At 35.9% G+C, this 104285-nt stretch overlaps 1 protein-coding gene across 2 annotated transcripts; it reads left to right on the top strand.

Annotated features, from left to right (window-relative positions):
• Positions 1-14394: 14394 nt before the first annotated feature.
• Positions 14395-101527, top strand: BUB3_6 (mitotic spindle checkpoint protein Bub3; the record flags this gene model as incomplete). 2 transcript variants are annotated; one of them, XM_051218100.1, is made up of 21 exons in its annotated part: positions 14395-14578; positions 17144-17303; positions 27262-27505; positions 30290-30485; positions 37137-37889; positions 40966-41437; positions 46017-46125; positions 53657-53731; positions 55691-55798; positions 64065-64718; positions 66974-67031; positions 68495-68986; positions 71072-71569; positions 76100-76191; positions 77353-77478; positions 79764-79878; positions 87945-88060; positions 89044-89466; positions 91335-91737; positions 98637-98733; positions 101104-101527. In XM_051218100.1, the coding sequence occupies exons 1-21, from the start codon at positions 14509-14511 to the stop codon at positions 101525-101527; spliced, it is 5685 nt and encodes a 1894-aa protein (XP_051064534.1). In that variant the 5' UTR covers positions 14395-14508. The 2 variants fall into 2 exon arrangements, with proteins under 2 accessions (XP_051064534.1, XP_051064535.1); XM_051218099.1 differs by lacking the exons at positions 76100-76191; positions 77353-77478; positions 79764-79878; ... (3 more) ...; positions 98637-98733; positions 101104-101527 and having other exon boundaries at positions 27262-30485; positions 71072-75908.
• Between the last annotated feature and the right edge of the window lie 2758 nt (positions 101528-104285).

Genomic DNA, 104285 nt, shown 5'->3' with positions numbered 1-104285 from the left:
GAGGAATGAATGAAATCGCTGGAAGGGTTGTGTCGTAACTATGAAACCACGGCTCTAATGGGGAATGGATTTGTATCATTAGCGCCGATTCTGAATCATGTCAACAAACCTCTTACACAAGAAAAGACGTTATGCTGAACTCACAACTGAAACACCATGACACTACATTTTGGATATCAAAAGCGGATAGAAGAACAGCGAATTTGTATCCTGAATTAACTACCTACAATTAGATGTAGATCGGATAATTGACAGCATTTAGTTTTCCACGCCCTTTATCTCATTTAGAATAGCTGGATACTGCTAAGTTTATGAGACCCCAGTCAATTTGCCTCTTAAGACCCCGGACTTCAACTATTTAGAAAACAATATCAGGGGTTACTGCATTGAACTTCTGATAAATACTGACTTCATAACACATATTGATCCAATGTAGTATTATGAATTATGGAAGATTCAAAGCTGCATACTCACCCTAAAAACGTTCTTCAATCACTTAAAGATGAGCTTTATAACAAACACAATGTGTATAAATGAATTAGACACTCATCAGGTATGAACAGTCACTCTGAAAACACCAACGAATATTAGCATCTCAAAGATTAGAATCTAGCTACACAGTGCAATTGGTAGTAAGACCAACTACCAAATACGCTTTACTTATTTGAGAGGAATAATATACAGAAAAATGAATGATTATGCTGCTTTAAGCCGTTGACTTATTATATGGCTGAACTTAGTTAGAATGCCATTCAAATTCGATGAGTTGAAACAGAACAAACAAGACTTACTTGCTAGTATTACAAGGGTGATGTAGATGACAAAACTAGTGGAATTTCCTTACCAATAAGTAGGAGAACCGATCCCGAAAACATACGACAAAATCGAAAGCGTGACCGTATCGAGCGCCAAAAAGTCAGATCACATAGTTCAAACAGTCTCCAGAAAAATTACAGCTCTCAAAGTAGGCGATACTATGGTTATCTGAGATCCATATGCAGATATTTCTCTGTTCTGCATTATTTTTCTCAAAAAAGACAGATTTTGAAAATTTACTGCCGCTTTCTGGTAAATGTAGTTTCGAGTTTTGTAAATCTGAAACAATATTCTTGGTTTAGTATCAATTTAGTTTCAGCTCGAAAAGGATAGGGGTCTGGGTGGCCTGTGTTGGTCATAGCAATTGTGATCTCCCAATCGACCCTGTGTGGACAGTTAACATAAACATTTTTGCAGTCAGTTTTTGTGATTATTTGCATTTTCTACTGGGGGTGTTTTTAATGACTGGTTCTATATCAAGCCCAAATTGGCTATTCTAGCCTCTGGAAAAACAAATTTATCTATTTTTTTAAGCCAAATTTTGACCTTATTGATTATTCGTTTATTAACCCTGAATGTTTGTATGTGTTAATTGCTCACCCTATTCGTCACGTGTCTTTAGTTTTTTTTCTGACTACAAATATCGAGTCATGCTTGATCAAATCGAGTTACCCCACTCAACTCCGCCGAGTGTCATTTTGTCTCACGTCGCTTCGCTATCACAGCAGTAATTTGGAGTTATAATTTTTTTACTAAGAACTTGTGTTCTTTTATGCAACTAATGTTCACTCATCACATTCGTACTCAGCAATCATCGTCTCTCATTTTTCCAATTTCAGTCTAAACCGAACTTCAGCCATTGCTTTGCTTAATCGATTATCCTTACTTTAATGTACATGCACACATCAAGGATTCGATGTCGCATTGCTAGTTGATTAGTAACGATTAGCTTCATCTTATCTATTCGTTCACATGTATAACTGCTCGCTGCATCACTCATTATCCATAAACATTTTTTGATTACCGCACTTAATACTGTTTTCTCGTCGCACTGTATGTCAGAATATAGAGCTTGGAGCTAGTCGCCAAATGATAAACTCTTGTTCGTTACATTCAAGTCAGACCCACTCACCGTCATCGATAATCGTATGTATTGGTACTATTATCATCGTTTCGTAAGAAGCAAGGCCGAGCACATATCCCTTAAACGACATAAACCACACCAGACTTCACGTTCAAAACAGATTACGACTCCCCGTATTTCGTCTCTGCCGTCACTATTCTGCTTTTCTGGCCATCTCACTAATAAATATGTAAGGATAACTTGGTGCGTCTGGTTATAACTTGGACGACAAACTACACTGACTTCGCATATTATGATTATTATCAATCACACTACAACAGTGAAAATCATCCATCGACGTACTTATCATTTTACAGTTTGATTGGTCTTATCCATGTGCTTTGTTTACAAAAGCATTACACTTCCGCATTGAACACTCACCCCTTACGTGACTCTGTAGCCTATCTGACATAGCATACGCGTATGCATGCGTAAACATGAGAAAGCACGCATAACAGGATATCGTACGGAGCTCCCACGAAAGACAAAACTGTAGAGTCAACAATAGAAGGAAACCTATAGATGCATTCCAGTTGTCAGACAAAGCTGTTAGATATCGTCTTTTCATACTGCCACTTATTGATTTGAGAACTAAAACTTCTTTATTCCAGTAGAAGCACAGGATATAGTGAAATACATAGATATAGATGCATGATGTAGACTTTACAGATGATCAAGCTGTCTTATTCCATAAACAGAGACAAATGCAGACGAGTACAATTGGTTCAACACTGACCTCTGCTGCAGTAAGTCTTAATATTGAAAATGAACCGGTAAAATCCTAAATCATGACGCAGAGATTTTCGTACAAACCACAATGTACGGAGAAATGAAAGCAACACAAACTTCTGTTTACATGAACAACATTCATAAAAAGGAGGACCAGATGCATATTCCAGGGAGCGAACTGACCAAGCAAAAGCAACGTCACAACAACTGAAAAGTCTATTTAACTTAACGAACATGTCAACCAAAACCGAAGTCATGGTTTCAAACACTAACATTGTAACAGTTGTATTATACAGATCTGAAACTCAGAGAAATACTGCCGCAGTAATCAAAATGTTCTAATATTTGTAAACAACTTTTCACGAAAGTCACTATAGATCCATTAGTCAAAGACCATCAGCAATAGTCTGGTCTAATAGACAATGAACTAGTTATCGGTTGAGTACGAAACCAGGAAAGAACTCTGTTAATAGATAAGGTACATTCTGCGAAAACCATTAAACCGCGTGACACAAAGAAGCCGTTTCTGAAATCCTTATGGTTAAAGAAAAAGAGGCAAATTAGGGAACAAGTGGCTCCAGTAATTCGATGCAAATATCAAGACTATGAATAATATTTGACAAGAACTGGAAAGGAGGAGCTACAGAACACTTTACTACGATAGTTATTAATGAACTTACTTATGTTGCTGGAATAATTATCCCCAAATGGTACTGTTGGCTGGATGTAACGTGACAGTTTGATCTCTATTATTTCACTTTGAAGTTAGTAATACGTATGATTTTCAAGAAAAGAAAAGCTATTCCTCAGATTCTTCAAAATTTCACATCTCGTATTTGGTATTAAGATAGCTCGTGAGGTACCAGTTACATGGCATATTCTACTTTCCATAACAGCACCACAAACAGTTTGAGGTCTTCTGATTTTCGACTCCTATCATGTAAGTTAGTTGAACCGAAAACGCAAACAAAATTCTTGCTTAGGGGAAACAAGTTTAACAAAAATATGCTGGTGCTATCAGAAAGAACCATTCAATACAACTACCATAAAAAAATGAAACATGAATTTTCGGCTTTTTACTCCTCTCCTTCAAGCCAGATATTCAGGCCTATATCCAGTACAAGCTGTTTGAGCAGAGATGTACACATTGAATAAAACTGCCAAAACACAGTAATTCGAAAGCGGTGGTGGAACTGTATTAATCTACAGACAAATATGAATTTTCCGTAATATAATATTAATTTACTCTGAAATAGCAGTCTTTTACATGAGTTATGCCAGTTTACAGGCAAGATCAAGTTGTTACAGAAGATACAGTCTTCACTGTGATGGGCCATTCAGTTTGTGTGATATTTTAGAAGGTACAATGATCATAAAAGTATGGGGAGTAATACTACTCAAATATGAATGCAAATCATGTTATTAAGATCCGTATTGTCAATATGAGAGTTGGTGCACTTTATGGAGTTTGCGGTGCGACGTGCAACTAATAGTCAGGGGTAAATCGACGTAAATTTGGGAGCTTCCGTAAACCATGACCTTATATCACACTGGAACATCGGAGACATTAATTATGGTTAAGGATAAAGTCAACCGTTTCATTTACGTTTTCGGGTTTACTACGCAGCAGTTCGTTCAATCCTACTTTATGGTAGTGAAACATGACCGGTAAGAGTAGAGGATATTCGTAGCTTACTAGTATTCGATCATAGGTGTCTTCGAAATATTGCTCGTATATCCTGGGACTATCGAGTAAGTAACACAGTTGTTAGGAAACGGGTACTAGGTAAGGATGGCAAATCAATTGATGAAGTAGTGAAACTTCATCAGTTGAGATGACTGGGACACGTTTTACGTATGTCCAACGACCGACTGCCTTGACGTGCGATGTTCAATGGTATAGGAGTAGGTTGGAAGAAAGCTAGGGGTGGCCAGACCAAAACATGGCACAAGTCCATGAAGTCACTGACAAGTGGACGGAGTCATATTGGTAGGTTTAAACTACTTGGTTGTTATCCGCGAGATGATAGCAATCGATGCTTAGAGACCCTGAATGACATGGCTCAAAATCGTTTAAAATGGCTCAGGTGCATCCACTCTTTGTGTTCTCCCAAATTCTAATCTCCTGATTCCTCCTTGTCTCATTTTTTGTCTCTCCCCAAATTTATTTCACTGTATTATACTCTTTAAATAACATCTTCAAACCCTAATCTTTCCGATTACTGCTTATACTTTTACTACCTTTACCATTATGGGATTTGAATCGACCACTGGATCTTTGTGCTAATGTGGTGTGGCAACTCTAACTGGTGTACGTACGTACGAAGTTCTACGTTGTTACTGACTGATTGACTGACGTTTTCGGTGACATATCTTGAGAGGGCTGAAAAAGAGACTAATACAAAGGAATGACGAGAAGCAAAATATACACTGTTCGTGCATACTGAAATTGAGTCATTTGTAGTGAAGTAGTGAATGCATTATTAATGAGTCTAATTTTCTATCATTAAGGTACTTTCTAAGTAGATGTATTCAGGTAGGTAAAAGAAAACAAGTGTAAATATAGTATGAATGGTCAAAGAATTGTATAAGTGAACGTGATTCAAAAAGAAGCTAAAAGTATAGGGTTATGTGAAGTTCTAAAATATGGTGCTGAAAATAGTATCCTGATACACAGTTGGCTATCTCCCTTTTTTGTCGAAGCTATTTCAGCTCTTTTTATTGTTAATGGTTTTATAGGGTATTGAGCAGGCTTCGTCTTTAGCAAATTGTCTAGTTTTGCTTGTAATAGGATTACTCCGTAGGAAGTGAAACCAATTCAACGTCACAAACACGATTCAAGGAGGTATTTTGCATAATAAATCAACATCAATACCATTGGTTCGTGACATCTCACGTGACCATAAGGAGCAGTAATTTAACAAAATATTCCGCTCTACAGACATTGGTGGATCGAAGTTATCTCCCAACCATCCTGTTTGCTCGTCAGTAATGCCACCCCTCCCTCCTTTTGTGATGTTAGGTTTGTGGTGAGCATGAATATTACTTTGATTTAAGCTCACTGTTGGAATACACTGTCTCTACTAGTTCCATGTTACAAGCAAATCAGATGGTTAAAGCTTCTGTACTAAGGGTTATATATCCATTAAGTATATCATACTGCTATGAAGATAACTAATGGTGAAATTAAAAAAAGCAGGTCAGTTTATATGTGGTTAAGAAATGGTGAGGATAGACAGCAAATCAAAGAATATGCAAGGGTTTAGAATTGTAAAATTTTTGGAGTAAGGAGACAAAACGTTGAGCGACACACAAAACTTTAGGACATAATGAGCTTCTTATGATCGGCCATAGTTGATCAGCATCTATGAGGATAGTGAGTTATCTGTCTATAGGTAATAGAAAAAGGACATGACACTTAGGAAGAATAATACAACTTTAACCATTGGAGTGATTCGGAATCTGAAAGTGAGGAGAAGGAGCATAAGGGCATAACCAACAATCAGTGAAAAACTGAAGAGGTTAAATTTTGTGTTCTGTCATTTGGGCATATTCATATTAATGAAAACGAGGGTCTGTTATATTCATGATCTGTCTAAATATTAGGCGGTCCATAATTAATTGCATGACTGATGGGCATGAATTCAGGGAATAGCTGGTGATGTTCTTCAGTGTCATGTAATGGTGTTATCAGTGTTTTGATCTTGACGATAGTGTCACAGTTAGGGCTAGGTATTGGCAACCTATTCCATAATAAACTATGCCGTACTGTGAGAAACTCATAAGTCATTGGTTTTCGGTGTTTTACTGTGAGCAGTATGTATGCGTTGTTTCTGAGTCTGTTCACTGGGTTATGGATCACGGTTGGGCAAAAGGTTAGAAATGTGAGTCCATGTATTGCCTATATATACAAAATACATGGACTATTTTCTGATCTATGTTGTATAAAATTTGGTGTCTTCAAACCAGTGTTAAATTAAAATGTAAAATATCAATTACAGTACGTTAGGAGTCATGAACTCAATCAAAAACTTAATAATCTCCACAACCCCTATACTAGTAATCAACATGTGCTCACTAGTGACTAGCTTCGTGAGGGAATTCTCGGAGTTCTAGCGGGAAGCCGTGACCGATGGAGCTAATCCTTATCGGGTAGAGACAGGTATCTACCTCAGTAAAACGGAAGTTGGTCGCGCGATTTCGTGGATTGGTTGGTGTTAGAAATTATCACCATTGGATGCCGGCTCAGTGGTCCAGTTCGTCAGGCGTTCGCGCGCGAGACCGAAGGCCCTGGGTTCGAATCCCGCGAGCGGGATCGTGGATACGCACTGCTGAGGAGTCCTACAATAGGACGAAACGGCCGTCCAGTGCTTCCAGGTTATCAATTGTGGTGGTCTAACATCAATCGGTTCATGATCTCAATCAAAAACTTAATAATCTCCACAACCCTTATACTAGTAATCGATTGCTTTGATTGCCACAATGTCTGGTGTGCGTATGTGCGACTTTTATAAACTAAGGGATAGGGTGTCGCTAAGCATATAAATCGCTAAAGTAATTCAATGATACATGATCTTTACCATACCCGTCTTCCATTAATGATGAAGTGCTACCCTCTCTCCATAATGCTGGAATCTTTCCTACTCTCGTAGTCATTTGGTTTGTGCATGAGCATAAGCGTTTACAGTATTCTATAGATTCCTTAACACGTTTTTCTTCATACAAAATTCTAGACTTTCGAAAGGTTGACAGATAAATATTTCGAGCTTGCTGATATTGAGATTTTGTCTCATTAGTACTCAGTAACCTAAATCTTCCTATAACGGAGAAGTAAGCAGATCACCTTGATCAATCACGGTGAGGAGTTTCTCGTACTCTTCCGTGGTCTTAGTGGCTTGCGGTTCAGTAACGCTACTGTACCGATTTCCCAATGCCTACCAAGTAGTTTCGTTCAGGAATTCTGATTCTATTGTCTAATCTGCTGAGGATGTTGAGTAAAATTTTGTTGTATATTTGTGTATTTCCATTTTGTATCTTATTATTTTATGCAGGCAGTGGAGCAGTTCTTCAGGTTTGCATGATTTTCACCATTACCTTTGAAGTAGATTCTTCTTTACGTTTTACTTGAGGGCGACTCAAGAGGCAGGTGAGTAAACACCTGATAGCCGGTCTGAGCACGGAAAAATCGTACCTCACCAACATGGTGTTGGGTAGCCCGCTCGCGGCACTTCCTCAGATATTCTTATTCCACATTCTCACACTTTCTCTTGAAAGCACGCAGCAAACCGTCGGCGATAGTTGTAGAAGAAATCACATGCTACAAAATAAGATGACAAGCTAGTAAAGAAGAGACATCCATGGACTATCGTTGACAGCGTCAGTCGTCACTGATTGTAAGTCAAACAGTGAGCGAGTTGATAATTTTCCCCTGGGATGAGAAATAGAACTAAGGTGTTTTCGATAGTTAGGTTAATCGAACCGACGTTCCTACGGAAGTCGATTCTAGGGGGAAGCTAATGTAACAGCTTAGGTTGGTTGGTTAAGAGTTGACCTCAAACAACCAAGCATATGCCAAAACAGTATTGTTCAAGTATTCATTCACTTCCTTGTTTTGTATAAGCGTTATATTCCCTATTATCTTATATTGAATGTTGAGAGCCTTTGTTTGTCTGAACAGATAATCCCACGCTCCACTGTGACTGCGCTAAGGTCGAAATAAAGACCTATTCACTACTTGTCTGGTTTCTTCTATCAATAGCACGAGGGTTACCTATAGACACGAAATATTTGCTTTCCAAACATTTGATCTGGTTTGGGTTGCACTTAGATCTTGACAACGATCGGAAATTAAAGACTAGAACTGCATATCCACTTTTACCCAGGAGCGGCATTTAATAGAGGTTTGGGACGTCATCTCCATAGTGGGTGAATATGAGACCCAGTCCCTTTCATAGAGACATTTAAATACTACTTTTATCGGCCTGGAATGATTCTATCTCAAGTTCATTTTGTCTATTTAGTCTATAAACCTTTAGCAAGGTGACTCCAGAGATATCCTGAAACGTTAGTTAGTTCAGTAGCTCTCTTATAATTTTAATTTCTTGCTTTAAACGAATTCTGGCTTTTGGCCTCTTGTCTAACTAGTAACAATGAACTTTGATAGGTGATTTGACTAAGGCTACGCATTATTTTGCTGACGCTGCAACTGATCTCTTAACAAGCTGTAGCAAACTCAGCACCATTTGGGGTTTCAAGTGAGATAAGCATAAGAATATTCGGCTGCTTAAATTTATTTACAACTAAATAAATAATGTCCAACTCTCGCAAAACCGTTTCACTATATTTGTTTGCCAATAGTAATAACCTCTTAGGAGTCCTGATGCTTCTATTTAGAGACATGAAAGCAGTAATACTGCAGCATACAGATAATAATAATATATATTCTGAAAATAGTAATTACAGAATTCGCTCCAGTTTACAGACGTGATCAGTTTGATATAAATAGTAACATCAAATGTAGAGAACAAACACGTGATTTAAGATTGTTTTAAGTTTGCTAGTTCAATAATTGCTTAGGTGGTACATTTATGATAGATATTACAGCAATCCTACACATCAGCTGGGGACTTTTAAATCCTCTTAAGTGGGCATCCTGTTGATCTGTGGTCATCTAAGGTCATTTCCTGTGCCATAATGAATTAATTATAATCATCTGCAACTAGAGAAAGTAAAATGCAAACAGAGAGCATTGACACGACCAAGCGAAATTACCAAAATATGTCAATCAGGTCTACCATAATACATGTGCCATGTGACTCAGTGATATTCTGTTCATAATAGATATTATTCAAACTAGTTAAGGTTACCAGGGATGGTACTAACGTAAAGTAACAGCGGGTAATTGATATGCTTAGTTAATCCAGTAACAAGAATGGCTATACGTCTCAATTTCTTATAATTTCACTTGTGGAGCAAGGTACAATTACAGGTGCTAGAACATTCAGTGCATTTTCAGAACAGTATCATACATCAATGCGGCGAACAAAGAATGGGATGTCTTACTTAGGTATTTCTGTATATTGAGTTACTTGACTGGATGTAAAAGATAGTTTAAGTATCTTGAAGAAAGAGATATGATTTCGTTCGAGTCTCCTCTTCCATAAAGGGTCGAGTCCAAGTTTATTACATCTGGAATCATAACTCAAGGTACAATCAGTTCCAAGAATCCAAATTGTAAATTGCCGCTGTACTGGTTCCAGCCTTAATTTATCATTTATGCACACACTACTAAAAATCAACGTGCAGTATTCTAGGAGTGGTCGAACACAAACTTTGTACATTAAGAAACGGGACTCATTGTTATAAAAGTTTCGAGTTATGCAACCTGTAACACGTTGAGACTTGGAAGTCTCTTTGAGTATCTGTTCTGTTAACAAAAAATCGTATGAGTATCTAAGTCTTAAGTCTTATTACTGTATGTAACCTAGATAACACCACCATTTATGGAAAAATCGAAGTCGAGTGATGTATTACTAAAGCATATCCATCCACATTTAGCAGTACTAATCTCCAGTTACCATTTTGAGTACCACTGAGCTATCTTACTGAGCTCTATGCTGATGCAATTTTACATATTGTTCAGTTCATGTGAAGTAAATAAATACACTACTTTAAGATAATCATCATACACAAAGGGCTTACCCACACAGAAACATTCACAAATGTGATTGATGTTTAACAAAAAGAGCAAAGGGCCTAAGATGCTACTTTGTATTACACCACTTCTAACACGGTCAGCGTTCAATGCTGAGGAAGAGTTATCCAAGTTTGAGAATTTAACCATTGTACTCAGGAGGTCCCAGTCAGCATGTTTATATTCTCTATATTGAAAAGAGCAAGAACAAAGATTCTAGCAGAATAGCATGAATTCATTTTATTTTGTAGATTCTCGTCAGCTGCTTACAACCTGTGATATTTAAAAATCATAATTACATAATGGGTTTAAATTGCTAACTGAATATTGTAAATATATACCTAATGTGAAAGAATATTCTACAAGATTAATTGTGACAACAGTTCAAAAGTGGGGTAGAAACAATTAATTACATAATGAATAACATTGAAGGAATGTAGTGAGTAGAGTTCACTTGAAAGATTATTAATTTGAATGATAGTTGAAAAATAAAAGAGTCAATTATGCAATAAATGCAAAAGAAAAAAGAAAAAAATTCATAGTGCAGTGAAGGAATATTTGTCACCAGGGCAAGGAAAGATTAACCACCGTCTCCTTTTGAATACATAGGTCAGGTTTTTGACGCCTGATGGCAATGACTGCTTACTAATCACCCTAAAGGATTGTAAGGTATCTACCTGATGTCCTGTATCAAGGAGATGTTTGGTGATTGCACTGTTCAGAGTCTTCCTTTCCCTTGTTCTAAGACTTTTTGGAACATGTTCAAAGAATCTAAGATATGCTCTCCTTTCAGTTCGGCCGATGTAGCTGCTTTGGCAGGTACACGTAAATTTATAAATACAGTTGGCGGTAACATGAAAGGGTTGCTTGTCGATCTTTGATTGGGTTATTGAACATGTTGTTTTATAGAGAGTTAAAAGTTTAGCAGCCGGATAATTTCTGGCTAGCGCTGTATTCAGTCTCTTGTTGATAATTTGTGCGACGTCATCACCTTTAAAGTTAAGATTTATATATACTGGCTTTTTATTGACCGTAGTTATTACCGTTTTCTTTTCCTTGGGCCTTTTATATGTGTCAATAAACTTTTGTGGATAAAAGTTTTCTTTTAGACATTTTTCTACGTTCATTAATTCTTCTTCCAGTTTGTCGGTGGTACATATCTTTTGTGCTCTGTAAAATAGTGTTTTAACCAATGCCTTCTTGCAACTAATTGAACAAAAGCTATTGAAATTCAGGTAGAGGCCATTCCAATTACTTTTTCTATAAATTGAACATTGGACTGTCCCGTCCCCCCTGCGTTTTATGGCAACATCAAGGAAGTGGAACATGTCGTTCTGTTCGTGCTCCATAGTAAAATGTATGTTAGTATGAGCGTTATTGAACATGCAGTCCGCCTGCTCAAACTCTTTAATAATAGATTGGCATGAACTATCTTGGAAATTGACTATTTTTAATATCTGATTTCTTGCGGATTTAATGGAGATTTTGTCGAGCATCTTATTGATGCTCACGTTATTTCGAGAGATTATTCGCTTAGTAAATTCGCAGGCGATAAAATCGATAACAGACCCTACTTTGATAATGTCTCCAAGTTCCACAAGAACTAAATCCTTCGACAGTAGCAGTTTAAGAGGCGTTAGTGTCTTTGGTTCTTGCTTAAGATCGTCATGCTTTGATAGAGGGCCCGTAAGTGATTACACTTTAGGATGCATATCGCTTAATTGCTTATAGATAATGTCTAATTCTCACTTAATATTATCAATACTTTTTAATATTGAAGTAAAACTCATTATTAAATTAGAAACTGGGTCATTCAGCAGCAGATGTCGTGTACGTCTGCTCCCAACGTTATCTGATTCAAAGGGAGTTACAGGACATGGGGTGTAGGTAGTAACGGGATTGTTGTTGTCTAAAGAATTAGGGCTTCCCCGGGCTCGTTTTTTGACAGCCTACCCATTTTGCTCTAAGTGTTGATTTTAATGCCATTTTTGAGTTACATTACAGGCTTCAACGATATTTAAACACTACATTAGATAATCTGTTATCGTAACGCAAAGTCCAGGGCATAGCTCGAATATTCAGGGTTCGACAACGCTTTGACTCAAAACACCATAATTAAAAGATCACATAGCCAGTCAAACCAGAAGTCAGGGATGGAGTTCGAAGATAGGTTTGAAGGTTTACCGATATGTCTAGAAGTATATAATCTACGTCGGCTTTTCTTTGCAAAGGATGCGTAGCACGGCGTGTTCAATAGTGACCTGGAGCGGATGCATGATCGACAGCTTTCACTTCAGTACAAATTAGTGAGGCCAGAGTAGATGTTATAAAATTCACAAAAATATTCAATTAGTGTATTTATTCACCTCTACAGATGACTTCTATTATGAATAGACAGCGGATTGTATTAGTCCTACTTTACTATTACTGATATCTGCTTCGTGAGGTTTCTCTCATAGACAGACAACTGAGCGGGTCATTAACTCGTTGTTATGAATGTTTGGTTAACCACTGAAAATTATGACATTATTTTTGTATGAAACCAAAATTATTCGACTTACTTGAACGGGATTCATAACAATGAACAATCTACCCTCTAGTTTTTCAACGCCCTAAAATAAATTTGCAATTGAGGTGACGAAAAATCGATACCGTTCGTTTTGTGAAATTAACCAACCGAAGAAAGGTAATAATTATACTCAACTGTGCATGTCTATTGGGAAACCCTATTTATGCAAACGCATCACCTCATCAAAATACTAACTGTCATCATACTGCCGCCTTCGTATTCCTCAGGATATGCAGCACATAAAAGCTGGCGGATGAAGTTAAATGCAAATTTTAGTGGATTTAATAGACAATTCAAACAACACTTGGATTCATTACTGATCGCGTCAACTATCCATTTCTTTCGTACATAAACTGTTACTTTCAAAGTTACGTGGTGGAGTAAATATATAGGTTCCAAGATAGTGATAAACTTGTCATTAAAAAAGCTCCGACTGTAGCGCTTCTAGGGTTGTTGCCGGTCCTAAGACCAGGCAAATCAAGAAGGCTGGACGTGAGGTCATCAACCTCATCCCTTAAAAAGCAACCTTACTGATTAAGTGCCAGTCAGAATAAACAAATTAAATCATTTAAACTCTGCCCCGGGAGTTGAAGGATCTTCATTCAGAAGAATTATGACGCCTGAAGGTTTTATATAATTAAAAAGAGTGGTTTTTTAATACACCACAATATAGATTATACACAGGGAAAACACATGAGATCACTTAACTTCTCAGAAGGAGGCGTGTTTGAGTTCCTTTTCAGTCTCATACTCTACAGTTATAAGTGATCAGTGGTTTCTAATATGATTGATATAAAACAAAATGTGTATTCAGATTAATCGCGTATTGAGAATATCATTGTGATCTGCAAACCTAGGCATCAGTTATATTGGAGTTCCGTTATCGTGACAGCTGACATATAAGAACAAGAAGTAAATATGGTCAGCAGTGTATTTCTAAGCGATAATCGATGTGTCATGTTATGGGAGTACAAAACGGGAACGGAAGATGAAGGTTAAGTTTTTCAAAATAGCAGTTTTACAGTCAACAATGATAATTGTACAAATTATGCTAAATCAAGGAAAAATGCAAATAATAGTAAAAACCAATTACAAAATATGTTTATGTTAACCATCCTCACGATTCTCGTATCATTAACTGCCCACTTCCTAAGAAATAGAGGTATTCAAGATAAAAACAGTATTCCGAAACTCAAAGTGGGAAAAATACAAGTTGATATCGTTTCTTAACGAGAAACTGCATAGGTAAGGAGTAATCAGTCCCAAAGACATTTGATAATTTACGATATAGAACCTTGAGTAGTGACCCTACAAATCGAGGAACGATAATCCAAGAATATTGGAAGAGCTTTTGAAATCGAAGTCAAATGCTTAAACGACAATTTTTCATCATTTCTTTTCTGACTGCTTACTCATCTCTTGACTTACGTGGAAATAGATGGTGTTGTAAATAAGCGGGTTCTTTGATTTGGATATTCTCTTCTCACATGGCATGTAGTTTGGTTTTTACTGATGCTCTCTGATAATTTAACTCGGAGACATGCAGCTGTCATAATAAAGTGAACTTATTCCCTCACAATGGATATACCAATGTCTATTGTCATTGAAAAGACTCCGTTCGGATTGGGGTTTACATTAAAAGACGAAGGTGAGTTTGGTGGACTTTTCTTTTTAGTAAATTGAGGATGTGAAACAGTAAAGCTTGAGTAAAATATCCTCAAGACTTGAATCATAAATCGGTCGTCTTCTGTATTTCATTAGCGTGTAGATTTCACACCTCACTAACTAGGTTCTTTCAAAAGTGCTTAGCAAGCAATAACGTGAAGTCTGACCACTAAATTCGGTTCGTTTATTGCCTTATTCGACCAGTGGTTTTTTTGCTTTGGTTTATTAAAATGATTTTCGATCGAGTTATCAGAACTGAATGTTTAGTAGATATCTATTCAAGCAATCCTAGTTCTGTTCGGTTTTTTCTTTATTATACATTGGTCACTGACATTAAATTCACTGCTTACTAGACTCCATTTCATACTAGTCGACCGGTTTTCATCAGAAGGGTTTGTTAAACTCTTCAAATTATAATCCCGTTTCCTCAGTGACGGTTGTTATGCTCTTTAGCTTCCTGATTGGTAACTATATTATTCAATGAAAGAATCAATGTATCATTCGGAATCACTATTTCTCTTTGTTAAGTTATGGGGTCTAAAATTCAGGTAAAGATATACTTGCTTGAATTTCTGGTCATGTATTACCTCAGTTAGTAGTTCAGAATCACCTTCGCTTTCACTTCATCTGTTGTGATTCGTGTTCTTTACCCAGTCAGTCAGTCAGTCAGCTACAACGTAGGACCAGGCACATATGTGCATCGGTCCAAGTTGCCATACCGCATCAGCACAACAAGATGAACACCGGATTCATAGCAGTGGTTAGGTCAAAGGTGGTAATATATAAGAGAAAGATTGCATATAGAAATATAGTACAAGAAGAAAGAATTGGTTCGTAAAAAGAAAGATATGAAGTGATTTTAATCTCTTAGTTTGAGGGAAGACAAAGAGTGTATACACCGACGCCATTGTGATCGATTCTGAGCCATGTCACCAAGAGTCTACAACCATTGGTTACGATAGTCACGCGGACCCCAACCAAGTAGTCTGCATCTACCAACATGGCTCAGACTACAAGTTAGTGTCTTCAAGCACTGATGCCACGTTTTCGTTTGGCCGCCCCTAACTTTCTTCCAACCATCTCTAACACTAGTCAGCATTGCCCGTCGTGGTAATCGGTGTTCAGGCATACGTAACACGTGACCCAACCATCTCAGTCGATGAAGATTCATAACCTCATCAACTGATTTACCATCATTTCCTAATACCATGCGTCTAACCTCACTATTCTTTACCCCAACTGATGTGATTGGGATAGGGCTTGGACACTCAGTTGCCAAAAGGCGAGTGGTCGAATCATTTTACCAAAGCCAACATATGTTCCTCTTTGTACCCATTCCACAAGGCTAACGATATAAATACATTTTGTTTAAACGTTCGTAAAAGGTCTTTTTCATGTTCAGGTTATAATTAACTGGTGGGTGCGGTGACCACTTCATTTGTCTTGAAGGTCTTATCGACCCTGGTGGGTTGGTGTCTGATGTAGTATTGGCATGGGTTCGTAAGTTTAGATGGCGCTTACCATTCTATGTCACGTATGTAGTAGATGAGATATCTGCTTGCCAACCAAAGGATTCATGCCGAGAAACAGTAGACCTTGTATTATTTTACACTCGTAGAACATGGCCTTTAAATGTAAAAGACATATGTAGGCTAAAGCTTTTTGATCATAAATGTTTTCGAAACACTACTCGCGCTCTATGGGATAATTGAGTCAGAAATGTTGAAGTTAGACATGAGGTACTAAGCAGAAGTGGGGCGTCGGTTGGTGGAGTTGTTAATTTTCATCGACTGTGGTCGTTAGGAATTTCGTTACATCTGCCAAATACTGACTGCCTAGATGTTTTATGCTAGCTAATGTAGAAGGAGGTTGTAAAAAAGCCAATAGAGGTCAAACCAAGATGTGACGTGGAATTGGTCTTCGAATTCATAGATATTGTATTTATTTTAACACATAGATATTGGTACAAGAAGGCACCAAATACATATGCGCCACACAAATCTTATTCGATGTGTGTGACGGCTGTGATACTGCCCGGGTGCCCAAACCGAAGCAGGTGGTTTTCTTAGGGGCCACTCGAATTCATTGAATTTTGGACCGAACCATGTTGGTAAATGCAGACTGTCTAGTTTTGGTCCGTGCGTTAACTACGATTTGTGTTTGAGGACTTTAGTTGAAGTACCTTATTACCGTTCACAGTGGTGTAAATTCATTCACTCTTTATCTTCCTCTCGATTTTGAATTCCAATATTCCTTCACACACACCTTTGCTCTGTCTTTTCGAGCCAAATTCCTAACATCCAGTTCTCTCATTATTACTGCTGCTGCATTATCTTAATATTTTTTTACTGTTCATCTTGTTATGTTCTCGTCGTGTTAATCTTGTATGGAAATGCGCCGATGCATATGTGCCAGATATCTACATTGGTGATAACTTACTGACTGACCTACGCGATTCTAATGCACCTTCAACATCTAGTTCATTTGTCTGGTTGTCTGTCTAGTGAATAAACTCCCGTTTCCATTTTGATAATCGGAATTTTTACAGGTAAACCATACGAGTCCACTGCTCTAGTGACTAAAGTTGCTCGAGGCAGTTCGGCGGAGGCATCTGGCTTAAGAATAGGTGATCGGATTGTTGCCATTAATCAGAAACCTGTGAAATCTATGACATTCTTAGAAGTTTCCAATTTCCTCCGAAGTGGCAGGTTAGTTCTTTCTATTCGTTGCGTGACATTTACTGATTGCTTAAGAAATATAATAACTTTGTCAATTATTTGTACAGCTAGATGGAAGCTTTAATTAATATTAAAGCTTCTTATTTGATTTTTGTTTGTGTATGTAGCCAAATTGATGTCAATAATTGAAGTCAATCTTAATCGAAAGTTAAGCCTTGCGAAGTCTTTGCTTGATACTCACATTTCCAAGTGGTTGTTCACTGAGTAGTGACTAGTGCAACGTATGTCGATCCCTTCTTAATACTAATCTAATTCTACCTACTGGCACTAAAAAAGACTTCACATCTATGATATTAGTCACTACTCAGTGATCAGTCGATCGTAAATATCTCAGTCCTCTAAGAGGTCTATCACGGTCCTAATAACTCAGTGGTAACGTTTCTAATTCTAAACCTGAAAGACATGGGATTGAATCCCATACGGAACATCATCTTCCTCAATAATACAGGCAAGCCTTATTGATGAGTGCCAAATAGCACGAAACCTAGATCACGTAGGGTTTGATGTCGACTACCTCAAACCACACCGTCCAATATACATTTGGTTGCTAGCAAAGTCAGTCATATAATTAATTTTCAAATAAGTGGGTTTTTCGTTAGGATTGCTTTGCACTTACATCTAACTACCAAGTTGTCACAAGCAGAACGAAAAACATGCTTCCTGGATTTTATTGTCAGTCGAAATTCAATGGCTACAGAATTATGATGGCTTCTGCATTACGATATGATTATTATTATTTTCTTATCGAATCCAATTGGAACATGCGTTTCGTTTACCGACGTCAATTGCCGTAAACTATTATTACTACCACTTCTACTACTAATATTAATTTTCTGGTTGTGTGAATATACAAGTCGAGTGAAGAGATTTCATTTTTTATTTGGCTCCTCTACACAAATATATCTAAGTTTCACAGTTCCAAATCAAATCATTACAAAATAAATCCCGGTAGGTAAAGTTAACATTATATCCCAATAGTTTCTCTAAAGATAGGAATTAGTCAGTGACTGAACAGGTGCAAAATGAACTCTAAAATCGAGGTCACATAATCGGTTAATTATAGCAGCTCGTTACGTAAGGACAAGAACAAGACATGGTTAAGTTCGAAGTTAAGCAGTTAAACATAAATGAATACAGAGTGAACAAGCACTTGAGCAGACCAACATAAATCCATTGTATTTATGTGGGTTCTCGTCAGCCACTTACACAATTCGTAATATTTAAAAGTCTTCATTACATCATGAAATTTCGTTCAACTCCTTTCATTTGGTTGGGTCGTTATGTTTTAATCAGTAATCTTATCCTGACTAACTGATTTTTACTCATTTTTTTTGCCTATTTTTAGTGTTGGTTTACTACACAACCACTCATCTCTAGCTCTTTGGTCTTTTGATACTATAATGTTATAGAATGTTCTTTCAAATAGGATGTGTTTGCAATACTTAATTTAGTTTTCACAGTTTTGAATCACGAATTGATCTTAGACCACCATTGGAAAACTGGTGTCACTAGATAGCCGTTTCATCCTAGTAAGGGGTTCTTCAACAATGGGCACCCACGATCCCGCATTCGGAAGTCGAACCTAGGACCTTCGCTCTCGCTCACGAACACTTAATCCCTAGACCACCAAACTAGGATCCACTGCGTTACTGTCGAACTTTAACCAATCCACGACATTGGACAACCCTCACCCAATAATAGTCTCAACAAGATTCATTCATGATTTAAAACTGGAAATTCTATAATAATCACACATTCTGTATACTTTATTCAATTGCTCAAATTTATTAACAAGTCAATTTCTGTTAGCATAGAACAGGTTCAACTGAATTCCAATAAGATAAATTTGAAAGCTAAATTGATCGGTATCTCGATTACATAGGCTAAAAATAAAGCTTCTAATTTTTATAAAATATTAAATTGAATTGTATTTAGCAATGAAATCTATCAGGCTTATCCGACACAAGATACACATATGCCTAATAAAACTAAGAAGAATAAATCCAATCAAAATACAAACAACGGGATAATCCCAATCCATTAAAAATGAAAATAAAAGTCTTTTCATTATTCTCTTTTATTCAATTAACTATACACAAGGTAACGTTTATGTTGAACTGAATTATTGTATAGAATAATACAGTTAATTAAAATAGTTGGGTAATGTAAAGGCCAAGGGTGGTAGCTGCTTACTTTTGGTTTAATTAATGTGTATTTGTCGATTATTTTTAATTGTTGGCACATTAAGCTTCAATCTATTAAGTCTTATTTTATTTATTTAATTACTTAAACACGAACATTAGTACAAAGAGGCACCAAAATATATATACACGACACAAATAATTGAATTTGCGTGTTGAATGGAATACTACCAGTGTGCTTGAACCGAAGCAGGTGATTTTCTTCGGAGGCCACTTCCTAACCCTTTGACATAGATATTTAATCAACAAGGTAGTGGAGCGTTGTTCCATGATAACTGGTAACCAATAGTAGTTTCATACTCGATTTGTCCTGCCAGGATTTTGTAGTTCATGTACAACATTAGTTTGGAATCAAAATTTTGCAACTATCTTGGATATGTTGTCCGTACACAATAACTCCATTTAACCCGCTATTAGACATTGTCTTTTTGTCCTGTCAATTTCGTAAGTAACACTGCAATCACGAGAAGTCAGTGATTCGGACTTCCTTAGCAGTGGCTATATATGGTTTTACACATGAGAGCATTTAGAGAGGTAAAGGGAACCCTCCATACCATTGGTCTTACCAGGGTATTTAGGGGTAAAGACAGACCGTGACACTCGATATTCCCAGCCGGTTAATCATGCAAGTACTGACCGGGTCCAACGTTGTTTAACTTTGGTGATCGAACGAGAACCGGTGTTTCCAACTTGTCATGGCCGTTCTAAACTGACACGAGAGGATTGTTATGGAACATGCCACTGAATAATTCTAGTACTTTGTGTCAGTCAAACTATATGCTTTAAGTTTTTACAGTGTTGTGAGTACTAATTTGAGTTACACAGTAGTGTATTGTGATATCTTCAGTGTAATACGTTTGTTTCATGCCACAAAACACGTAAATTCGCAAATATCCCTCTAATATTTATTACTACAAAGAACCGAACGAGACTCAATACTTTAATAATCTTTTAACAAGTTTAGTTGTAAACAATGTGATGATCGTTGCCGAGTTAAAGATAAATATTTTCTTTTCCACTTTAGTTAGTTGAGTATGACTGTTGATTAATTAACGCGCCTTAGTTGCACGCAATACATTTTACTGTTTATATAGAATGATGGGTTGTACTCGAAATCAGTTGTCTGAACCCATTGAGTTTTTCTGGAAAGTTTACTTTCGTGTATAAATATATCAGTTGAATATAGCTATTACAAATCACACACTATCGGATTTACACCGCTGTAATTTTCTTTTCTACATATCTCGTATTCAGCACTTTGTAATATTCAGGACATTCGAACAGTTCAATGGGCGGTTAGGCTTTTAAACTGTTCAGAATAATGTCAAGTGTCTGTTAATCTCATTCTCAATTTATAATCTAGATTTGTATTTTTGTTTGACAAGAAAAACTACTTTTATTATATTTGACTCGTTTTTGTAATGGTTTCACATTTTTACTCATGTCATTTCCAGTCAGTAATTATGAGTTGTCGTTGATTTTTACATAACTGTTGTAACTTGTGAACCTGTATGTCCTGCATATTGGATAGCGCAACGATACCGCCAATCATAGAGCAGCGAACTATCGACCGTGTCAGTGACGCATAAAACACGTGCGAGCAGCCTAAAGTCCTGATTGGTCCTGCTTTCCGCCTAGTCCAGCCAATTGTATCCAGAACACCAATCCCAGCCTCTGTAATATGAATCATTTATTTTCAAATATACGGGGTTTATGTACCAACCAGACAGACCACATCGTACCAATAAAATAGGAAGCAACATTTATACAAGATTTGGCCAAATGTGTCTGTGAATGTGTTAGGTAGTAATTAATGGACAGGGCATAATTCAAGAATAGTAAATCGTATAATAATAGTTCATAAGTTAAAATAAAGCTCATAATAAGAGGGAAATGAATATGTATAGTTTAGTTACTTAACAATTATACGAAGAAAATATACACATAGTATTGGTCCATAAATGGATCCCGAAAGTTACCATTCATTATGCTTATCGGGACATAACATCTCCTCCCTCACGAAATAGTGTTGGATCCTCATACACTCAAGTTACAATTAATTTGAATTTACTTAAAACTTATTTGTCACATTGAACAGAGAATTTACTAAAGGTGATTAAATGGTAAGGATCAACGTCGCTTGATATGAGGTCATCAAATTTTGATTCTTCTGGAACATTCCTATCGAATTTCTTGGAAATCTCATTAGTAGATAGTCGATCACTAAAATAATCAGCATCTATCAAAATTTTATTAGGTTCTTGATCGTCGTTTCGTGCATCCGACAAATTTTTCTCATTTTTGTAACAAATTTGATCAAAAGCAGATGAGTCATTAAAATAACTCATATTTGATAAAACAACTAGAGAACTCCAATAAATAGATTCATCAGGACTTTTTGTTCTGGAATGATGAGCTCTATCTAATTCCACTGTCTTCATTATGCTGCTTGATTCATTTTCTGTCTCTTCGTGGGCATTGGGATTTGAACCAGCGACAGGGCATGTCTCTGAAATGAACATTTCTGGACCACTGGGAGGATCGTGAATGACTGCTACTGCTTCGCTTACATTACTGACCGTCAAGGATTCATAGAGGCTTTTATCGACATATAGATTTTGCGGTTATTTTCCAGCTCTGTATGCAAATTAGAAATTAGTTTATCAACTTCTGTAACATCTCCAAAACATGGATGATTTAGCAGCCGTGTGCGTAAATTGTCTAAAACATTCAGCTGGCTATTTTTGGAATGCTGCCGTTGTCTCTCAAATAGCAACTGTAATTGATCGGAAGAGATAACCATTTTCTGAATCAGCACGGTAATGAGAAATACTATGTGATAAATTAACAATCAACGTCTTCTAAGGACACCGATGACAAATGTGAATGCTGATTGCTCGAAATAATTAGACTGAATTTCGTCCAATTACGGGCTGACGTTGAAGATTGAGGGTTCAGAATTCTTTTCCTACCCCGCGGCCAATTGTTATATCTGGAAGGTTGTCCCTGATATACCGCGTATAACGTGGTCACTAGAACGCCAGAACCCCTCCAAGCCGCAATGAGAAGACAGAAAACTAATGAAGGGAATATTATTCCCAGACCGTGTCAATTATAGTACAAAATTGTCGGGTATTTATAGTTTTTAGTGAGAACAAAATCATCGTTACAGTCCCCCGATCCGCATACAGGGGGTTATTAGCATTATCCAATCGGGAAGCTACATGTAGGAATTCTAGAGTATTCTTCCAAAGAGTGATTGGATGGAATATCTTCGGCTCCTTCTGAGCCTCCTACAGTTTCCTTGAGTTCACCCGTGGTCCGTCGTCACAATAAAAAAATATGCAATATTAAAACCATTAATTGAATCTGCTAAGTGGTTGAAGGTAGTCTCAGTCAGTCAGTCAGTAACAACGTAGAACTTCGTACGTACGTACATCAGTTCGAGTTGCCACACCACATTAGCACAGAGATGCAGTGGTCGATTCAAATCCCGTAGTGGTAGAGGTAGCAAGAGTATAAGCAGTAATCGGGAAGATTAGGGTTTGGAGATGTTATTTAAAGAGTATAATCCAGTGAAATAAATTTGGAAAGAGGAAAAAAGGGACATGAAGAATTCAGAAGATTAGAGTTTGGGAGAACACAGAGAGTGGATGCACCTGCGCCATTGCAAACGATTTTGAGCCATGTCATTCAGGGTCTCTAACCATCGGTTGCTGTCATCTCGCGGTCCCCAACCAGGTAGTCTACACCTATCAACATGACTCAGTTCACTTGTCAGTGACTTCATGGACTTGTGCCATGTTTTGGTTTGGCCGCCCCTAGCTTTCTTCCAACCTACTCCTATACCACTGAACATAGCACGTCGAGGCAGTCGGTCGTTGGGCATACGTAACACGTGTCCCAGCCATCTCAACTGATGAAGTTTCACTACTTCATCAATTGATTTGCCATCCTTACCTAGTACCCGTTTCCTAACAACTGTGTTACTTACTCGATGGTCCCATGATATATGAGCAATGTTTCGAAGACACCTATGATCAAATACTAGTAACCTACGGATATCCTCTACTCTTACCGGCCATGTTTCACTGCCATAAAGTAGGACGGAACGAACTGCTGCGCAGTAAACACGTCCTTTGGTTGATAGACGGATATCTCGCCTACGCCATAAATGACGCAAGTTGGCAAAAGCTAGTCGAGCCTTCTGTATCCGTGCTGAGATTTCGTCACACACCAAACCACAAGGGCTGATGAGACTTCCAAGATAAGTGAAGCGGTCGACACACTCAACTACTTCACTCCCTATCACTAGTTCGGGTGTCGATGTAACCCAATCCTGAAGCAACATTTTGCATTTCGAGGAGAGAATCGCATCCCGAACATGCTTGCATTGTTGCTTAGAGTGGTCAGAAGACTCTGCATTTTGTCAGCGTCTTCACCAAATAAAACTATGTCATCAGCATATTCTAAGTCAACAAGTGAACCTCCTGGTAGAAGTTCAACCCCTGTAAATTTAGATGAGGAGAGTGTTATCTCTAAAAGTACGTCAATGACAAAGTTGAACAAGAATGGGGAGAGTGGACAGCCCTGACGAACACCACTTGAGGTGATCAATTCTGATGACAGTTCGCCATAAGCTCTCACTCGACCAGTTGTGTTCGAGTAGAGAGCCTTTATAAGGTTAATGTACTTCTTTGGTACTCCTTTCAGTGACAAACACTGCCATAGAACCTCACGATCAACGGAGTCGAATGCCGCCTTAAGGTCGAGAAATACTACCATTGTGGGGCGTCTGAATGTGTGTCTCTGTTCTAGAACCTGACGTAGTGTGAATATCTGATCTATACAACCACGTCCAGGTCGAAAACCAGCCTGGTTTTCTCTAGTCTGCTCTTCACGAGCTTTAGTTAGGCGTCGAAGTATTATTGAGGCTAATATTTTAGACACTATATTAGTCAAACTGATTCCTCTGTGATTGTCACAAGAGGACTTTTGTCCTTTCTTAAAAACTGGCACAATCAGTGATTGAGACCAGTCAGATGGGATTACGTCCAGTTCCCAAATTCTACCTAAGACCTCAGTTAATCTTGCTGCTAATACTGGACCACCATCCTTAAAAATCTCAGGAGTAAACCTGTCAGGGCCTGCTGCTCTCCCTCGTTTCAGATTTCCTATGGCTTTTTCAACTTCGTAAAGGGACGGAGGACTTACATTAACTTGCCATTCAGGTTGACTGGAGATCGTGGGAAACCGAAGTGTGGCTGAAGGCCAGTTGAACTGATCCCTAAAGTGTTCTGCCCATCGATCCAATCTCCTCGATTGAGAATGAATAATATGTCCATCTTTCTCTGAGATTGTTTCGCTAACGGTCGGGTTCCTAATTCCGGTTTCCTTAACGAGTCTAAACAATTGTCTGCTATTACCTATTGCCGCTGCCTTTTCCATCTCTCTTGCTTTCGCTACCCACCACTGTTCGCGATCATTGCGTAGACTTCTTGTCAGCTTGCGCTTAAGCTGACTCCGCTCTTCATTATGTTCAGAGCCAGGTGGAATGTGTTTTCGAGCATCTATCAATGCGATAGATGCTGCTGAGATCCAGTGTTGCTCCCTAACCTTCTGGTTTACCTTACTAGCAGATATCACTGCTGTTTCCACAGCTTTTCGGATATCATTCCATGCTGCATCGGGGTGGGCATCACATACATGGCTGCCTAACTGTTTTCCTAGTTGTTCCTGAAATATACTCTTAGCTTGACTATCATTAAGTAGGGCCCTAAGAGGTTTCCTTGCAGGATCTTTCCTACGTCCAGTAAGACGCAAGCAAATACGCGCTCGCACTAGAGCATGATCTGAATCTAGGCATGTGCCCCAGAATGAGCGACAGTCTTCTATCGAGCCCCTCCATCGGTGGCTGATAGCGATGTGATCCAGTTGGGTCCAACGTTGGGACGAATTAGGGGGTCGCCATGTTAAAAGATGTTTTTCCTTATGCTTAAAGTTAGTATTTGCAAGGAACAGGCGGTTATCTGAGCATAGCTGCAACAGACGGTCGCCATTATCTGTTCTTTGAGCCACGACACCATAGGATCCACCTAGGTGTCTTTCCTTATCACTTAGTTTGCCTACTTGAGCATTAAAGTCACCGGCCACTATTACTACATCCGAGCGCCTAGCTTTTCGGAGAAGGTCCGAAAGCTTTCTGTAAAACTCATCTTTTACATCATCTGAGCTGCAGTCAGTGGGAGAATAGGCAGAGACGACGAAGAGGCAACGACGAGTGTCCCTATCTTTCCGGATTCTTACTGTTCCGTTCAGTCGGACAGCGCACAAACGACTGTCTATTGGGATCCACTCTAAGAGAGCTAGTTCTGCCCTAGGACTCAATGCTATACCTACGCCGGCGAGGCCACGGGAAGCAGAATCAGGGCTTCCAGATACACGAAGCGTAAATCGAGTCGGTTCTTTATTTTGGCATGGTGAGGTCAAATGAATGACGCTACTCGGATCTTGTATGCGCGTTTCGGAGACGCAGCACACATCGATGGCGCGAGATTCTAAAGTCCTAGCTAAGGAAGCCTGCTGTCCTATTTGGTAAAGTGTTCGTACGTTAAAAGCTCCTACGTGTAGTTTAGAGCGTGGCTTCAGGAGACCAGGAATGGCGTTCCACGTACTCGAATCGTTTGCCCTAGCGGTGCGAGGTGATAAAGAGATGTGAGGAGGGTTAGTCGGGAGGATAAGAGAAGTATTAGGAGGTGTAGGAAGGATTTGAATGTGACCACCTTGGTCTCTTGTGCTGTTACGGGTATGAGGGCTGATGTCACTTCCCGGCTGCCCACACCGTGGAGGGGTATTTCTTGATGAACCTGAAAAGGAAATTGGATTAGGGTTGGTCTTGACGACCTGGGAGCGTGACCGCAGAGCCCAAGGGACAACTGCTTGAGGCCGGTCGCGCACGGCCTTTTTGTGGAAGGTTTTTGACGTGTTAGCTCCGTTCTTCAAGGGGCCTTACCGCCGGAGACGGAAATCCGTGAGGTAAGGTGAGGTGTGCATTTTTAGGGTCGACCTTTTCTAACCCCACCCCTCCTTGTGGGAAGGCAGCATCGCTGTCATGCTGGTTGTCCGAGGGAAACACCTTACTGCTGTCACACCTCTCTACAGTCAGCAGTACGACTTCGCCCTCAGACCTTGAGTTGCTGCTTTTAGTCTTACCGTTCGCCAATCGACCTGCCTGGCATGGTAGAACCTGCAGGAACATATGTTCCAGCCAATATAGCTCGGTTGGGTCATCACGATAGGCAAGCCCGACCACCGCGTCAAGGTAGCAGCTTCGATCGGGGAAGGTAGTCTACAGAAGGTAGTCTACAGAAAGCCTTGCTCTATTTCGGTTTTATGCTATTTGAGACTCGTCACTGAGGTGTACTTGTAATCACTAGGGAACCAATGCTTCATGTTGGATTCGAACGTAGATCACTCAGTTGCACATTTAGAGATATCACCACTGAGCAACTCAAATCGCGACTGACCATAATAATACTGAGGTATTTACTATGGTTTGATCATTTAGCAATGACCACTTTGATGTTTGTCTGGTCCTTTAGTGTCCTGCTCATCGACTTCTGTCAATCAAGTTACACTGTAGTCATGCGACTAATATATATACGTACTTAAACTTTATTTTTATTCTTTTTATCATTATTGACTTCATCTTAAATCTTTTGTTTCAGCGATCGAAATATTCAACTTACATTACTACATAAATCTCTTGTTCCTAACCAACCAATTACTGATACAGTTTGTGAATTATCACCGCTTAAAATATTGACTTCATCTAATATCGTTAATGGTATTCAAAATATGTCTTTGAAAGATTCAAATTCTGCATTTTTATACACTACTAATGCTAGTAATACTACTACTATTACTACTGATGTTCATAAAGATGAAATGAAGATTTCACCTGACTGTACTGTAAGTCTTTCAGCCTCTTGAGTGAATACTTTACATAATAAGTCTAATTAATCCATTCAGTAATGCGTTGTTGTTGATGATGATGTCTCAGTTATAGTTGTGTGTAAAACGGCAAAGTTATTGTTGATCATAAGTAGTAGAGCGTTGTGGTCTGTTTTTTGGTTTCCCTCAAATTTTGACATGCTGAATTCCTCAACTTCTTGTCTCGTTTTTATTTCACTAATTTGTATCTTTTCCTTGAATCGTATCATTGATGCCTAATCTTCCCTATAACCACTAATACTCTTACTACCTCTAGCATTCTGGGATTTGGTCTTATAATTCCATCTCTCTGTGGAGTGTGGCAACTTGCACCGATGTACATACATACAGGCTCCACGTTGTGACTGACTGACTATTTGATTATAGAAGCCGATTTTCTACTATTTTATTAAATTAGAACATATTCTGTCATCATTTTATTTCTAATATCTGATTGTTAGTAGTATCGTACGAATGTTATCAATAATTTACACTGCGTTTTAGATTGTAGTGGCTTGCCTTCGAGATAATCCCTTAGGTTTCGTTTATCAATTACCCCGGTAACTGTTATTAGGTAAATCCCAACGGTGTATGAATTCAGAAGGCGATACGAAGCGATGACTACATTTTATTATTGGATAGCACAGGTAAAGAAGTTCTAAGTGCATCGAGCGAATTTGAGCTGAGAAAATAATGCACACAAGCAAGCGAATATAGAAGCGGGTTCAGAGTCAAATGGCATCGAGGCGAAACGAGGCAAGGCAAAAATTAATAAGATTGGAATATATATATAGTAAAGAGAATGATTTGTCGAGCGATATTTAAGTGATCAACATTTAAGGTAAAGTGGGGAATATGTACGTAAACTCACATGTGATCTAATGTACACGTTTATACAGACATGATAGTGATCATAATAATACAAAGAGATAGACAAACTGCTACTGTTCAAATAACACTGTCGAATAAATTAATTAAAGGGTTTGACAAAATTAACCGTAATTAAAATTGATTGTAGGAGTGTTGCTATAAGATGTTCATGTTATAGCGATTTATTATCTTACCGCTCCTCCCCTTCCCCCCGTTTCGCAACTTTACACTAGATAAATTTAACATACCAGCACGTTACAACGGTATAAAAATGAAGGAGAGTCTTAAAACAAAATAGTGGAAAAACATTAAAATAAGCAAGAAGAACATGGAGTGATTCATTAAATGTTTATTCAAAGTTAACAGAGAAGGTGAATTCGGCCTACTGTGATTAGTTGAAGCTTAGCTATATTACTAAAGCTTACAAATCACTTACATTTGTCTACATCTCACAGTCATATACCAGCATGCAATAGATCCTTGTACAATATACGCCTAGTTTCATTCGTTGTCCAGAGCTCACCCCAAGCATTTGCACAGTTATACTACAGGATCTTCCATGTTATCAGCATCGTGCCTGTTGTATCATTCTTTGTCATTGTTCAAAGTTGGTTCGGTAGTTTTCATGGTGAATCCAAAAATTAAAAGTTGATAATTGTCATCAACGATGTATTCGTGAAATCATATAGTTTGAAGTTATTTTACTGTTTATTAACCCTACGGTGACTGGAACTGGTTAGTTTATCTGTATGATTAATAGATATTCTCAATTTGGTCAAATTGAGACATTGTACAATAAAGTGGTATTATTAACTTAAAGTTTACTACAGGTTTTCTGCTTAGTTTTCTTTCAATTAGACATGCATCTACAGTTAGATGGTATTGAATGTGTGTGCTTCGGTTTAGGTACCCGGACAGTATCCCAGCCCTCACACAAATCGAATGATTTATGTGGTTTATATCTGTTTGATACCTGCTCGTACCAATGTTTGTGTTTGAATAAATAAAAAAATAAATCATGTGCGTGACGTAGTTCGCCATTGAATATGGCATATATTTCGCATATCATTGGATATCAAAGATGTTTCAGAGTAAATATGTTTGTTATACTTATCTATCTCATTTTTACAGATCTTCAGTACACTTCGATCATAAGCTACATAGTAGCTGACACTTCGTGCATCGGTCCAAGTTGACACACAACATCGAACAGAAATTATCAGTCCAAAGGCCTGAGTTGCAGGAGAAGTAACAGTACTGGTGGTAGTAGAAAAAAATAGGCATAAGTAGTATGATTCAAGAAGAAAGAATAAAATTTTAAAACAAAAAACTCAAGGTTTAATAGAAAGTAAGTAGTGAGCCCATCTCCGCAGCTGTAACCGACTCTAAGCCATCTAACCCCAACGTCTGTAACTATAGATCACAATAGTTACTCGAACTTCAACTGGGTAATCTACAACTACCAACATGGTTCAATCCAATTGTTGGTGACTTCATGGACTGATCCTATGTCTTAGACTGTCCTCTAGCATTCGTTTCACATATGAGTAGGTAGTGGTTAGGCATACATAACACATTTCCCAGTCACATTTGTCTATAAAGGTCCACGGTTTCATCAACTGATCTGCCATTTGTACGTAGAACTCTGTATCTGACTTTGACATTGCTCTCTCTATGGTTTCAACATATAGAAACATCACTTCGAAAGTATCTGTACACCAATGAACTTATTAAGCTTTATTTGAAGTTCTTATCAATTTATTTTCTAGCAACATTTACCGTCAATTTCAATCACAAAACAACATTGATTCGTTAATCGGTCAAAATACTATACATTTCTATCTGATTTCTAACCACTTTTGTCTGTTTTCTTTCATCCGTTACAATTTGTAGTCGTCAGTTGTTTCAATCTCTCAGTTGAATAAACCGACACCGAAACCCCGAACTACTATTAATACTACTACTAATACTGCTAACACTGGTAATAGTAATAATTGTGAAAAGCCGTTTAATAGTCAAGAAATTAAAAAATTGGACAAGTTATCTAACAATTTATTACATCCAGTTTTATCACAACTTCAAGAATCCGGTAAATATCTTTTTTTTTCTTAAAAGTTATTATTATTGTTTTCGTGAAAGATTACTTCTTTTTCCATATATGGATATACTGTTCCTTATACTTTTTTCAAATGCACGAACAAATTCGCCACCAAATGCTCTGGTACGGTTGAGAGTGGGGAGAGTCAGTCCTCCCTCTCGAAATGCCCTCATATGGTCACGCGCGCGCAACCACTGCCAGGGAAGTCATACTCATTGTCTTCTCGTGGCAGGGGTGTTGTTTACGAAACTGGGCGAACGAAAAGCGAATGTCCGGCGCTTTAACCGGGTTGGTGGACACGTAGAGTCCATCTAAGGGAGTTGGAAAACCCTCATTCCAAATCAGTGGTTCACATAGGTTCCAGAATCCTGAAGGAACAAATGGCGTATGAACCAAACTTCGGTCACCGGCTAACATGGGAATGCATCTCCTGACGTTGCTCAACTGCCTTGTTGGACGCGACCTTTAAGTCGAAGGCTCCGGGTGTGATCCCCTAAGAAAACTACCTGTCTAGGTTTGGGCACCCGAAAAGTATCTCAGGCCTCACACAAATTGAATGATTTATGTGGTGCATATATATTTGGTGCCTCATTGTGCCAATGTCTGTGTTTAAATAAATAAATAATTCAATGTTAAATTTTTGGGATTTCATCCAAATCCATTGAATTACGTTAGAAATAACAGCAAATCTGTAATATACAGGTGGAAGTTTGTTGTATTTCATGTTGGGATAATAAAAGATTATTTATTATGTTTCTAAACGAAGTTCAAATAAATTTATGGTCAGTAAATATGACAGTGAAGCATTAAAATATGTAGTCGGATGTAAATGAATGGACACCATCAAGTGTAAAGCGTGGGCTGTTCATTACACATTCAAGATTTCGTGGAAGAATGAGAATGAATACACCGAGTTTCCAACACACTACCTTATAATATGAATTAATTTATGAACTCTCACGATCTTAGAAAATATAGGAGTTAAATACACGTCTCTATTGCTACCAGATTTGAGCTAGATTACCCATTGTCTCAAACTCGCCATTTTTTATTTATTTATTATTTATTTCAACACATAGATATTGGTACAAAGAGGCACCAAATACATATGCGCCACACAGATCTCATTCGATATGTGTGAGGGCTGTGATACTGCCCGGGTGCCCAAACCGAAGCAGGTGGTTTTCTTAGGGGGCCACACCCCGAGCCTTCGACCTGAGGGTCTGATCCACAAGGCAGTGGAGCATCGTAAGGAGATGCAGTCCCATGGAAGCCGGTGGCCAACAATTGGTTCATATGCCATTTGTTCCCGCAGGATACTGGGGCCCATGTGCACCATTAGTTTGGAATCCGATTAAAGCACCGGACATTCGCTTTTCGTCCTCTCATTTTCGTAAACAACACCCCCGCCACGAGAAGGCAGTGAGTAGGACTTCCCTGACAGAGGCTATATACGCGTGGCCATGTGAGAGCATTTGGAGAGGGAGAGCGGACTCTCCCCACTCTCGGCCGTACCAGGGCATTTGGGGGCCAAACTCGCCATTACTATACCTTAACCAGGTATTCCAAGTAAAACAGTTAGATGGAAGTAAGGATCACAATAAGAGAAACGATATAATATTTATAATTTTTACAGAAGAAAATTCTAACGTCTTCTTCAAGTATTCACTAGCGTCGATTGGCTAAAAAAATAGTCAATCAGTATGCTCTAGCACAATCCTGCACGTAACATACTTTAACCCAATCGATACCTCGCTGACAAAGCTAAAAACATACAGTTTAACTCTTTATATTTCACATGTTCGAAATTTATTCTAAACTAAACTGTCGTTCTAAACAAGTCAGTGTTATTCACAGTTACATAACACATGAAGCTGTTTTCTCACCAGTTTTTAAATCATTTAATGATTTATTTGAATGTGCTAATATTTATAAAATAACTTTACTGTATATATCTGTGTAAACTCATTTGTATTTCTGTAACATGGTATTGTTCTTTCAATCAATTAATCTGTCTAACAAATCGAATGTGTACATTAGCAATTTATTGTTTATATATACAATCGAGTACACATATATATATATAACTCGGTTAATCAAATAAAATTTCTTCCTCACTCTTCATCATACCACTCCAGTAATTAAAGTCTTCTATGGTGGGTGTGTATCAGTATCAGCTTCTGGACACCGTACATCACAACACAATCATCCATAATAATAAAATAATAATAGATTTGTCGATGTCCCAGCGCATAGAAATTCGAATTTCTGGTTTTTCATAACTCACTGAAAGTCACTTCTTTAGAATGAATATTCACTTTTTACCAAATGCGGAAATTAAATTACTTAGTCAAACCTTGGTACTTATACCTATAAATTGATTAATAATTGTGAAGATACGATTACGGAGATTGTGGAATTTCGCTGAAATCATAAACGGCGATTGATTAGGATTAGACATTAACACTGTTTGATAACAGCCCAGTGGTTTACAGGTTAAGCGTACGCGTGCGAGACCGAAGTTTTGGGGTTTGATTCCTGCATATGGAGTCGTGGATGCTCACTGTTGAGAAGTCCCATACTAGGATGAAACATCTGTTCAGTACTTTCTGTATTTCAATAACGATCTAACTTAGATCAGTTCATGAATTCAATGAAACTCAGCAATCTCCACAACCTTACACTGACACTTAACTTGTCCCGACTAATGACTATCTTCGAGAGGAAATTTCAGACGATTTAGTGAGAAGCCGTGACCAATGGAGTTCAACCGTGTTGATTTTGAGGCAGTTACCAACCGAAGACAATGAAAGGTGGTCGCACATATCATCATTAATAAGTATCTGTATATTTTACTGCAGAACGAATGCAAAAACGTTTCTATGAATTTAATTAAGGCTCTTAATTTGCAACAAAATTCTAACTCCAAATAATGAAAGCCATCAAATTGATTCTCTGCAAGCAAACTTATTTCACACATTCGTAAGCAATGGGTTATAGCAGTTCTAGCTTGTAGACTACTTCGTGCTTAGAAATATTTAATTGGTACAGTTTTACATCTCTAATAATAACAACAACAATAATAGTTGCTTTTAGCTATGCTTTTGTGACAATTTGAAAGATTAATTGAATATCACCTTCATTATAACAACAATCTAACAAGATTATTATGTTCTTCATGATTAGAGTGACTATTCCCAATTGACCATGTGAACAACTAACCTTAAAGTTGGATAAGTAACTTTAACCAGTTTACTTTTTTCATGACTGTGTTGTTTTTGCAATTACAAATATGTCCTCTCAATAATAAGTATTAATAAGTAGTAAGTTGTGTTAAAAACACAATGCTCTATTCATATTACAATCACTTATATGAGTAAGGGGTTATGTTAAACTAATGAGGGATGATAGTATATTTATCGTCAGTAGGTTTTTATTAATTCACTAGGAGAATATCAAGCTCAGGATGAAGATGTTTTGTTTTCTGATGTACTGTATAGTTTGGTTCTGAAGCTCTCATTATCCCTCTGAATAACATTATCAGTGTGTACTTCGAAGGGAAGTGAGCATTTAGAATTTCCCTACAATTGAATAACAGGTTGTTGTACAGAAATTTTGATAGCTCACTTCTCACTGTATCACGTGCTGATAATGATGTTGAAAAGAACAATGAAAGTTTCACAACCAAGTCATCTAACTCAGTGACTACAAAATCTCCAATATTAGTGAAGTAATTTGAGGAGGAACAGGTCACATTCATCTTGGATCATGTTAATTATGTACTCACTTATAACAATACTTCTCTCCTAATGTTATTATTATTACTATTATTATTTAGACATATTGTTTGATCACATAAACATTGGTACAAGTAGGCACCAAATACAATTGTGCCATACAAATCATTCGATTTGTGTGAGGGCTATGATACTTCATGCGTGCTAAAACCGAAGCAGGTAGTTTCCTTACAGAGGCACTCCCAAAGCCTTCGATCCAGAGTTCTGATACACAATGTTGTGGAGCAACGTTAAGAGATGCAGTCCCATGGTAATCGGTGACCAACAACAAGTTGATACTTGATTTGTTCTCCCAGAATGCTGGATCCCATGTATACGATTGTTTTAGGATCAGAGTTTTCCAACGCCGTAGGTGTATGTTCCGTCGTATTTATCAGCCCGGTTTAAGCCGTGATCGGACATTGGATTTTCGTCCTCTCAATTTCGTAAAGAACACCACAGTCATGAGAATACAATGAGTAGGACTTGCATGGCAGTGGGTACGTACTCATCATCATGTGAGAGCATTTGGGTAGGAAAAGCTAACTCCTCCCTGTAGATCGTACCAGAGCATTTGGGGTCAAAGTATGGCGACTGGTTGTTTCAGTGTTTAAGTGCCAGGGAACAATCCCAAACTCTCGTGTGCCAAGCGTTGTTAGTGTGTAATGATTGTAATAAATAACTATACTCTTCAAAGAAGGACTGTTTATAGTTTCTGCTTTGTTTATAAACTTTGGTGCTTTCTGGGCAGATCTTTTGAACTTGCAAAAATTATGACCTACAAACACACTGTCAGTAATATCCCACCTCTATTATATACTTCAACGAATTTGTTTTTGTTAAGGATAAATACATTCAACAGCCTAATCTGTTGTTTAACATTTGAGTGTAATCTCTATGTGTGTTTGTGTGTTTGTATGAGTCATGTGTGTATCTATCACACTGTCCGTACTACTTTTTGTTTACTTGCATCATCACTGCTTATAAAGTTCGCGCGTATATTTACTTATTATGCACTGAGTTTGTGTTTCTTGCTACCATTTGGTGCAATCAATAAACTTTATTGATCTTCGTATGTGTTAAGTTTGTATGTGTGTGTGGATGAGTGCATGCTTGATTATTAGCTTATTTTCTGGTTAATTAATTGTTCTATATACATCAATCACTATGTATACGTGTTTGTGTTAATGCCATCATGTTCGGTATATCAGAGATTGACACATTTTCTCATTGAATAAACAGTCATATGATGATATTCGGTGAAACAGCTGATTTTGTTGAACACAAACAAATAACCATTAGCTTATATTTATATGTAATATCACGAGCTAACTTTGGTTAGATAACCATTGCCTATCAAGGAGCACTGGATAAATGTTTTCGCCTAGTATATAACTCCTCAACAACACACTGTGACTAGTTGAAATTCAATCATATTTGAAGTGAAGCATTTTTGTCCACCAATGAGATTGGATAATGGTTGCAATATATCAAGAATTCATTAGGACTAAATATGTATACCATTGGGTCCTCAGCGCACTAAACTGAAATATAGATGCTCATTATACGAGTTGGTGGTCTCGGAGCTTATCCTCATTGGTTTGGTCATGAATATGTACTGCTACAAGGTACCCCCGATGTAGAACGAAAAAGCTACCCACTACTTCGTAGTCTCGAGTAGTTTAATTAAGCTCAGTTCGTGGTGTGGAGTACAAACTTCAGCAAACTCTACACAAATACATCTATACTGATGGCTTATTATTTTGGTGAATTATTCCTTCACACTATCCATTGTGAAATACAAAAAAATCTCAATGATAAGGCTTCTTTCTCTTGTTCTTCCTTTAAATTAGTGTATATCTTAAACGTAGATTGAATTTATTTCCTATGTTAAGTTTAAAAACCCATCAACGATTGTAAAATACCGCTGTTCGGTATTCATGTACTGTTTAAACAAAATTACGACATATTAACGTCCTTTGACGATTTATCAGTCAGTCATGGAACTTTACGAAGTTATAAAACAATGGAATAACGGCTTTGATCTTAATAATTAACCGTCATATGTCAAATTATTCCTTGTAGTAAAGAAAAACGGTCAAGTTTACATATTTTAAGAATCGGACTAGCGTTGTGAATTTGAGTTATCACCCTATAGAATTTTCGTTACAAACTGATATAAGTTACAATGCAATGCCTTGCCATCTTTCTGTTTACAAACTTGAAATTCTTAAGTTCGGGCTTTAAAGTAAGAGTAAGAAAAAGAGAATATTATCTAACTTCATTAAATACTTGATTATGTAGTGACCCCTACATCAAGTACTTTAATAAGCAGCCTACCTTAAGAGCAGGTATGTTTTGTAATTTAACTCAAGCACCATCCTAAATTGGTTGCATAATCTATATTTCTATTGATTTTGAGCATTTTACGAACCAAATAATGTCAATTTTCACTTAGTTTATAATAATATACACATTATCTATCACTGCACTTCAAATTTCGTACAAATGTATAGTGTTATCTTGATTCTAAATGGTTAACTCAGAACCGTCAGTGTATTATACTGTTACGGCGTTTGATTATTGAACCTTTTGAACTTAACTGAAACGTTTCGTGTGTATGAATATCTACTTTTCTGTCAGAAGTAAGAAGAATTATTTAGTACTAGCCAATTAGTGATAAAGTCATTTGATTTTCAGCCATTAAGTCCCATATTCGAAGTCCGCTCCACCTACTTCGGTTCAGCGCAACGGATAGTACTCACTGGCATTTTTGTACACATCAACGGTTATCCTTTATATTTATTTTAAAATGATATTACTTTAATGAAAAAATTGTTTTCTTGTATTTTTTTCTAAACTTCAGAATTTGACAATTCATCAACGAGTCATTTACTCTCAGATGAATTCTTATCATCCAATGAAGCTCGTAAAGAAAACTCTTGCCCACCTGATTCAATTCAGTTGATGGATAATTCTCCGACAGGAACTGATAAAACACTGACTAAGATCAAACCCATCGATCATAATTTAAACACATTTGAATCATCTAAAAAGTCTGGATTTGATTCTGTTCGAATTATTCGAAAACATACAATAGATCCGTCAAGTATTGAAGATGTAAACACAGATACACTGCCAGTTCGATTTATTCGTAAACGTGCCTATGCTTCTACTCGTCATCCTGGTCGATATGATCAAGTGAAAACATTAATATCAATGAATATCACTTCTACTGATAACACAATTATCACAAGTAATACTACAGAGAGTCAGCCAGTTTCTGTTACATGTAAAAATGTCCATACTTCACCATGTCAACTTTTACCGGCTGTTAATGTTTCACATAAAAATTCCATCAATAATTACCAACATAATACTGAACCTAAAATAATTCACCTACCTCGACGTCGGAGCTCTACCAATAGCGGTAGTGTTGTACAAGGATTACATTCAAAACACCAAATGAATGTATCATGTTTTACTCGTGATGATAATAATGATGACGAGCATGATTATTTGCTTGATAAGCAACCATTTGAAACTGGTACTCTTAATATTGGGCTGTTAGGAAAAGATGTTTCAAACATACATGAAACAAATATCTCATATTCATCACGTAAGTAATATATATGAATTAAGATCTATCCCATTGCTAAAACCAGTAGTTATTTGTACTCAGTAGTTAGGTATATAGCGCGATGGCGTTTGAAACAATTGGTACTTGTTTCGAGTCTCGGTATAAACGTCAACTTTGTAATGTAGTGGGTACATCCAGCCGGTGAGTCCCAAGTAAGGTGAAACGCGCGTTCTGGATTCCACTGCTAACCAACATCTAACTTCTGCTTAAAATGCTTAAGACTTGGTGCAATAACGAAGTAATCCTCACAGGATGCACATATATAAAAAAAGAGATTAATCAATTGCAGTCCTGTTATAACTTGTAGCCTGCCTGCCTTGTTAATGTGTACGTAAACGATACCGCCAATTAGGGAGCAGTGACTTATCGATCGACCAGCAACGCGTAAAGCCGTATGAGCAGTCTAGAGTCCTGATTGGTCCCGCTTCCTGTCTAGCCAATTAGATCAAGAACACCATCCCGAGCCTCTACGATATGAGTCCTTTATTTCAAGCGTACTGGGTTTATATACCAATCAAACAGACCACAACGTACCATAAAATAGAAAATAACATTTGTACAAGGTTTGGCCAAAAGTGACTGTGAATGAGGGAGGTAGTGATTAACAGACAGGGAATAATTCAAGAATGGTGAAACGTATAATAATAGTTATAGGTCAAAACAAAGCTTACGATAAGAAGAATATGAATATGAATGGTTTATTTATTTAAAAATTATACGATAAAAATAAACTCATAGTATTGGTCTCTAAATGGATCCTAAAAATTACCATTCATTATGCTTATCGGGACATAGCAAGTCCTAAACATCAATGGAAAGATCCGAACAACTAATATATATGAATTATAATAATAGGTTCCTTCTTCTTGATAATTAATCGTATTACTTATGTTAATAAAATGCAGTTCTAGTCATATCGATGCGTTTTGGCATACTTTTGTATTTTTCAGTGCAATAGTGTAATCTAATAGGTAATCTACTTATATTTACATTCGCTAATTAGACTTCACTGTAACATTAGTGTTAATGTTAACTTATATGTATACCTGTGCTGTAGTCTACGTTAATTTGAATTACTAACAATCGAAATATTTTTCTTATATGAAACTTGACAGATTGGACGACTGACACAATGATAATCTTCAGCCCTTTGAAAAACAGAAATAAGTCAAAAGACTATTAAAAGATTGATATTTAAGATAAAAAATTGTAGTGAAATAACTCTGTTTATATATAGCAAGTAATGATAGTTTCGAAGTATAACACAATTAATAAACTATCAATAAAAACAATCAATAAGATAACAACAAAAGTGACTAGGGGTATATCCTTGTAAACATTATTACTGCTGAGAAGCCCCACAACAGGACGAAACGGTCGTTCAGTGCTTCCAGGTTTTCCATGGTGGTCTAGCTTCAACTGACTCATGATCTTAACCATTGACATTATTATTTCTTGATAAAAAAAAACTAGATAACTCATTATCTTCCTAACAGTATCATTTAACATTTAAACAATGATTACTAATGATAGTCATTTGAATCCTTACTGTACACATTTGACAATCACTAGTTTTCTTCAAAATAATGATCAGTAACCTTTTCTTTCATATTGACTAGTTTTACGGTTGAAATTTTCGGCCTAACCATTATGAATCTGTGGATTAATAATTTAGACAATTGACTCAATCGTTAACAGAGACTACAGCCTCATATTTATTTGATCAGTTATATAGTGTGTTGTACGTTTAATCTTCACAGCAGTTGTTCCATACTATACTATTAGATTGTAGTTAATTTGTAATATAATTAAACTGTATAACTGTACATATGGTGTATTTAATTTTCTATTATTAGACCAAAGTTTAATCACAACTTGGCATAGTGACATTTGTAACTCTATAGCTGGATGTATATCTATTACATCTGAAAAATTTATTTAGAGTTTACAATACATGCTATTCGTTGCTACATAGTCATAAGATCACATTATGTAATTCTCAATGGATAAATAAGTTCTCTCTAATCATATTTAAGATATCTGATTTATGAACACATAATTGACACCATTTGCAATTATATAGATTACTTATTTAGTCCCCATATTATTGTAGTAGTTGACATTATCACATGTATGTATTAAGTTAATTTGCGACAAATTATAAACAAGTCTTAACTTGTATTCATGCATTAACTACTTGTCGATTGAGTTATTTTGTAGTTTTTGGCTCTGAATCATGGTCCATTAAATTAAAAGGCATTAGTTAAACTTCAGATATTTAATCAAAGATGTCTTCAAAGCATTCCTATCGTTTTGTTAGATAATCTAGTGAACAATAGTAAGGTTACACTCCCAAAGTTTTCGACCTTGAGTTCTGATCCACAGTGTAGTGGAGCAACGTTAGGAGATGCAATCCCATGGTAGTCGGTGACCAACAACAAGTTGATACTTGATTTGTTCTCTCAGAATGCTGGATCCCATGTATACGATTGTTTTAGGATCAGAGTTTTCCAACGCCGTAGGTGTATGTTCCGTCGTATTTATCAGCCCGGTTTAAGCCGTGACCGGACATTGGATTTTCGTCCTCTCAATTTCGTAAAGAACACCACAGTCATGAGAATAGAATGATTAGGACTTGTATGGCAGTGAGTACGTACGCATTATCATGTGAGAGCCTTTGGAGAGGTGAAGCTAACTCCTCCCTGTCGACCATATCAGGGAATTTGGGAGATTACACATACGTTTTATGAATTACTGATTCTTTATCGATTGAGGTGTTTGAGATGGCCAACAATAACAACTACCAATTAAGCATAGAAGTCAGTTAGACATACTTGAATTGCAGTATCATTTCATATGTGTTTCCCATTCTATCTTCTCACATTATATTCTCAACTTTTCGTTCCTTTTCATTACCGTTGCATACTGCACTATTTTGGTTGTTTCAGTTTTCTTTTTGTTAGTTTCTTTCCTTTGTGTTGATTTGATATGACAACTTGGGCCTATGCATATTCTTCCATTGGATAATTTTATTTGTACATTTTTTATTTTTTAGCTAAAGAAGATTCACCTATACCATATCATGCAACATATACCAATAAGTCAAATTATACTTCTGTTGGTGCATCACATCGATCCAGTAAAACAAGTTTATTAAGTTCACGCTTATGGGCATCATTTGATCAAGATCAAAATGAATCTGTTTCAGATTTGTGGACACGTGCCGGTGAAATGTATCACATGCTTGAACAAGAAAGTCAACGTTTAGCCAATAAGAAAACAATAACAACAATTAATACTACTTCTACGTCTACCACTACTACTAGTAGTAGTAATAGTAGTAGCCGTAAAAGTAAAACTCATCGACATCTTGGCATATGGGATAATTATCAACAAATGAATTGTTTTCCTGATGATAATGATAAGAATACAGTTAAAAATCTAGAATTTTCTTCACAACTACCTTACTATTCTAGTCCTATACCTAATTGTCATAAAGATATGTCTACAAAAGCTGCTCATTACAAGTAATTCATTATAAATTAACTCATTAATACTTTTCTGTTTAATTCATTTGTTATATGGTTGTGTTTATTATTCATTATTAACTAAACACCTCAGTATATTAATTTAATTTGGAGAATGTAATGATATTGATATGGTGGCGAAGATTTGTAGCTCAAGTGGATGATTTATATAAAGTTTTTGAGGTAGATGATTCGGTCGTGGAGCTTTCATTGTTCTTCTGAACAACATCGTCAGTATAAAATTTAGGAAGGAGTAAAGTGTTCGGATTTCTCCACATATGACTCATAGCTTGCCTTGTCGAACGCAAATTTTATTGCCCACTGTTAACCTTCAAGTTGTCATCGTCTGCCTATTTATTTCGATTGGATCTCCCTTAACTGTGATTCTTGATCTTATATTTGTCTATGGTCTTTCTGATTGATTGATAATTTGGATCGATTTCGATGTGTTTGTTGATTTCTGATTGACCTGGTGCTAAGCCCCAAGAAAACTTTCTACTGTTTTAAGTATTCCTTCTATCCAAGATTTCAATATTTTTTTATTCGAATTTGTGTTCACAATCGTCCTCATGCATTGATATAAGTGAAGATATATTCTGGCATTTGACCACTAATGGATGTTCATGCAGGCAACGATGAAGAGGGAGTTCACTTTGTCTGATCTAGTGTTTTTCGTATTCGGAACAGTTTGTTTTGTAGATGGTGTTCGGTTTTTCTTTTGTCATTAACAGCATTATTTGAAAAAGAAACAAAGTCTATCCTTCACTATAAACATAGTCGACATGTCAACGATTGTATCAGATCCCATTGCGTCTATCAATTTACACTCATGTTTGTGTGTTTATTTTTGTGGCCACACATTTACGGCTGAGCGGTCGTGATTTATTTATTAAGATGTCTAAACATGTACCATCATTGCTTTAGGTACACATAAAATCCAATGTCCTAATAAACGTAAGTATTAAACACTCATCTTCATCAATTGCTAAACTCTTAATTGAAACAGCTCATGAAATTGATCTAAATAGAATTTGTCTATAGGGAATATTTAGAATTATGAAAACTTTAGCTGTATGGAATTTCAAAGCCACCTCCCACTGTGTGCATTTAAAATCATCTTATACTTAAACTAAAAACCTACCCTAATGATATTTATTTATCATCCAAAGTGGTGTGATCCATATTGTTTACACTCTATTCTCATCATTAATTTTATTTTCCAACTAGTCTCTTTCGCATCTTTACTTTCATATATCAATATCTTAATAAGTAATTCACTCAGTTCCGTCAGTAACAAAGTAGAACTTCGTACGTACGTACATCAGTTTGAGTTGCTACACCACATTAGCACAGAGATGCAGTTGTCGACTCAAATTCCGTAGTGGTAGAGGTAGTAAAAGTATAAGCAGTATTCGGAAACATTAGGGCTTGAAGATGTTATTCAAGGAGTATAGTACAGTGAAATAAATTTGGAAAGAAAATAAGAATTCAGAAGATTATAATTTGGGAGAACACGAAGAGTGGATGCACCTGCGCCATTGCAAACGATTTTGAGCCAGGTCATTCAAGGTCTCTAACCATAGGCTGACATCGTCTCGCGGATCCTAATCAGGTAGTCTACACTTACCCACATGGCTTAGTCCACTTGTCAGTTGCTTCATGGACTTGTGCCATGTTTTGGTCTGGCCGCCCCTACCTTTCTTCCAACCTACTCCTATACCACTGAACATCGCACGTCGAGGCAGTCGGTCGTTGGACATACGTAACACGTGTCCAAGCCATCTCAACTGATGAAGTTTCACTACTTCATCAATTGATTTGCCATCCTTACCTAGTACTCGTTTCCTAACAACTGCATTACTTACTCGATGGTCCCACGATGTACGGAAAATATTTCGAAGACACCTATGATCAAATACTAGTAACCTACGAATATCCTCTACTCTTACCGGTCATGTTTGACTGCCATAAAGTAGGATGGAACGAACTGCTGCGCAGTAAACACGTTCTTTGGTTGATAGACAGATATCTCACCTACGCCATAGATGACGCAAGTTAACAAAAGCAAGCTAGTCGAGTCTTCTGTATCCGTGCTGAGATTTCGTCGCACACCAGACCACAAGGGCTGATGAGACTTCCAAGATAAGTGAAGCGGTCGACATGCTCGACTACTTCACTCCTTATCATTGGTTCGGGTGTCAATGCAACCCAATCCTGAAGCAACATTTTGCATTTCGAGAATGGGGAGAATCGCATGCTGAACATGCTTGCATTGTTGCTTAGAGTGGTCAGAAGACTGTGCATTTTGTCAGCGTCTTCGCCAAATAAAACTATGTCATCGGCATATTCCAAGTCAATAAGTGAATCTCCTGGTAGAAGTTCAACCCCTGAAAATTTAGATGAGGAAAGGGTTATCTCTAAAAGTACATCAATGACAAAGTCAGCCCTGACAAACATCACTTGAGGTAATCAACTCTGATGACAGTTCGCCATAAGCTCTCACTCTACCAGTTGTGTTCGAGTAGAGAGCCTTTATAAGGTTAATGTACTTTGGTACTCCTTTCAGTGACAAACACTGCCATAGAACCTCACAATCAACAGAGTCGAATGCCGCCTTAAGGTCGAGAAATACTACCATTGTGGGGCGTCTGAATGTGTGTCTGTGTTCTAGAACCTGACGTAGTGTGAATATCTGATCTATACAACCACGTCTAGGTCGAAAAGCCGCCTGGTTTTCTCTAGTCTGCTCTTCATGAGCTTTGATTAAGCGTCGAAGTATTATTGAAGCTAATTTTTTAGACACTATATTAGTCAGACTGATTCCTCTGTGATTGTCACAAGAGGACTTTTGTCCTGTACAGCTTTCTTTAATACCACGACAACACCATGTCATGTGATATACTGACCACTTTTCCGTTTCTCCCAACCAGTCCCGTCGTCCGAAAATAACACAAGGATGTGGAATTCGATGAGACGACATTCGAAGTACTTGTCCAAACCACTAAAGTCGGTGTTTGTAGGTAGTGATATCAATTGAATTATAGTCTCTACTCGAACACACATTACCGAATCTCCACATCATTAACATTGTGTTCTCACTGGATCTCAGTAGCCGTTCAAGGCCAACGATGATCAAACACAGAATGTTGCTTAACATCGTCAAGTAGGAGAGGCCAGGTTTCACAAGCATAGACTGCTCTGACTGACAGATTATAGACCCGATCCTTTACAATCAAACTAACACCATGAAAGTCCAAAGATGGCCCACATTAGCATAAGCCATAATGGCTTTCACTATTAGTTTACTTACATACTACCTATAATATGATCTGTTTTCACCAGAGCTCTATTAGACACAACTCTTAAGTTTGAAGTACATTCGCTATAGTTTTCTTGACAGTTGTCTATGTGAAAAGGCTTGTAATCATAAAAACACATATTTCATTGATAGCTGATTACCGTTAACATATAGTGGCATAATTATTTCCGGCATTATAATTAATTAGTTTTTAAACTATCGTTAAAACAAAATATTTGTGTTACATAGAAGTGATTAGGTATTGATTATTTGTTTATAATTAAATAGTGCCTTAAGTTTTAAATGTTGCGACCTTATTTTGGTACTTTTGAATTATCTATCAATAAGGATTATATAACTATGTTTTTCTCATGACAACTAAAATACTTTCTGTATATGATACAAATTTCCTAAAATAATACACTAGAGTGAACATAAACATCGAATTATGCGCTACATAGCATTGGCGAACTATTCGTTCGATCTCAGTGAAAACATGAGTCGATCACCACTCTACATCAATTTCATCGATTACGAGAGAGCATTTGATAGTATAGACAGGACAAAACTATGGAGGCTTCTTCGACACTACGATGTGCTTGAGAAGATAGTCAACATCATACGGAATTATTATGATGGATTAAACCGCAGACTCGTGCATGGGGGACAGCCCACAGACTCGTTCGAAGTGAAGACCGACCTTTTCTCTTTCTCCTGGTGATCGACTGGATTGTAAAGACCTCAACATCTGAATAGAAGCATAGGACAGACTAGACAGCAACGATGCTGCTGGACGACCTAGACTTCGCAGATGATCTGGCTCTTCTATCGCATACGCAACAACAAATGCAGAAGACAACTAGTAAAGCAGCAGATCTCAACATACACAAAAGGAAAAGCAAGATTTTCCGATACAATGCAACATGCACCACTCAAATTGCACTTGACGGAGAAGCTTTTGAGGATGTGAAGACCTTCACATATCTGGACAGCATCATTGATGTACACAGTGAATCTGATGCAGTGAGCTTTATGTTCAACATAAGATGTACACTGTTCTGCTTTTCGACTTTTAGTGAAGTCGATGTTAGTTCATGGCGTCACTTCTTCATTCTTTGTTCACCAGAATTTATTGGTAGATTCAGTTTATTATACGCTTCGAGAAGTCTGAATTTTTTTTAAATGTGTGGGTTCCGTAATCTATACGCTTCACTAAGGTACTCAGTGCAGATTGAAAAATTATGACAGCCGTATGTTATGAATTTGTTTCTTTACTTTCAGCTCTCATTGTTCGGAATCGAGTCGTGATCATACTGCCGTGAACTCGACTAAAAAACGCCTACAGTTTCGTGCTTTATGCTCAGGTCTACGATCACATCGTTCAGAATCGGTAAGTCAATTGGTAGATAGATTTTCCTGAATACATAGTGGTCATTTAATTATTCCTTATTATAGTTTCGTTTTCGCTCTATAATTAATCCCATAATGAACTCGTTGTCTTTTCTAGTTTTTCATCATTTGGATTCACGAAATGATATTCTAAGCTAACTTGATTTAGGGTATGATAATGTATTGTATCCTCCAGTGTTTAACAATTTTCATTAGTTTAAAGAAATGCTGATTGTTTATGTTTTTCACTAGGTAATCTGTACAGAATCTTTCTGTAACTTGATATATACTGATAGCCATCCTTGTGATGAGACCTTCAGTTAATAACGTTTTAGTACATATAAAGACAGTATTTTTTGGGTTATAGACAACCATTGAAGTTTTTAGGGGCTACTTGAATGTGATTGTTGGTTAAAACGCCTCGCATGCGGGATTCTCGAATTCAGATAGTCACTTGTTGGAATTAATCACTATTGCGCACATTGTTATTGATTTAAGGATCTTGAATTCGATTTGTAGTGGAATGCACACTACTGAGGGGTGGCACATTAAGACGAAACAGCCATCCAATGCTTTCTGATTTTCTTTCGCTGTCTAACGGAGATGTTTGTTTACGTCTGTTGTTTTGACTTCCATGGGAAAGCTGTTTCTCAATTGAGTTTAGGAAATTATTTAAGCTTTCTTGTCTACAAATTGGTTGATATCAATATAATTTATTTTCATAAATTATTAGGTAGTTTATGAAATTAGTTTTTTCTTGTTATTAGAGTAGATGAAACTATAGGATATAGTGTATATTTTGTCTTAGAAACTAATTGAAACAAGTGGAAGTACTTGTGTGCATGATTGCTCTTGGATCAGTCATATTCTCTTGCTTCCAATCGTAGCTGCTTTCCTGACACGCGGTGGTCAGACTTGCCTGGTGTGATAACCGAATCAAGTGTTTTTGGCTGGGTCATTCGTTTCTTTAAGTTTAACCGTGCTACACAATTTGGTTGGAGAACGGTGAGATTAAAGACATCTAAAGGTCCGAGGTTGCAGTCTTACTACTGACTATATGAGCATATAATAACAATCAGTAGTTTCCTTTAGACAATCCGCATATGCAACGTTGATGCTTTCTCACAACGACAAGAAAGGAATTACAAATGTTCAACCCTAACAATAATAGCACATCTCACCTCATCAGACGGATTTCTGTCTTCGTCGTCCATAAAGCCCTAAAAATACGAAACTAACGCATAAAACACTTCTCGTAAGACATATGTGCTTAACATGCTTAATGCAATTGTTCGTCGAACCTTCTGGTCCCACTCCTACATTGTTCAAATTAATTCTAACCTAACTTTCTTTTCATATCTCTCAAGAATAAATATTTTTCTACTTCGTAAACAATATCGCTCTCAATATTCCTCACTAATTTTTCTTCTGAATACTTTCCTAACTTTTAGTTTGCTTCACTTCAAACAGTGTGTAATAGTTTTCGATTGGGATAAAAGTACATCTAAACATTTGAATTTCTCTTGTCTCAGCATATTATAATGTTTTTCAAGATAACTTCATCCATCTGTCCGTCCGTTCGTCCGTGTGTGTGATTATACTTCATCACATGAAAGTATCATGTTGTCCCTAATGACTTCTAGAAAAATCATTGAGACTATAATTTATGGACGACCTTGTAGTGACGCTAGATTGACCTTGAGAGTGTCCACCTAATAACTAGGACCAAATAGGATTACAAATTCATGTGATGGAATCGAATTATGATTTACAGTTGATGGTTAAGGTTAGGAATTAGATTTAAGCTTTTTTTATCACGAAATGACATCAGCTATAATTCCAAAATTCTATTTAGCCAAATCAGTGAATGAATTTCGCGCCAATATTTGAGACCTGTTATCTTATACCTAATTGGTTCGTCTTTAAATTATAGTCTTGACGACAAATCATTATATAAATTTAACTTAATGATCTGTTCTTTTTTGCCTTCTCTATCTTATCATAATCGACTTTGATCATTTTGATCACACTTTGGAATTCCATTAAATATAAACTATGTATATATATTACCTTGACCTCTTAGTAATTACGAATAATAGTAATACCGAATAGGATTATTTCTATTTAAACTTATCATATTTATTTATTTATTACAAAATGCTTTATCTTAACATTCATTGACTAGTCAATATAGAGTTATACAAATATATAGTAGTATATTGTAAAGCTCATTAATGTTACTATATAATTTATTATATGGTGTATATATATCTAGTTAATCATTTCAACATTCGACTAGGTTTCATGTCATTAGACATCATACTACTATTAGTCAATCTAAAAATCTTTGTTTTATTGTTTTGTTATCTTTACATGAGGGAAATATAATTACATAAAATTATCAAATTAACAATTCATTCAGTCATTTGAATAAATAGTTGTGGCTAACACTGATGGAATCCAAGAAGCGCATCTTGTCCTATTTGCGACTTGTCTTTAGTTGGATGTACTTGCCATATCTTAGAGTTGATGTTCACTTCTGGACTCGAATTCAGTATCGTTGACTTAAAACCTCTTTGTGTTATTGACTTTACTACTGAGTCCATATAACCATTATATATATTTTTTATTTAACACATAAATATTGGTGCAAAGGGGCATCAAATACATATGCTCCACAGAATTACAATGATTCCAGTAGCAGTTACAATTGATTAGTATGTGGGCTGTGGTACTTCCTGGGTTCCCAGACAAAAGCAGGTGGTTTTCTTAGGGAGCCACACCCCGAGCGTTTGACCTAAAGGTCTGATCCACAAGGAAGTGGAGCAACGTCAGGAGATGCACTCTTATGGTAGTCGGTCACCAACATTAGATTCATACACCATTTGTTCCCACAGGATACTGGAACCCATGTGCACCACTGCTTCGGAATCAGGGTATTCTAACTCCCCTAGGTGGATTATCCATATCCACTAACGTGGTTAAAGCTCCGGACATTCGCTTTTCATCCTCTCAGTTTCGCAAATAGCACCCATAGTTTGAAGAAGCAGTAAATAAAAATTCCCTTGCATTGGTTGTTTGAGCGTGACGATGTGAGGTCATTTGTTGAGGGAGAGCTAACTCTCCCCACTCTCGACCGTACCAGGGCCTTTGGGGGCCACATAACCACTAGGTCGTGCAGTGGGGTGAAGTTTGCTGCATCTTGTATTGGTTGTTTAAATCTTGCCATTGATGTTTAAGTCTTTTATTAATCAGTCTCTTTTGTATGTTCTTATTATTTGAATAGCTCATAAAAGTATTAAGTAATTGATTATCACTTTGAGACACTAGAATTTATCATTTTACTGTTCTATATTGTTTGCGTACACATTGTTGATTGGTCCGTACTTCTTACTCTAATAATCACAATTTGTTTCTTAAAACAAACCAATTATTACTTTCATGTTTTCCATGGTGGTCTAACTTCAATTGACTCATGAATTCAACTATTAAATTACTATGATATCCACAAAGCCCCTCTTCAATTAGTTATATTGACGCAAAATATCCGTGTGTCTCAGTGTGTGTGTGTGTACTTGTAGTTGTTATCTATTTGTAACTTCAAGGTTATAAAGTGAAACGTATCGATTTTGTGGAGTTTGTTCCTATAATAATGATAATAATAATCTTAATTATTATGGGAAAGTTTGTCAGAAGCTCCAGTAATCACACTTAAAAATTTTTTCAGTTATAAATCCTTATTTGTATCGACGTTTTTTTGTCTGTTGTTTGTGGTTTGACTTACGCAATATCGGTCTAATCCACAAGTCAGTAGAACGGCGTCAGGGATTTCTTGTCATATTAGCTAGTGACCAAATATGGGTCTGTACTCCATTTAGATTATTGGTTTAAAATCAAGGTTTTCTAACTCCCTCAGGTAGATTCTCTACTTACCAATTCGATTGGATGTTATTGGGTGTAGAAGTAGACTGGAAGGAAACTAGGGGCAGGGGAACGAAAACGTGAAGTCGTCAACAATTGGACTGAGCGATGTTGATGAGTGTAAACTACCTGGTTGTGGCTCGCGTGATCATCGCAACCAGTGATTAGAAATCTTGAATGATTTGACTCAAAATCGTTTGGAATCACTCAGGTGCATCAGTTATTTTTCTTCTCCCGCTAATTCTAAGATAATTAATTGTTCATGAGTTTTCTTTTGTTTTTAGATCACTAATTTATGTTTTCTTGTCGAATGGTATATTCGATGTGTAGTGTTTTCAATTAGCTCGTATATTGTTACTACTTCTACTGTTGTGGGAATTGTGCTTAAAATCTCATTTGTTTTTGCAAAAAAAGGTATGGCAACTTGAACCGATATATTTAGGTATCAAGGTCGACGTTATCACTTACTGACTGATATACATGTAATTATTAACTTGACTATTGTATAGCTAAATGTCGGTTATAGTAGGTTAATGTCGCATAGGTGTCTGAAAATGAAATAAACTTGAAGTTAGAGCGATTAGTCCCTTTTATAAATTTCGATAGAACAATGATAAGACGGAGTTGATTTGGAAAACATGCTGTGTTTACTCTATACATTTGTTTATTTGTTTACCTGTACCTTCATTTCACTGAGCTTTATTAATTTTCCTATAAAATGTGTTGACTTGTATACGTGTGACTAATTGGTTCGAAATGTATAGAGCAAATACATCCTTTTTTTCAGACCAACCTCGTCTTCTCTTCGTTCTGCGAAACTGTAGTTGTTGATTAGCACTACGATCTTATGTTTTTTTGTATACCATAAAATTATCCTTCGTTTTCGAGTTGTATGGTGTATATATAATCACTTTTACGACTCCTAATACTCTTACTATTTCTACTACTTTAAACTTAGTATTACATATCCCCAACCATAAGGAAAATCAATAAACATTTATCAATATTCATAATAACTTAATTCTAACTTACCTCAACAGTAAAAATCAAGTTTACAGTTTTGTGTTCGGTACACATCCAATTATGGTTCAAAACTACTTAATTACAACAAGTTACTATGTGTATAACGGTTATAGCGACTTCATTCTGTATTGATTTTCTGTATGGGGCTACACATAATCTCAATGTTAACATAGTTTATTCTAATATATATATATATATATATATATATATATATATATATATATATATATATATATATATATATATATATATATATGGTGTTATGAATAAGCATGCGTTTTCTGTTTTCATCAATCAACCAACTTTGAAGACCTGTTTTGTTGCAAATTTCAACTATATAGAAGTAAATATGCATTGTGATCGTGAATCGATCAATGTTGGATCACCATTGATCGATTCACGATCTAAGTTAGAAGTCAACAATCTTCACAAATCTATGCTCAATTCGGTATTGTTAATATGAAACATATATACTTATGTACATGGTTGATTTCATTAAGTATTATTATTATTATTAATAATGTAAGATATATAAATATCGAGTACTTGAGATTGTTTATCTATTTCATTGTCAACTATTATTCCATTATAAAATCTAGTTACATTTAGTTTAATGTATGATAAATTGAAAGTATTTTAGAATTCAATGAACACCTTGATAGACGATATGACAAATAATACTGTTATTCATTATCATCCAGAAAAAAATATACATAGCAACCTTCGATAGACACTGCACGATCCCCCTCATTGAAGCAATTTAAAAAAAAATTTACTTAGAAACAAAATGCAATACATCATAATTGACTAAAATACAATTTAAAAATTTAAGTCACATAAAGCATACAAATCTAATAACATTTAAGTACCATTATAAAAAATGATAAGTATCTAATCATCTTAATTAACTATTATAACGATCATGTGGAATAAGTAAGCTAAATACTTTAAACTTAATACCAATCTACTGCGAATACATCGCTGATATGTTCCATTTTGATCTTCTTTTTAAAAAAATAATCATGTTATAATGTAGATTGTAAATGATTTGAACAAACAAAATCAATTTCTGATTAATCGATAAATGATATGGAATGATACATCGTTTCGTGATCGAATGATTATCAGCTACTCAAGAGATTGAACCATTGACATAAACCTTTGAATGATTTGAAATCAAAATACAAGATCAAGTGATAAAAGTATTATATATATATATATATATATATATATATATATATATATATATATATATATAGAGAGAGAGAGAGAGAGAGAGAGAGAAAAAAAACTAATCAGCATTGCGGAAGTGATTTTTTTAGGTTTCTGTTCAACGATCGACTTTCATGTACTGTGAATAATAGTAGCGATAAGCTGATTTATTGCAGAGAAAGTTGTAGTTGATTGTGTTAAACTTATTGATTCTTCAATTGTTATTCTTAAGACTTTGTGTAACATAATATGCTTAAATCTTATCTTAAACATTTAACCCTAAGGCAAACTTTAGTTTGATGATAATGTATTTTGATGTTAGTTCGTAATAAAGCTTGTAATCTGAAACCCCTAATTGTGATCCTAGCTATAAAAAAAACAATGTAGATACTGCTTAAAAGATTTATTCGGTTTCTGAAGACAAATTTATATAGAATTGTTTATTTGTAATTTATAGAATACTTAATTAAGTTCATTAACAAAGTTAAATTTGTCTGCAATGTGTAATATTATTATCATCGTTGTTTTCTTCCCCATAACTTATCTATTTATAACGGATATTCTTTAACTGGTTCATCCATTTACTGTTTCTTATAACCACCGACTGCCCCAATGTGCAATGTTTCATGGTGTAAGAGTAGGATGGATGAAATCTAGAGGCGGCCAGACCAAAACATGGCACAAATCCATGAAGTCACGGACAAATGGACTAAGCCATGTTGGTAGGTGTAGACTACCTGGTTGTTATCCGCGAGATGAAAGCAACCGATGGTTAGAGACCTTGAATGACATGGCTCAAAATCGTTTACAATCGCGCAGGTGCATCCACTATTTGTGTTCTCCCAAATTCTAATCTTCTGAATTCTTCATGTCCTTTTTTTCCTCTTCCCAAATTTATTTCACTGGGTAATACTCTTTGAATAACATTTCCGAACCCTATTGTTTCCGATTACTGGTTATACTTTTACTAACTCTACCACTTTGGGATTTGAATCGATAATTGTATCTCTGTGCTAATGTTGTATGGCAACTCGAATTGATGTACGTACGAACGAAGTTGTACGTCGTTGATTGACTCACTAATTTCAAATTGTTTACTTCTCATTATTCTAATTCTATCTTACTATGTTGATTTAATGATGTTAGCAATTTGGGTCAATTCACATTAATTATGAATGATTAGTAGATATCTAAAAAATAAATCATAGAACTACACCTAATTTACTTTAACTTTTTCAATATTCTATCCAGGGAATGATATACAATGTGAAATACTAATTACCCTCTTTAATCATATTCATATTTATCTCTTCAAATTATTAAGTTTTTCTTTCGTTGTTATTAATTTATTTTTTTTTATTTTTTTCATTTCATAGAATATACTATGTGATATGTCTGGATCATTTTTGTCACGTCAGTGTTTTTGCAAAATTCTTGCTATCGGTGGATCTGTAAGTTTTCTTATGTTACATTCTATTTATTTGTATATGAATTGAATACATATTTGACCAATGGTTAATTACTGGTATTATGATAGATAACTTTAGTGTATACTAATTAAACATTTCCTTTTTAAGAAAAGATGAATGATGGCTAGCATTGGAATCCAGGACTCATGTCTCGTTCTTACTTTAGGACTTGTCAATTGGATGTACCTACATCTCAGAGTTTATATTCGCCACGGGGCTCGAACCAAGCACCATTAGCTTCTTAGATTCCACTGCTAGCCATCATCCATCTTTGCTTATAATGTTTATGACTTAGTGACAGTATCGAGGCATTTGGCATAGGATGCACATATGCCAATAAAAGTCTGATCAATCATAGTCCAAAATAACAATGGGAAGATTCAAGTAAAGCAACACCAAGTGAATTTAAACTTCACCCCATTGCACAAGTAGGTGGCTATCAGGAATTAGTAGCTAAGTGGAGAATGCGATGGCGTTTGAAGCGAACAGTATTGGGTTCTAGTCCCGGAGTAAACATCGACTCTGAGATGCAGGTACATACAGCTGACTATTCTCAAATAGGACGAAACGCGTGTCTTAGATTCCACTGCTAGTTACTATCTATCATTCCTTAAAAAGTTCTATAATGAAGTAGATCACATCAGTTCGCATTCAAAGAAATACTTCAACTATGAGAAAATGAAATATATGAAAGAAACAGAACAACTTGAAATGTTACAACATACAGTTTACAGAATATTAACAAATTAAACTTTACGGTAATCTATTGTAAATCAAGTGTGATAAAAGGTACTTTCTGGTAATATGATTAGGGAAATATTACAATTAGTAACTAAAAATTGGGTAGTTTTTTTCATCTCGTCCGATACTCTGTTTATATTCAGTCAGAAAATTGAATAATGATGTAATACTTTCATATCTCTAAGTTCTTGTCATTGTTTACTTAGTGGATCTTTGAATTATCAACTATGAACAAGATGTTTTTAAAAAAGATTGTATTGTGTATTGTGGTTAATGTGTTCTAGTGGTACGTGGAGCAATTTTGTTTTGAAAGGGTTGATTTTGTCTTTATGAAAGTTTTCTACGTATTATAGTTTGATTCTATGATATAGATTCGATTTAGAGGCTAAGAAAGTGTACGATGTGTTTAGTCACGGGTGGCATGATTAATATTAATAATAATCATAATATAAGTATTCTGAAAATAACAATTATAGAATTTATGCCACTTTACAGGCATGATCAGCTTGTTATACATATCCGGGAACCGTTGATTATTTTTTAAAAGGATGTTCTGATGATGTATGATCGGTGTGTTAAAGGTCACTTCCAGTTCCATGACGGATTGAATATATTCATTTACAACGAGAGAAAATAAAACGGAATCACATATCATGGAACAACAAAAGTAATAATTACAACGATATGTTAGTTAGGTCTACTCCAATACATGTGCCAGGTTATTACGTGATCTGGGGTTTAATCATATCTATATGATTAAAATTAGTCAGTATTACCATGTAACGTAACAGCAGATATGGGTATTTACTCAGTAATTAAAAACCACGACATTTAAAGTTCCCATAATCTCACTTTTGGAATTGGATACATATCTAAGTCATTTTCAGACGAGAATTAAGCATCGATGCAGTGAATAAATGATAGAAGTGGTTTTATTTCACTGACAGATTGTAATATGTTATGCCAGAGTGTATAAAATTTACTGGTAAAGTTATCCATATTAAGAAAAAGTTTAGAATGAGATTGCTTCACTAATGACGAAGAGTTACGGATACTTTAACTAGGAGTAGTTGCATACTGAATTGTTTCATTGGATGTGAAAGATAGTTTATTAAGTATTCTTGTAAGTATGAGCATTTTTTGATTTCAAAACTATATCGGGTCTTATTTTACCCATGATTACATTTCTTAAAAATAAAGGATAATAAATCTTATTCATGGAAACCGTATTACATGCGCGTATCTGGTGCTGAAGTGAGATTTATCAAAGCATCTTGGGCATTTCATGGATCTGGACGAACAACCAAAGTAAGTAACTGATTCTATCCTATTCAGTGTTTATTTTTCCTTTTCTGATCAAGAACAAATTGATTTGAATCAGTAAGCTTGTTCTCTATGTTTGTTTTGACAAATGTTGATTTGTTGTCGACAGTCAATGTTTTGAGGTCGATCTCAAATAGTATTTTTTTCTCAGTTCTTAATGTATTAGTTCTTTAACTTTTAGGCCCTACTACTGGAGACGTAAATCTGTGTGATTAAGGTCACGTCTGCTATTATTAGGATCGAAATGTTCCAACTCCTTTCTTACGTTGTGAGATACCATCTCTTAAAATGCCAGTTGTCTGAAGGAAATACCTTTTTTATATCACTTCAGTACAGTTAGCAGTAAAATTTCACCTCCGAAACTTAATTTTATGGCTTTTAGCCTCAATGTACTTCAACCTGACCCGCCTAGTGTAGTAGAAACTAGTAAAACAATTGTAGCAGTCAATATAACTCCGTTGGGTCATTGTAATAGGCAAACTTCACCATCATGTCAAAGTGGTAGCTACTGTCAAGATTTATATTTGTCTTCAACTGGACAACTGTCGGGTACTAACTCAATGGTCGAAAATTGTAATGTACTCACTGTAACCCCCAAGCAGAATCGTGATATGAACACTATTAAAGCTCTTCACACCAAGTTGGATATTTGTTCAATACTATTATGTTTCTATTATTTAAACTAATCAATGTATTATTGTAATATACAAATTGAATAACTTTCCAAGTTAATATTCTCGATTTATTGAGTATTTGGTTGTAAAATGTGTCGCTCAATCAAACTGATCAATTAGGTGTTGTGTGGGTAATAAAATATTGTGATTCATTGTTTTCCTTGTTTATTTATTTATTTGAATACATGAATATTGGTGCAAGGGGGGGGCACCAGATACATATACTACGCCACACAATAATAATGAGAATGGGAAGAGATAAAGGATGTAAGGTGCGTGTAAAATGAAAAAAAAGAGAAGTGTAACGACCACAAATTAGTATATGGTAGTGAAATAGTAATAATAATGGGGGAAACAGGAAGGTACAACTAGAAAGAATTCTCTCAGTTGAAGAAGTTACGGTCACTTTTTATGAAGAAAGTAAAAGAAGGTTACATCAGGATCGCCACTGGCTTCTATTCTGAGCCATATCTGATAATCTCATTAGCTACTGTGTTACACCATCTCTCGGACCTCAACCAAGGGATTCCTACAGGACCTAGACACAGACTGATAGATAGTCTGTTAAGTATTTGGTACGTCATCTATATATTTCTTTATCCCTATTCTTATACTTGATTGTTGGCGAATACATGTACTGGTCAGTAGAACCACTTGTTTTTTATTCGAGCCCCTGATATAATAGTGCTGATCGAGCATCTAGTATAGACTAGGTAAATCATTTACACATATAAATCGTTCATTATTCATTATATGTAATTTAATGTATCCTATCAGTGTTAAAGTAGCTTCTATAAAAATTCCATATAGGATTTTCATTATCTACCAGTTGTATTGTATTTTCCTATTTATCGATCGCATTAACTCTTAGTAAAACAAATTATATCACTGTCTTGAATGATTCTGATTGAAATTATACCACTCATTAATCTTATCACATATAAGACTGTATGTAATTATGATGTTACCCTCTTGACATTCGAGATATCGAGATAGAGGTCAAATATATATATATATATATATATATATATATATATATATATATATATATATATATATATATTCAGTTTAATTATGCAGTAACATTTTACATTGGTTAATCTATTCATTTAATTGTGAAATACTACTCTCTAGACTACTAATGATTATTCAATTGTTTTGTTTTTATAATACAAAACTGAAAGAAAAAAAAATTACTTGTGTTTATCCATATAGTACTTTGTAAATGTAATCTGAGTAAATGGTGAGTAATCAGTCGTTTGTTTAAAGAGAATTAGTTATTATTCAATATTTCTACTAGCTGTATGAATTTAGTGCTGTAAATGAATATTTCATTTGTTAGATTATTATGATTAGTCTAAGTTGATTTTATAGTTCACTACATGCCTCTTAAAGCTAATGATCTTTCACCGTACCCAATGATTCAGTAACCTCAGAATCCTGGTGTTTATTGCTTCGTAAGCACCTTATATCTCATGGTGTTTAATAAGGAGACAAATAGAGTAAACAGGCTTTTCCTTGAATTATTGTACTGTATTGTCACAATAAATAAAGAAAAGAAAACAATTCTCTGAAGAATAGCTCTGAGTTCCACCCTTACTAAATATCTGATCCGATCTCACTAAACTTCAGTGGTTTTTTAAAAAAAAGTTTTCATATTATCAAGTATTCACCTATTTCTGATTGATGATGCACAACAAAGTCAGTGTTCGACTGTGTTCGTTTCTAAATTTCGCTCTAATGTTTTTTTTTGTTGGTGGAATTGTATTTCATCTCAAGAACATGGACTAATTAGTATTATAGGGGGTTCATTTATTTTATTTATTTAAACGCATAAGCACTGGTACAACGAGGTACCAAAAATATATGTGTCACATCAATCATTTGATTTGTGTGAGGGCTGGAATACTGTCTGGGTTCCTAAACCGGAGCAGATGGTTTTCTTAGGGATTCACACCCGGAACCTTCGACCTATAGGTCTGATCCACAAGGCAGTGGATCAACGTAAGGAGATGCAGTCCCATGATAGCCGGTGACCAATAATTGGTTCACACACCATTTGGTTTTGAATCAGAGTTTTCCAAACTCCCTAGATGGACTCTCACTGGATTATACTCCTTGAATAACATCGTAAAACCCTAATGTCTCCGATTACTGCTTATACTTGTACTACCTTTACCACTACGGGTTTTGGATCGACAACTGCATCTCTGTGCTAATGTGATATGGTAACTCGAACTGATGTACGTACGTACGAAGTTCTATTTTGTTACTGACTGACTGAGATGGACTCTTCGTGTCCACGAACCCGGTTGAAACGCTGGAAATTCGCTTTTCGTCCTCTCAAATTCGTAAACAACACCCGTGGTGAAAAGAGGCAGTGAGTAGGATTTCCCTGGCAATGGTTGTATGCAGATGATGAGAACCCTAAATCTATTTTCTAACCCTAAACTTCAACTGTATGTCATAATTCCAATTCCTCGCATTGCTTTATAAACCTCATTTAGCCCTAGTAAGTAGGTGTGCATTCTCAAGATCATTTTAGAGTCGCACAAAGGTCGTCCATAAATTATAGTTTCACCAATTAATCATGACTCCTAATAGTGCACACAGATATAATACACAATGTCAGCGACCGAATGTAGGAAACTATGGCACCAGTTCACTGTGAATTTTACACCAAGTGCTTAACTGCTATATATATATTTATATATTAGTCTAATTACGTAAGCAATCTAACTTACTATTTTCTTGACACTGTTGTACTACATGAATCATGTGTATTCATATTAATCCATTCAACATGTTTAACTTCTTGTCCTATTTTAAATGGTAATTATTCAACAAATCCATAAAGTTTATTCTATGTATATCATATTTTAAAGGTTACACACAAGTGTATATATATGTATGTCTATTTGTTTATCTATTTGTCAGTGTTCATTTCATCTTAATTCCTGAGTACAATGTTTTACTATGTGATACACACTATTATTCATTAGTTAATAATCAGAATTGATAATTATCAAGTTCAGTGCTTTTGTTCTTTTTTTAATATATTGTAAATCAATCGATCTGTTTGTACGTGTTGCTCATACATCCGCTCACCTCCACTCCTACCCCTACCCCTACACACCCACCCACCCACTCTGTGGTAATTAAATAAACAAACAGTTTTATGTGAATAATTTTCGATAACCTTGTATAACCTTTGTTTACCAAGAATGGTTTCCATCGTATTCTCTAAAACAGTGTGTGCATATATATATATATATATATGAATTTGGAATGATATTGCGTAATATTTGTTTTTTTTTAATTATTGCATCTAAGTGTTCGTATAAGTTGATTGTTTATATAATTACTAGTGTTGACTTAGTACAAATGTCTGTTTTCTTTTCTCTTTTTTTGTGTTCAGTTCAACTTTGGCAATGATACCAATACATTTTATAATATTGTAACAACGTAGAACTTGATACGGACTGACTGACTGACTGTGTTCAGTTTTATTTTCGTGTAGTGGTTTTCAAATCTTTGTCCATCTTATATCTTATTAATTGATTAATCTTTACAATATTGTAAAATGTATTGGTATCATTGCCAAAGTTGAACTTGATAGTTATTAATCCATATTATATTTTTTGTTATATCCCAATGAATAGAAAAATTATATTTCTAACGTTTCGTGACTTAATGTAAGCCACTTCTTCAGTGTAAATGAATAACCGAATTTAAATTTACACAAGTTCCATACTAGGACGAAACAACAGTCTAATGCTTTCAGGATTTCAATGATGGTTTAACTTAGATCAACTTGTGAATTCAACAGTGTTAATTTAAATTCGGTTATTTATTTACTCTGAAGAAGTGTATTTATTTATTTTATCGCATAGATATTGATACAAAGGGGCATCGAATAGATTTGTGTGTGGGTTGTGTTACTGACCGGGTGCTCAAACCGAAACAGGTGGTTTTCTTAGGGGGCCACACCCCGAGCCTTCGATATGAAGGTCTGATCCACAAAACAGTGGAGCAACATAAGGAGATGCAGTCCCATGGTAGCCAGTGACCAACAATTGGTTCATATGCCACTTGTTCCTTCAAGATACTGGAGCCCATGTTCACCATTGGTTTGGAATGAGGGTTTTCCGACTCCCCTAGATGGACTGTCCATGTCCAGCAACTCGGTTTAAGCTCCAGACATTCGCTTTTCGTCCTCTCAATTTCGTAAACAACACCGTTGGTGCGAGAAAGCAGTGAGTAGGACTTCCCTGAAAGTGGTTGTATGTACGTGGCCATGAGAGAGCATTTGGAGATGGAGAACGGACTCCCCACTCTCAGCCGTACCAGGGCATTTGGTGGCACTCTGAAGAAGTGGCTTACATTAAGTCACGAAATGTCACAAATATAATTTTTCTATTCATTGGGATATAAAAAAGTATATTTATTATTGTGAGGTTTAATTGGTATAAATTCAAATCAGTCAACTGGATAAAAAAAAGAAACTCGTTCATGTAGATCTCATTCGGTATTAAACCACATTGAGCACTAAATAACCATCAATTGATTCCGTTCAATTGTTGTAAAGGCTTATCCAGAGTACATTGCTCAAATAAATTAAGGAATATGATGTAATACTGCCTCGTAAAGTCTTCTACTGTGTTGCGCAATCTGCAATATGATCTAATAGTTCAATTTATCACTTCGTAATCAGATAAAAATTAGATATTAACGTTGGTATTTTTTAAATGTTATTTAAAACAATTAAAGTCTGTTAGAATCAGGTACCAAAATATTACATTTGCTACAGAAATGGATGGTAAAAGTATTTGGATGATACTGTTCAGTTAAGAATGCAATCAAGAAAAACTTTCAGTCAAGCTAGTTCGGATCACTTATTTAAAAATGAACCGTAACATGACTACTACTCGGTTATAATGTAAATCACGTTTGATAACATCTCAGGCTACTAAATCACACCATGTTTAGGAATTCGATCAGGGAGTTATCATAGTTCAATAGATGTCAGTCAGATAAAGCTTTCTTTCATAACCCCAGCGTCATGTCATAAAATGACTATCTGCAATCTTCTTCCGTCCACTGTTTGCAACTAATGCGCAATACACTAGCCATCGGGATCATATTTGTTAAACTTGACCAAGGCCCCGTAATGATAACTGAATTATCATCACTGTGCCCAATCACATATTGTCTGACATCAGGTTCACTAACATGGCACTGACATAGGTTGTGACCAATCCTCTGAAAGCGATCATGGAATATACATAGTTGCCGAGCCTATATATAAACATATTGTCTACAAGTTTTCTACATACATTTTAAATCTATTCTTTTTCACATAGAATCATACATCGGCTTAACAGAGATTGCGGCTCACAGTTTAAATTTGCCTTTTAACCAATGTTTTTCATAGTCAAATTTATTGATTCCTGTTTAGGGGTTTATTTAATTTATTGTGAAATATGTGCAAATCGGTTATAATTTGTATCACATCACTGTTGATATATAGATTGGTTTTTTTTTTCAAGCCGAAAAACTAAGCTCGTAACAATTGATAGGATTGTATAACAATGATTCGAATATACACTTGTTTGTTTACTGACATCTACTTGTGTAGAGATTGGTCGATTGATCAGTGAAACTTAACGTAGAACCTAGTATATTTGTGTATTGGTTCAAGCTGTCACAAGAGATCATCACAGCCAGATAGAAGAATGATAGAAATAATAACACTGTTATTGCTAGTAGAAAAGATTAAGCATACACATTATAGTTCGGGAAGAAAACACAATTCCATCGAAATAAAGTATAAGATAACTTTGAAACAAAGAGTCAAAGGGTAGATAAAGAGTTGTTTTTTGTTGTTGTTGTTGTTGAAAACAATATGTATTTGCTCTAATGCGATCGATTCTGAATCATTCCATTCAATGTTCCCAACTGTTAGCTTCTACATGAATCAGATAATCTTCATGTAGACTGTGATAATTATTCAGTTCATGTATTCAAAAATGTAATACAATGTTAAATAATCCTATGTAGATTATAATGTTAATTGCATAGAACCTATCTTACTTCATTCTAGTTTGCACTACTTTGATGGTGCTAAAAAAGAATACTGTGAAATGAGACTGAGCATATATTGTGAACCATTAAAATTAAACAGTACATACTTTTTTATGGAAATGTTTACTAGTAACTGAAAATTAATCTTAACTTGTAAAATATCGTCGAATAAGCAATCTTATCTTATTATATTTGGTTTGAAAGAGATAAATTGTAAATGATATTGTCATAACGTGTGACCGCCGATTAGAGAGCAGTGACTTATCGATCGGATCAAAGACGCGTAAACCCGTATGAGCAATCTAGAGTCTGGACTGGCCTTGCTTTCCGCCTAGCCCAGCCAGTTAAGTCCAGAACATTGGTCTCAGCCTCTGTAATATGGATCATGAATTTCAAACATACTCGGTTTATATACCAATCAAGCAGACTACATCGTACCATAAAATAGAAAATAACATTTGTACAATATTTGGCCAACAGGAAAATGACACGTGAAATAAATATTGACCAGTATGGAAACGACACATCAAATAATAATTGACCAATAGGAAAATGATACCATTTCAAGTCCAAGGATAGCATTAGACTTAACCGGATAATTTTTGGGATATTTTTCTGAATATCCCAACAGATATAAACTCTCTCTCTCCTTTTATACAACAGAATGTTTTTAGCAACAGTTTATTCATTTTTTCATGTGTTTAAATTATGGACTGTTGTTAGTTTGATTACCGTTAAATACCTTGAACATTGGACGGTTGTTTCGTCCTAATATTGGGCTCCTCAACAATGCGCATTCACAAACTGGCATTCGGATACTGAAATCAGAATTTTCGGTTTCTCATATATACGTTTATCCTATAAACAACTGAGTCGGTATACAACATTAGTAATATTTAACTTTAGTCAATCCACAATGTGTTTTTTTTTTACCAAAAACTTATGGGTAAATGACAATATCAAAGCAAATCACTCACAATCTATTGCCGAATATAGACGGGTAAAATGTTTTGTCTTTAATCACAACAGTGAGGAAATTCATACCATTACATAAAGACATAGTTTGTTTCTTTTAGTTGTTAAATACCATTGCCATTCTGCTTCATATCCATCTAAATTATTAATAAACATTTCTATTATCAGTAGGGGTTTTGTGGAGATTTTAGAAATTTCAATAGTTGAAATCATGAGTCAATTGAAGCTAGACCATCATGGAAAACCTGGAAGCGCTCGCGCTCGAGACTGATAGGACCTGTGTTCGAATCTCGCGGAGGGCGGGATCGTGGATGTGCAATGTTGAGGAGTCCCATACTCGGATGAAACTGCCATCCAGTGCTTCCAGGTTTTCCATGGTGGTCTAGCTTCGATTGATTCATGATTTCAACTAGTGAAATATTTCTATGGTTAGTTGTAATTTCTTCCGTTTGTAACTACAATTGTATTTATTCTATCCTAAACAAGTTACATTGTTTTTTTCGTTTTGTAAACAATAGACTTCTAAAAGTAAAAATGATATTATCTATCCAAGAAATAATAGTTTGGGTAATCTTCGTGATAATTATTCTTCTCGGGGAACACTGGATACCTCTAAATCTCATGATGATTTAAATGATGATTCTATTACATATTATTATCCTACATACAATACCGATATGGATTGTTCAAACAATACTATTAATGTTAATAAATCATTTAGCTGTAATGCATCGTGTTTAATTCTTCCGATACCCGGTCTTATTTGGTGTTCAGAACAATTGCCTGCCAATTTCCCTAATTGGTTACCTCTTGGTTGTAATTCAAATCATAATAGTAACAGTACTCAAACATTAACTTCACGAATAACCAGTGGTATTAATAACAATAATACTAGTGGAATAAATCCTGATTGGATGGATCCTCATGTTTCTGGTCTATCTCAACAAATTTTATCAGATCTCAATGATTGTTATAAGTCGAATACATTAGATTTCCAAAGTAATACTACTACTACTACTACTAATAATAATAATAATGTTAATATGAATGATGAAGTTAGTAGTCGGTCAAAGTTTCGTTGTTTTCGTTTCGCTCATTTAACAGCTGGTGTCGAATTATTATTTGTATTTCCAGATGAGAATGCAGCAATGACTTGTTTAAAAATGTGTCAGGTAATTATGATTTTTTTTTGTTGTTGATCATATATATTTACCTTCACAGTTCACTAATTTGGGTTTCAATTTGTATCATCTTGTGTAAATCTCTCGTTGAGATGATGTACTATTTCGTTAGAAAAATCTCAATTGAATATGAATAGTGATCAATGAGATTAGATATAGAGTTTCATTGTTTACACCACAGATTGTTTCTAGTGAATATATCAATTGAGAACCAGGAAACACTAGACGTCTATTTCCTCCTAGTATGGAACTTCTCAGCAGTGCTCATCAATGACCCCGTTTGGTATGGCCATAGCTTAACGTTTAAACCACGTGGGTTTACATTTGTAACCTTACTCATTTCATCATCTTGCGTAACCATTATCCAATTCCATTTTTGAGTAGCTGTCTCCCATCCGACCTGCTTTAACTACTCTTATTATGGCTTCTCATTAAAACTTTATGCATTACTCTTTTCAAAATTAGTCACTAGTGAGCACACAATGATCATTACGATGAGGGGTTAGTGGTGGTTCTTGAGTTTCATTATTTAGATCACAGCATGATCGTGGACAACTATTTAAATCCAGGAGATACTTATCAGTATTCCTAACCCTAACTAGAGCAAATGATTTGTGGAGCAAGTTGAGTGGTTTTATACAGATTCGTGACAGTTTGAAATCCTAGTCAGTCATTACACTATTTGCTGATAGCTTGACATAACATTAACTAATGATACTCATTTAATTGTGTATCTGTTGTCCATATGAATTCAGGAACGCCAAATACAAAAAGTGATGATAAAACTTCTACTAACACCTAAATCTGGTAACCATAATCGATTGATTATGGGGCACATGATCTGGATCATAGCAATGGAATGATGGCTTCGTGATTAATGCATTCGACTTTTGGCCACTAAGTTACAAGATTGAACGCTGTTCCGCCTGCTTCTACCTAAGCAGCCAGATCGTATCACTAACGTCCACATTTATTGTTTATCTCAAAGCCAAGTATATGAATCTGTATCTGGTAATTGAGCTAGTGTTTGGGATACTAGATCCCCAGAAATCCCCTGATAAACGTCTCATTTTTGTAATTTTATCGTAAAAAAATTAATCTTCTCATCCTCGCTCCAGAAGCGCCCACATTTACCTTCAATTTGTATTTTCCACTTGGAAGGACCTTAAATGTCATTAGTTTGTTTCCTCTTTCGGTACACGTTTTTGTACTGTATGTATACGCATGAGTTGTATGGTTGTTTGTTTGTGCTTTCGACTACTTGTGGAATACACGATTTCCCTCGGTTGAATCTGGTGATTTTTCTCTAGCTACCAATACTAGAGTGTAGTGGAATAGTTTGGTTTGTCCTGTTGTTGTGTTGATAACTTTCGATCCGTTCGCCAGTTTTAGATGATATCGTAATCTTTTCAAACGTAACAGCTAATACTGAAATATATCATTATAGTTTAAAGATAATAACCAGTAAACAGTTGCCAATCAATTAGTAAACTAAAAACTCTATGTGACACTATCGTACAAATTCAATTCTCAGGCCTAGTAAGGGTATAATGATGTATATCTACCGATAATTTTAAAAATCACTTAACATGAACATTTTTAATTGAAAATAGTAATTAATTGATAAATTCACGGTTCGCATCCATGATCCTGCACTCAGCGGGATTCGAACCCGGGGCCTACTGTCTTCGCGCGCGAGCACTTAACCACTAGACCACTGAGCCGGCCCCCAACGGTGTTAATGTACAGTAGGTCCTGGGTTCGAATCCCGCTGGGTGCGGGGTCGTGGATGCGCACTGCTAAGGAGTCCCATACTAGGACGAAACGGCCGTCCAGTGCTTCCAGGTTTTCCATGGTGGTCTAGTTTCAATCGACTCATGATTTCAACTAGTGAGATTTCTAAAACTCTCCACAAAACCCATTCTGATAAAATTCACGGTTGTCAATCTTGAATGATGTTAGTTCAATTCAATTATCTGCCATTGAGCGTTATCACCTATCTTTTTATATATATATATATATATATATATATATATATATATATATATGTAAAAGAATAATCCTGTTACAAGTACACGTTTTATTTAGTCAATTTTTTGATTGCGTGATCTGATTGAAGTTAGACCACTGTTGGCAACTTTGGCAACATTAGACGGTCGTTTTGTTCTTGTACATGGAAGTTCTCAGACATTTGAAATAGTAAAATTTATCAAGATGCATATCTCCGTCTTTTTTTTCTTTGCCAGCTTTCTGGTGGACGTGACTATGATTGTGTTGTTGAACAGTTAGATCATCGTAATGCATGTAAGTTGTTCATGTATTAATTTTTCAATAATTTTCATTTTCTGATTGATAATTCAAATGATTGTAAGATTGAGAAAAAATATGTGTAGTAGCTAAAGTTGTTATATAACACTAACTCGGCAAGATAAAAATAATATAATCAGTGGATGGATACAGAGGATCTATCTAGGGGAGTTGGAAAACCCTGATTCAAAATCAGTGGTGCACATGGGCTCCAGTATCCTGAGGGAACAAATAGCGTATGAACCTGTTTGCTGGACACTGGCTATTATGGGACTGCATCTCTTTACGTTGCTGCACTGTCTTGTGGATCAGACCTTTAAGCCAAAGGCTCCGGGTGTGACCCCCTAAGAAAACTACCTGCTTCGATCTGGGCACCCGGCTAGTACCCTAACCCTCGCACAAATCGAATGACTTGTGTGGTGCATATCTGTTTGGTGCCCCTTTTTACTAATGATGATGTGTTTGAACAATGAATAAATAAAAATATGGTCAGTGACAAAAGAGTTGAAATAATGTAGAAAGATTAAATATTGAGGATGTTTTTCGAGACGAGTGAATGAAAATGTATATATAAAGGAATAGTGAAACTAGATCTTGGAGTATGATAAACAATGAATTTATATGTACCGTTGTAATTGATTATGAATAGTGTTTTGTTGTCTTCAATCACTGGTCTATGTTATTATGTAGACCTCAACAAGATAATATGCACTTATCAAGACGAAAGTCAGCGACTTCATGAACTGATGCCATGCCTTGATGTGGGCGCCTATAGTTATCTTCCATCCTTTATATCAGTTGGTGATAATTTGCAAAAATAGTTACCGACTTTTCATCTTTGTCTAATGCCATAATTCTTGTCCTACTATTTCTCCCTTTGTTGCTGTGCAATGCTTGTGCGATACCTGATAGACATTTATGATTAAATACTCACAGGCCAAATATGAAATTTATTTCCATAGACCATGTCATTAAGTAATATAGAGAGTAACTGATGATCGTCATTCTCTCACTTAACTACTTCACTCCCTATGTTCATTTCAAGAGTCGACTCAGACTATTCTTGAAGTAGCTTTTTACGTCTACAACAATGCATCAAAGCGACTTGGTTCTCTCTACCTCCTTCTGGATACCGAGTAATTTTGCATGCTTATCCTTTAGATACTATAATATTAGTCAAATGATTTATCTTTGTTCATCAAAAGACCTTTAGCAACTGAGGTTCTTGCTAGTATCTCAGCCAACTTACCTGCTTAAAGAATTTCTTGTAACACAAAGTTTCGAGATTGAATCTCATATGGTTTATCTTCTGTACACACTATTGAAGTGTTTAACAGGTTATCTAAGATCAATCTATAATATGTAAACTATGAAAATTCAATAATTTCCACATACTGATCTCCTTATACTACTGATTATTTAATAATCTGAATGTTATCTGTTCTTTCTTTTTCTACAAGCTACATTGACAACATATCGTAAAAAATCCTCATCTAATCCATATGAATTATTTCTCCTCAAATTATCATCGTTATTATCTGAAATCCCAACAAAATTAAATCAAAGTTTGTCTCATGATTTTACAGTAAAAGGTAATAAATATCGTGTACCTCCTCTAGCAAACAACGATGATGACGATATGGATAATGATTACACCGGTGACAATAACCCTGACGATTTTGATAATTCAATGCATAGAGATGTTTTTATTCAACCAGGTATTACAAATTTTATAACTACTTGTAGCCCTTTCATCACCAATACCTATGGACCATATTGTTTAATGAAAGATAAAAGACGTCTACATCGCCGTTATGTTATTCATCAGTCATCGACTGATTCAGATTATTCAAATGTTATAGCTGATGGTGAAGATGTGAATTCAATAAAATGTAATAAATCTGATGTTGCTAATAAATTTCGAACACGAACTCGAGAGAAAATTGATTTAGGTTGGTAATTTTATTATTGAATCTAAGTTTGTTCCTATTTGTTGTTGTTGTGAAAACAGATATTAGTTTGTGATTTGGTTACAAAAATAGTAGATGGTCGACTCACCATTTCGTAAGACTATAATGAACAAAAACTCAGGTATTGTAAGCCACACTGTGCCTTTAAAAAATATAAAAATCATACATTAAATACATCATTTGTATATCTTCCTTGAGTTGTCCTTTACATACTCCATCATTATTTCAATCCTGTTGTTATTCTAATTGCCCTTCGTTTTCTTTCCTGTTCGTGACAAAATACAGAGTCTTCTGACCACTCTAAGCAACAATGTTAACATGTTCGGAATGCAATTCTCCCCATTCTCGAAATCAAAATGTTGCTTCAGGATCGGGTTGCATTGACACCCGAACCAATGATAGGGAGTGAAGTAATTGAGCGTGTCGACCGCTTCACTTATCTTGGAAGTTTCATCAGCCCTTGTGGTCTTGTATGTGACGAAATCTCAGCACGGATACAGAAGACTCGACTAGCTCTTACCAACTTGCGTCATTTATGGAGTAGGCGAGATATCCGTCTATCAACCAAAGAACGTGTTTACTGCGCAGCAGTTCGTCCCGTCCTACTTTATGGCAGTGAAACATGGCCGGTAAGAGTAGAGGATATTCGTAGGTTACTAGTATTTGATCATAGGTGTCTTCGAAACATTGTTCGTATATCCTGGGACCATCGAGTAAGTAACTCAGTTGTTAGGAAACGGGTACTAGGTAAGGATGGCAAATCAATTGATGAAGTAGTGAAACTTCATCAGTTGAGATGGCTTGGACCTGTGTTACGTATGCCCAACGATCGACTGCCCCGATGTGCGATGTTTTCTGGTGTTAGAGTAGGCTGGAAGAAAGCTAGTTGCGGCCGGACCAAAACATGGCACAAATGCATGAAGTTGCTGACAAATGGACCGAGCCATGTTGGTAGGTGTAGACTACCTGGTTGGGGACCGCGAGATGATAGCAACCGATGGTTAGAGATCCTGAATGACATGGCTCAAAATCGTTCGCAATGGTGAAGCTGCATCCACTCTTTGTGTTCTCCCAAATTCTAATCTTCTGAATTCTTCATGTCCCTTTCTTTTTTCTCTTTCCAAATTTATTTCACTGTATTATACTCCTTGAATAACATATTCAAACCCTAATTTTTCTGATTTCAGCTTATAATTTTACTACATCTAGCACTACAGAATTTGAATCGACCACTGCATCTCTGTACTAATGTGGTGTGGCAACTCGAACTGATGTACGTACGTACGAATTTCTACGTTGTTACTGACTGACTGACTGACTTTCCTGTTCTCTTTATTTCCGTCTTCTTCATTCTATACATTTATGTAAACATATCAACATTGATACAATGAGGCACCGAATATATGTACGCCGCACAAATCATTCGATTGCTGTGAGAGCTGGAATATTGTCCGGTTGCCCGAACTAAACCGGATGGTTTTCTTACATTGGCACTTCCAGAGCCTTTCACTTAGAGGTAGAGGTTTAACCCACGAGGCAGTAGAACAACGGTAGGAGATGTAGTCCAATAATAGCTAGTCGCCAACAATATGTTCAAACACCATTCGTTCCCTCAGGATCATGGAGCCCATGTACACTATTGGCTTGGAATCAGGGTTTTCCAACTCCCCTAGGTGGATCCTCCATCATACCTATCAACTCGGATTAATCTCCTACCGGACATTCGATTTTCGTCCTCTTAATTTCGTAAACAACACTTGTGGTATGAGAAGCCAATGGGTAGAACTTCCTTGATAGTGTCTGTATACATGTGTTCATGTGGAAGCATTTATAGATAAAGAGCTTACTCTTTCCACTCTCGAACGTACTGGGTCATTTGGGGGTACTAAACACAATCGTGCATTGATAGAGTTTAAAAGAATTTTTTGTAATAGTGGCCTTATATCTCTTTTTACTTTGACATTTTCAAAAAGTGCCCAGTAGGATCAATTTCTCATTTATACTGATATTTTTTTACATTTATTCGAATAAAAGTTTTAAATAATTCTCGACTTTTCTTATCTGTAGATGGTATTCGATCGGACAACACTGAGACAATAATAAACGATATCTCCAATAATAATAACAGTAATAATCAGACAACGTCTGATGTAACTCCTAGTAATATTAACAACAGCGTTGACGATAAATCACATTCAACTAGTTTAATTCGTACAAATAAAATACTACGCGGATTCAAACAATGGCTTCAACGTCCTGTTGGTGTAAATAATAATAATATTAATAGCAATAATAATGCCAGTAGTACCAGTAATAGTATTAGTTCTAATGGTCCCTCAGTTGGTTCAATTAATTTCTCAACTGCAAATAATCCAACCAATACAATGAACAACATTGTCACCTCTACCACTGGTTATTTTAGTGGTAGCTGTGGAAGTACCACCACCAGCAGTGTAAATTATCATAATGTAAACAGTAATAACAATTGGGATATATCTTCTACCGTGGATGTTTCACATTCGGAATCTCCAAATAATGAACATAAATTCAGCTCACTAATGACAGGTATGTATACATATGTATATAGATATACAGTTTGTGTGTGTGTGTACATATATACCCGTTTTTATGTACACATATATAAGAACGGTGACTTTATTTACAATAATTTTACTAAACTTGCCATCTTGCTTTTCTTCCCAGTTTGTATGACGTACTGACTGTAGTTAGATCACTACTGAAAACCAGGAAACACTGCATAGCTGTTTCATTCTAGTATTGAATTTTTCATCAGTGCACATGTACGGCCACACAAACGGGAATCGAACCCAGATATCTCATCTAAATACTAAGCCTCTAAACCATGCAATGGTGTACATATCTAATTTCACTTAATTCGCGATATCACACAACCACCTTCTGTTGCATTGTCTAAGACAAAATAACTTCCTCATACCCAACATGGTTGGACTTGGCTAGTTGCACCCTCTTACTAGAACTCCTGGAATTACATCTAGAAATAAAAGGTCACCAGTAAGCATAGAATTATTTTTAGTATGTCGAGGGGGACGGGAGCAGGTTTGTAGAGATTCTTAAATTTAGATAGTTTACATTTATGACTATGTTAAACTGAAAATTTTGTTTCTTTCTAATCGTCGCCGTTATTGTGGTCACACTAATACTTCTAATCTACTATTTGGTGGTTGCTGAATTTTAGGCGCATTATGGTTGATCGTTATTGAGAGCGTGCGCGAGTCAGTGATCGACATTGAGTGAATCATAAAAGTTATATTTGTCATTCAGAAATACAATAGACTGTTTTCATGATTTATCCGTTAAAAATTATAGCAATACAAACAAATTGAATTTGTTAATCTGTGGAGGGAGTCATCTCTCCCGCTCTAAACGCTCTCATATGACCACTGTCAAGAAAGTTCTATTCACTGGCTTCTCACACCACGAGTGTTGTGTATGAAATTAAGAGGACGAAAAGCGAATATCTGGTCGGGGCCTGAACCTATATGATAGGTATGACGGAGGATCCACCTGGGGGAGTTGGGAAACTCTGACTCCAAACCATTAGTGCACATGGGCGATATTTTAACTGGTGTAAAAGTGAGTTAGAAGAAAAATATGAACTACCAAATCAAAGCATCGCATCATTTTTCCAAGTTCTTGAATTTTCGTTTCAGCTCAATGTTGGTAGCTACAAACTACTGGCTGGTTTAAAGCGCTGAGTGACTTGGTTTGTAATCTGTCACAAAGTCGTAGATGCATTCAACTTTCATCGTCTTCTAAATCCTTGAGTTGTAGTGTTCGTCCATATATACCTTTTCGAAATATATTCTCAACATTTGTCTGTCTTACTAACGTTATTAACCCTACATGTGTTTCAAATCCTTTGCCATTCATTAGGTAAATGATATTTCGTGGTTGGATGATGTAGTTAGAATGACACATCTTTATGTCAAGTTCTTCATTGATTACAACTGACTATTTACCTAAAAACGTTTTCTTTTACCTCAGACTACCTAGTCATAGTCAATAGTTAGGGACTTGGGATGACATGGGTCAAAATCGTTCACAGTAACGGGGGTGTATTCTTTCAGATCCTATATTTTCTTCACGAATAGTATCTTCGATGTTTAATCTTCTCTATTTTCATTCATACTGTTCCTACCTCTGTTACCCCGGAATTTACCCCAATAATTTCTTCTCACTATGCAAATGGGACGTTTCAAATCTTGGACTGATTTACATTGCATTTGACTGACTTTATTTTACTGCATTAATTTTTACTAACCCTCATAAATGCATAACACATTTTGCTTGTAATTAATTGAAATTAACTAAGCACTCTTTTTATGTCACTATTCCATTCGACATTGTTCAATAGTACGTTAATCATGTTTATTTTATTGCCTTAGAAATAATAATTCTGTAATTATACAACTTGATAAGCTGAATTATTTTGTATTTGTAGTTTTCCTCATTATCTACCACTAAATTTGCCACTATCATGTTCAACTTGAAAAAAAAAGAAGAAAAATATTGTAGCATTGATACTGAATGATGATACCTATTCCGATCAAAGACCGATCCAGTGTTTAATCAATATTTATTAGTTCCAATGGATACATTTCATGTTTTTTTTCTTTCAGTACACATGTGTTCTATTTATATAGATATACTTTTTTTGTGTATGGAAAATAACAAATAAGTTATGATACTAGACTATACACTACCTTTTTTCTTCATGCGTGTATCTGTGTGTGACTTGTTTCAACGATGAATGTGTAACTGATTTTTTTGTCTCTTTATACCTCATTTTGCTGTTATCGCTGAATAGAAGGCATTTTTTTTTCTTGACAGGATTAATAATTCGTAGTTTTTCTGTGATTGTAAAACTTGTAGTGTGTGTGTGTGTGTGTGTGACTAGTTGATAAGCTATTTTATCAATATCACAAGTTCCTACTACTACTTATCCACGCTTGATTATAAAGAAGCTTAGTCGGTATTACCAGAGCAAGATTCACCAATCAGAATTCCAGATTCAAAATACTCTATTCTAAGCATAATACTTTTTATATGGTCTAACGTACTAATTTTTCACTAATGACACCCTGCTGAGATAACTCCACTTCTATTGGTTTGAAACACAGTTTTTTCCTCTCTCTCTCTCTCGTAGTAGATAAGCTCTTTTATATTTTTCACGCACTCATAGGTTTATATACATAACTTATCAGACTACGATACACCCCAAGTTAGGTATCACACTTCACATACAATCAAGCCATATATGATGGAGAATGGAACAAAAGTTGGAAAATTAATTAACGTTTAACAATTGTTAATTGATTGGGGTCATAAATCGACCAATGGTAGGCTGCCATTGAGAACCTGGAGGCACAGTAAGGTCATTGAATGCCGGTTCAATGGTCTAGAGGTTAAGCGTTCGCGCGCGAAACCAAGAGTTCTGAGTCCTAATCCCACGTGTGGGATCGTGGATGTGCACTGCTAAGATGTCACATATTAGGGTGAAATAGCCATCCAGTGCTTCCAGGTTTTCAATGATGGTATAACATTGATCGATTTATGATCTCAATCAAAAGTCATCAATCTCCACAACTCTATACTGATAATGCTTTTGGTTTCAGGTTTCAAACCATTAAGTCGGCTATGTGATGAGGACGAATGTTACTTCCCGTTGTTATTGGTTTAAGGTTGCTTTGTATATGACAGGTTTATCAAATTTGAGTACATGGATTTTCGGTTCAATGGTTGTATGGTTATGTTGAACTTTAACTTTTTAGATTCGTATATCCAATCTGTTACCGTATGTGTATAGTAGTCTCAGACTAGTTCAACAAAATAGTTTCAGTATATTTAATATGTGACTAATAGTGGAAACAAGTTCCTAACGGGTTTCGTCAACTGAGTGTACTTGTATTAATGTAAGTGTTTACGATAAGACTCATACTCAACACTTTACGCTTTAAGCACAAATATATTATCTACTGAACTATCAAGCATTGACCAGTAAGTTGTTCAACAAATATGAAGGTGTTATTCTGAGCCTCCGATTCCTTGTTATTATTATTTGTAACCGTAATTGATCAGTCTATGTTGATATCTATTCATCTTGAACAAGTTGACTCGATATTGTTATTCAATTACAACTTTACATTAAAGTCGATTAATAGCTAAATATGAATACCAACATTACTTACTTACGATTGTTACTCCCAATAGAGCATAGGCCGCCGACCAGCATTCTCCAACCCACTCTGTCCTGGGCCTTCTTTTCTAGTTCCATCCAATTCTTGTTCATTTTTCTCATGTCTATCTCCATTTCCCGGCGTAATGTTTTCTTTGGTCTTCCTCTTCTCCTTTGGCCTTGAGAATTCCATGTGAGGGCTTGTCTTGTGACGCAGTCGAGTGCTTTCCTCAATGTGTGTCTTATCCACTTCCAGCGCTTCTTCCTGATTTCTACCTCTTCTGGGTTCTGGTTTGTTCTCTCCCACAGTTGGTTGTTGCTAATAGTGTCTGGCCAACGGATCCAAAGTATTTTACGTAGACAACTGTTAATGAACACCTGTATTTTCTGGATGATGGCTTTTGTAGTTCTCCAGGTTTCTGCCCCATACAGTAGAACTGTCTAGACATTTGAATACCAACATACATCTTAATTCTTAGTTCCTTAACTAATTTCATTGTTGATGAGAATTACCGTGAAAAAAAGACTTTTTTCTTCACTATTATTCACCATAATTGTTGATCTTTCTTTTTCTTCTTCTTCTTCTTCGACTTTCTTGTCATATGGGAAATGTTCATGGTTATTACATTTGGAAAGAAATTTTCTATTTAATCTTAATTATACAAGTTATTTTTATCTTGATGTATTTCATTATATCACAGCATGATATTATTCTAATTGTATTTGTTTTTCACTTAGAAACAACCTCATTATTTTAAGTGATCTGTCGTTTCTTTCCCACACTTGTTTCTATGAATGAAAATGTTTTTTTTAAAAACTGTTTACTTCATTATTACTATTATCATTCTCTTGTGAATGTTTTTTTCTTTCTATCTTAGTTGTTGATCCTCCAAATATGACTGATTTAGATAGCCCTGGTCCTGTATTCGGTGCTTCATTAGAATCTCAATTAGAAAGTCCTGATTATCCAGTAAGTTTTTTTTATTAGTTATCATTAGTATTAAGTTTGTGCGTATGGTTGTATATTACCTGGTCGCATAAACTGAAATAGATAGTGTTCCGAGGTATAGCTGCTCTTGCAACCTTTCATCGAAAGGTCGGATCCAAAAGTTAATGGGACAGCGGTTGGCGATACAATCTCATAATGATGAACAATGAATAAAATAGATTCACATTATCAATTGTTCCTTCATTGTCTTGTATCTCATTTGTTTCATTGGTTTAGAATATGAGTCTCCCAACTCCTTTGGACGGATCCTTTCTATCCACCAGTTTTACTTAGGCACCGCAGTTCGTTATTTGTGCTTTCATTTTCTTAAAAACATAACTTCTACATAATGACATTGAGTAGAACTTCCCTAGTAAGAGCTATAGACATATAATCTTCGTAAAGTATTGGAGAAGGAGAATTATTTTTAACAGACGAAGTCTACAAAAATTATTTGATAATAATAAATAACATTTTCAATTCTTATTCATATGTTCTCTCCATCGTTTTCGGATTCAATCAAGATTCATGTATACTTACCAGTCAATAATATTCTCAACAAAAGTCCATTTATGTGCACCATCAGTCGATGGGAATTGCAATACGAACAAACAAAAGTCAACAATTCCAGTATTCCAACTTTAATAATAGATATATTGCACTGCTTTTTTAAATAAAATTTAGTGTTTTTAAAAACATTTGTTCCTTTATATCATAGTAAGTATTATCAGTCAGTCAGTCAGCTACGACGTAGGACTAGGCACATATATCCGCCGGTCCAAGTTGCCACACCTCATTAGCACAACAGGATGAACACCAATTGCATAGTAGTATAAGGATATAGTAGAGGAAGAAAGAATTAGTTCGTAGAAAGATATAAAGCGATTTTAATCTCACTGTTTAAGGGAAGACAATTAGTGTATACAATTACATCATTGTGATCGATTCTGAGCCATGTCACCCAGATTCTCCAACCATTAGTTACAATAGTCACGCGGACCCCAACCAAGTAGTCTGCATCTACCAACATGGCTCAGACTAGAAGTTAGTGACTTCAAGGACTAATGCCACGTATTATCAAGTAATGGAATGCCAAGAAAACGTAATCAACATTCTTTGTTTTTTCTTCATATATTTTTTTAGTGCGTTCCAGTCCTGTTACAAGCTATTGTCATAGCCTTAGAGATACATGGACTTAATTTACCTGGTCTTTATAGAAAACCTGGTCGACATCGTACAATTGCGCAATTTGTCTCTTCAGTAAACCTAGTACGTGTCACCCTTACTATTATTATTATCATCATTATTTTATATTTCTGTATTCTACTTTTAAATTGGATCATTTTTTTCTTGAAGAAATGAATCTGTTATGGTTCTGGTAGAGAATGGTTAGTTCTGATTTGCTGAACCAATTTTAATTATATGAAGCATTCTATATTTCTCTTTTCTGGTAGATTTTACAATATAAGAATGTTGTCTACGCTACTTTGATCAGTTAGTCTCTTATTATCATGTATGAAATGAAAGAAAATAACATCTAGGCCAATATTGTTAATCAGAATATGTTGTGACTAACGAAAATTGTCATTTATTGAAATGAATATTATAGAATGCTGAACGTTTGATACTATGTAGTCGAGTTGAGCCGACTTATCAAGAGACTAATTTATTCACTTAATCTCTCAATGAGATCTTGTCAAAGATCATGACCACTATTAGCCTAGTAGAATAAACTAATTTTTCCTGAGAGAAATCTAAAGATAATTAGATATCACAGACAAGCGGATAATAACAACTCTGTTGGTTGCTCAGTAATATCTATCCTATCAGAATATTTTCTAGCATTAATGTTGTAAAGTTATGTAATACCATTGGTAAATAGTAATTAATATGTATAAAATGAAAGGCTTTTGCATAATAATTTCATATTAGAGTGATTTGAACTGTCACATGTGACAATCACTAATATCCATAGTGAAATTTATTGGCATAAATTGAACCCACAAATGCACTGGTGTAGTTGATGTTGTGGTTAGTCCACTCTCCTCCCTCTTCGAATATTCTCATATGGTTATGTGTATAAAGCCACTACCAGGGAAGTCCCACTCATCGCCTTTTCGTGGCTACGATGTTTGCCTGATGGAGATGACGAAAAGAGTATATTCCGCGGGAACGTAGACAGGGTTGGTGTGTACGGAGGATCTACCTAGAGGGAGTTAGAAAATTCTGATTGCAGACCAATTTTGCACTTGTGTTCCAGGTACCGAAGTTTTATTTTCATCCTCACTTCCATAGCATTTTATAAATTCATGGGGCTGGTAAAGCCTTTCAAAAGAGAGGGAGAGAGATATGATTCACTCAATTCTCAGTCTTACCATAGGATTTGTGAGCTTACTATATGCTAGTAGAGTTAATTGATCTTATATTTTTTCTCCTGTAGTCATCCATTTCCTAGTTTGGTCAAAGAAACTTCGAAGTATATTTTTTTTAAAAATGTATACATTTCTTTCGTTTCACAATTCTCTAAAGATTTCAATTAACTAAACCATTGTTTCGACGGTTTAGATGACTTCTAGTTATCAGACAACATTTTAATAATCTATCCTAATTAATATTTCCCATCTGGATTGTTCGGTTACAATAATAATATGTATTATGTAGGTTTTTTCACAACCACTCGTTAATTACTATTATATTGTGCTCGAAAGTTCAAATCTCCTTCAATCTTGGCTGTCTTCTCTTATTTGTAAACTTTATCACAAATATCATTATTTTAAGTTTATGAATAAATTTCTTCTCACTTTATGTGGCATCAGTCCAAAAAGTCACTAACTTCTAGTCTGAGCCATGTTGGTAGATGCAGACTACTTGGTTGGGGTCCGCGTGACTATTGTAACTAATGGTTGGAGACTCTTGGTGACATGGCTCAGAATCGATCACAATGGCGTCGGTGTATACACTTACTGTCTTTCCTTAAACCGTGAGATTAAAATCGCTTTATATCTTTCTACGAACTAATTCTTTCTTCCTCTACTATATCCTTATATGTACTCTTTCCTTTATATATTACACCATTGTGTTAACTGCTTCTATGAGTTCGTCTTGTTGTGCTAATGAGGTGTGGCAACCTGGACCGGCGGATATATGTGCCTAGTTCTACGTTGTAACTGATTGACTATGTATCTGTATGCAATTTTTAGTTTAAAAGACATTCTTATATGAAATACACTTTTTTAAGATTAACTATTCTCTTCTTCAATCGGTTATTCTTTCTGTTCGAATTATAAGACTTATAAAGATTCTGACTCGTATACCAAAGTTATTTGATGATCAAATGCTTGTGTATAATTTATTAGAAATAACACCAATAAAGTTCTGTTTATTTATTTTCAAAACATCCTGCTTTATTAACAATGAATTCAATCTCTTTTATGTATATAATAACCTACCACTAGTAACCTTTTTGTTTTGCTAGTTGTTCATATATATTACTTCATTATACATGTTTGCTGTTACATGAGAAATTTTTTCATTTTTTCATCTTTTCAATAAAGCATCCTGAAGATATTGATTTGATGTTTAGTTTGGATGCTTGGCGTGAACCTAATGCATTATGCGGTTTATTTAAACATTTTCTTCGACGATTACCTGTTGGATTATTTTCCTTATGTGAGTGTGATTATTTAAATGGTTTTTTTTTTCGTGGAGTTAAATTGATGTTTACTTTTTGAATTTTTTTTTACAAATTTTCCTACCGGACCGCTTAAATGACCGAGGGTTGGTAAAACCACTTTATTATAGTCATACCCAAAGAAGTTCTCACTATCTCCATGCAATGATAGTATTTTTACGATAAGTGAATGTGTGGTTGTTTTATTGGTGTTGTAGATACGAGGCGTTCACATATGGGAGTTAGAAAACTCTGCTTCTAAACTAATAATGTACATGCACTCCAGAATCCTGAGGGGTTGAATGGCGTATGACCCTATTTTCGACTTTTAGTTACCAAAGCACTATCTTTTTACGTTGTTATACTCTTGTAGACCTTTAGGTTAAAGGGTCTGGAGGAGTGGCTATACCTAGGAAAGCCACTTGACTCAATTCGCGTCACCGGGAGGTATTCCAGTTCTCACATACCTATTATAATTATTTTGTGTGGCGTATATTATGTTTTGGTGCACAGTTGCGTCAGATTTTATGTGAAATAAATAAATGAAAATCTTACTAAAGCAAATGAAATTTGCTCGAGTCGTTATGTATCAACCAGTGTTTAATGCAATTCATCCTTTATGCTTAGTGTATATAACGTTGAGAGTTTACGGGTCACGAATGCATAAAATAAAACAACTAATAGTAAATTAAATATATTTGAGTCGGATTAATAATTTAGAAACTGGGAAGGAAGAGTATGATGAACACATATTGTACTTCAAGAGAATGATTCTAGTAGAGTTTTTGTTCTCTCTGAAGTTGGGCAATCTAATCACGAAAACTCTATTAATTTTCTAAATGAAATCACCAGCTCCCTCCTTTCTGAAGTTTCTACAAATGATATTTGCGTAGATCATGAAAGTTTCACAGTTAAGCCTTTCATCCAAGATCAGCACATAACTCTAACAGAAGAATAAATTGGTTTCACTTTAATCAATAATTGAATGAACTGATTTATGTCTTAGCATTTTTAATTTCTCAAATTGTTTCATTTGTCTAATTATTGGTAACTTATTAATATTGTAATGAATGAAAACTTTGTGAGGAAAACCAATTTATTTTATATAATGCAAAATTATGCTGTATTTGTAAAATATGGAAGCAATACATTAAACACACTGTTTGTCCATCTTCCTTGAGTTAACCTTTATAGTGTCTATAATTCTTTCAATCCTGTTGTTTTTTGCGATTACTCTTTGCTTTATTTCTTGTTCTCTTCATTTCAATCTTCTGCTGGTAAACAGTCCCATTTCCTATTCCTGTTAATATATACTACTTATATCTGTTCGTATAAGTAGCACACACCACAATACAAAAAATTAACTTTAATTACTTGATTATAATAGCTAACTTCCGTTGGAATACTTACTTGATAAATTCAGACTGTCTTATTTAGTTAGGCGAGGTAATTTCTGTCAGTGGTTAAATATGTTGTATGAAAATATAATGATTAGAACTAGTTCCGATAGCACATATCCATTCATGCTTCATCTTCTAACTTGTGAGTTTCTACATTATTTCATACATATTAATCCTCTTATTTCACTCTTTTCTTTTTAAAACTACGTTCTATATGTTCAGTGTTCACTACTATCATTAGTACTACTAAATTATTTCAAATTCTTTGCTAATTTGACCTCATTGTTCTACTATGATTAAACCTAATTAAACTGATTCATAGGTGTACCAAGTCTTACGATGATGATTATGAAAGAATGAATTAATAGAACATCAGAGTGAGTATCATAAAGTCCTCAAACATTCATTATTATTTTTTAGTCTGGATACTGGGTACAATTTCATGGATCATTTGATCTTTCGCCTACTTTAACCTTGGCATAAATTGTTGTAGTTTGCAATGTGATATTAGTTTATTAAGTTGAATCATATATAGTCTGAGAAGAGAATTTCTCGGTAGTTAGACTCAGATTATACAGTTATTGTAAATCATGAAGCATTGGACAGCTGTTTACTCCTAATATAGGGCTTGTCAATACTATACATACAGGATTCTACCGTGAATCTTCCGTTTCACATGAGTATCCTTAATTTCTTGGTAACTGAGCTAGTATTTGAATTCCCCTTTATTTCATCAACAGTTATTTTGAGGTATATTTTCTTGTAGTCGATTAATTATCGTAACTATTTATACAGGATAATATTCCAATGTACTGTTATTGATTAACATATTGTATTTTATTGAAATGAACTATTATGCTTGTATACACTTTTTAGATAACAATAAACAGATTTACATGTTTTTGTTGTTGTTGTTTATGATTAGTTTTTAACTGTCATACAACTTCTTAAATCCTTATGATCTTTATAAACAACCAATTGTTATCACATGGTTCATTATGTTGTTATGATGTGTAATTTCTATAACAGAAACAAACAAGATCATTTATAGCACTAAAATTTCAATGTGCTTTTTTTTGTTGTTGTTGAAAAACTTCATTCCGTTTACTGGAAACTTCTAACTTTCTTTTTCTTGGCAACATTAAAGTATTTCGTTTCCTTTTTTTCTCAAAGTCAAACAGAGTTGGAAAAACAACAAGAATCTAGATTGATAGATGTATTAATATATATATATATATATATATATATATATATATATATATAAAGCATAAATCAATATAATTTGAGAACAGAAATTGAGTTAGTACAATGAAAGAAACATATGATAACTTTTAAACTCAAGATCTATGAGGAATACAATCATTGAATGTATCGTTGACTTTAAGACTAATTTCTGTTTATTTATTTGAACACGACGGGGCACCAAATACATATAAAGCTACACAATAACAATGAGGCCAGTAGTAGATATCATTGATTTATGTAAGGGCTGTGATACTGTTTGAGTGCCCAAATCGAAGCAGGTGATTTTCTTAGGTGGCTGCACCCCAATCCTTCGATTTAATAGTCTAATCCACATGACTGTGAAACTACGTTAGGAGAAGCAGTCCCATAGAAGCCGGTCATCAACAATAAGTTCAAACACCATTCGTTCCCTCAGGATCATAGAGCCCATGTACACTATTAGCTTGGAATCGGGGTTTACTAACTCCCCTATGTGGATCCTCCGTCATACCTATCAATTCGTTTTAGGCCCCGGCCAGATATTCGATCTCTGTCCTCTCAGTTTCCTAAACAACACTCGTGGTGTGAGAAGTCAGTGAGTAGGACTTCCTTGACAGTATCTGTATACACGTATTCATGTGGAAGTATTTGTAGATGGAGAGCTGACTCTCCTCACTCTCAGCTGTACCAAGGCATTTGGGGACAAGACTGATTCTGACTCATGTTACTCGACAGTTTTCCAAATTTGTTTTTGTTTGGGATCATGAACCGGTTGATGTTAGACCACCATGAAAAATCTGGAAGCACTGGACGCCAGCTTCGTCCCATTGTGGGAGTCCTCAGCTGTGCGCATCCACGATCTCGCTCGCGGGTTTCCAACCCAGGGCCTTCGGTCTCGCGCACGACCACTGACTCAGCATCCAATGGTGTCCGGTAGAGACTGGTACCTACCTTAGTACAATGGAAGATGGTCGCGCAACTTCGTGGTTGAGGTTAGACACTAACACTGTCGGATGCCGGCTCAATAGTCTAGAGGCTAGGCGTTCGCGTGCGAGACCGAAGGACGTGGATCGGAACTCCGCGAGCGAGATCGTGGATGCGCACTGCTGAGGAGTCCCACAATAACATGGAACGGCCGTTTATTGCTTCCAGGTTTTACATGGTGGTCTAGCTTCAATTGACTCATGATCTCAACTATTAAAATTATCTGATTATAGATCCATTTTTTACAGTCAATATAACATCACGATAGCGCCAAAATGGTAGAAATTGACAAGAGCCACTCTGGCTTTCACTATACATGAGTTTGCCTCATCTTTCATGCCATCATCGGCACTTACACAGATACCTAGATAAACGAATTTCTCGACTATATCTGTCTACTCACTACCCTCAGTATGTGCATGTTCAGGTTCCTATCAGTCTTGTAAAAGTACTTTTCACTTAGAAGATGCAAGGCACATAACATACTTACAGATACTAAGTCGTGTTTGTTGATACAGTTTATTGAGTTTAGATCGTTATGATCATTAAGTGATTGAAGACTTTGTGTGTAATGTTTCAAAATCAATTCAAATGGTAGATACATTCACTTTTTTTTAAAATACCTTCCTCTAAATCTTCATTCTCATTATCCTTTCAAGCATATTATTTCATTCCATCTTCTCAAACTATATTTTCAATATTCAACATTTCTCATTAGTGATTATTTTAATCAATTAACATTTGGATACCAATCTTTGCATTGATTATCACTAAGTGATATACTTCATAACCATTTTATTAATTATGAAATAAAACATGTTTTAACATGGTTATATTACAATATTATTGAATTCAATTACTAATTCAAATGACATGTATTATGTCATACTTTAAGATAACAATGCGGGTTAATCTGGTTTTCTTTAATCTGATTCGTATCATTTTAGCTAATTCAATAATAATAATAATAATAATCTTGTATCCATGTGTACATGTATAATGTGTCTATTTACCAAGTTCTCTAACGTATATTGTATATCACTACTACTACTACTATTACTACTATTATATTATTGTTTGAAGAAAATAACCATATATAGTTATTTGTTATGTACACATACATTCTACATTCTTATGTTACATAGTTAGTTAGTGTATAATTAAGAAAAACAAATGAGCATGAAATTGAAAGGCTAGATGACTTCCAGAATTGATTAGTAAATTTATATTGATTGCTCTCTTCATTTAAGTTGATTTACATTAATGTATAGTTTCATGAGATCATGTGAATTAAGTAAGTAATTTCATTAATCACTTCCATTAGTTTAAAAACTATCTTCCGATATGTTTGATTAGTGTTACTACAAAATTTTGACGTGTATATGTATATGTTTACACTTTCTTGGTTTCCTCTCGACTTATACCGCCCCCAAATGCCCTGGTATGGCCGAGAGTGGGGAGAGTCCTCCCTCCCTCTCGAAATGTTCTCACACGGCCACGCGTATACAGCCTCTGCCAGGGAAGTCCTACTCACTGCCTTCTCGTGGCGGGAGTGTTGTTTACGAAAATGAGAGGACGAAAAGCGAATGTCCGGCTCTTTAACCGGATCACAAACCAATGGTGTACATGGGCTCCAGTATCCTGCGGGAACAAATGGCGTATGAGCTAATCGTTGGTCACGGGCTTCCATGGGACTGCATCTCCTTACGATACTCCACTGCCTTGTGGGTTAGACCTTTAGGTCAAAGGCTCGGGGTGTGGCCCCCCAAGAGAACCACCTGCTTCTATTTGGGCACCCAGGCAGCCCACATACACAAATATGGTGTGGCGCATATGTATTTGGTGTCCTCTTGTACCAATATTTGTGTTCAAATAAATAATAGTATATATACCGTTTTCGATACACGCAGAATATGCATATTTTCCTGAAAAGTCACTGAAGCTCTATGTGATTCACAGTTTTTGAGCTCGAAAAAACTTGTAGTTTTTACGATTTCTCAGGTTCAGATTCATGTATTTGATTTTGTTTCACATTCTGTGCAACACTATTCGTTTACATAAACCGAAGTATAGGAAGTGTATTTTGTATCTGAGATTAAGTAGCTGAAAGTTGAGCGCGTGAACCATGCTTCGTTTATGAGTTCTGAATTTCCTCATTCTTTGTTTTTGTACAGTACCAACACCTTGAATGTACATCAAATTGAATTGGAATTAGTGTGTTTAATTGACCAACTGACTTTGATAATTATTGTCACAAATACACAGTTATATAAAATCTTAATTTTCATCAAACAAACTACATCATTTATAAAGACAATTGTAAGGATCTACTTTCTGTATGATTGAATATTTCGTAGAAATAAATAACATGTCAAACTATCTTATGACGGTCTCTATTATTCATTAGATGGAGTACTGTAGTGATTGTGTTATTATTATTATTATAAATTACTAAGTTATTACTCAATCGTATCTCCTCAACACCAATTCACCAGAATTTGTCTATTATTTTATGATTTAATTTTAGAATATTATCAAAACATTTTGTTTCATTTTATTGTGATTACAAACTAGTTGTCATGTATTTTTACAATCATTTTCGAATAATCTTTTGACTTTGATCATCTTCTGGAGAAGTACTGACTTCACGAATCATTTAACCTTCTTAATAGTAGGAAGTTTATGTATAGATTGGATTAGTTGCAAAATCTATTGAAATTTGCTCAGATCTTAGAGGGAGTTTGAATGACCCTGTTGGGTTCAAGATTCCAATCGACCATCCAAAAAATAACAAACATATATGAATGGTTTTGGTTAATATTTATCATCACAATAAAGATTACAGTTTAGAATTAGGTTTTGGTGTTAGATAAAGAGTTGAGATTAGAATGTTAAATTTGCGGTTATAGTTTGGGTTATAATGTTAACCAGTCAGTCAGTCAGTAACAACGTAGAACTTCGTACGTACGTACATCAGTTCGAGTTGCCACACCACCTTAGCACAGAGATGCAGTTGTCGATTCAAATCCCGTAGTGGTAGAGGTAGCAAGAGTATAAGCAGTAATCGGTAAGATTAGTGTTTGGAGATGTTACTTAAAGAGTATAATACAGTGAAATAAATTCGGAAAGAGAAAGAAAGAGACAAGGAGGAATCAGGATATTAGAATTTGAGAGAACACAAATAGTGGATACAGCTGCACCATTGCAAACGATTTTCAGCCATGTCATTCAAGGTCTCTAACCATAGGCTGACATCGTCTCGCGGATCCTAATCAGGTAGTCTACACTTACCCACATGGCTTAGTCCACTTGTCAGTTGCTTCATGGACTTGTGCCATGTTTTGGTCTGGCCGCCCCTACCTTTCTTCCAACCTACTCCTATACCACTGAACATCGCACGTCGAGGCAGTCGGTCGTTGGACATACGTAACACGTGTCCAAGCCATCTCAACTGATGAAGTTTCACTACTTCATCAATTGATTTGCCATCCTTACCTAGTACTCGTTTCCTAACAACTGCATTACTTACTCGATGGTCCCACGATGTACGGAAAATATTTCGAAGACACCTATGATCAACTACTAGTAACCTACGAATATCCTCTACTCTTACCGGTCATGTTTGACTGCCATAAAGTAGGATGGAACGAACTGCTGCGCAGTAAACACGTTCTTTGGTTGATAGACAGATATCTCACCTACGCCATAGATGACGCAAGTTAACAAAAGCAAGCTAGTCGAGTCTTCTGTATCCGTGCTGAGATTTCGTCGCACACCAGACCACAAGGGCTGATGAAACTTCCAAGATAAGTGAAGCGGTCGATATACTCAACTACTTCACTCTCTATCATTGGTTCGGGTGTCGATGTAACCGAATCCTGAAGCAACATTTTGATTTCGAGAATGGGGAGAATTGCATTCCGAACATGCTAACATTGTTGCTTAGAGTGGTCAGAAGACTCTGTATTTTATCAGCGTCTTCACCAAATAAAACTGTCATCAGCATATTCTAAGTCAACATATTCATAACCACAGTTTTGATTTATTTTGGTTTATGTTCATGATTGAGTTTCACAGTTAGCCCATATAATATATCTTAACCATAAAGTCCTTACTCTAAATCTAACTTTTAGACTCTACTTCCTAAATCGTAATCCCTACTTTCATTATGTAATTATATTTTCGTCAATAAAACTAATCATCTATATATTTCATAGAGAACATTTTGTTTTAGTGTTTGTGCCGCAACCTTTAGCTGTCTTATCCCTTTCTTGATTTACTCAGCTTCATCAAATTTGGGGGTTATTGTTGAATGATTTTGACTTGTAGATGAATTTGTACTTGCGTGTACATTTTTGGAAGATGAATGCTATCGAAGAGAAATTAATAATTCATTTAATTTGATTTAAAACCTAATTTAATTGTGCTTTTCTTCTGTCAACTATTCTTTCTTCCAGCCTCTTGGGAGCCACTTTTCTGTCTTGTTCCAGAAATTGGGAATTCTTCCGATATGAAACAATTAGCCTATCTATTACTTTCTATTCGTGTTCAATTGAAAAAAATGGCATTTGATGTAAGTTCTATGTAGTTTGTCATGAATTGTTTTTGTGTTATCTGATTGTTAACACTAAATGAACAATGCACTTATTGTGTCTGCATATCGTTTACCTTCATAAAATACTTACTATTTTTCTTTGAAGTAATTATTGAGAAGCATTAAAAATTTCACCATCGTGGTTCATATATCTTCATTCTTCTTCTTTTTCTTCCTCTTCTTCTTCTTCTTCCTCTTCTTCTTCTTCTTCTTCTTCTTCTTCTTCTTCTTCCCCCCTCTTCTTCCTCTTCTTCTGTCGTTTGAAGGGATGCAGGGGGTGTTCATCATATAATTCATAAATAATATGATTGGCTATGGAAAGCGATATTATAAAGTCAAGAATATTTGTAAACATTTACGGATAACTATGACTATGTTAGTGATCACTGTTTTGAAGATATTATACTATTGTGACTTTTGACCTGTTTGCTATCACGTGATAAGATCGCCAATTATATAAACCTGGCAGTGTGCCAAACCAATGACGCGTTAACTGGTACGAGCAACCTCGAGTCAACTCTAAGTTCTTATTGGTCCTTTTCGTCTAGCCCTACCTAATTGAGTCCACAACACAATCTCAGCTTCCACTGTATGAATTGTGTATTTCGGAGATACTTGATTTATACATAAGCAACTAGACTACATCATACCATAAAATAGAAAATAGCAATGATGCAAGATCAAACCAAAAGTAGCTGTGATTATAAGAGTCCGTAATTAAAAATTGGGAATAACTGATGTGTGATAAATCGTATAATAATAGTCATTCATTTATTCTTCATTAGGATATAGCATACATTTAGTTTTTTTTTAATATTCACAAGTTAAATCCACATGGTACGGGAATTTCGTTGCTGTTTCGCACATTTTGTGATGAGAATATTTTATTGTAATCGGATATATAGTAGTGTTCAAAAAAGAAATCATCATGGTTTGTACTTTTTCTATGCATTTTCTTTTAGGCTTTTGGTATTCCAACTATGAACACAATGCCTGTAGATGTACAAAATAATCCTTCCTCTCCGACTAATGGCTCTAATGAATATCAATTTAGCGGAGTGAATTCCATCAGTGACCATCTATTCAAACCATCTATATCTCCACCTATATCTCCTCAGACTACTGTCGTCCTATCGAATACATCCCACTTACAACTAAAAGAGGATTTCAGTTTAATGAAAATGAGTAATTTTAACGAAAAGGAGTTCAACATCTCTAAACAATCATTTCGTGTTTGGCGTTGGGCTACATTATGCTTTATCATGAATCATATAACAAGAGTTGTAGCGCATGAACATCATAATGCAGTGACATATCAATGTATAGCTATATGTTTCGGTCCTGTTTTCTTTGGAAACTCATCAAAACTTCCAAAATTAAATGAGGTGTGTATGTACTACTGAACTTTCTTTTTAAGTAGCTATACAAATGTTAACGATTGGAAATTTTCCTAGGCACCATAAACCATGAAGCTTATCATGCATTGTATAAGTTGGAAAATTCAATGACTATACAATTTTTGTCAGTGTTAATCACATAAACTACATATTTCATTCACCTTAGCCATGGTTGAAGTGTAATTCAGCAATATTTGATAACCTAACATTTACCGTTTGACTTAATCAGTACACTGAGTGAGATATGATTTATTTCATGTATATTTGGTCATTTATTGCTAATCAAATTACAGTATTTCTTCTAGTCTAAATGAATTGACATCACATATAGTACGTCAAGTTGTTATGTTGTTGGTGGTGGTAGGTCAGTAACAAAACTTTGTTTTACCTATATTTCTCACCAGTTTGCTGTCCATTTAGGTAGTTTGTAGCTAAGTTGTATTATTTTTGTTCAGAATAGACTTATGAAGTTTTGTTCACCTATTGTATAATACGTTTTTGAATATTTAAAAAGATGTCATCATTACGTTGTACCGTATTTTGATACGGTACAACTTTCATTTTCACTCATCGGTCTAAGAAGTTATGGATTGAGGATCTAAGTTATATAGGTGAATGGAAATTACCCGTTTTATTGTTTGTGCAATAACCGCAATAAGTGGTTGGAGATATATAGGTGACATGACTCAGAATCGGTCACAACAACCCAGATTTATTCCCTCTTTATCAGTCAGTCAAACGCAATATAGAGCCTGGGACATGAGTAATACAGTCCAAGTTGTCATACTCTTTCAATATAGCGAGGTGAAACTGTTAGGATAAATCCTACAGTAGTAAAAGTAGTAACAGATCATGTTAGACATCTAAGATACAACTTCAGAAAATTTAATTATGAGAAATAAGATTAGAAACAGTTATGAGGAATTTAGAGAAGAACAAAGAGTTAACACAACTGCTACACTATGATCGATTCTGATCCTTATCATCAAAAGTCTAACCATTGATTACGGTGATCACCTGACCCCAAACAGGTAGTCTACACCTACCTTCATAACTCACTTCACTTGTCGATGTTTTTACGTGTTGGTTTTCTTTCAACCAACTACTTTTATATCGATCTTCACTTTTGGTCGAGGTAGTCATACTACAAATCTCATGTTCCAATATTCCCTTTCATTGTTGTTTCGGATCATATCCTCAATATTTAAGCTTTCTTATTATCACTACTACTGTGGTGGGTGATACTTATATCGACAGACAGTGCGCTACAGACTCAACATTTTTACAGGGTGTGTGGTACAGACTGCGGTAAAGAAGAAGGTGGCACCGCGAGCAGAACAACCACAAGAGGGACAGCTTAAATTAGGGACCAGTGTGGTGCATGCTACTTATGTCAACAGACATAAGCAATATGTAACACCAGTTGGAAGTGGAAAACCTGGCAGCAGAAGGCTAAGGAGATCGAGTTGAAGAGAATAGAAGGGAAAATAGGAAGAAATTATGAACTGGAAGAATTATACAGAATGTACAGGACAAACGGTGGAAATTTACAAATGAAGTGCTCAGTGTATGGTTTTCATATCTTACCAAGATATTCTATAATTTTGTATTTAAAAAAAAACATTGGTCGTCCCTACTTGAGTGTTCGTTTACAACACTACTACTACTACTTCCATTATTTGAACACTTTTACTGTCCATCTTGTTAATTTTATGTCATCTCGATGTATTGTGACAACTTTGAAGCCATTACATAGCTCTACATTAATGTTAACCGACACGTACATTTTCAATCGGTTGGTTAGTGTATTTGAATATAGTAATGATTATTACTATCCTATTTTCAACTTGTTATAGGTTCTTGAACATTTATTTCGACATTGGAAATGGCTTATTGACAGTTTACCAATGATTACAAAGAATCCTATCACAAATATCGATTTCAGTACAATAAATGAACCAACTTTAATGGATGCTATTACTTATTTAACTGCTACTGACAAGTCTAAACAACAAAAGAAACCGATTCTTCGAGATCATAATAATAATCATATTCAAAGATTAGATTCAACACATGAACCAATAAATAATGATACATTATTGTCTTCATCTTCTGTTTTTTCTTCGGCACGACGTAAATCTACCGATGTTACTCTTAGTCAACAATCTTCTATATCATCATCTGAACAAGAACAACAGCTCACTGTTGTTTATGACTCGACTGTTAAGAAGTTTGATAATGAAGATGAATTGAATAAAGGTGAGTAACTGTTGTGCATTCATGTCTATCTGTGTATATTTATTTATTATTTATTATTTATATAAACACATAAGCACTGACACAAGGTCAGCCAGTCAGCTACAACGTAGGACCAGGCACATATATCCGTCGGTCCAAGTTGCCATACCGCATTAGCACAGCAAGATGGACACCGGATTCATAGTTGTTAAGTCAATGGTGGTGATATATAAAAGAAAGACTGCATATAAGGATATAGTACAGGAAGAAAGAATTAGTTGGTAGAAAGAAAGATATGAAGTGATTTCAATCTCTTAGTTTAAGGGAAGACAGAGAGTGTACACACCGACGCCATTGTGATCGATTCTGAGCCATGTCACCAAGAGTCTCCAACCATTGGTTACGACAGTCACGCAGACGCCAACCAAGTGGTCTGCATCTACCAACATGGCTCAGACTAGAAGTTAGTGACTTTTTGGACTGATGCCACGTTTTGGTTTGGTCGCCCCTAACTTTCTTCCAACCATCACGAACACTGGTTAGCATTGCACGACGTGGTAATCGGTGTTCAGGCATACGTAGCACGTGGCCCAACCATCTCAGTCGATGAAGATTCACAACCTCATCAACTGATTTACCATCATTCCCTAATATCCTGCGTCTAACCTCACTATTACTTACCCGATGATCCCAACAGACGCCAGCAATATTTCTAAGGCATCTGTGGTCAAATACTAGTAGCTTACGAGTGTCTTCTACTCTTAATGGCCATGTTTCGCTGCCGTAAAGTAAAACAGAACGGACTGACGCGCAGTATACTCGTCCTTTTATTGATAGACGGATATCTCGCCTTCGCCAAAGGTGACGTAAGTTGGCAAAAGCCAAACGAGCTTTTCGAATCCGTGCTGAGATTTTGTCAGACACCAACTCATTAGGGCTGATCAGACTTTCAAGATAAGTGAAGTTGTCAACGTGTTCGACTACTTCACTCCCTATCCTTAGTTCTGGTGTTGATGCAGACCAGTCCTGAAGCAACAACTTGCATTTAGAGGGAGAGAAGCGCATTCCAAACATTCTGGCATTGTTGCTTAGTGCTACCAGAAGACTCTGCATTTTATCAGCGTCTTCACGAAACAGGACTATCATCTGCGTATTCTAATTCGATTGGTGGACCTCCTGGAAAGAAATCAGTCGACGCAAATGTTATTTACAGCAGTAGGTTTATGATGAGGGTGAACAAAAATGGAAAAAGTGGACAGTCTTGTCGGACACCACTTGAGGTTGCAAAAGTAGATGACAGTTCGCCATAAGCTCTGATTCGGCTAGTAGTGTTCGAGTAAAGAGCCTTCACAAAGTTTATGTACTTCTGAGGTACACCTTTCAATGACAGACACTGCCACAGAATCTCGCGGTCTACCGAGTCAAATACTGCTTTTAAGTCAAGAAAGACCACCATTGTTGGACGTCGATAAGTATGCCTATGTTCTAGAACCTGACGAATGGTGAATATGTGGTCGATGCAGCCACGATCACGTCTAAAGCCAGCCTGATTTTCTCGTGCTTGCAGTCCACGGGTCTTAGTTAAGCGTCCGATAATTATCGAGACTAGTATTTTAGATACTATATTAGTTAAACTAATCCCTTTGTGGTTGTCACAGGATGATTTTAACCCTCTCTTATATATTGGGACGATAAGTGACTGTGACCAGTCAGATGGAATAACTCCCAGATCTTAGCTAAAATATTAGTCAACCTAATCGCTAAAATTGGATCACCATCCTTAAAGACCTCTGGAGCCAATCCATCTGGACCAGCTGCCCTTCCTCCTTTCAGATTAACTATAGCCTTTTGAACTTCTGCTAGAGTTGAGGGACCTACTTCAATGTTCTATTCACATTGTCTGGGAATGGAAAGTAGTTGTAGAGTAGCTGAAGAGCAGCTGAACTGTTCTCTGAAATGTTTCGCCCATCGTTCTAAACGTCTGGACTGAGAGCAGGTGAGGGTGTCGTCTTTTTCCGAAATAGTCTGACTTACACTTGACGTATTAATTCCAGTTTCTTTTATTAGTCTGTAAAACTGTCTTGTGTTCCCTATAGTCGCCGCCTTTTCCATCTCTTTTGCTTTCGTTGCCCACCACAAATCACGGTCGTTCCTTAGACTTTTGCCTAACCTAGATCTGATTTGTTGTCGCTCTCCATCGTGTTCAGAGCCTGATGGGACGAGTTTGCAAGAACCAATCAGTGCAATAAACCTAGAGGAAATCCATTGATTCTTTGTAACCCTGTGGTTTAAATCACTGATAGATGTCACTGCTGTTTCCACAGTTGTTTGTATACCTTTCCAAGCAACATCTGGGTCAACCTCGTTTTCAGAATTACCTAATTGTGAACTCAGTTGTTCCTGGAACACCTACTTTTGGTTTTCTCACTACTCAATTCAGTTCTAATGGGTCTTTTTACTGTGGCTTTTTTGCGTCCAGTAAGGCGCAAGCAGATGCGTGCCCATATTAGGTGTGGTCGGAGTCCAAGCAGGTACTCCAGAATGAGCGACAATCTTCTACCGACCCTCTCCAACGATGACTGATGGCAATATGGTCTATTTGAGTCCATCGTTGGTTTGGTGCAGGGGGTCGCCATGTTAGACGATGTCTCTCCTTATGCTTAAAATTTGTGTTTGCTAAAAATAAGCGATTGTCTGAGCACAGTTGCAGCAGACGGTCACCATTATCTGTTCGCTGTGCCGGAATACTAAAATACCCACCTAAATGCCTTTCTGTTTGGTTTAAACTACCTATCTGGGCATTAAAGTCACCTGCTACGAGTACTATGTCTGAACGTTTAACTTTCTGAAGAAGTTCAGATAGCTTTCTGTAAAATTCATCTTCCACTTCATCTGAGCTGCAGTCGGTGGGAGCGTAGGCAGGAACGACAAAAAGGCAACGACGTGTGTCCCTATCTTTCCGAGTTCTTACGGAGCCGTTTAGCCGAACAGCACACAAACGGCTACGCCCACACCTGCCAGTCCACGAGAACTGGCCGTCGGGTCACCAGATACACGGAGGGTGTATCTCGTCGGCTCTCTGTTTTGCCGAGGTGAGATCGAGAGAATGACCACACTGGGATCCTGTATGCATGTTTCGGAGACACAGTATACATCAATGGTACGAGACTAGGGAAGCCTGCTGACCGATTTGACATAGGGTGCGTACGTTGAAGGCTCCAATGTTTAGCTTGGAGCGAGGTTTCAGTAGACCTGGGACAGTGTTTTGAGCACTAGAGTCGTTGGCTATGGTGACACTTGAGGGGGAAGCCGAAAGAGGAAGTTTAGCGTTGAAAGTCGATGTAGGAGGAATAATAGAAAGTGAAGACGGAGGTTGATTATGAATACAATGGTCTTGAGTGCTGTTGGAGATATGAGGGCGGTTATCACTTCCCGGTTGCCCACACCGTGGAAGGGTTGTTCTGGAGGTATCTGAAAAGGAAATTGGATTAGAGGTGGTCTTAGTGACCTGAGAGCGTGACCGCAGTGCCCAAGGGACAACTGTTTGAGTTCGGTCACACACAACCTTTTTAAGTGTAATTTTTGTGTTAGCTCCGTACTTGTTGAGACCTTACCGCCGGAGATGGATATTCGTGGGATAAGGCGAGGTGTGCATTTTTAGGGTCGACCTTTTCCAACCCCACCCCTCCTTGTGGGAAGGCAGCATCGCTGTCATGCTGGTTGTTTGAAGGAAACACCTTACTGCTGTCACACCTTTGTACAGTCAGCAGTACGACTTCGCTTTCGGACCTTGAGTTTGTTGCTTTTAGTCTTATCGCTCTTCAACCGACCTGTCTGACATGGTAGGAACTTGAGGGACGGTTGTTTCAGCCAGTATAGCTCGGTTGCTTCATCACGATAGACAAGCCCGACCACCACGTCAAGGTAGCAACAACGATCGGGCTGATACAAGGAGGCACCAAATTTATATACGCCACACAAATCATTCGATTTCTGTGAGAGCTGGAATATTGTCCGGGAGCCCAAACTGAACCGGATGGTTTTCTAATCCATAAGGCAGTGAAACTACGTTAGGAGATGTAGTCCCATTGTAGTCGGTGACCAACAATAGGTTCACATGCCATTTGTTCCACTCTCGACTGCACCAGGGCATTTAGGAGAGATTGGTGTGTATTTGAAGTATATTTAAATTTAGAAAACATGTAAATGGATTGACTCGGATTCGATTACAATAATGCAAATCCATTTGTTTATTTTAGATATTGTATTCTCCAATAGTCTTTCATGCATATCGTCCATTTATGTCTTTAAAAAAACCTATTCTTGAAGATTATTGTTTCTCGCTTTTGTGATGGATCTTGTCAACTGGATTTCTTTATATTGAATAGTAGTATGGGAATTCTGGTCAATACACAGATGTTTGTATCAGTCTATATGTTAGTTATGATATACAGATTGTTTAACTCACCACCCGAGGTAGCAAATACCTCTTTTCAAGAAGTTATATACCCTTTCAGAGTACTGATGTACGTACGAAGTTCTACGTTGTTACTGACTGACTGACTGATATACTCTTCCATGTAGTAGGTTATTATTCATTATTATTATAACTGGTTTGTATAGGCTGTTATGATCTTCCCATTGATCTTTAGGTCTTCAATTTATTTGTCTCTATTTTTTGGCATATATTCATCATGTGTGGATTAACATGATATTGCCATAAAGTCACAAATATGACGAAACGCACGTCCTGTATTCCACTACTAGCTATCATAATCTTTACTTATATCATTTTCACAGCTTACAGACTGTGAAAATTTTGGAAACTCCAACAGCGTGTACATTTATTTATTTATTTATTTGAACACATAAGCATTGGTACAAGGGGGCACCAAACACATATGTGCCACACAATAACAATGATGCCACTAGCAGTTATCATTGATATGTGCATAATGATGCTATTTCCATCTCTGGATTCCCATTAGTGATAGTTATTTGTTAAAAAAATAATTCCCCAAATAATTTGCTTTTTTTCAGGTAAATTAGTATGTTGTTAACACATTGCTTAGTTTGTAGTCTTTCAGTTTCTAATAATATCCTCTTATATGGTTTACGATTTTGTACTCCTGTTCTTATTTTCACAGGTGATGTCGTGCGTGCGCACTGCTAAGGTGTCCCATATTAGGACGATACAACTATCCAGTGCTACATAGTTTTCAAGGGTTATTTAATTAAATTTAATTTTTGACGTAAAACTAAAAATATGTTAAAGAATCTTCACCAATTCTTTATATTAAAAGTAATTAACTTCGAGAGGTTATTCTCATAATTTTAATGAGAAGCCATGATCAGTAGAGTCCAGTCATGTCATGTTTAGTGGTATCCTACATGACTCGGAGTTTCCATGCATAAATAGCAAAAGACTCCTTTGTATTAGTTAGTAGAGTTTGTTGTTCAATTTAACATAAGGTTCGCCCATTGACAACTCCGACATTGTTATTCGGAATACAATTTCACGAGACTTGAAATTAGATTTCTTATACACGTATCGTTAACACTGGTAGCACATGTGAACAAAATAGAAAATAATGGTTGATAGTAGGAATATTAACGAGTGAAATAGGGTTAAAATTATGATCAAGGTAATATCCACTACTGTCAGAGATATAAGGTCGGTAGGTAGGGTTTGTCAAGGTTGTCCGCTTTCACTATTTTTACTGTCACATACTTTAAAAAATAACGCTTTCATCTTCCGATTTGTCATGAATTAATCCACTTCTAAAAGATTCACTTGTTGACATGGACCACACAGATGATGTAGTTTTACTTAGTGAAGATGCTGACAAAATGCTGAGTCTTCTAACGGCCTTGGGAAACGATATAACCGTACTTGAGATGCGTTTCCTTCCATTTTGATGCAAGTCATTGCTTCAAGACTGGTTTGCATCAATACCTGAACTTATGAAAAGGAATGTAGTAGTTGGGTGCGTTGATTATTTCACCTATTTTGTAAGTCATCAGTAATAGCGTGTAGGTATCTGACGAAATCTCGGCACATGTTAAGAATGCTTGGTTGACTTTTGCTTACTTATTTCACTTGTATCGTAGACAATATGTTCGTCTGTCAACTGACATAAGTAAACTCCGCAACATATCACTCCATTTTGTTTTGTGACTGAAACTTGACCTTTAAAAATAGAGGATATTTGTAAATTAATAGCATCCGGTCATAAGTGTCCTCAAAATATCCCTCATATATTTCGAGTCGACTTAGTTAACAGTGCTTGGGTAAGATGCGAAGTAAGGATGACAAATCGATTGACAAGGTAGTGAATCTTCGTCGGTTGAAACAGCTAAGATAAGTATTGTGTGTATATTCGTGCACTTCCTACATCGGTATACGATGTTCGCTGGTGTAGGAGTATGTTTGAAGAAAGTTACTGAACTCATTTACTACTAAGTGAAAACGTGTTGGTAGTTTCAGCTTACCTTGCTGGAAGTCTTAGGGGATCATCGTAACCAATGGTTGGAGACGTTTGACGAGGTGGTTTAGGATCGATCATAGTGACGCAAATGTAATCACTTTTCTTCTTATGTTTCAAACCTATCTCACACTTTTTTACTTGCCAAATCCATATTTTATCAAACCATATCACTAGTACCGATTTTTTTCTACTGTCACTAAGACTTTTACTACTCTGTCATGTCTCGGTGCTGAAGTGTTGTGACAACTTCAACTGGTGCATATAGGTTTTTGTATCACTGAATAATGATTTCTTCTGTGTGTTATTACAGAATGTCATGCTTTGGATATACATATGTTTTTTTTAGTAAAGTTATACTTTACGTGACTATGATTTATCGAGCATGTTTCACCGTATTGTGTTTCCCTTTTTTCTTTCTCGTTAACTAAACAGAAGTTATTGAACAAGTTCGCTCCTTGTGGTTAAAAGCTTTGGATAAGATGAATAATCAATCACATAGAAACTTACAAATAAAAGAAAAATCCTCTAAGTAAGTTAACTAATTTATTAAACATTTACAATTAAGAAGAGATATTTACATATGTATGATTGTATTTGATCGCGAAAATTATGCGACTAGTTTATTTTCTAGTTAGTTGTTGAGGATGCTAGACCCCTAGAAATCACTTGTTAAATATCTGATTTTGGAAATTTGAACTTTTCATGTTTGCACCAAAAGCGCTCACTTTTACCTTCAGTTTGTATTTCCCACTTGGAAGGACCTTAAATGTCATTAATTCGTTTCCTCTTTTAATACTCTATTTTTTTGACGTGTTTTGTACGGTATATATACTCATAAGTTCTATGCTTGTTAGTTCGTGCTTCTAATTAATTGTGGAATATAGATTTCCATCTGTTGAATCTATTGTTACCCCCACTAGTTATCAGGACTGAGGCGCAATGGAATCGTTTACCTTATCCCGTTGTTGTGTTGTTTACTTTCGTTCCATTCGCTGGTTTTTGAGTGATATCTTAATCTCTTCAAACGTAGATGTAGTTCAGATTAATCCCTTTAGCTAATATCCCCATTAATTATTTGGATTTTTTCAATGTGCATTTTTTATCTTCTGTATATAGTATGCTCTTAAATCTATTTGATAAGTTGTTCAAAATAGATTTCTTAATTTTCAATGTAAACAGACACTCGACTTTCCAATTATTATATGTATAAACATAATCAGTGTAATGATAATTCATTCGAGGAGTCTACATTACCCTACTGATTCAGATTAATTCATCTCTCTGAGTATTAACAGTAAAAAAGGTCTTTATCCTTACGATTATTAGCAGTAGGAATAGTAATTATACATTGTAAATACTGTAATAGCATGTTGGTTTGTTAGAGGTAGATAGTTGGAAACTCTGTTTTACCTTGGTCTCGTACCGAGATTTACTGTGCAATCTTGAAGAGACTGATACTTTCCTAGGGATTAGAACTTATGTTCAGCCTGAGATGTTATCATCACTGAGTCATTCCGGTTACGAATAACTTCCTGTAGAAGTGAGATGGTTACAATTATTTGATTAATAACCAATATCACTTTGGTTTAGTTCAACATCAGACATCTTTATTCATTTCTTGTAGACAGAATTCTTCTACTACACACTGGTATGTAACAGGTTTCGAATCACTTAGTTGTTAATTGACTGAATATTTCTTTCTATTTTTACTTCGTAAACTATTTCAGTGATAACGCATATGCTGACCAATGATCAATATATATATGTGTGTATAAATGATATATACATTTATTAAGTACCATCAGTGTACGTACTACAATATTTTGTTTAAATTTACTAATTATTTTCTAATTTAATCAAAACCGCTAATTTTGAAATTGAAACGTTTTGAGCACACATTGTGTGACTGTGTTACTGATTGATTGCACAATTAACAGAAATGATTATTTTGAAGAGTTTCAGCTTCATTTAATGTTGGTTACATTGTGACAAGTTTTTTTCCCACTATCAAATAGATATGCGCTACGCAAGTCACTTGATTTGTGTGTGGGTTGTGATACTGACCGGGTGCCCAAACCGAAACAGGTGGTTTTCTTAGACCTAAAAGTCTAATCCATGAGGCAATAGAGCAACGTCAGGAGATGCACTTTCATGGTAGCCAGTGACCAACAATAGGTTCAACCACCATTTGTCCCTTGAAGATACTGGATCCCTTGTGTACCATTGGTTTGGAATGAGGGTTTTCTAACTCACCTAGATAGACTCTCCATATCCACCAACCCGGTTAAATCGCCGGACATTCGCTTTTAGTCCTTTCAAGCTCATAAACAACACTCATGGTTTGAGGAGGTAGTGAGTAAGAATTCCCTGACAGTGGTTGTATACGCGTGTTCATGTGAGAGCATTTGGAGAGGGAGAGCGGACCCTTCCCACTCTCAACCGTACCAGGGCGTTTGGGGGCAATCAGTGTGAGGGATTAGAATTATGATTTACAGTTGATAGTTAATGTTAGAAATTACATTTAGGGTTTCCATCACGAACTGACATCAGCTATAATGTCAAAACTCTATTTATCTAAATGGATGAATGAATTTAGCGCCCAAATCCACGACCTGTTATTTTATATCTGATTGGTCCGTCTATAGATTATAGTCTCGTCAAAATCGCTACACTATTGTGTATGGTTTTCTTTATTTTTCTTCTCATTTGTATTGCACAGATTTGTTTACATTGAACATTCCTATACACATACTGCCCTAATCATTTGATTGGTTAACATTTTTTGGTAAAGAATCATTTTGAAATGTAAGAACAAATGTCTTATTTATATCTATCTATTAGATTAATTGTTTATTTGATCATGTTTTCTTTTTCTTAAAACAAATTATTATTATTTCAGTCGTAAGAAAACAACAAATCATTCTAATAATAATACTACTACTGTTACACTCCATCGTACAGCATCAGCAATTCCAAAAAAATCAACTGAACGTAATAGACAAAAAGGTGTTAGACGATTAACTGTTGGTGTTGCCAATTCATTGCCTCATTCATCATCATCAACTTTAGATTATTATTGCATTTCACCACCATCATCACAACTTTTACATACAAAAAATAAAGAGGATACATTAATAACACAATTGAATAATGTTAAAAATATTTCTAACTTATCATCATCATCATCATCATCATCACCACCACCACCATCATCATCGTCATTATCAACTTCCCCTCCTTCTACTACACGGTGTGATTTAATGATTGTCCGACGACCTGTCATTCCTGTGACAACTTCTCATTCAACTACAACTATTTCATAGGAAGAAATTAGTAAATGGTGTTATTCTCTACGAAAATTGACTTCCTTGCAATCGCTATTTGTTACTGCGTGTGTGTGCCTTGTCATTCTGTCTTTTCGTTCTGCTTTTTTTCCTGAATGTTTATTCAAGAATCACATTCAGTTTGATTTTGTATTTTGTTTTGTGGAATACGTTTAAGCCAAATATTATTATTATTATCATTATTATCATCAGTTAACCCCCCTCCTATACCATCGTTCTACATACACTACTCTTCTTCCCCCATCCATATAATTTGTAAGGTGTTCAAATACAAGTAAGAGGGAATAAAAGAAGAACAATACCCGGTTGTGTGTTTATGATGATGTACATCTTGGTACTATTTTCTGTGTATAAAGTTTTTATTTATTCGAATTTTATCCAATTCCATTATTTTGTGTATTCAACATTCATTTGTATGTTTACTAATACACAATTGTATTATTGTTGCTTTGAGTAAAATCAATTTTAACTCTCTCTCTCTCTCTCTCTCTATTATTATTATTATTATTATTATTATTATTATTATTATTATTATTATTATTATTATTATTATTATTGAGGCGAATAAGATTATCTTCACAATGATTTATTATTATTCAACTAATAAAGTACAGATGAGTTTTCTTTTTCGTCCGGCTTCATTCATAAATTGACATTTTGGATCATTCAAGTTATTTTAGAAAAGAAGATAAAACTACACTGATTAATCACAGAAGTTGTTTTTGTTTGATAATTTTTTTTTCTTTTTTCATTTTCATTAAATACGCACAAATATGTAATTAATTCAAGAAATTTCTCTTGTGAACTTCAATTCAGATTGACTTGGTTCCCTGCCTCAATGAATGATTGTTACTGTTGTTGTTGTTGTTGTTGTTGTTGTTGTTGTCTACCTCGAATTATTTTCAATTCTATTATTATTATTATTATCAGTTTGTAAAAATGAGAACATGAACTTATCCATGGGTAAAAATTTAAAAAAAAGTTTCTCTTCAGTATTCTTATTTTTTATTTGTATGTATGAAGAGATTCTTGTGCTGAAAACTGACAGTGTGATAAAAAGTGGATAGCATTGTACTTGATTCTCTGAGTCATATTTCCAATCGCTGATCGTGCAGATCCTATTATAAGCAAAGATGGATAGTGGCTAGCAATGGAATCCAGGACGCACGTTTCATCCTATTTGGGACTAGTCAATTGGATGTATCTGCATCTCAGGGTTGATGTTCAATCCGGGACTCGAACCCAGTACCGTTCGCTTCAAACACCATCGCGTCACCAACTTAGCTACTGTGTCCTGAATTCCATTACTAACCACTATCCGTCTTTGCTTATAATGCTTGTGAATTAAGGCAATATCGAGGCAATACACACAGTATGCATATATGGCAATAAGAGACTGCTCAATCGCAGTCCTGAATATCAATGGATCCCAACCAGATATCATGAACCTACCAGAATAGTTAATGACCCAATGAACTAATTTCGTATGTTTCTTTGTCGATCTTTAGTTTTCTCATAGACCTTGTATATACTTATTTATGTAAACAAAAATATCGGTACGAAGAAGTAACAAAACATACATTTACACCACAATTGCGGAAATGTGACTGTAAAGGGATAACTGAACGTGAATATGATAAAATGAATTGAAATTAATGACTGAGAATAAAAAAAAGAATGGTGAGGTAGTTTAGTCAGGGAAAATACAACTAGAGAGGATTCTTGAAGTTAAAGAAGTTCCTCTCACTTGTATGAAAAAAGTAAAAGCAAGTTATAGCATGATCGTCACTGACTACTATTTTGAGCCATTACTGATAACGTCTCTAGACACTGTGTTGCACCGTCTCTAGTACTCCAACCAGGGAGTTGTGAAAGACTAATGTGCATTATCAAATCTCCACAACAGTAACACAGTGTTGCAAATGGATATCAGGGCCAACGATGATCGGACACAGAAAGTCGCTTAACATCGTCAAATAGGAGAGGATAGGTTTCATAAGCACAGAGCGGGACTGCCCTGACTGATGGATTATGGATCTAACCTTTTACAACCAGGTGGCTCAGCATATGCCACTATGATTTTCATCATACGTGAATCGATCTCATCACTCACGTCATCACCAGCACTTACGCAACTACCCAAATACATGGGCTCTCTACTACTTCTATCCGCTCACTACCAAGAGTGAGTACAAGTTCCTACCAGTCTTGTAAAAGTATGTAACCTAAAAGGGGCACAACCTTTTTCGACAGATAACTCCAGTAAGCAGTCCTGTTCAATGGATTGAAGCCAGTTCTGACATCAAGAAACAGTGATTGCACATAAGTATGGCAGTGTTCTGACATTTGGTGGAGGGTGGTGATACTGTAAATACATCCTCGAAAACCTGCCAGCTCCTCTCGAGTCGATCTTCCCCGGGTTTTTGAACAATCTGCGAAGTACAACGTAACCTATTAATTTGCTTGGAAAAAGAATTAAACTTATCCCATAATAGTTGTTACATAGGTGACATAAACCCTTTTAAAAGACAGTTATGGCCATCACCTCATCCCAGTATTTTGGGACATTCTCTAATTGGTAAACGTTTGCAAGCATCTCAGTTAGTTCCGTTATCCCTAAAAAGGCTATTTGCTAAGTGATCACGGCCTAGGAATTTATGTAGTCCTAGGAGTTCGAGTTCCTTGTGCCAAATCCAAAGCAGGCGGTTTTCTTAGTAAGCCACTCTCCAAGCATTTG

Source organism: Schistosoma haematobium, chromosome 7, assembly GCF_000699445.3.
Source record: "Schistosoma haematobium chromosome 7, whole genome shotgun sequence".
Classification (NCBI taxonomy): domain Eukaryota; kingdom Metazoa; phylum Platyhelminthes; class Trematoda; order Strigeidida; family Schistosomatidae; genus Schistosoma; species Schistosoma haematobium.
This window is presented reverse-complemented; position numbering and strand designations above follow the sequence as displayed.